At 48.6% G+C, this 143413-nt stretch overlaps 4 protein-coding genes across 4 annotated transcripts; 2 read left to right on the top strand and 2 right to left on the bottom strand.

The window, feature by feature from the left end:
- Positions 1–25164: 25164 nt before the first annotated feature.
- On the bottom strand, positions 25165–27777 carry LOC125427767 (basic proline-rich protein-like; the record flags this gene model as incomplete). The annotated part of the gene is made up of 2 exons (XM_048487324.1): positions 25165–25635; positions 26668–27777. Coding segments are annotated over 2 exons (1581 nt in total), but the record flags the coding sequence as incomplete, so codon positions are not given.
- A 20891-nt stretch (positions 27778–48668) lies between these two features.
- Positions 48669–65233, top strand: PROK2 (prokineticin 2). The gene is made up of 3 exons (XM_048491844.1): positions 48669–48812; positions 59217–59342; positions 64924–65233. The coding sequence occupies exons 1-3, from the start codon at positions 48741–48743 to the stop codon at positions 65047–65049; spliced, it is 324 nt and encodes a 107-aa protein (XP_048347801.1). The 5' UTR covers positions 48669–48740; the 3' UTR covers positions 65050–65233.
- Positions 65234–83435: 18202 nt separating this feature from the next.
- On the bottom strand, positions 83436–85464 carry GPR27 (G protein-coupled receptor 27). Its single transcript, XM_048491739.1, has one exon. It carries the CDS (start codon positions 85462–85464, stop codon positions 84316–84318), a length of 1149 nt encoding a protein of 382 aa, XP_048347696.1. The 3' UTR covers positions 83436–84315.
- A 27047-nt stretch (positions 85465–112511) lies between these two features.
- EIF4E3 (eukaryotic translation initiation factor 4E family member 3) lies at positions 112512–141222 on the top strand. The gene is made up of 5 exons (XM_048487322.1): positions 112512–112806; positions 129926–129998; positions 131308–131402; positions 138039–138099; positions 141118–141222. Exons 1-5 carry the CDS (start codon positions 112628–112630, stop codon positions 141220–141222), a joined length of 513 nt encoding a protein of 170 aa, XP_048343279.1. The 5' UTR covers positions 112512–112627.
- Positions 141223–143413: the final 2191 nt, after the last annotated feature.

The following is a 143413-nucleotide window of genomic DNA, read 5'->3' as shown; positions in this document are numbered from 1 at the left end:
AGGACCATCCTGTTCAGGAATTTAATACATTGTGACTTCAGCCACATAATTCACTGATGCTGGAAATAAGGGCGATGTACTGTCTCTTTGCAGCAAGCACACAGGTACCGTGGGGAGGCAGTAGCGCTAGGAAGAACATGTCAAATCATTCTGACTCCTTTCCTCTTGTCTGTTCTGCTGCTATCCCTTTGTGACCCAGGTTGATACTTTCAGGAACTTCCTTCCTATCAGCTGTTGTTGATGTTCCTCCTCCTCCTATCTCTCTCCCCAGCATCCAAGTGGGTAACAGGTACTCTTTTTCTCTCTTAGAAAGCCTTTCCAACTTTGCCTATCTTGGTATGGAGTCATTATCTGTAAAATAGCCTTTCCTTTCTTATAGCAACAGGCTCATGTGGACTTGATTCTAAGGCAGCCTTCCCTCCCTTCTTTAGCCCCATAGTTGTACCATATTAGTCACTAGGGTGAAGACAGATACAGTGTTTTGGGAGGACTGTGGGTGTATTAAAGGCATCCTCACTGAATTCAGTACAATATTCTGCTGTGTCTATGAACTCTGTAAAACCAGCTTTGCAAATTTCCAGGGAGAGAAATCAACATTGGGTTCAAAATATCACATGGCCAACCAACCTGGCGAACAAGGGTCTCATCATTTGGCGCACCCCACTTTCAGGGAGCACTGAGCTGTCAAAACATCCCCAGAACAAGCTAAGCAAAGTGGCTTATGCAGGGCTTATCAGCACCCCATAGTCCGTTCAGCTCAAATCTGGAGCACAGTGACAAAGTCAGCTAGATTTGAGTCTAGTACAGGGGTCTGCAACCTGCGGCTCCGGAGCCACATGCGGCTCTTTCAGCCTTATACTGCGGCTCCACACGGCCTGAAGGTTGGAGGGTAGCGTGGGCGTGTCCCTCCAGCCCTCCAGAGCAGAGCTGGAAGGAAAGATGAGTCAAGGGGATGAACCAGAGGCAGCTCCATGCGTGAGGGCGCCGCTTTTCATGTCCCCTCCACTCATTTCTCCTTCCAGCGCTGCTCTGGAGGGCTGTAGGGACATGCCCACGCTACCCTCCGACCCCAGGAGGTCAGAGGGTAGCATGGGCATGTCCCTCCAGAGCAGCCGCCATCCCCCCTCTGCTATCCCCGCAGCCGCCATCCCCCCTCTACCCCACAGAGCAGGCGACTGCCTGTTCCATCGGGCCGAGGGAGTTTCCCTGCCTCTCTTTATTTGTCTGCCATTCCAGTCCTTGCAAGGGTCATGCAGTTGCCAACCTGATCATTGCACACTGGGTTCTTCAAAGTATTAAGCTTTGTCACCCACATGAAGATAACTGCCCACTCCATATCACAGCTCATTCCATCAGGGCCTGTGTTTCTGAGCAGCTTACCCTACCTCCCCTGCTGAGTCGTTTGTTAAACTCCCAATGTAGGACTCCACAGAAGACCAAAACAATGTTACGTTTACCAATAACTGTGCATGTAGCCCAGCAGATCCTTGGCTACATAAATCTCTGTTGGGGGGAAATTTAAAATCAATAAAATGACAGAACCCTTGTGGCTTGCTAAACAAATATGAAATTACTTCAATGTGATAATAAAATTCACAGTAACAAACATTTATTATGAATGCAACAACTTTACAACTACAATTAAAACTAAATAATAGTGGCTATGTATATATATAGTGTTTTCAGTGTCCTTCAGGAAAGGCACTCAGAACAATAACAAATATCAACCGTGGCCAGTTATAAAAAAAGGGGGGAAGTCCAAAATATTAATTAGAAGTGCAGGACTGCTTCCCTCCCCCCCCCCCGCCCAATTTCCTCTTCTGTGGCAGCTGCAACAGATGCTGGTATTTCTCCAGCTTGGGCCTGTAAAGAAATGATCAATTCCCTCATTCAAGCTCTGGGCCTTCCTTCTCCTGCTGCAGGCTGTATTGACTGAGGGTGATGGGGCTCATGCAGTTGGTAACATAAGCAAATTTACCAACTGCTCATGTTCAGGGAGCTCCTGTTCCCTAGGCTCTAAAGTTCAAACATTCAAAAAAATAAAATACAAATATTAAAATTGCATGGGTTACATGCAGTGCCCATGCACAGAAGACCAAAGATAAACTGTGTTTATCGCAACTGTTGAACAAAAGATGGAGGGATTGTTCTGCTCAGCTGAAGTGGATGCGGGAAAGTTGGCTGTTTTCCATCACTTCTGTCTTTATAAACTCATCAAGAATACAGTGTCCCGTAAGGTTTTCCAGGGGACAGTTTGTACAGTTTGCCCTAAATAACACAGTGCTTCATTGCTGAAGCTCCTTATCTGGGCTTCAGACTACAAGTTGACGTTTAATGCCATACCACTACCATCCACCATTCCTTCGGCATCACTACCTCTCCGATGTTTCCTTATGCTTTTTTAAATTTAATCCTCTGCACAGTCCTGAGTTTCCCATGTATAATTGGTCATGTGTAACTTCCATTTATGCTGTCTCGTTACTATGTGTAAGATTGCAGCTGCAGCTATTATTATTTTTTAAAATATTCTGTTCCATTTCCATCTCCTTTTTATCCCTTCATTATAAATTTGTAAAACAAACAAGATGGTACTATTCCTCTGGCAATTATGAAACAACCCATTGGGCATGAGAGAGAGCACATTTCTATTTTAGGGCTATTGATGACCTTGAGTATCAAGGCTTGAGGAAGTGAAATAAATTTATGGGGTTACTCTGCAGCTCCTGCCATTAAAATATAGCAGATAAATCAGCCAAATCATTGTAAGGAAATTGAATACTGTGGACAGAGATTAACAGCAGTATGTGGAGTTTAGAGGGTTTCTGCTGGTTGCTTAGAATGATAATGAGAAGATGGGATGTGAAAAGCCCTATAAACTGCCCTTGAAATATAGTTATGGCTAATTTGAAAGAAGGTGTTTTCCTTTTATATCATTAACGTGTACATTTCCTTTTGATATTTTTAAGTTTTTCATAAAACAATACAATAATAAAAGGAAAAGATTTAGAAAAAGAAAGGAAAAAATTACATGGATTTGCAATAATCAACATATATTGAAGAAAAACTTCCACTTAAATAGATTCTTAAATTTTGGCATCCTGATATCAACACATTTGCTTAAATATAACGTATAATATTTCAAATAAGGTCCCTATATGGGAGCCTTACATTTCTATTTCCAGTTAAAAGGGAGAAAGGCCTGGACTAAATATTGATGGTGAGAGACTTGCACAGCACCAAGCTAACTGGGAACACTGGCCAATATTCTGTGAAATCCAATGGATATTTAGTGACATTTTGGCACGGAAAGCCTGTCATGGCCATATTTAATTTAAAAAATAGGAAGCATCCAAATAACGAGGAAGTTGAAGGAAAATTCAACCAGTGACATCTCTTCAGAATGCATGGAATTATTTATTGTGGTGGATCCAACAGCTCTTTCTCTCAGTTCTGACTAACCCCCTCCCTGCTTACCACAGCCCCAGTCCCTCATGATTTTTGTCCATGCAGGATCCATGGGGCCTTTCCCCACTTTTCCCTCTACCACCGTCGCTGCGCGCTACTCACTGCGCGCGTCATTTCTGGCACATGCCCTGGCTTCCCCACGACCCCGCACTCTGCGCGGGGTCGTCAAAAGGCGTCGTTTTCTCCAGCGCCAGGAATGACACGCACTGAGGGGGCGTGACAGCAGCAATGTCGGGGCGGCTGCGTTGTCGCCGCCCCTGTAGTGGGGAGTGCCCCGGGACCCCGCACTACTTGGCCCGCGCAGCAGAAGTGGGGAAAGGCCCATGGTCTCCAGCATGGTTAAAGGTTGTGGCTCAGTGGTAAGGTGTCTACTTTGTGTGCAGATAATCCCGTGCTCTAGTTCTGGCACTTCCAGTTAAAAGGATGAGGTAATGGAAGTGGCCCAGCTTGTCCAATCTCATCAGGTCTTGCAAGCTGAGCAAGGACAGAGACACTATAGAGCACAGCAGGAGGCAGCATAAAAGAGCATAACTCAGTTGGTCAAAGCCACTAAAAACCAGTCAGCCTGTTAATTCAATCCTTTTAAGCAGAAGGACTCTACTCCTACAGGTTTTTATCACCTCATCACATACAGGGCTGTCAATAGAAACATGCTGACTCCAATGTGTTACGGATACAAATTAAATGGTTTACTGCAAATCATTATTGCACAATACGCTACAAAAGCAAATTGTAATTGGAAACTGAATCAGTTGCACAGTACAGGAATACATATGAAAAATCACAGATAAACCGCTAGACATCCTCAATATACATGAAACAAAAGTTGCAAATGCATATTAGCCAATCCAAATCGAAGAGCTAAACTACTAATTGCCACCCTATCAATCTGTGTTCTAGGTTACAGCTCAGTTTCCTAGCAAGCAAGCTCATGAAGTATCATAGCTATCTATCTAAGAATCCACGAATGAGGAAGAGATAGGACTTTCACAGGCTTCTGGGGCTCAATCCTTAAACTCCCAGGAAGTAAGAGGAGGGGAGAGCAGGGCGAGGACAGGCCTTTGGAGGCTTCAAGACCTCAAGAATCCTCAAAGCAAGAGGATAAACATGAATTTTAAACCACTATTTCTGGCCTGAAAAAGAAAAGCTGTTGGATCCAACCCGACCAGAATAGTAAAGAATGTTTAATTAGGCCTTTAATTAGGCTTTCTGTATTATATTGGTCATAACATAAAGTCAAAAGCACTATCAATTAAGCATTTGTACTAACTTTGCAAGCATCTTGCTTGCACTCATTGGCTCAGATTGGGATATCCCATAAACTGAGAGAAAAACACATTTTCACCAAAAAAAAAATATTTTAATTAAATTTATACCCCACCCATTCTCGGCCAAGGCCAAGCTCTGGATGACTAACAGTGAGATTAAACCCACATCTGTGACACAACATAAAAACAGATTTAGCATTTAAAACCTAACATTTAAGATAACAAAGATAGATCCTAGCCTAGAGATATTGTAGTTTGAGAGTCCAGAAGTATTGTCTCTCTCCGCACGAACCTTGACTTAATCCTGTCAGGAAGGGTATGAAAGAAGCATTGTGCAAGCTGATTTGGAGAGAGACAAATTCAAACATAACCCTTTCTCCTTGTGGGTACACTGAGCCAATGCCTAAATAGGCTCCAGTATTTTGGCACTGCACTGCTAGGCACCCCAAGGGTTGGCTGAGATGGGTAGAGATGCCACTGTCTTCCAGGGTCTTTCTGATCCACCATAGGTTGATCTGGCAACAAAAGCAAGGATTGAAAACATTTTCCTATATACTTATAAGTGCATACATTTAAGCATATCTTTTTAATATATACAGATATTGATGATTAATTGAAAATTTAGTGATTACATGATTGCAGATAACATTGGGTAAATTTATATATCAAGATTGTTTTTTTTATTTTAAATTGTATTTTAGGTTCCTTTAGTATAACTCAGTGGTTCTCAATCTTCCTAATGCCGCGACCCTTTAATACAGTTCCTCGTGTTGTGGTGACCCCCAACCCTAACATTTATCCATTTTACAGATGGAGAACACTGATGCAGAGAGTCTTCGACGACCCCTGTGAAAGGGTCGTTCGACCCCCAAAGGGGTCTCGACCCATAGGTTGAGAACCGCTCGTATAACTGATCCACCTACTTATTATCTTTTCTCGTGTAACTTTTTTCTTTTGTTGTATATGTTTTGGGAAAACTTTATAATTTTTATTTTTTTAAAAAAAAAAAGCAAATGTTTTCAAAACATTTTTGGTGATTTGTGCAGAAAGGACCATTATTCAACACAACCTTGGGAATGATATCTGTATTCACCCAATAACTGAGCTTTTGTTACACCTTAGCACATTTATGTTGGCTTTTGTTTACCATGTTCCATGGTAGTTTCAGTGTTTCTTCCCAGGTAGATGATTTGTTAAAACTGAATATTGGCTAGTTGATTAAAATTAAGTGAGGATTTGCCAGAGGAATAGCCTACCCTTAACATAGCAACAGGACAAATGGCAACTATCCCAGAGGAAATGTAATATTAGCGGACAAATATCACCCAGAGCAAAGCACTCTAGGGATTAATTAGAATGTTTTTGAATTATTGAATTTGTGGCAGGCAGCATATGCTTAACTATTCAATCAGGTGTCACCGTAACTATTGTAGATATGACAGCTCTGCGTAATGAAATAATAATCACCTTGTGTATTTGTGATGAAAACAGATTCAAGGCTTTTGAGTCCTTAATTGTGTGCCACACTACATTAGAGCCAGAAGCTTCAACTTTCTTCACATTTCAGGGATATGAAATTCAAAGCAATATGCTCAGCGCTCTAGGAATCAACTGGCTTAATGAACCAGCAAATTAGACCCTTCTATCTCTTTATTTAACATGTTGTCCAATGAATTTATTAGGGTTCATTACAAAGGTGCAAACTATCTAGCAGTGCTGCAGAATTCACTTGCGATTAGAGCTAATGGTTGTGGAAATGGGCTTTTACATGTGAGAAAGATAAAAGTCCACTACTTATTATTAGACTGATGTTACTTTAATGCTAATAAAATATTGTTTTCCTGTCCTTAGTTTCTATTATTGCTTTGTTTTTATTCATACAGCTTTATAAAAGGAAGATACAACTCTTGCCATTATAATGCACCACTCTCAGAATCATGTCATGTGACACCATATCTATCACAAATTCCTTCCAAATCACAGCTTCCCATTATAGTAGTTCTGCAAAGGTTATGTTACGTACCCCTTCCACCCCGCATCTTAAAACACGCATCCAAGTTGGGATATTTATGGACAGAATGTATATGTGAGATATTTCTGAGTTATATTAAGGCTAACAGATATATATGGTGCGGCGCAGGATAAAATAGGCTAACAGCAAGCCTAAGAAATAGCAAACAGTCAGTAGAAAATAAATCTACTCATTTGCTCCTTGATGTTCACACCCAAGCCAGAACTAGAGTTGATAAAGTTGTAAATGTGAACTATCCCTTGAATTGAGATGCTGCAGCCTTCCTTCTCTTCAGTTGTTCCTAAAAGCTCCTAAATGCTCCCATCCCTGATTTAATCTCGCTGCCTCAGCTAAATTACAATAGCCAGAGACTCACTCTGCCAGCCACCTATTCAAGGTGTTTCTAATGTAATCAAGAGAACAATTGGCTACCAATCCCCTGGGTTTAGGACAATAGATGGAGATGCTAATAAGCTCAGCCCCAAAACCCAGCACAGCTGCAAGAAATTAAACCTAATGCAAAGGGTCTCTTTTCCCACCAAACTTGCGATCCACCCTATAAAAGTCCTGCTCACCTAGAGCTCATTGCTCATTTCTAATCTGAACCTCCCTTGGTCAAGTTGGTGTGAGACACAATATCGTCCTTCTATGGGATCTCTGTGCTGGCATAGAGTTTCTGCCTTCTACTTCATCTGCTGCATTGGAACCATTAGGTAACATATCACCCTGCTGCCTTCCCAATGCCCTTTCTATCATCCAAACCTATTTTCTCACCGTTTTATATCTCTAGGAACTTGTGTGTATGTGCCTCCATATCTTACTGTATGCGTGCTTGAAACCAAAATTTATATAAACATTTTAAACTTGATTTGGACTCCTTGTGTTACTCTGCGGAATGCTCCTTTCCATATTTCCCCATATACATAGTCTCAAAGATTCCAACCCAGCCTCCTCTCGCATTGCCAAGCTAAGACGTTTCTTCCCCAAAAAGCTCTGCCAAGCTGAGTCGCTCTCCCCAAAGCTCTGCCAAACTAAGTTGCTCTCCCCATTGCTCTGCCAAGCTAAGCTCTTTCCCCAACGTATTTGCTAAACCGAGCTATTTTTCCCCAGTGCTAACCCCAAAAGAAATCCTTTCCCCTGTTAAGCTAGGTAACAGTTATATCTTTTTTATAATTTTCAATAGAAGTGATAGATTGTTAAAAAAAATATAAAACAGAAGTTAATTTTTGAAAATGAAAAAATGAATGGACCTACCTGCATTGGAAATTAACTCATTTCTGTTGATATGGAGATGATTCACTAATTCTGGCTCAGTGGTTAGACAACCCGGTGGTGGTTACCTGCCCAGTGCTGCTTTAAACCCATTGGCCAGCCACTTCCTCACAATCAGAACAAAATAGTGAGAGGGGAACAACTCAAACCAAATGTTCCCAACATGTTACTCATGGGTTCCTGCCAGCACCTTTCCTGGTATCAACCAAGTGTTTTTAGAAAGTGGGTGGGGCCAAATAGAGTTCCTATCCATCTGGACTTTTAATTGGCCACTGGAGATCTGACTGCCTGCACAAATGGAAATAACTTGGTTTCAGCAACAACTGCCACCACAGTGTTGGTTTTATTCTCGCTCACACTCCTCCTTCCCATTGCTTTACTTCTCATGGTGACTATTTTGTAGTTGCGCCGCACTGCCCTGTGTCAAAATGCCAAAGGTACACAAGGGCTCAAAAAGGCTGAGGACGCTTGTCATACAGACATTACTGTATTTTTATTTATGCTATTTTATTTGACAATATCCTGCCCTTTCCCAGCCTAAAGGCCAGGTTCAGGACAACTAACAATATTCTAAACAACATATACAGTACACATGATGGTAAAATCAACCATAAAACAACATGTACATTTACAAAACACATAGTAATAAAAGTTCAATAATAATCATCTATCATTCCAATAAATTTTTATGGCACCAATATATATTCAGTTAGGTTTTCATTGCCAGATTAAAATGATAATACATTTATATTGCAGTGAGCTCCTTAGAGGAAGAGTCTAACACATTGTAATCATCATGATGGAAAAAAAATGTTGTGTGCAAAGATCCAAAACAGAATGCCTGGCTCCTAACTGGAGGGATAGGAAGAGCTGAAGGGATATTCAGAACCAAACTACAGGAGAAACTGGAGATCTATGATCATATTTTCCCCTCACTTCCAACTTGTATACATTGAAGGGGATGGGTGGTGTTCACTTTTGGCTCAGGACGGAGCAAAACATTGATACAGAAAGAGTTTACCCTTGTTGCCCATACCTTTTTCCCAACATGAATGGAGTTTGGCCTTCAGCATGGAAGGCATTGTACTGCTTTCCCCAGTCATGTGGTTTTGAGACACTTACAAGCTTCTATGACCCTAAGGAAAAATATGAACCTGCTTCCTGGAATAAGAGAACCTCAAAGGCAGTGGTGGGATCCAAAAATTTTAGTAACAGGTTCCCATGGTGGTGGCATTCAAACTGTGACATAGCGACAGTGGGGCTGGGCGGGGCATGATGGGGGCGTGGCCAGGCATTCCAGGGCGGGGCATTCCTGGGCGGGGCTGTGGCAAGGACACAGCCGCTGCGCCGGTCCTTGGGCGGGAAACGAATGCACGCAGGCGCAGGCTGCCACACACGCTGGTGCACCTCCTGCTAGACTGCTTCAAGTTCTGCGCGCTATTGCTGAGAGGAGGGGCGTAACGAAGGCAAAAATCACGTGGCAAAATCACCAATTAGTAACCCACTCTCGGCACACACAAATTATTAGTAACCTACTCTCGGGAACCTGTGAGAACCTGCTGGATCCCACCTCTGCTCGAAGGGCAGTTCATATTTCGTCTTTGCAGCATTGTGGCTTCTTCTCAAAGGCTTCTCAGTATCTGCTATGATCCCAGAATTTATGGACAGAGTCCCTGGCCTGTTTTGTTACTATCCAAATATTGTGATACAAGCAGGAAACTAATTATTAATTAAGAAGGACCAATGACCATTGATTAATTAACCTTAATTACACAGAATATCAGAACAGCATAAGGAGAGATGGTATGGGAATGGAACTTTCCTTCTGCTGAGGTAAACTGTAAAAATAATTATTTCACATGGTTGGGTTGCCAACCTCCAGGTGGTAGCTGGAGATCTGCTCTTACAGTTCATCTCTAGGCCAGAGATCACTTCACCTAGAGAAAATGGCCGTTTTGGAAGCGGACTCTATGCCTCAGGCTATTCTGATTATGTCAAATCTCAGAAGCTAAGCAGGTTCAGCCCTAGTTTGTATTTGGATTGGCACCCTCCAAGCAATACCAGGTTTGATACATGGAGGCAGGCAATGGCAAATCACCTCGGAATGTTTCTTGCCTTAAAACTTTATAAGGTTGCCAGAAGACAGCTATGACCTGATTGCACTCACACACACATACCTCACACACAAATAGAGCTACTACACTACTGTATTTCCTATATGCTTCAGGCTAGGTAATTTCTATGTGTAGTCGACCCACGTGGTCAGCGTAAGAACGAGACGAGACGCGGAGATAACATCTGGTGGAGATCGCCAGCAGCGGGAGCCCGGAGGTCCGTGTTCCTAGCGAGTCTCCCGCGTGCTGGTTCCTGGCACCTTTTATTGTTATTCTATCGGGGGCGTGTAGGAGGGAGGACCGGGGGGAGAGCGGGAGGCGGGAGGTCGGGAGATCATCATGTGATGCATGATCTCACCTGGCTACGTGCGGAGAGGAGCGTAAGCGTCTGAGCCTAATCCTCACCTGGGGGCAAGACCATTGTCCCTGCGCCCGGTGATTGAGCCAGATAGTTCATGACCCGTGACTCATAGGGGGATGAGGAGTGGGGGTGCGGTGCGACCAGAAGGCCGTAGGTCCGTTGGCGTCCCAACGTTCTACCACGGTGCTGCTGGGTCAGCAGTGCATTACTACATCTCCTCCTTTTTTACATTTTAGAAAAAGGGGGACCGAAATGCTAAGGGGCGATTTAGAGGGACGCTTGTCTCCTCCGCCGCCTGGTCAAGCTGACCGAGCTGCTTGTGTAACATTAGAACTTGGTTGCGGGGTAAGGGAAATTCGAGGGGCTTCTTACACACGTTACAGGCAATATTAGACACACATTGAACGAAACAAGATCCGATAACGAGGCACACAATTAAACCAATGCAGAGCTGTACAATAGCACTCAACCATCCTCCCGGCAGCCAGCTCCAGAGGGCTGACCACCAATGGGGCAAAACATCATATTTCAGATTAGATACAACTTCTTGCAGCTCACGTACTTTCATATGAATCAATTGGGAATTATCAGAAAGATTAAAACAACACATATTATGTACATTCTCACAACCTTGGTGATGTAATAACAATAGGTAATCAATAGCGGCACGATTGTCTAGGGTCGCTTGACGAAGTTCCTGCTGCTCGGAGGCCAGAGCATCCAGAGCAATGGAGGTAGAGTTGATGGACTTCGCAAGGGCACAGGCCAGCCGGCCAATAGTCTTAGCATTGTAAGAAGCGAGTCCGGGGACTCCCACTAGGGAAGTTACGAGGGAGGCGAACTCCGCTTGAGGAGAGGGCGACCGCGTCGCTCCGACAGGAGGGGTCGAAGGCAGAGCTGGCGGAAGCGGCGGCGGCGGCGTCCGGGCTCCCGGGGTGGAGCCTGGGGTAGAAACGATGGTGAGGCGACTGAGGCAACAAAGAGTTCCGGCAGGAGTCGGGCGGGAATGTAATTAAACGTTCTCTCCCCGCAGGTCCAGAACCAGCCCCTGAGCAGGATGTTTTCGAACACGGGGAATGTCCTCCGTGTGTGTGCAGTTCCAATTGGCCGAGCCGATGAATGGGCCCGGTCGGTTCCCGTTTGGCTGCGCCCGGTGATGCGGGCGCAGGTGTTAGATTCGTGGTTAGCGACAGTCTTGGTGACAAGGGAGAGAGCGCCAGCCCGGAGGGTTTGGACGACGGGTCCCCAGTCGGCTCATAGAGTACCTGATGGATGAGGCATTCATGAAGGGCTTAGCCCAGACTCCGCTAGGAAGTCTCCGGGCGCTTTGCAGACGGGGAGCAGGCAGGAGCTTAGCAGGCTCCCGACTCCTAGGTACTGGCCCAGGCAGAAAGATGAGACGTTGGCAGCGGCAGCAAACTGCTCCCAGATGTTGGTCTGGTGAAAGCTCGTCAGGGGTGGCCGATCGCCATCGGCAGGAGGCAGCAGAGCAGGCAAAGGATGGTGGCGGCCGAGTTGGCGGTGAGGATCGCAAAGAGAGCGGCACAGCGGGTCTCGGGTGTCTCGGGGTGGTCTTGCTGGCGCAGCAGCTCTAGGGCTTGGCTGGTGGTCGCCTTGGCGTCTCCCCAGGTCATTCGGGTCTTTGGGCGTTGGCGACGGCGTTCCTGTTGAGACCGCTGGGCGGGATCCTTTAGAGAGATGTGTTCCATCTCCGGGATGGGGTTGGTTTCCTCCTGGCGCCATTCCATGGGTTGGCCTGTCATGGCGAATCGGAGTCCACAGGGACCTGTAGGAAGAGGGACTGAAACACACCCCCTTTCCCCAGGTTATGGGGGGGGGCCGGGTCCCGCCAGGCTCAGTTCTAGAGCGGATGGCGGGAGATCGGGATCGGGTTTTTGTTTGAGTTGGGGTTTAGAGTTTAGAGTTTAATATAAGAAGGCTTGTTTTGCAGCCTGTGACAGCCTGTGAAGGTTGCTTTTAATGCAATCCTCCTGGGGGCCGCCTACTCCTCTTTCCTTAATTGTTTGACAGGGAGGGCAGGAGGTAGGCGACCCTGGTGGGAATTGGCTTCAGAGCGTCATCAGGGTGCGTCAAGGCGAGGGTCCGAGCCTCGAGGGGGGAGGGAACAGGCGGGTCCTGGGGGGATTGTGGGTATGCATGCTTAATCAGCAACACAAAAGGGCTTTTGGAAGCGCCTTTTTTTGGGGGGATGGGTGCATCTGGAGAATGATGCAATCAGGCGATTAGAGGCAGATTTCTCGCACACAAACAAAAAGGGGGGGGTTTTCTTTGCAAGGGGTTTGCACTTACCGTGACCTTGGTGGCTAACGCAGGAAGCTGGATGGTGCTAAAATTTTGTGATCGAATTATCTTGGGGAATTGCCGCCTGCCGAGACCGCTCCTTAAGGGGCGGTTTCGGCTAAGCGCCTGGCCTTTAACGTGGTACTGATAAAGTTGCCAGGCGCTGGGCAGCCATAACCCAAACGGGTTTGGGTATTAGGGGCATAATGGTGGCAGCCCCTTTTTAAACTGGGGCCTGTCCTGACAGTGCTGCGGTATCAGGACGGGCCCAGATTTTAATCCAGGGAGGGCCAGTCAGCCAATTGGCCCCTCCCGCCTCTACTGGTCGAAAAACAGAAGGAGAGGAGGAGGAGGGGGAAACAGTTTTCTGTACGGAAATTAGGAAAGTAATTTCTTCGGAGGGCACTGATTGGGATCAATGATCTGTAGTGACGCTTTATCCATCCCCAGACCAAAAGTCGCTTTGGACCCTGGACTCATGAGGTCCCTTCCCCAAGACGATTGACATGGATGTCTAAGACGATGGGGCCGGACCTGTCGAGCTGCCGCTCGAAGTCTCTGGGGCTGCTGGACCCGTGAGCTGGTTACGGATGCTCCGTCCTTCGCTGGGTTTGTCTCCCCACCCCCCCACCCCAGATGTGCGGGCAAGCTCTCGGGTCGGCCCGCACTGGTCGGAGCCACTTTCGTGGCTGCTCTGACTGACGGTAACATCCAGCGCCGGTGTCCACTCAGGCCCTTGAACATGCATCCTTCTATGGCGAAGCTCCAGGTATGGGCGGGAGCTCCCGACAGTAGGCGTCTCCACTGCTGCGACGTGGTGGTGTGTAGGCTGCAAGCCATGTTGGCTGCTGGGGCCTTGTAGCCTTTATTGGGTCGGCAGCCGGGCAAGCGATGTGGGCAAGAAGAATCCAACTGAGCGCCCAGGCTGGCTCCGCAGGCAAACTCCATCCTGTGGGATGTTCATGTCCAGACTTGGAGATGGATGGGTCCTGTGGTGCGCGGAGTCGATCACTCTGGGGACGCATGAACAGTCCCTTGTTCAGCGGCAGAGGCCTTTGGGCAGCACTAGCCCAATAGTCCCGGTAGGGATGGGCCTCGCCATGCACTGGGTTAGGCGACAAAAGCGGACCTCGTGGGGAACTTAAAAGGAGATGGGCACAGGGTGCATGCGAACAGCAGATGCCACGCAGAGGGGGGGGTGGTTTTGGCAGGGGGCCTTGGGTGTTTGGGTCTGTTCTAGTATTCTCCTCTCCCTTGAGGGTCCTGGGCTGGGGAGACGCTCGAGGCGGGAGTTTCCCGACGGGCAGTCGTCTCTCCAGTGGAAGCCTTTCTGGCATCGTTAAGGGCACCGGGTTTTAGGTGGCCTTCTCCTCCTGGGGGAGGACTCCTCCTCCATGTCGGGCTGTTGTAGGCCCCCCCCCACCGGCTGCTCTACACTCCTTCTCGGGAAGATGCGTCCGGGTCTGGCCGCAGTTAAAGCAGTCATCCTGGGTAAGGCTGCTCTCCCGCCGGTGGAGAGTGCAAGCTGCGGCTGGTGAAAAGAGGCTAGCCTTGGTGGGCGGAGGGATCCGGCGTCCTGGCAAGCCTTAAGCATGTCGGACCAGTTCAGGATTTTTGCCCAGGCCGGCGTGATTGTTCCCTGCTGGTGCACTCGCAGGAGGCGTTCTCTCTTTGCAAGGCGCATGAGGAGCCTTCGTTTTGGGCCTCTTCGGGCTATCCTACTCCGCCTCTTTGAGCCGCTTCCTGGAGCCTGGTTCACAAACTCCGCATAGGAGCTCTTGGGGTTTTGCCCGGATGGTGGAGAAACTCTGGAAGTTAGCTGGCCGGCATTGGGGACTTTGATAAATGCCTTTATAGGCGCACTTCAGAGGCGACCGTGAAGGGTGGCCTCATTGTGGTACAGGACAATCTGATCGATTTGGGGTTGGCTTAAAAGCATCGGGAAGAAACCGCATTATTAGTTGAGCTGGCTGTTGTAGGCGCCGCCGGAGGCGGCTCCCCTGCTGATGTGCAATTGCCATGGCGGAACTTCGCTTCCCAGTGATCACAAATTGTGCAGGGACTCCAGGAGCATGCGAAAGGTGGTTTTCCAGTCGTCCGAACCATTAGGTAGGATTCCCTCTAGCGATTGCCAAGTTTCCAGCATGCACTCTCTCACGTAGGGGCTAGTGGATTCCTACGGCCTCGTCATCGCTTATGGAGCTCAGTGAGTGATGTTATAGTTTAAAGGGCGGTACTTTCGACAACCCGCCCGAATGACGCCCACCCTCCCCTCGGTATCTGTAAGAAATGGACGGAGCTGACAATGCAAGAATATCGGCATCGCTCTTCCCGCCAGGGGTTTCTTTCTTCTGGGCAGATCGTATTTTAATACCGCTCATGGCGCAGAGTTTTGAAAACCCGCATGCCTATTACGATGCGGGCGCTGACGGAGGTGCACGATGGCTTCGTGTAGCTAAAAGATTCAATGGTGTTGGATGGGGAAGTAACCTTGAGTGCATTGGGGGGGGGGGTGTGGGGGGGGGGGGGTGGGGGGGGGGGGGGGGGGGGGGGGGGGGGGGTGGGGGGGGGTGGGGGGGTGGTGGGGGGGGTGGGGGGGGGGGGGGGGGGTGGGGGGCCCTTTGGGGTGTTGTTGTGGGGGTGTGGGGTGGGGGGGGGGGTGGTGGGGGGGGGGGGGGGGGGGGGGGGGGTGGGTGGGGGGGCGGGCGGGTGGATGGGGGGGGGGGCGGACGGGGGGGGGTACGGGGGGGGGGGGGGGGGGGGTGGGGGGGGGGGGGGGGGGGGGGGGGCCCCTGGGGGGGGTGGGGGGGGGGGGGGGGTTGGGGGGGGGGGGGGGGGGGGGGGGGGGGGTTTGGGGGAGGGGCGGGTGGGGGGGGGGGGGGGTGGGGGGGGGGGGTGGTGGGGGGGGGTGGGGGTGGGGGGGGGGGGGGGTGGGGGGGGGGGGGGGGGGGGGGGGGGGGGGGTGGGGGGGGGGGGGGGTGGGGGGGGGGGGGGGTGGGGGGGGGGGGGGGTGGGGGGGGGGGGGGGTGGGGGGGGGGGGGGGTGGGGGGGGGGGGGGGTGGGGGGGGGGGGGGGTGGGGGGGGGGGGGGGTGGGGGGGGGGGGGGGTGGGGGGGGGGGGGGGTGGGGGGGGGGGGGGGTGGGGGGGGGGGGGGGTGGGGGGGGGGGGGGGTGGGGGGGGGGGGGGGTGGGGGGGGGGGGGGGTGGGGGGGGGGGGGGGTGGGGGGGGGGGGGGGTGGGGGGGGGGGGGGGTGGGGGGGGGGGGGGGTGGGGGGGGGGGGGGGTGGGGGGGGGGGGGGGTGGGGGGGGGGGGGGGTGGGGGGGGGGGGGGGTGGGGGGGGGGGGGGGTGGGGGGGGGGGGGGGTGGGGGGGGGGGGGGGTGGGGGGGGGGGGGGGTGGGGGGGGGGGGGGGTGGGGGGGGGGGGGGGTGGGGGGGGGGGGGGGTGGGGGGGGGGGGGGGTGGGGGGGGGGGGGGGTGGGGGGGGGGGGGGGTGGGGGGGGGGGGGGGTGGGGGGGGGGGGGGGTGGGGGGGGGGGGGGGTGGGGGGGGGGGGGGGTGGGGGGGGGGGGGGGTGGGGGGGGGGGGGGGTGGGGGGGGGGGGGGGTGGGGGGGGGGGGGGGTGGGGGGGGGGGGGGGTGGGGGGGGGGGGGGGTGGGGGGGGGGGGGGGTGGGGGGGGGGGGGGGTGGGGGGGGGGGGGGGTGGGGGGGGGGGGGGGTGGGGGGGGGGGGGGGTGGGGGGGGGGGGGGGTGGGGGGGGGGGGGGGTGGGGGGGGGGGGGGGTGGGGGGGGGGGGGGGTGGGGGGGGGGGGGGGTGGGGGGGGGGGGGGGTGGGGGGGGGGGGGGGTGGGGGGGGGGGGGGGTGGGGGGGGGGGGGGGTGGGGGGGGGGGGGGGTGGGGGGGGGGGGGGGTGGGGGGGGGGGGGGGTGGGGGGGGGGGGGGGTGGGGGGGGGGGGGGGTGGGGGGGGGGGGGGGTGGGGGGGGGGGGGGGTGGGGGGGGGGGGGGGTGGGGGGGGGGGGGGGTGGGGGGGGGGGGGGGTGGGGGGGGGGGGGGGTGGGGGGGGGGGGGGGTGGGGGGGGGGGGGGGTGGGGGGGGGGGGGGGTGGGGGGGGGGGGGGGTGGGGGGGGGGGGGGGTGGGGGGGGGGGGGGGTGGGGGGGGGGGGGGGTGGGGGGGGGGGGGGGTGGGGGGGGGGGGGGGTGGGGGGGGGGGGGGGTGGGGGGGGGGGGGGGTGGGGGGGGGGGGGGGTGGGGGGGGGGGGGGGTGGGGGGGGGGGGGGGTGGGGGGGGGGGGGGGTGGGGGGGGGGGGGGGTGGGGGGGGGGGGGGGTGGGGGGGGGGGGGGGTGGGGGGGGGGGGGGGTGGGGGGGGGGGGGGGTGGGGGGGGGGGGGGGTGGGGGGGGGGGGGGGTGGGGGGGGGGGGGGGTGGGGGGGGGGGGGGGTGGGGGGGGGGGGGGGTGGGGGGGGGGGGGGGTGGGGGGGGGGGGGGGTGGGGGGGGGGGGGGGTGGGGGGGGGGGGGGGTGGGGGGGGGGGGGGGTGGGGGGGGGGGGGGGTGGGGGGGGGGGGGGGTGGGGGGGGGGGGGGGTGGGGGGGGGGGGGGGTGGGGGGGGGGGGGGGTGGGGGGGGGGGGGGGTGGGGGGGGGGGGGGGTGGGGGGGGGGGGGGGTGGGGGGGGGGGGGGGTGGGGGGGGGGGGGGGTGGGGGGGGGGGGGGGTGGGGGGGGGGGGGGGTGGGGGGGGGGGGGGGTGGGGGGGGGGGGGGGTGGGGGGGGGGGGGGGTGGGGGGGGGGGGGGGTGGGGGGGGGGGGGGGTGGGGGGGGGGGGGGGTGGGGGGGGGGGGGGGTGGGGGGGGGGGGGGGTGGGGGGGGGGGGGGGTGGGGGGGGGGGGGGGTGGGGGGGGGGGGGGGTGGGGGGGGGGGGGGGTGGGGGGGGGGGGGGGTGGGGGGGGGGGGGGGTGGGGGGGGGGGGGGGTGGGGGGGGGGGGGGGTGGGGGGGGGGGGGGGTGGGGGGGGGGGGGGGTGGGGGGGGGGGGGGGTGGGGGGGGGGGGGGGTGGGGGGGGGGGGGGGTGGGGGGGGGGGGGGGTGGGGGGGGGGGGGGGTGGGGGGGGGGGGGGGTGGGGGGGGGGGGGGGTGGGGGGGGGGGGGGGTGGGGGGGGGGGGGGGTGGGGGGGGGGGGGGGTGGGGGGGGGGGGGGGTGGGGGGGGGGGGGGGTGGGGGGGGGGGGGGGTGGGGGGGGGGGGGGGTGGGGGGGGGGGGGGGTGGGGGGGGGGGGGGGTGGGGGGGGGGGGGGGTGGGGGGGGGGGGGGGTGGGGGGGGGGGGGGGTGGGGGGGGGGGGGGGTGGGGGGGGGGGGGGGTGGGGGGGGGGGGGGGTGGGGGGGGGGGGGGGTGGGGGGGGGGGGGGGTGGGGGGGGGGGGGGGTGGGGGGGGGGGGGGGTGGGGGGGGGGGGGGGTGGGGGGGGGGGGGGGTGGGGGGGGGGGGGGGTGGGGGGGGGGGGGGGTGGGGGGGGGGGGGGGTGGGGGGGGGGGGGGGTGGGGGGGGGGGGGGGTGGGGGGGGGGGGGGGTGGGGGGGGGGGGGGGTGGGGGGGGGGGGGGGTGGGGGGGGGGGGGGGTGGGGGGGGGGGGGGGTGGGGGGGGGGGGGGGTGGGGGGGGGGGGGGGTGGGGGGGGGGGGGGGTGGGGGGGGGGGGGGGTGGGGGGGGGGGGGGGTGGGGGGGGGGGGGGGTGGGGGGGGGGGGGGGTGGGGGGGGGGGGGGGTGGGGGGGGGGGGGGGTGGGGGGGGGGGGGGGTGGGGGGGGGGGGGGGTGGGGGGGGGGGGGGGTGGGGGGGGGGGGGGGTGGGGGGGGGGGGGGGTGGGGGGGGGGGGGGGTGGGGGGGGGGGGGGGTGGGGGGGGGGGGGGGTGGGGGGGGGGGGGGGTGGGGGGGGGGGGGGGTGGGGGGGGGGGGGGGTGGGGGGGGGGGGGGGTGGGGGGGGGGGGGGGTGGGGGGGGGGGGGGGTGGGGGGGGGGGGGGGTGGGGGGGGGGGGGGGTGGGGGGGGGGGGGGGTGGGGGGGGGGGGGGGTGGGGGGGGGGGGGGGTGGGGGGGGGGGGGGGTGGGGGGGGGGGGGGGTGGGGGGGGGGGGGGGTGGGGGGGGGGGGGGGTGGGGGGGGGGGGGGGTGGGGGGGGGGGGGGGTGGGGGGGGGGGGGGGTGGGGGGGGGGGGGGGTGGGGGGGGGGGGGGGTGGGGGGGGGGGGGGGTGGGGGGGGGGGGGGGTGGGGGGGGGGGGGGGTGGGGGGGGGGGGGGGTGGGGGGGGGGGGGGGTGGGGGGGGGGGGGGGTGGGGGGGGGGGGGGGTGGGGGGGGGGGGGGGTGGGGGGGGGGGGGGGTGGGGGGGGGGGGGGGTGGGGGGGGGGGGGGGTGGGGGGGGGGGGGGGTGGGGGGGGGGGGGGGTGGGGGGGGGGGGGGGTGGGGGGGGGGGGGGGTGGGGGGGGGGGGGGGTGGGGGGGGGGGGGGGTGGGGGGGGGGGGGGGTGGGGGGGGGGGGGGGTGGGGGGGGGGGGGGGTGGGGGGGGGGGGGGGTGGGGGGGGGGGGGGGTGGGGGGGGGGGGGGGTGGGGGGGGGGGGGGGTGGGGGGGGGGGGGGGTGGGGGGGGGGGGGGGTGGGGGGGGGGGGGGGTGGGGGGGGGGGGGGGTGGGGGGGGGGGGGGGTGGGGGGGGGGGGGGGTGGGGGGGGGGGGGGGTGGGGGGGGGGGGGGGTGGGGGGGGGGGGGGGTGGGGGGGGGGGGGGGTGGGGGGGGGGGGGGGTGGGGGGGGGGGGGGGTGGGGGGGGGGGGGGGTGGGGGGGGGGGGGGGTGGGGGGGGGGGGGGGTGGGGGGGGGGGGGGGTGGGGGGGGGGGGGGGTGGGGGGGGGGGGGGGTGGGGGGGGGGGGGGGTGGGGGGGGGGGGGGGTGGGGGGGGGGGGGGGTGGGGGGGGGGGGGGGTGGGGGGGGGGGGGGGTGGGGGGGGGGGGGGGTGGGGGGGGGGGGGGGTGGGGGGGGGGGGGGGTGGGGGGGGGGGGGGGTGGGGGGGGGGGGGGGTGGGGGGGGGGGGGGGTGGGGGGGGGGGGGGGTGGGGGGGGGGGGGGGTGGGGGGGGGGGGGGGTGGGGGGGGGGGGGGGTGGGGGGGGGGGGGGGTGGGGGGGGGGGGGGGTGGGGGGGGGGGGGGGTGGGGGGGGGGGGGGGTGGGGGGGGGGGGGGGTGGGGGGGGGGGGGGGTGGGGGGGGGGGGGGGTGGGGGGGGGGGGGGGTGGGGGGGGGGGGGGGTGGGGGGGGGGGGGGGTGGGGGGGGGGGGGGGTGGGGGGGGGGGGGGGTGGGGGGGGGGGGGGGTGGGGGGGGGGGGGGGTGGGGGGGGGGGGGGGTGGGGGGGGGGGGGGGTGGGGGGGGGGGGGGGTGGGGGGGGGGGGGGGTGGGGGGGGGGGGGGGTGGGGGGGGGGGGGGGTGGGGGGGGGGGGGGGTGGGGGGGGGGGGGGGTGGGGGGGGGGGGGGGTGGGGGGGGGGGGGGGTGGGGGGGGGGGGGGGTGGGGGGGGGGGGGGGTGGGGGGGGGGGGGGGTGGGGGGGGGGGGGGGTGGGGGGGGGGGGGGGTGGGGGGGGGGGGGGGTGGGGGGGGGGGGGGGTGGGGGGGGGGGGGGGTGGGGGGGGGGGGGGGTGGGGGGGGGGGGGGGTGGGGGGGGGGGGGGGTGGGGGGGGGGGGGGGTGGGGGGGGGGGGGGGTGGGGGGGGGGGGGGGTGGGGGGGGGGGGGGGTGGGGGGGGGGGGGGGTGGGGGGGGGGGGGGGTGGGGGGGGGGGGGGGTGGGGGGGGGGGGGGGTGGGGGGGGGGGGGGGTGGGGGGGGGGGGGGGTGGGGGGGGGGGGGGGTGGGGGGGGGGGGGGGTGGGGGGGGGGGGGGGTGGGGGGGGGGGGGGGTGGGGGGGGGGGGGGGTGGGGGGGGGGGGGGGTGGGGGGGGGGGGGGGTGGGGGGGGGGGGGGGTGGGGGGGGGGGGGGGTGGGGGGGGGGGGGGGTGGGGGGGGGGGGGGGTGGGGGGGGGGGGGGGTGGGGGGGGGGGGGGGTGGGGGGGGGGGGGGGTGGGGGGGGGGGGGGGTGGGGGGGGGGGGGGGTGGGGGGGGGGGGGGGTGGGGGGGGGGGGGGGTGGGGGGGGGGGGGGGTGGGGGGGGGGGGGGGTGGGGGGGGGGGGGGGTGGGGGGGGGGGGGGGTGGGGGGGGGGGGGGGTGGGGGGGGGGGGGGGTGGGGGGGGGGGGGGGTGGGGGGGGGGGGGGGTGGGGGGGGGGGGGGGTGGGGGGGGGGGGGGGTGGGGGGGGGGGGGGGTGGGGGGGGGGGGGGGTGGGGGGGGGGGGGGGTGGGGGGGGGGGGGGGTGGGGGGGGGGGGGGGTGGGGGGGGGGGGGGGTGGGGGGGGGGGGGGGTGGGGGGGGGGGGGGGTGGGGGGGGGGGGGGGTGGGGGGGGGGGGGGGTGGGGGGGGGGGGGGGTGGGGGGGGGGGGGGGTGGGGGGGGGGGGGGGTGGGGGGGGGGGGGGGTGGGGGGGGGGGGGGGTGGGGGGGGGGGGGGGTGGGGGGGGGGGGGGGTGGGGGGGGGGGGGGGTGGGGGGGGGGGGGGGTGGGGGGGGGGGGGGGTGGGGGGGGGGGGGGGTGGGGGGGGGGGGGGGTGGGGGGGGGGGGGGGTGGGGGGGGGGGGGGGTGGGGGGGGGGGGGGGTGGGGGGGGGGGGGGGTGGGGGGGGGGGGGGGTGGGGGGGGGGGGGGGTGGGGGGGGGGGGGGGTGGGGGGGGGGGGGGGTGGGGGGGGGGGGGGGTGGGGGGGGGGGGGGGTGGGGGGGGGGGGGGGTGGGGGGGGGGGGGGGTGGGGGGGGGGGGGGGTGGGGGGGGGGGGGGGTGGGGGGGGGGGGGGGTGGGGGGGGGGGGGGGTGGGGGGGGGGGGGGGTGGGGGGGGGGGGGGGTGGGGGGGGGGGGGGGTGGGGGGGGGGGGGGGTGGGGGGGGGGGGGGGTGGGGGGGGGGGGGGGTGGGGGGGGGGGGGGGTGGGGGGGGGGGGGGGTGGGGGGGGGGGGGGGTGGGGGGGGGGGGGGGTGGGGGGGGGGGGGGGTGGGGGGGGGGGGGGGTGGGGGGGGGGGGGGGTGGGGGGGGGGGGGGGTGGGGGGGGGGGGGGGTGGGGGGGGGGGGGGGTGGGGGGGGGGGGGGGTGGGGGGGGGGGGGGGTGGGGGGGGGGGGGGGTGGGGGGGGGGGGGGGTGGGGGGGGGGGGGGGTGGGGGGGGGGGGGGGTGGGGGGGGGGGGGGGTGGGGGGGGGGGGGGGTGGGGGGGGGGGGGGGTGGGGGGGGGGGGGGGTGGGGGGGGGGGGGGGTGGGGGGGGGGGGGGGTGGGGGGGGGGGGGGGTGGGGGGGGGGGGGGGTGGGGGGGGGGGGGGGTGGGGGGGGGGGGGGGTGGGGGGGGGGGGGGGTGGGGGGGGGGGGGGGTGGGGGGGGGGGGGGGTGGGGGGGGGGGGGGGTGGGGGGGGGGGGGGGTGGGGGGGGGGGGGGGTGGGGGGGGGGGGGGGTGGGGGGGGGGGGGGGTGGGGGGGGGGGGGGGTGGGGGGGGGGGGGGGTGGGGGGGGGGGGGGGTGGGGGGGGGGGGGGGTGGGGGGGGGGGGGGGTGGGGGGGGGGGGGGGTGGGGGGGGGGGGGGGTGGGGGGGGGGGGGGGTGGGGGGGGGGGGGGGTGGGGGGGGGGGGGGGTGGGGGGGGGGGGGGGTGGGGGGGGGGGGGGGTGGGGGGGGGGGGGGGTGGGGGGGGGGGGGGGTGGGGGGGGGGGGGGGTGGGGGGGGGGGGGGGTGGGGGGGGGGGGGGGTGGGGGGGGGGGGGGGTGGGGGGGGGGGGGGGTGGGGGGGGGGGGGGGTGGGGGGGGGGGGGGGTGGGGGGGGGGGGGGGTGGGGGGGGGGGGGGGTGGGGGGGGGGGGGGGTGGGGGGGGGGGGGGGTGGGGGGGGGGGGGGGTGGGGGGGGGGGGGGGTGGGGGGGGGGGGGGGTGGGGGGGGGGGGGGGTGGGGGGGGGGGGGGGTGGGGGGGGGGGGGGGTGGGGGGGGGGGGGGGTGGGGGGGGGGGGGGGTGGGGGGGGGGGGGGGTGGGGGGGGGGGGGGGTGGGGGGGGGGGGGGGTGGGGGGGGGGGGGGGTGGGGGGGGGGGGGGGTGGGGGGGGGGGGGGGTGGGGGGGGGGGGGGGTGGGGGGGGGGGGGGGTGGGGGGGGGGGGGGGTGGGGGGGGGGGGGGGTGGGGGGGGGGGGGGGTGGGGGGGGGGGGGGGTGGGGGGGGGGGGGGGTGGGGGGGGGGGGGGGTGGGGGGGGGGGGGGGTGGGGGGGGGGGGGGGTGGGGGGGGGGGGGGGTGGGGGGGGGGGGGGGTGGGGGGGGGGGGGGGTGGGGGGGGGGGGGGGTGGGGGGGGGGGGGGGTGGGGGGGGGGGGGGGTGGGGGGGGGGGGGGGTGGGGGGGGGGGGGGGTGGGGGGGGGGGGGGGTGGGGGGGGGGGGGGGTGGGGGGGGGGGGGGGTGGGGGGGGGGGGGGGTGGGGGGGGGGGGGGGTGGGGGGGGGGGGGGGTGGGGGGGGGGGGGGGTGGGGGGGGGGGGGGGTGGGGGGGGGGGGGGGTGGGGGGGGGGGGGGGTGGGGGGGGGGGGGGGTGGGGGGGGGGGGGGGTGGGGGGGGGGGGGGGTGGGGGGGGGGGGGGGTGGGGGGGGGGGGGGGTGGGGGGGGGGGGGGGTGGGGGGGGGGGGGGGTGGGGGGGGGGGGGGGTGGGGGGGGGGGGGGGTGGGGGGGGGGGGGGGTGGGGGGGGGGGGGGGTGGGGGGGGGGGGGGGTGGGGGGGGGGGGGGGTGGGGGGGGGGGGGGGTGGGGGGGGGGGGGGGTGGGGGGGGGGGGGGGTGGGGGGGGGGGGGGGTGGGGGGGGGGGGGGGTGGGGGGGGGGGGGGGTGGGGGGGGGGGGGGGTGGGGGGGGGGGGGGGTGGGGGGGGGGGGGGGTGGGGGGGGGGGGGGGTGGGGGGGGGGGGGGGTGGGGGGGGGGGGGGGTGGGGGGGGGGGGGGGTGGGGGGGGGGGGGGGTGGGGGGGGGGGGGGGTGGGGGGGGGGGGGGGTGGGGGGGGGGGGGGGTGGGGGGGGGGGGGGGTGGGGGGGGGGGGGGGTGGGGGGGGGGGGGGGTGGGGGGGGGGGGGGGTGGGGGGGGGGGGGGGTGGGGGGGGGGGGGGGTGGGGGGGGGGGGGGGTGGGGGGGGGGGGGGGTGGGGGGGGGGGGGGGTGGGGGGGGGGGGGGGTGGGGGGGGGGGGGGGTGGGGGGGGGGGGGGGTGGGGGGGGGGGGGGGTGGGGGGGGGGGGGGGTGGGGGGGGGGGGGGGTGGGGGGGGGGGGGGGTGGGGGGGGGGGGGGGTGGGGGGGGGGGGGGGTGGGGGGGGGGGGGGGTGGGGGGGGGGGGGGGTGGGGGGGGGGGGGGGTGGGGGGGGGGGGGGGTGGGGGGGGGGGGGGGTGGGGGGGGGGGGGGGTGGGGGGGGGGGGGGGTGGGGGGGGGGGGGGGTGGGGGGGGGGGGGGGTGGGGGGGGGGGGGGGTGGGGGGGGGGGGGGGTGGGGGGGGGGGGGGGTGGGGGGGGGGGGGGGTGGGGGGGGGGGGGGGTGGGGGGGGGGGGGGGTGGGGGGGGGGGGGGGTGGGGGGGGGGGGGGGTGGGGGGGGGGGGGGGTGGGGGGGGGGGGGGGTGGGGGGGGGGGGGGGTGGGGGGGGGGGGGGGTGGGGGGGGGGGGGGGTGGGGGGGGGGGGGGGTGGGGGGGGGGGGGGGTGGGGGGGGGGGGGGGTGGGGGGGGGGGGGGGTGGGGGGGGGGGGGGGTGGGGGGGGGGGGGGGTGGGGGGGGGGGGGGGTGGGGGGGGGGGGGGGTGGGGGGGGGGGGGGGTGGGGGGGGGGGGGGGTGGGGGGGGGGGGGGGTGGGGGGGGGGGGGGGTGGGGGGGGGGGGGGGTGGGGGGGGGGGGGGGTGGGGGGGGGGGGGGGTGGGGGGGGGGGGGGGTGGGGGGGGGGGGGGGTGGGGGGGGGGGGGGGTGGGGGGGGGGGGGGGTGGGGGGGGGGGGGGGTGGGGGGGGGGGGGGGTGGGGGGGGGGGGGGGTGGGGGGGGGGGGGGGTGGGGGGGGGGGGGGGTGGGGGGGGGGGGGGGTGGGGGGGGGGGGGGGTGGGGGGGGGGGGGGGTGGGGGGGGGGGGGGGTGGGGGGGGGGGGGGGTGGGGGGGGGGGGGGGTGGGGGGGGGGGGGGGTGGGGGGGGGGGGGGGTGGGGGGGGGGGGGGGTGGGGGGGGGGGGGGGTGGGGGGGGGGGGGGGTGGGGGGGGGGGGGGGTGGGGGGGGGGGGGGGTGGGGGGGGGGGGGGGTGGGGGGGGGGGGGGGTGGGGGGGGGGGGGGGTGGGGGGGGGGGGGGGTGGGGGGGGGGGGGGGTGGGGGGGGGGGGGGGTGGGGGGGGGGGGGGGTGGGGGGGGGGGGGGGTGGGGGGGGGGGGGGGTGGGGGGGGGGGGGGGTGGGGGGGGGGGGGGGTGGGGGGGGGGGGGGGTGGGGGGGGGGGGGGGTGGGGGGGGGGGGGGGTGGGGGGGGGGGGGGGTGGGGGGGGGGGGGGGTGGGGGGGGGGGGGGGTGGGGGGGGGGGGGGGTGGGGGGGGGGGGGGGTGGGGGGGGGGGGGGGTGGGGGGGGGGGGGGGTGGGGGGGGGGGGGGGTGGGGGGGGGGGGGGGTGGGGGGGGGGGGGGGTGGGGGGGGGGGGGGGTGGGGGGGGGGGGGGGTGGGGGGGGGGGGGGGTGGGGGGGGGGGGGGGTGGGGGGGGGGGGGGGTGGGGGGGGGGGGGGGTGGGGGGGGGGGGGGGTGGGGGGGGGGGGGGGTGGGGGGGGGGGGGGGTGGGGGGGGGGGGGGGTGGGGGGGGGGGGGGGTGGGGGGGGGGGGGGGTGGGGGGGGGGGGGGGTGGGGGGGGGGGGGGGTGGGGGGGGGGGGGGGTGGGGGGGGGGGGGGGTGGGGGGGGGGGGGGGTGGGGGGGGGGGGGGGTGGGGGGGGGGGGGGGTGGGGGGGGGGGGGGGTGGGGGGGGGGGGGGGTGGGGGGGGGGGGGGGTGGGGGGGGGGGGGGGTGGGGGGGGGGGGGGGTGGGGGGGGGGGGGGGTGGGGGGGGGGGGGGGTGGGGGGGGGGGGGGGTGGGGGGGGGGGGGGGTGGGGGGGGGGGGGGGTGGGGGGGGGGGGGGGTGGGGGGGGGGGGGGGTGGGGGGGGGGGGGGGTGGGGGGGGGGGGGGGTGGGGGGGGGGGGGGGTGGGGGGGGGGGGGGGTGGGGGGGGGGGGGGGTGGGGGGGGGGGGGGGTGGGGGGGGGGGGGGGTGGGGGGGGGGGGGGGTGGGGGGGGGGGGGGGTGGGGGGGGGGGGGGGTGGGGGGGGGGGGGGGTGGGGGGGGGGGGGGGTGGGGGGGGGGGGGGGTGGGGGGGGGGGGGGGTGGGGGGGGGGGGGGGTGGGGGGGGGGGGGGGTGGGGGGGGGGGGGGGTGGGGGGGGGGGGGGGTGGGGGGGGGGGGGGGTGGGGGGGGGGGGGGGTGGGGGGGGGGGGGGGTGGGGGGGGGGGGGGGTGGGGGGGGGGGGGGGTGGGGGGGGGGGGGGGTGGGGGGGGGGGGGGGTGGGGGGGGGGGGGGGTGGGGGGGGGGGGGGGTGGGGGGGGGGGGGGGTGGGGGGGGGGGGGGGTGGGGGGGGGGGGGGGTGGGGGGGGGGGGGGGTGGGGGGGGGGGGGGGTGGGGGGGGGGGGGGGTGGGGGGGGGGGGGGGTGGGGGGGGGGGGGGGTGGGGGGGGGGGGGGGTGGGGGGGGGGGGGGGTGGGGGGGGGGGGGGGTGGGGGGGGGGGGGGGTGGGGGGGGGGGGGGGTGGGGGGGGGGGGGGGTGGGGGGGGGGGGGGGTGGGGGGGGGGGGGGGTGGGGGGGGGGGGGGGTGGGGGGGGGGGGGGGTGGGGGGGGGGGGGGGTGGGGGGGGGGGGGGGTGGGGGGGGGGGGGGGTGGGGGGGGGGGGGGGTGGGGGGGGGGGGGGGTGGGGGGGGGGGGGGGTGGGGGGGGGGGGGGGTGGGGGGGGGGGGGGGTGGGGGGGGGGGGGGGTGGGGGGGGGGGGGGGTGGGGGGGGGGGGGGGTGGGGGGGGGGGGGGGTGGGGGGGGGGGGGGGTGGGGGGGGGGGGGGGTGGGGGGGGGGGGGGGTGGGGGGGGGGGGGGGTGGGGGGGGGGGGGGGTGGGGGGGGGGGGGGGTGGGGGGGGGGGGGGGTGGGGGGGGGGGGGGGTGGGGGGGGGGGGGGGTGGGGGGGGGGGGGGGTGGGGGGGGGGGGGGGTGGGGGGGGGGGGGGGTGGGGGGGGGGGGGGGTGGGGGGGGGGGGGGGTGGGGGGGGGGGGGGGTGGGGGGGGGGGGGGGTGGGGGGGGGGGGGGGTGGGGGGGGGGGGGGGTGGGGGGGGGGGGGGGTGGGGGGGGGGGGGGGTGGGGGGGGGGGGGGGTGGGGGGGGGGGGGGGTGGGGGGGGGGGGGGGTGGGGGGGGGGGGGGGTGGGGGGGGGGGGGGGTGGGGGGGGGGGGGGGTGGGGGGGGGGGGGGGTGGGGGGGGGGGGGGGTGGGGGGGGGGGGGGGTGGGGGGGGGGGGGGGTGGGGGGGGGGGGGGGTGGGGGGGGGGGGGGGTGGGGGGGGGGGGGGGTGGGGGGGGGGGGGGGTGGGGGGGGGGGGGGGTGGGGGGGGGGGGGGGTGGGGGGGGGGGGGGGTGGGGGGGGGGGGGGGTGGGGGGGGGGGGGGGTGGGGGGGGGGGGGGGTGGGGGGGGGGGGGGGTGGGGGGGGGGGGGGGTGGGGGGGGGGGGGGGTGGGGGGGGGGGGGGGTGGGGGGGGGGGGGGGTGGGGGGGGGGGGGGGTGGGGGGGGGGGGGGGTGGGGGGGGGGGGGGGTGGGGGGGGGGGGGGGTGGGGGGGGGGGGGGGTGGGGGGGGGGGGGGGTGGGGGGGGGGGGGGGTGGGGGGGGGGGGGGGTGGGGGGGGGGGGGGGTGGGGGGGGGGGGGGGTGGGGGGGGGGGGGGGTGGGGGGGGGGGGGGGTGGGGGGGGGGGGGGGTGGGGGGGGGGGGGGGTGGGGGGGGGGGGGGGTGGGGGGGGGGGGGGGTGGGGGGGGGGGGGGGTGGGGGGGGGGGGGGGTGGGGGGGGGGGGGGGTGGGGGGGGGGGGGGGTGGGGGGGGGGGGGGGTGGGGGGGGGGGGGGGTGGGGGGGGGGGGGGGTGGGGGGGGGGGGGGGTGGGGGGGGGGGGGGGTGGGGGGGGGGGGGGGTGGGGGGGGGGGGGGGTGGGGGGGGGGGGGGGTGGGGGGGGGGGGGGGTGGGGGGGGGGGGGGGTGGGGGGGGGGGGGGGTGGGGGGGGGGGGGGGTGGGGGGGGGGGGGGGTGGGGGGGGGGGGGGGTGGGGGGGGGGGGGGGTGGGGGGGGGGGGGGGTGGGGGGGGGGGGGGGTGGGGGGGGGGGGGGGTGGGGGGGGGGGGGGGTGGGGGGGGGGGGGGGTGGGGGGGGGGGGGGGTGGGGGGGGGGGGGGGTGGGGGGGGGGGGGGGTGGGGGGGGGGGGGGGTGGGGGGGGGGGGGGGTGGGGGGGGGGGGGGGTGGGGGGGGGGGGGGGTGGGGGGGGGGGGGGGTGGGGGGGGGGGGGGGTGGGGGGGGGGGGGGGTGGGGGGGGGGGGGGGTGGGGGGGGGGGGGGGTGGGGGGGGGGGGGGGTGGGGGGGGGGGGGGGTGGGGGGGGGGGGGGGTGGGGGGGGGGGGGGGTGGGGGGGGGGGGGGGTGGGGGGGGGGGGGGGTGGGGGGGGGGGGGGGTGGGGGGGGGGGGGGGTGGGGGGGGGGGGGGGTGGGGGGGGGGGGGGGTGGGGGGGGGGGGGGGTGGGGGGGGGGGGGGGTGGGGGGGGGGGGGGGTGGGGGGGGGGGGGGGTGGGGGGGGGGGGGGGTGGGGGGGGGGGGGGGTGGGGGGGGGGGGGGGTGGGGGGGGGGGGGGGTGGGGGGGGGGGGGGGTGGGGGGGGGGGGGGGTGGGGGGGGGGGGGGGTGGGGGGGGGGGGGGGTGGGGGGGGGGGGGGGTGGGGGGGGGGGGGGGTGGGGGGGGGGGGGGGTGGGGGGGGGGGGGGGTGGGGGGGGGGGGGGGTGGGGGGGGGGGGGGGTGGGGGGGGGGGGGGGTGGGGGGGGGGGGGGGTGGGGGGGGGGGGGGGTGGGGGGGGGGGGGGGTGGGGGGGGGGGGGGGTGGGGGGGGGGGGGGGTGGGGGGGGGGGGGGGTGGGGGGGGGGGGGGGTGGGGGGGGGGGGGGGTGGGGGGGGGGGGGGGTGGGGGGGGGGGGGGGTGGGGGGGGGGGGGGGTGGGGGGGGGGGGGGGTGGGGGGGGGGGGGGGTGGGGGGGGGGGGGGGTGGGGGGGGGGGGGGGTGGGGGGGGGGGGGGGTGGGGGGGGGGGGGGGTGGGGGGGGGGGGGGGTGGGGGGGGGGGGGGGTGGGGGGGGGGGGGGGTGGGGGGGGGGGGGGGTGGGGGGGGGGGGGGGTGGGGGGGGGGGGGGGTGGGGGGGGGGGGGGGTGGGGGGGGGGGGGGGTGGGGGGGGGGGGGGGTGGGGGGGGGGGGGGGTGGGGGGGGGGGGGGGTGGGGGGGGGGGGGGGTGGGGGGGGGGGGGGGTGGGGGGGGGGGGGGGTGGGGGGGGGGGGGGGTGGGGGGGGGGGGGGGTGGGGGGGGGGGGGGGTGGGGGGGGGGGGGGGTGGGGGGGGGGGGGGGTGGGGGGGGGGGGGGGTGGGGGGGGGGGGGGGTGGGGGGGGGGGGGGGTGGGGGGGGGGGGGGGTGGGGGGGGGGGGGGGTGGGGGGGGGGGGGGGTGGGGGGGGGGGGGGGTGGGGGGGGGGGGGGGTGGGGGGGGGGGGGGGTGGGGGGGGGGGGGGGTGGGGGGGGGGGGGGGTGGGGGGGGGGGGGGGTGGGGGGGGGGGGGGGTGGGGGGGGGGGGGGGTGGGGGGGGGGGGGGGTGGGGGGGGGGGGGGGTGGGGGGGGGGGGGGGTGGGGGGGGGGGGGGGTGGGGGGGGGGGGGGGTGGGGGGGGGGGGGGGTGGGGGGGGGGGGGGGTGGGGGGGGGGGGGGGTGGGGGGGGGGGGGGGTGGGGGGGGGGGGGGGTGGGGGGGGGGGGGGGTGGGGGGGGGGGGGGGTGGGGGGGGGGGGGGGTGGGGGGGGGGGGGGGTGGGGGGGGGGGGGGGTGGGGGGGGGGGGGGGTGGGGGGGGGGGGGGGTGGGGGGGGGGGGGGGTGGGGGGGGGGGGGGGTGGGGGGGGGGGGGGGTGGGGGGGGGGGGGGGTGGGGGGGGGGGGGGGTGGGGGGGGGGGGGGGTGGGGGGGGGGGGGGGTGGGGGGGGGGGGGGGTGGGGGGGGGGGGGGGGGGGGGGGGGGGGGGGTGGGGGGGGGGGGGGGGGGGGGGGGGGGAGGGTGTGGGGGGGGGGGGGGGAGGGAGGGGGGGTGGGGGGGGGGGGAGGGGAGGGGGGGGGGGGGGGGGGGGGGGGGAGGGAGGGGGGGGGGGGGGGGGGGGGGGGGGTGGGGGGGGGGGAACGCAGGCAGGCTTCTTCTCTGGGATGTTCCATTCCTAAAAGTAAGTGGGGGTCACCATGGGGGGGGGCGCCGTGGAAGGGGGGCGGAGGGCACCACAGGGGAGCGCAGGGGGCCGCAGGGGGCAGGGGGATTTTTCCGCCCTTCACATGACCAGAATCGGTGCGCCCGGTGCGTTGCGCACTCCCTGTCCCCTGGTGGCTTCACCACTGGTTTCCGCTGTAGAAAATAGTTCCAAATGACTATGAGCAGAATTCATTTTTAAGCGCAGCCTTTGTCAAAACCATTATTCTGTGCATATTTAAACATGGTATTTTGATATAAAAGCATTCATACGTTCATGTTCTTAAGGAAAAGAAGCAAATTCCTGACTGGACATTCTCATGAGTACACTCACTTACCATCCAGCAGCGGAAACAGGAGCCTGCAGGGGAGACAAAGCCTCAGGTCACCTTGCCGGCAAGGCAGGAAACAGTGGCAGCAGCAAGGCTCGGTGGGTGAGGGGAGCAGGAACCCACTGGGAAGAGGAGTCTTTCAGCTGCTTCATCAATGAGGTGGGAAGCAGCGGCAGAGGCAGCAGCGAGGCTCAGGGTGTGGGGGGAGCAGGAGGATGAGAGAGAGAGTGCACAGGTGGCTGCAGATGGTCAAATCTGCCCACTGCCAGCCCCATGCCGTAGCAGAAAGTGGCAAAAAAAAACCCCACCCCTCACTCAGCCTTTTAAAGGGGAAGGAAGGACAGCAAAAGAGAACAGAGGGAGAAGCCGAACTACGTAGGCACTAGGACCCAAGCAGAGCATTCTTCAACAAAGAAGGTTCAGCAAGTGGCGGATGAATATACACTTCTACTTTAATCTTTCCACAGAAAATAGTGTGGGAGGTTCTTTTAACTCTTCTAGCTGGCTCACTTTAAACACTGTGACCAACTACACATCTTTTGTGAAAAGGACGTTTTGAAAAAAATGTGTATTTTGGGCACAACAGTAATTTCAAAAATTATATTGTTGATAAAAATGCTTTCTGAAAACTGGTAGCCAAGAGGAAGCAGTTGTGTCCAAGCGCTTTCATTAGAAATTGGCACCTACATAGCTTGTTCCAAAACCATCACTTGAATAGAAGTCTGAATACATTCTACATCACTACACTTCAGCTTTTTTTCCTGCACACTAAGTGAAGAGCGAGAACAAAGAGGATAGAATTACATTTGATTGGTACAGCATCTCAGTTACATATTCTCCTAAGGCCATTGTTTTTTGTTAAATAAGCTATCTGGAAAGCTGCCAGAGCATCATTCAAATACTTCAGGGAATGATACAGAGAGATGTTAAGTGATGTACTCAAGGCCAAACCACAGCAAGTCAGCAACAGGATTGGGAGTTCCTTGGAATCGCCTACTCACTCATCAAGAGTCCACCAGCTCTACCACATAGAATTCATTGTATTGTTGAGTATCATAGCTGCTTTGAGAACATTCATTTCAGCTTTAACTTGTTGCTTATGAAATGTCCTGTGGTTGAAATAATTATTTTATTGCTGCCATTCTTATCCTTTGAAAAAGCATATATTTTCCTCAGCTGGCAGCCATTGTCAGCTTTAGTCTCCACAATGAGACTAATAGCAAACAAACATAGTAGTGTCAAAACGGTGTTCTGGTGCAAAAGAGTTTAAAATGGCGTAAAAGGGTTTGTACTGTTTTCACACTGTTTTCACACCGCTGCTTTTGGCCCGTGCGGAATCAGCCTGCTTCTCCATGTGGTGGCTTCTCCTTTTTCAACCCAAAGTCTTTGTAGTGTTGTAGTATTTTGGCTTGAATGGAACAACACTAATATTGTCTTCTTTCTTCCTCCTTTTTGGGGTAGCCAGCATGGGGTAGTTGTTAAGAGCAGTGGGCACTAATCTATAGAACTGGATTTGTTTCCCCACTACTTTCCACTTTGCCCCATGAAGCCTACTGGGTGACCTTGGACCAGTCACAGTTCTCTCAGAATTTTCTCAGCCTGACCTACCTCACAAGGTGTCTGTTGTGGGGACCGGAAGGGATTGTGACTATAAACCTCTTTGAAACTCCTTGAGGTAGAGAAAAGCGGAGTATAAAAACAAACTCTTTTTCTTCTTAGAATGATATTACTCACTTGGTACCAATACATCAGTAGATTACCACATGGTTAGTTTTCCCACTGGTTTCATTGCCCTCTCTCCATGACTTGTGAGGACATCACCATGAATCACAGCAAAATTAAAGCCAGAATGCATTAGCACATTATGTGAAACCATAGCTGAGAATAATTTAGGAATAAACCAAATTCACATCTAGTCTTTATGCGCCTTAACTAACTACGGATGCCAGTCTCTGTGTGGAACCTGCGGATCCATCAGAATTACAGTTCACTCCAGACCATAAATATCAATTGCCCTGAAGACAATGGATGCTTTGGAGGGTGGACTCTGTAGCATTGTACCTCGCTGCGATCTCTGTCCTCCCCAGAATCTATCCTCAAATCTCCAAAATTTCCCCAACCTGGCCTGGATCTGTCAACACTGCCTTCTACCCCCAACACTACCAGTAGCCCGGAGGGACCTGGGAACCCCACAACTAAAGTTAGTTGAGTGGCTTGCATTCAAACGATCACATTAACCTTGACTGGTTTAATGAAACCATGGTTTCTTTAAAGAAACAGTGGCGCAGTGGCGTAGGAGGTTAAGAGCTCCTGTATCTAATCTGGAGGAACCGGGTTTGATTCCCAGCTCTGCCGCCTGAGCTGTGGAGGCTTATCTGGGGAATTCAGATTAACCTGTACACTCCCACACACGCCAGCTGGGTGACCTTGGGCTAGTCACAGCTTCTCGGAGCTCTCTCAGCCCCACCTACCTCACAGGGTGTTTGTTGTGAGGGGGGAAGGGCAAGGAGATTGTAAGCCCCTTGGAGTCTCCTGCAGGAGAGAAAGGGGGGATATAAATCCAAACTCTTCTTCTTCTTATTGCCCTGATCCAAATAGTTAAAATAGCCAAACACATGGAGTAACTAATATATGCACCAGTAAATGTCTGGCACCTCTTTGGTGGGGACATTGTTGCCCATTTGTACCCATCAAGGACAGGAAAGAAGGTCAACTGAATCATTAGCAAAATGCTAGAGCTAGGAAGGACTTCTGCTGCTGAATGCGTTAGGTAAGAGAGGGAATTTCAGTTTCACCTCACAGTAAACATATCATTTTTTCTGACAAGCTGGAGGAGGGTGAGGGAACAGAAATGGATTTGTTTCAGCTTGACCAACTTAATTTTGAAGTTGATGAAGGTTATGAATCTTTCTGCGACATTAACAAACCTTATATAACCTTTCATACACATTTTTCAATCTGATGTTTATTTTTAGTAAGAGCAGACACTTTTATTGGAATAAAAAGAATCTTACCACTGGCTTCACTTCAGCACAAATCCAGTTGAGTTATCACTTCGGAGCATTTGCATTATATAGTCTATGAGCTGACCTGAAGTTGCCTGTTTTTGGTGTGGGTACATGAAGGTCTTTATATTGTATATGTGTTTTGCTCCTGTTGTCTCTGAATCCTTGCTGTTCACCGCCCGGAGCCCTTCGGGGATCGGGCGGTATAAAAGCCGAATTAATAAATAAATAAAATAAAATAAAATAAATAAAATGCAAATGCTTTCATCTCTGTTTGATTGCTGCTATCAACTGAAAGGAAACAACCGAAATTATTTTTCTCCAGACGCACAAATCCCTAAGTCAAGCCACCAATTTTCATACTAAGGAAAGCTACAATAGAAAAAAAAATAAAGGAAAATGTAATAAAAGACTGCAGACACTGTTGCTTATCTAGGTAAAGCTCAAGAGAGCCCAAGATTAAAACTGAGCATGTTAGGTACTGTAGCAAGCTTTTCTTATATGTCTTGCTCAGCAATCCCCCTTCAACTTCACTTATCAGGTTGACATATATAAATACAAGCCAGTTGAAAATTTCTCATTATCTATTAGTGAATTAAGCTGCCGTAAATATTAAAAAGTGACAGGATAGCAAATAAACTGTGAAGGAAGCTGGAAAACAATCTTGTGACATTTTTTTCATTCTAATACAAGCAAAGCATTTCAGCTGAGTGCCCTTATGTTATTGCTGAACAATACCAATTTGCCACATATTTTTTATTTTGTTGGTCTAGATAGACTGGATAGTCCAAAATGGTTCAGGAAAAGTCCAAGCCCATGCAGCAAATTCCTGATCTGGATTGGATTTACATGCCCCTGGGAAACACAGAACTTTGCAACTTTACTTATCACCCAACCCGGGGGCCATCCTTCTTAGAAATGTAACATACAGACAGGACCCAGCTGACTTTAAGAAGAGGTTCTTCTATTTCAGCCAGCTTATGGAGTAAGTTAAAAGTTTCCTGAAGGTATAATTGTGTTTTTGACAACTTCTGCTTTTGTTGCATCTTAATAGATTTTTAATAATAGAGCCAGTAGTGGATCTGGGAGGCAGGCAATCCAGTCCAGAGCCCTGAGGCAGCCTGGGACAGGGCCACAGCAGCACAGTCCTGCTACCCCCAGAAGGTTGTTTGGCAGCATGGAAGGCAAAACAAAACAAAAAAAACCTCCTTGTTCCCAAAAGCCTTCCTTTGGGCCGAATGGGCTTGCATCACCCCAAATGGTGGCATGTCCATGCTATGGGTGCCGCATCCCAGGAGGCAAGGCCGGGGGGAAGCTGACTAATGTCAGCTTCGCCCCAGGCCACGCCCCCAGAATCATCCCACTACACTGACAGAGCGGGTGGGGGTGCAAGGTGTTGACAGGGCATTCTGTGTCACATCGAGGCACCCCGGGAGGCTGTGGCAGCTGCCCACCACTGTATTTGCCCCTCCAGCAAGGTAAGTGCCCAAGGGACAGCAAAGCTGCTAGCATAGGGCCCTGCTGCCTCCACAGCTGGCTTTGCTGCCCCCCCGCCCCCGATTGGACCATTAGGCTGGAATCCCCATGTTACCATGGAAACTTGCAGATTGACCTCAGGCCATTTACTGTCTCTCAGCCTAACCTAAATCATAGAGCTGTTGTGAGGAGAGAATGGAAAATGGAAGAATGATGTTGTAAGCCACTTTGGATCTTGATTGGGAAGGAAAGCATGTATAAATATCAAAATAAATAAATAATGTTGTGATAGTATAATATTTGTATGTTATTATAAGTCATCTTAAAGGCATATGAGTACATAAGGAGTGGTAAAAAAAACCAGTTTAATAAATATACAAACTTGCAAGATTGCCTCTAGACTGTCCTGTTCCCTTAGCCCATATCCTTCTTCAAATAGTATTGGTTTTCCTCTCATGACTCATACTTCCTCTTTGTGGATCTCTTGGCATTCACTTTTTTCTGCAGACCCCTCTCTATCAGCCCCATCCAAGATTTGGAAGTCCAGTCATGGTGCTGCGGCCACACCTGGCTGCCACCCCCGAAGAGGCTTTCCAGAAGTGTGGGTAGGCTCGAAAAGTGAGAAGCCTCCCTGCCACCAAGAAGTCTCTATGGTGCTCAATAGACTTATGCAGCAGTGGTGCTAGGATGCCGGCGCTGCGTGCAACTCTATGTCCCGGCACTGGGAGGGTGCCGCAGGCACATGCCAGCAAAATTGCCCCTCTGCTGGAGTAAGTGCCCAAGGAGGGCAAATCCACCGCCATGGCTGCATGCTGTTTCCACTAGTGGATTTGCGCCCACCCCGCAGATGAGGTTCTTAGTCACCCAAGGCACAGGGTCAATAAATCACACTTTATTCTGCTCTTCATTTAAATTTCTTGCACATAGAAAAAAATCATAGCACATTTTAGGTACATTATAAATTATTTATAGTATGACACAAGAGTTCTAAAAAGATGGGATTTTTTTTCAAGTGAAGACTGAATATGGTGTTATAGTTTCTACACAGATGATCAATTCAGTAGGTATTCCCATAGTCAAATATCTGTGGACATGTATTTCATAGCCACCCATAATGCTCATTTAAATATGTTATTCAAAATTATCAGTTTACTTGCCCCTTGAGACTCACTTTTCTATGTAAGTGATTCCTACATATTAATAAACTGAACATTTGATGTAATCCCTTTGCAATCTGCTGATATTGTCAAACTTAAAACACTTATCTAGCATCTAAATCACAATTCAGATTCATTTATAAGTACTAGTTGCCAATGAATAACCTATCTGTCAATACAAAATTACAAAATTAAAATAGAAACTATTATTTTGCAGATATAGATAATTACATGTTGGTCTGATATATATCATTCTGACCCTTAACCAGCAAAAAAAAAAGAATAAAGGAGCAACTCCAGCTAATCACATCAATTCATGTCTGTAAAATGCTTGGAGAAAGACAACCAAGACAGCGAGCTTCATCCCTATATCCACATCTGGGTAATTATCTTAATTATATAGACAAGCTCTATGTCAGAATGCTGATTAGATGGACAAGTTAAGCATTATTGGCTAACAGAGGAAACAGTCGTTTGACATTAGTTTAGCAAAATGCCAAACACATTGTTTAACATTGCCAGTCAGTAGATTAAATTTAAAATGACAGGAATTTTACTAGTACTGTTAAGCATTGGAGGAGCATTTTATGCTAAACTAATGTTTACTGAACATAAGCTGAATCTAAGCAGAAAAGATCTGGTCAATATATTTAAGAGTTCTGCTCAACCGGAATGATGACTTGTCACTCAACCTCCATCCATTTCAGCGAAGCATATCTTAAATAGAGACTGAACATCAATAGTACCTGTTGAAGTACAACCATTTTTTAAAATATTATGTTCCTAACAGAAGACGAAAATTTCACTTCTCTTTATTGTACAATTTAAGGATTTCTGAACACCACATAGAGATACAGTCTGATAGATTTCATCAGGAAGATTTTCATCAGAAATCATTTATCACCACTAATGGGTCAAATGAAACATATGTACAGATTAGAAAAGGAACAAACTTGTTTGTATTTTTCTATTCCTAGTCCTATTGTAGTGTTCAACCATATTGCTTATTGTGTATGTTAAACTCTGTGATCACATTGTTGCTCACTTTGTTCAGTTTTGGACTCCTAGTTCTATTGCGTGTTCCAATACTATATAATTACCTCTCTCTTTTTCTCTCTCTCTCTCTGTAATCTGCTTTGAGTCTCAGTGAGAAAGGCAGGCTATAAATAAGCTAAATAATAATGATGATGATAAATAGGAATTGTACCTCATTCAGGAACAAAAGGGGACAATCTTTGGCAAACCATGTATAGGATTAGATGCATCAATATTTTTCACTCAGTTCTTCTTAATTCCTCTCCTTACCACGGCCCCCATATCACATGACTTGTCTGCGAGGGTCCCGCGATCCCCAGCATAGCATTTTTTGTTGGGCAAAGAGGATTTCTCATTCCTTTTTCATCAGCTAAAAAGCCAGCTGATCTGACCTACTAATTTGTGAAATGGCAAGCCAAGCAATGGCTGAAGAACAGTTGCAAAAGGCATTGTATTTAGTAAAAGATATCTGTGCGGATTATTCTGGAGTAGAATGTGGGGTACTGGAAGAAACAGAAAGGCAGAAAGGGTTTAACTTGTTTAACCTAATTCAATCCTATAGAATGTATATGAACCAAATGCCAGGCTTAGCTGAAAATAATTAATTATTTCTGATACTACAATTTGCCACACAAGTGGGAAAGCTAGGCCCACCACCAGTCCGTAGTCAAAAATAATATGTGTGATTACACATTTACATGAATATATCAGAAAATGATACAGGAAACTTCATGTCTTTTGAATTTCACACAGAAAAAAATCTAGAACGCTTTCTAGTATAAAACATGCAAACGCAATAAGTTAAATTCAAAATATGAATTGTATCCATCAGTGTAAAAAATGTAAACTTTTGTCTCCCATCTCTTTTATGGAAAATTAAATGCATTATTTCAGACATAAATGTCCTTCAGAGGGACTCAAGCACAATACTATACAGAATAACAAAGAGGAAAGAAAGCACACTGTGAGCAGATGTAAATATTCTTCCTTACACAATATGTGGTAGAATAGCATATTGTCTCTCAATTTAACCTTACATATTCTTTCTATTACTTTCTTTCTACTATACTAGTGGTAGGCCGGGCTTTTCCAGCTGTGTTAAATTGTAGGGTCAAAATAGGGATCACTTTCAACTGAGCATCTCCTCACATAACATTTGAGTCATGTGCATTTGAATGCTTCTTTTTCCTTCTCTAGCCTTGATCAATTGAAACACACTTTATAAAAAGTTTTCAGGGGAAGGGGGAAATGTCAGTATGTGGGGCCTTGATTTTTAAAACAGCTATACATTGTTGCAAGAAGTTCATGGTGTTAAGTCTTGAACTTTAAAGCAAAAAAACAGACGGTATTGGTTGTGGTGGGTTTTCTGGGCTGTGTGGCCGTGGTCTGGTAGATCTTGTTCCTAACGTTTCGCCTGCATCAGTGGCTGGCATCTTCAGAGGTGTATGTGTGTAACAGACTTCCCTCTGCGGTACACCTCTGAAGATGCCAACCACAGAGGCAGGCGAAACGTTAGGAACAAGATCCACCAGACCATGACCACACAGCCTGGAAAACCCACCACAACCAGTTGTTCCCTGCCCACCCCCTGCTCTGGTGTGAAAAGTTGCGCCAGAAGTGCTCTCATTTTCCCCGTGGAAAGCAAGAAGCACATGATTTGTGGAGTGGTGCCGCAAGGGGCGATCCTCTCTCTGATGCTTTTTAACATGCACCCCCTAGCTGGATTGGTCCAGAGTTTTGGGCTGAGGTATTACCAATATGCAGATGACACCCAGCTCATGTTCACAATGGCAGGCCGCCCGACCCCTGCCCCAGGGGCTCTCCAGCGTTGCTTAGAGGCTATGGCTGGCTGGTTGAGAGCGAGCTAACTGAAGCTGAATCCAGTGAAGATGGAGGTTCTGTGGGTGGGTCGGGGGGAGAGGCTGGTTGACTTTTGCCTGCCTGCGCTTGACAGCGAGGTCTTGAAGTTGGCCTCATCTGTCAGGAGCCTGGGGATGACCTTGGACTCAGCTTTGTTGCTTGAGGCCCAGGTTGCCAAGACCACCCAGGTAGCTGTCTACCACCTGCGACAGGCACGGCAACTGGCTCCATATGTCTCCCGTTCCGACCTGGCCACAGTAATCCATGCAACGGTCACCTCCAGAGTGGATTACTGTAATTCGCTATACTCTGGCCTTCCTTTGTCTGTGACACAGAAACTAAAACGTGTTCAACATGTGGCAACCAGGCTTCTTTCTGGAACACTGAGCAGAGACTGGATTACTCCAGTCTTATACCAGCTTCACTGGCTGCCAATCGAGTACCAGATCATATTCAAAGTGTGGATGATAACCTTTAAGGTTGTGAGCGGTCTTGTATTTGCATACCTAAGAGACCGCCTTTCCCCATATTGCCCCACTAGATCCCTCCACTCATCGGAGGAAATTTTACTGGAGATCCCTGGCCCAAAGTCTGGCTTCCACAAGGGCCAGGGACTTTTCAGCGCGGGTCCCCACCTGGTGGAATAGACTCCCTAGTGAGATCAAGGTCTGCAGGACTTGAATGTTCTCTATCACTTGTATCACTTTCTCTTGCTGTCCCACGAAGACCTCTGCCACCAGTCTCCGTTGCCTGCAATTGTTCTGTACAGATCTTCCCTGCACCTCGGAGCCTCCAGATGTTATCTGCTGCTGCATGGAGGCCCCTGCCACTGGCCTCCGGCTCTCAATCAAACACAGTCTTTCGTTGGCAGTCTCAGCCTCAGTCTTGGCCACTGCCATTGCTGCTGCTGCCGTTCCTGTAGCTACTCGTGGTGCACCATCTCCCACTTGCCATTCCGTGAGGGTCCCTGCCACTGACCCTCATTGGTCGATACAGCACGGGTCACCTCGTCATGGTCTACAGGACATAGGGGGCCAGTCCTCCTGTAGACCACCCCTTATGATGCTAATTTTGGGGGAATTTAAGGATAGAAAGTGGCTAAGTGAGAGGTGGGCAATTGCGGCATTCTCCACCAGAGTCTACCAGAATCCTTCATGGGAAATTAGACCCAGAAATAATGACAACTTTGACTAAAGAAAGAAGAGTTTTATTAAAAGAGAAAAAAACATTCCACACACAAAAAAACATTGTTAGTATACAGACAGTGGTGGGATTCAACTAATTTCACAACCGGTTCCAGTGGTGGGATTCAAATAATTTAACAACTGGTTGTTTACAAGCGCCATTTTAACAACCAGTTCTGCCAAAGTGGTACGAACCTGTTGAATCCCACTGTATACAGAACCTGAGAAAGTACAGAGTGGAGCAGGGGTGCACAAAAGAAATTGGTTTGGGTGATTTTGTCACTTGTCACCCCAAAATCACCACCACATCACAGCTCAACCCATTTGCCACATGTCTGAACACAGCAATTGCTCCTCCTAAGCTCCGTGGCACTGCAGTGGCCCCCAAACCTGCTTGAAAAACATGGATCCTCATGGATCCGCCTGTTTTTTCACTTGGTCACCCCAAAACCACCACCACACCACACCTCAACCCCTTTGTCACGTGTCTGAATAGAGCAATCGCTCCTCCCACTCTCCGTGGCATCGCAGTGGCCCAAATACCTGCTTGAAAAACACGGAATTTATTTATGTATTTATTTATTTATTTATTCTATTTATAAACCACCCCATCGATATATACACAATTAAATAGAGGTTCACAATAGTGACCACACAACAATCAATATAATAACTAAAATCCATTAAAATCTATTAAAACAGCGGTTAACATAACAATGACAGGCGTCCTATAACCCAGTTCATTAAAATCTCCCCAAAAAGAAGGAGAGGCCAGACTCCTCTCTAGGAGGGTAACATACATGGAACCAGAATTAAGATGGTAAATAAGTGCATAAAGCATGGGGGGGGGGGGGCGCCACTCAGCGACTGGACACTCCAAAGGCCTGGCGGATCCTCATGTATCTGCCTGGTTTCTCTCTTGGTCACCCCAAAACCACAACCACATCACAGATGCCCTTTGACGTGTCTGAACAGGACAATCACGCCTCCCATGCTCCATGGTGCCCCAGTGGCCCAAAAACCTGCTTGTAAAACATGGATCCTCATGGATTTGCCTGGTATTTTCACTTAATCACCCCAGATGATGTGATGACCAAGTGCAAAAACCAGTCAGATCCATGAGGATCCATATATTTCAAACAGGTTTTGGGCCACTGCGGCGCCATGGAGCATGGGAGGAAGGATTGTCCTGTTCAGGCACGTATGAAAGGGCTTGATCTGTCATGTGGTTGTGGTTTTGGGGTGACCAAGGGAAAGAACCAGCCAGATCCATAAAGATCCATTAGAGCTCTCCTTGTACAGTCGCATCCTGACACCCCCAACTTCTCAAAAGGAATCTCAGGACCTAAACAGTAATAAACTGCTGCTTAGAAGGCTTCACACATTATCTTTAATAACTTGCCATTTTCTTTATGCTGGTCATTTATGTATGCGCTACTTAACCTGTGGGTTTTTCCTGTGATTTTTTTGTTTGCACAGGAATTTTCCTGCCTCAGAGTGTCCCTAACTGATCTGATATGCCACTTTGTCTGCTCCCTCACTTCCTTGTTGTTTCCTAGGCAACCTCCATTTGGGGAGGTTGCCTGCTGTCCCCCCCCCCCCCCCCAGTCTTTGGACTAGTATTAGTTTGCTAGACCATGTCAATTTTTTGTCAATTTTCAGAGTGATTTTTTTAAAAAAGAAAGCGCTTCTGATCCTTCTAAAATGGTGGCCTGAAGAGTGGGAGGAACTGCGGTGGTGTGGCCAGGGGAAGGAGGAGAGGAGCGCGAAAATCTGAAGAAAGCTAAATGCATGCTGATCTCCTTTGCATTCCCTGTGAAGAGAGATGAAAAGTCACACTTTGAGAGCTCTTGGAAACCACAGAGTTCCTGAAGGTGGGGGGAATGTGTGCATAACTCAAAGGGAATGTATACTCAGTGCAAAAGAGACCACAAGTGCATAAATGGCCATTGTTCTTCCATTCTGTTGAAATTTCGTTCACCAGTGGTAGTGGGTGAAATCAGTGGTTTCAGCTACACATTCCCAGAATGTTCTGTTAACCATAGAACTTTGATAAATGAGCATTTATGTTACCTCAGATGGCTATCAGCAAGGGTTGCCTTTTTCTACAGTTCCGTAACAGTGCAGAGAATAATGGTTTTGACAAAGGCGGTGCTTAAATAAGATTCTTAAATGCTAAAAGAGAATCTGGACTTTTTAAAAATGCAGGAACATGCTGCTTTAATTTCTGCTGAAGAATGCACGACCGCACTTGGTTCTTTTAGTGGAAACAAGAATATCTATCAATGTTCCTCCTTTTTAGGGATTCTTTACTGTCATCTTCATTGACATCAAATTCATTGCTTATGAGAACAGCTGTGCTCTCATGTTTGTCTTTGTTATGGCATGATGAAGATCACTCTTTGCTGTATTCACTATGTGCCGCCTAATCGTAAGTGTCTGCACATTTTTTCTAAGAATCAATTGCACTAGTGCAATCCCAAGCACTGTGGTTTGTGAGTACAGTGAAGCACAGCACTTACATATACTTTCTCACTGAAATCAGTGGAACCTAAGAATGCTTAACTTGGACAAGGTTGTGTCTTGTATGAATGAATGGAGTTTATTTGCATATGGCAATGTAAAGTGTCTAGTATATTTTAAACAATTATTCATTTCTCAAGATTTAAAACAGAACATTTGAAGGCAAGACTTAGTTTTTTGTGATTTTTGTGATTGTGTTTTTAACAATTCAATATAAATAAAAGTATTCAAAGAATAACAACAAAGAATTGGTCCTACATAATGCTAATTACGACAACTATAGTTCGAGTTTGAAACATAAATTGTTCCAGGTTGCCTCAGCTAAATACAGAATGTTATCTAAAGAAACAAGTGCAGAATGGGCATAGAAGCATTTCTTCACTTCTCTGCAAGCTGAGAGCTAAAAATTGTAGGCTAGTTTATGTTAATCCAGTATTTGGCCTTCAAGCAAAAAAAATGGCTGTATGTGGTAACTGTGCTGTCTTTGAAATGAGGACATATGTCCCTAGGGAACACTGGAACAAAATGAAATTCATGTGATGAAGTCAAATTTTCTCAGCATTCAGTATCTACCAGGTTATGATAGATTTGAACTGGTGTAATGGGGCTCAGTTACCCATAGCAAATACCCTATAACAAAACTTGTTCAAGTGGCCACATTTAAAAAAAATTATTTGGAAAATATTGGGGGGGGGGGAAATAAGAAAGGTTAACTATATTTGGGTTCTTGAAAACACTGTACAGCTTGAAAATAAAATTATTTTAAATGTCCCTGCTTTTAATGTGGCATGTGGCTGTTCCTTTCCCTTCTTTACAGCAGAGTGGGCTTAGTCTTGTGCTCTTCAGTCTGCACCTGCCTATACTGGGCACAGATGGAGAATGTTGACTCCTTCTTCAGAACTGAAGAATAAGTGGAGAAAGGCTTAGGAAATGTAATTATATCTGGATTTTTAAAAAGGCCATAAAGGGGTGGCACAACCTGTTGAGATGTTGAAGTAGGCTTCCTTTCCTGAATGGATAGCTGTCAGCTCTTACTTCTAGCCTATACTTCCATCCATTATAAATTTTGAGCTCTTCTAGTCATTGAACTCAGACAACTGCATAATCTGTTCTTGATGAACAGGGATATAATTGATGTATCACAGCTTCTTAACAGGAAAGAGACTTCCTCTGTCATGCCCCCAGAGAAGCACTTATTATTTTCTTATTAAGTCACAGTTGACCCTATAGCTAGTGTGGGTTTAGTTCCTTGTATAGTGTTCTAGGGGTGGGTGGGATTTTAGTTTAGACCCTGTCTAGACCCTTTAAGAAATCTTCCTAGAGGCAGCCTTCCTTTCATTACCCAGTAATCCCCCTGTTTAGCTCGGTCAGTCTAAGGTGCCAAGGGAGTTGGAAGGCTGCAATATCTGTTACGTCTATGGTGTATAGTCTAGAGAGGATAAAGTTAAGGTGTTAACAGAAAGTGGAATCTTGATAAAGGACACTGAAGGAACCAAGAGGAAACACAAAGTGGACTTTCTTGGAAGAAGTCAAGAAAGAATAAAAGTTTCAAGCTTCAAGTTGTTCCAGTCAAGCAAGTACATTAACTTAGTCAGACCCTGGGAAGAATTAGGGTCTCAATTCTTCTAAGCAATAAATCTTTTTTTAAAAAAAAACTGTTACACCTTGCTTGTGAGTCTCCCACTCTGTTCTGGCCAAGTACAGGGCACCAAAGATAGTTTTACTTGGGGAACAGAACACCCTCAGAATTAGGGATGCCAGCCTCCAGTTGGATCCTGGAGAATCTCCTGGAATTAGACAGAAATCAGTTCCCCTGGAAAAAAATGAAGGCTTTGGAGGGTGGACTTTGTGGTATTGTACCCCACTGAGGTCCCTGTCCTCCCCAGGAGCCACCTACAGTTTCCCACCATGGATCTTGCAACCCTACCCTCCCATTCCCTACCATTAGCTGGGAGGAATCTGGCATTCCTACTCAGAATTGAAAAGAAGGATTTTTTTAAAAAAATAAATCTATATATATAAAAATCTATCAATGTGTTTTTCTGCTGACAGGTAATCTCCCAAACTACTGGACCGATTGCTTTGAAATTTTCACACAATGTCGCATTTGCGTGCGGCCAGGTTTCCATACTGTTTCCACACCTTCTGTTGTGTACATGTCACCACTATGCCAGTTATTGTGTACATGCCACACCTGTGACAGTTGGAACCACAGTTCTGTTCTGCAACAGCGCCCTCTGCTGGCCGTCAAAGCAACACCCTCTGATATAAGGGAACCAACCATGCCTTCCTTGAAAACCACTGCCTTATGGAGTGAAAGGGATGGGGCGGGCCATCTTCACATGGCCCACCCACCCTAGCGGAGGAAGGGGAAGGTGAGGGAGGGTCCAGGGGTTTGCTGGACCAAATGCTCTGAAATTTGAACACAACATAGCTCATGCCTCCCAGCATGTTTTACGCTAGATAATTTGCCTGCAAGGGAAGGGAGTGAAAGGGACAGGACCAAAGCCACTCCGTACATGGTCTTAACTCCACCCTACCAGAGGGAAAGGGAACGTTAGGGAGGGACCAGCCAGGTTGCCATGCAAGGGAACGGGAGAGAGGGAGGGGAGCGAGGGGCCCCTTGTCCCTCCCCTCCCTTGCAATCATTGTGCAATGACACATGTTCGAACCGTTCGCTTCCCCTTTCCTTTCTTTTCCACTTCACCAGACTCAGCCACAGCAGCGTGTGGCCAGGCCCAATAGTTAAATCTTAAATGAGGATAGCTCTGTATCTCAGAACTGAATGTAATTATGAGTAGGGTTGCCAGCTCCCTTGTGGGGGCAAGGAGTCCTCTTTCTCAAACCTTTCCCCATCACAGCTCTGAGCAGCAGTGGGAGAAAAAAATTAACAAAAGGCTGTTGTGCCAATAATATGATGTCATTTCCAGGGAAAACCCAGAAGTGATGTCATGCCTCTCTAGGAATCTCTAGAAACTTTATGTCAGTTTCTAGAAAGGCATGATGTCACTTCTGTGTTTCTATTGCCAACAGCTGCCTCCATGTCCCCCCACCCCACCCCAAGTCACCTGATGGTTGCCAGGCAGGGCCAGGCCTGGCTTACCAACCCATTGCATGTACCAGTTTTTGACTTGAGAAGAAAATGTCCCTCATGTTAAACTACCCTAAATTTTTAATTGGTGTTAGCAATTTGGTTCAGGGTGTTGTGCAGTCAAGAATATATTGGTTCAGATCTGGCTTCATAAAATCCCCAACCCACAGAAAAAGAAATATCTAAGAATTCATTTTAGAAAGGTCTACAAAAATACGAACAAAATATTTTAGGATTCCTTCTTTCATATTATTACAGTGATACCTCAGTTATCGTTGACTTCGGTTTTCGTCGACTTTTTCTGGGCAAAATTTGTCTCGGTTTTCATCGATTGCCTCGGTTTTCGTCCTCAAACCCAGAAAAAATTTGCCCAGATAAAGTCCACAAAAACCGAAACCTATGAAAAGTCCACGAAAACCGAAACTGGCTGGGGTTTGAGGAAGCCCAGCTGGGAGGCAGAGGGAGCTCCTTATTTGGGCAGTGACACCCCCAACCAGCAGAGAGGTAGAGGGAGCTCCTTATTTGGGCAGTGACATCAGGGGGAGTCACTGCCCAAATAAGGAGCTCCCTCTGCCTCCCAGCTGGGGTTTCAGGAAGCCAAATAATCCCTTCCCGGCACTTTTTGGAGTGCCTCCAACAAATTAATTGAATTTACATTGATTCCTATGGGAAATGGTGCCTCGGTTTTCGTTGATTTTGGTTTTCGTTGATTCCTTTCGGATGAATTAACCACGAAAACCGAGGTACCACTGTATATATCTAGTGATTAATTTAAAAGGTTCAGGGTCTGATATCAAATAATCGAAGCAGTCAAAGGATTCTTCAGAAAAAAAGGGGTTCACTGAGTATCTATGGGCCAGATGGACTCTTTTAAAGAGCACTGTGTAGGCAGGTTTTACATCCTCCAGTAGTATCAATCTCCAGTGGGCTGGACTTTTGGATGGAATTCCAGGGCCCCAATTTATAGGTTTAGCAGCAAGATGTAGTTAGAAGTCCCTACTGAGCAAACGTGGACTTACTTCAGTGTAAATATGCACGGAGACAATAGAATGAGGCAAGCTTGTTTGATATTTGAGGTAGACATGACCTAAATGGTCCTCTGTTAATTCCAGAGTCTATAATTTTGTGTAGCTGCACCACTGACATTCTCTTTGTGTACCTGCAAGAACAGAACGTCTATGAAATTCACAAGGGAGTCATTTCATAGCCTTAGAGAAATAGGTTCTCCTCGCCTCTACGGTTGCTCACCCTGGCAGACACTCCAATAGAGTAACTTGGAGAGTCAGGGACAAGCTATTCAGCTTCATGCTGATGTGTGACATCACTTGTGCAAAGCAGAAGCAGATTCACCCAGAACTGTATGATGATTAAACCCTGGTGTTTGAAGTGTAACCATGTCACTTTCACTTTTCTACTGGAAGTGATGTTGCTCTTTGGCACAACGCCAGGTCAACCTATTAGTGGTCAGACCAGTCCTAGGATCCTAAGGAGCAGTTATGAGAATGCTAACACCCCTTCATGTTATATGTACAGTGTGCAGAGTGTGAATTTCTGGTTCAACATGGCTCCAGAAGGAACAAAATGTAACCCAGGGTTGATTCAATACTAACCAGGTTATCCCTCTCTACACCCTTAATGGAGTGCAAGTTGTAGATCAGGTGCTACCAATCTCATCTGGACTGATGTCATCATTCCCCTCTAAAAGTATCTTGAATAGAACTGTAATTAACTTATATCGCTAGCATTTATCCCTCAATAGAGAAGATCATCAGGGTTTTCATCCCAACTTGAAATAATTTCCTCGGAGATTGGATTTACACCCAGCTGCTTGATGTGTCTTTTTGTCCACTCGGGAGACTTCCATTTAGAAGTTTCTGGGAACATGCATCACTCCCAGGATAATTACATCAGTACATTGTTCTCATGAGGCACCCTCATTACTGCTGCTTTGGATACATTTCCCCTAAAAATTAGACAGTAGATAGCCTCCTCATGTGATGGTTCTTGCTAGACACCCACGCAGATTGTGCCTTGCTCTCTGCCTTCTTAGACACCTGGACAATTTCAAGCATGTTTTTGTGCCACGGCAGTGTCACGGAGCATGGGATGTGTGATTGTTTTGGTGCTGCCTGTAGACTAAGACATGCTCTATAGTTTCATGGTGGCTTCATTTCATTCCAATGGAAAAATCGTATGAATTCATGAGGAGCTGTCTGGATCTGACTTATACCTTTTTCCCTCCTCCAGGAAGTACTCCTGTTCTGTACCACTTTTGTACACTTTTCAGAGTAAAAATATATATCTCTCTCATTGCACTGAATGGCTGAGAGATGCAGACTTGCCCAAGACCCCTTGGTGACTCTCTTGGCTAAGTGCGATTTGAATCTCTTATTGGAACCCCAAATCCCGTGCACCCACACTCCTCCACCGTGGTGCGAATTTCGCCTATATACACCATGGTTTGCCATTCGTGTGTCTCCGCGTGTGAATTTTGCGCGACTGTGTGCCTCGCTCCCCGGCAGCAGCGTTGCAGGGGTAGGTGGGTGGGTGAGTCATCTTCCCTTTGCATGGCAGCCCCGGGCTTTATAACGGCGGGAGCGGCCCGAGCGCCAGCTCAGCTTCTCCTCACAGTTGCAACTGCCCTGGAGCTGGGAAGCCCCGGACCGAGACTTCAGGCGCCGAAAGCCGCAGCCCGAAAGCGAGCGAGAGCCATGAGGAGATCGCCCTGGGCGCTTCTCCTCTTTCTGCTGCTCACCGCAGGGGACTCTGCGGTCATCACTGGGGTGAGAGGGGCAGGGAACCCGCCTGAGTGCCACCCATTGGGCTTTGCACGAGCCGGCATGCAAGAGCTCTCCGCGGATTGCGCGCGGAGCGCGCGTGCCGGTGTAGCACCGTGCCCTGCAAGCTTTTTTGGCGGGAACTTTGGGACCGGGCGAAAAGCGCAGGGGCCAGCCCAGGCTCATCCAGGAAGAAGGGGCTGCGGTGTTTTGCTTACGAGGGGGATGCGTGTCAGTAAAAGAGAGGGCTGTGTTGGATTTGGTGATACTTCGCAGGTGGGGAGGGGGCGACGGGCTCTGGGCTGTTCCTGCGCCCCTTTTCTCTCTTGGATGCGATTCTGTGGCTTGGTTCTGGGGGAGAAGGGGATTGCTCATATAGCACGCATGTGAATGGTTGGGGTTGGGAGAGGTCGAGCTTTGCCCTTGCTTGTGGTGGGAGGAGAATGACAATGGCTTGGATGTGGTATCATTTTGAAAGGGCAGGACGATTAATTTGCCAGGACGGTTTCTTCTCTTTAGGAGATTTTATGTGCCTTGAGGCATCTTTGGGGCTTTGGAATACAAAGTGTCCCATGAATAGGGTTGTTCAGTCGCCAGGTGGAGGCTGGAGATGCCATGATATTACTTGGAGGAAACAGCCACAACAGAATTCTATGGAATTATATCCCATACAAGCCTAACCCTAACCCTCCTCCGGATCCACCTCCCCAAATCTCCAACTTGGACGTGGAGAACCTATCCGTGAGTGGACATGCAGGGATGCTGAAGTTTGGGAGGTGAGAGAGATGCTTGATCCGAAGGAATCCAGAATCATCTCAGACAAACAAGGTTTTCCGGGTATGAGCTTTTAAGAGTCAAAAGCCCCTTCATCAGATATGGGGACTTTGATGTGCAAATCTGATACCCCAAACATCCTGTAGGTCTCTAAGGTGGTATTGGATTCAACTCTAGGTGTTCTACTGCCCTCTGAAACTTGATCCTAATGCTGTCTTTTTTTGTGTGCATTCTTGGCCCAATATTGTTGGGAGGGTGGGGGAGTTTTAGGACTAATTCCAAACCTGAGGCTTCTGGGGAAAGTTGGTTACCAGGGCAGTTGTATTTTGAGAGGTCTGATAGCACTAGAGGAAGTGTGGGAGGGTGAGGAGTTGAGTCTCTGCAGATTTGTTTACTGGTTTGACTGTGGAGCGGTCCACACTTAAAACTATCAGTAGCAGGGTCCTTGGCTAGTCAAATTCCTTTTTTGAGGAGGGGGTGCCTGCACTGCCCTAATCTGTTGCTGAAGTCTCTCCATGCCTCCGCCCCCAGTAGTGCCTGATCAAGAAGTTTTGAGAATAGATGAAAGAATCATGTTTGAAGATGGGCCGTACAATCCACAGAGCAGCGTGGTGGGGGACCGAGCAGCCATATTGCTTCCAAAGAGGATTGTGGTGCCACGGCCAGGGAGCGAAATGTGAAGGTCCCCCAACTTTGATGAAAGCTCCATACATAGCTCAATGGGCTGCATTGAACATTTTGCTGGCATAAGTCTATACTGGCAAAAAAAAAAGGTGTTCCCAGGCTGGAAGGGCTCAGGAAGCTGACGAAAGCCAGCACAATCCCCCAGGAACATCGCCAGAACATCGCCAGCAGCATTGGTGGCTGGACATCACACTACTGCCCAACTCCTCAGCACCAGTATAAGGGGCATGTACACCCATGCTGGGGTCATGCCGCATCCAAAGCCCTTCCCCCACCCCTTTCTGGATTGCACAGTTAATGTCACCACCTTCCTTTATTTTTTAGGACATTGCTTTCTCTGGTGAAATCTCATGGAATTGATCTTTATTTCTCCGGTCCATAAGTCTGCCTTTCTGTTACAATGAAATATTTGTTGAGGTCTATGAGATTCTATTGTAGGAGATAATTGTCCCTTCAAAAGAGACTTGCACACATTTTCTTGTTGCTTTTGCAATAAATTTTTAACATAATTATATATAAACCCAGGGAAAGAAAACAAGAGACTCAGCTTCACAATAGAAGGTTAATTTTTCTTTTAAAAGCTCCCACCAGGTATTTATCAGTTTCCACGGAGACTGTAAATCAAACTGAGATTTTTTTTTCTACTGGACATATACATTTCTTTGTTCCTTAAAAAGAAAAACCAGGCTACCGCTGTCTGGTTCTTGCTCCTTCTTTTGGTAAAAGACTCTGTTCCTTCCTTAGGATTATGATGATGAGTCTCCAGAGGCATTACAAATCTTTTCTGTTCAACATAGTTACTTACTCTTGAGCCTTTTTACAATTTTTACATTTTTTTCTGCAATTTGCTTCTACTGTTTAATTTAGCTTTTCATTTTTAGGCTAAAGGTAGCAAAATCCCAGAGCAAAAAATAAGTCAGTAAGTTGGAAGACGGGTAGTCCTGTCAGTACCTCATGATGATGTAAGCCACTATCATAATTGGCAAGGTTGTTGAGGGAATCTGTCCAAAGGTGCGTATTAAGGTGCGTATTGTCCTCCTTCTCTGTTGTTTGATTATTACTAGTAGTTGTGGCTGGGCCCACTTGAAGGCTGCAATGATAATTTCATATCTCGTTCTTCCAGCCGATGCTCCATACCGTTATTGTACTGTTGCCATGGTCTATTTTCTGACATTACTGATGGATGTTTAATCACAGGGACACATGTAAATAGGGAGGGGAACCAATAGGAAGGGAGATTCACTCAGTAGGACAAATCTTTGCACATATGAGAAGGAGCAATGTGTACAAGAGAGAAGAATTTGATGGGGAACCAGTTTATGCCCTAAGGATTCCCATTCATGAAAAAACAGGAGAAATAATTGCAGTTTTACAGCGCACCTTTAAACATGAGTCCATTCTGCACAGCACAAATAAGACGTCCTGAGGATGGGGGGAAATGCATCTGGGGAACGAACTCTGCACAACTTTTGCCCCAAGACATTCTCAGGACGCCTTATTTCAGCTTGAGCCGTCCTATTTTGAGGTTGCAAAATTACCAACCTTTCTTCCCCAAGTTGTCTACAAGTCGTGTCCTCCTGCTGTGTGGAGCTCAGGAGCTGAGGAGACATCTTATTTTTCCCGCCTGACCTTTAAAGCCCTCTTGTCAGTTTCTTCTGTCTCTCGCACCTGACATTTTATAGTGTTGTAGGGATTCTCCATGCCCACAGCTGTTTGCTGAAGGTTTCCCCGGGATTCTTGCTCTGCAGGCTTTGCTGCTGGGTACCGAAAAGTGCATAGTTGCACTCAGTTCGTCCTGCCAATTCCATCAATGTATAGTTGGATGCCATTGGAGCATGACACATAATAGAGTGACATAATAGAGACATGTAATAGAGAATAATGGGCACTCATAACTTTCTTTTCCCCCATGCAAATTGAAATATGCCTCCACAATTGCTGTTTATTGTTTCTTTTAAACAAATCTTAATGCTCTCAGACCAACCTGTAGCCTAAAACAGCAAAAAATTAGAAATATGAGGGGGGTTTCAATGCATCATACAAAAGATAAGTACCAATTTTAGGTTCAAAGGTGTGTATGGAAGGTAATGAAATTCTTGCTTGAAATCCATCTTATTTCAAAACTTACATTTTAGTCAGATGAAAGTCTTTGAGAATACAGATGATCTGATCAGGTTGTCCTGAGAGGAGCTGTTTAGGTATTGGCCCACTGAAAACATCCTGGGAAGATTTTCAAGATCCCTGATTTATGACTCTGAGAAAACGTTCTCCTCAGAGAAGCTGATATGGAGCAACTGAAGCATCCTATGAAGAAAGGAGTCATCTGGAGGAATTGGGAAGGGGAAGAGAAAGGAAGTAATGAAGAAAGGGAAGGGGACAGTTCTGACTTCATTTCATGTCCTACTTGTAGAGGACCCAAAGCATCTGGCAGAAGTTAAATGGCCATTGTGTATAGTACAATACACTGACTACAGTATAATCCAAAATGAAGCAATTCTTGTACTTATTTCCTGCTCTGTCCTCATTTGATTTCTCTGCATTCAAAACTACATGGCAATGATTCATAGATGCACACAAGCAGTGCAAAGAAGAAGAAGAAATAACAAACAACAACCTCTGCCTTTTATGGTCACATAAAAACAGGTTCCCCAGAGTGAACAAAACAATACCTCTTGAGCAGTAGTCAAGGGGTTCTCTGCTGAGCTATTTCCTAAGGGGTTCTCTACTGAGAATTAATTCATATACCATGTATCCTTTGAAGAATATTTATTTGCTGGATTTGTAACCCATTCTTAAACCAGATCCTCAAAACAACTTGTAATCTTTGTAAAATGTAACATACTATTTAAAAAAAACACCTTTCAATTTAAAGATTAAAACCATAAAGCAGGCAGGCCTGCGAGTGAAGATGTGAGTGGGCTGAGTAGAGAACAAACTGAAAAACAGAATTTTGAAATGCTGAACTCAAACACATATACATACAAACACATTTAAAAAACAAACATAATATAAATTTTTTAAAAGCCTCTCAGAAATAGAGAACATAGATAAGGGGAGATGAGGAGAAAATTCTGAGCTGAACCAGGAACAGCCATGTGAAGATGTCTTTTGCTGCCTGCCTCTGTCATTTCATGTAATTTCACACGTTACAGAGTATACAAGTTTGGTCTGAGGTCTCCACTCTGTATAACTGTGAGAAATGAGTTCTGAGTCTTTTTTAGTTCCCCAAAGGAAAAAATAATCTGTCTGGCTCCAGTGTGGTTAAAAACGCTATTTTTAATGAAAATAACTAAAACATTCACATAACAGACCCACAACTCTTAATCAACAACAAAGTATACATATTATAGATAACAACAACAAAGCAATGAATAATACGAATACAGGGGATCCCAAAGACAATAAGATATCAACTCTCTGCAATAAAGGTATAACTTTCAAAGAGATCCACTAATGGTATAGATACAAAGGATACTAAGTGCTTGATGCCAGTTAGTTCTCCCCAGATCATGTCCAGTTTAAACTGGGACTTTGGCTCATTCCTCACATGCAGAATAATGCACTTTCAAACTGCTTTCAGTGCTCTCTGAAGCTGTGCAGAATAGCAAAATCCACTTGCAAACAGTTGTGAAAGTGGTTTGAAAATGCGTTATTTTGCGTGTGCGGAAGGGGCCTTTAATGTGCAGAGAGAATGGACTTTGTCCTCCCACTTCTCATCCTGCATTGTTTTTCCAACATGAAATCCCTCTAGGGCAGCGGTTCTCAACCTGTGGGTCGTGACCCCTTTGGGGTTTGAATGACCCTTTCATAGGGTCGTTTCTAAGACCACTGTCACTGTAGGAAAACGGCTCTCTTTGCTATATTCTATATATACTCAATTTTTTATGGGTTGTGGTCACCTACAACATAGAGGGAACTGTAGGCTAAAGGGTCGCTGCATTATTTGTGGGGAAGGCTGGGAGTAAACCACTACTCTAGGGTGATATTTGCCTGATTGGGAAAACCCACAACCTTTCCAGAAAACATGTACCAGTAGTTTTCTCCAATAAGCAAAATAGTATCTCTTGGACTATTTTGTATCATGAAAGCAGTAAGAAGGGGAAACCACTTCACACATGTCAACTCCTGATCGAAATCAGGTACTTCACACACTGCATACAAACAAGAACCCACAACTCACATCTGACTACAGAGTGACCAGCCTGTGTACAACATATGAATAATTCCAAAATAAGCCAATAGGCAGATTGCTGGTCTCTAATACAATATTCTTACACAATCTTACACCATCATAGTCATTTTCACATAGGTTATCTGCTCTGAGTTCTGTGCTGTTGGGAAATATTCTTTCCTTGCTTCTGGACAGAGTTGTGATATGTTTGTGCACTTCCTGGAGGTTTCCTGGCTTTCCCCTGATCTTTCTCAAATCTAGTTTCTCTGACGATTGGGGAAAGATTACAGTTAACCCTGGGTGGCAGCTGCATGGGAAGGAAAGTTCAGGTTTTCTCACTGATATGGCAGCCATTTCTCCTGATACTTTCCCCACAGTGGCTATTCCTGCCTCCCTCACACACAGAGAAGCTTATTTTTTTTAAAAAAAATCAGCAATTAAATATCATTAACACAAGGCGAGCACTGCTGAATCAGACCATTGGTCCATCTAGTCCAGCATCCTGTTAGACAGTGGCAAACCAATTTCTCTGGAGGGCCAACAATGGGGCACAGAGGACAAGATTTCCCCCTGTTGTTACCTCCTGGCACTGGTATTCAGAGGTTGACTGCCTCTGAACATGGAGTTTCCCCTTAGTCCCCATGGCCAGCAATCACTGATAGACCTATCCTTCATGAGTCTGTCTAATCCCCTTTTAAAGATGTCTAAGCCTGTAGCCATCACTACATCCTCTGGCAGAGAATTTCTCATCTTAATTACTCACTAAATCTACTATCCATCAGCTTCGTTGGATGTCCCTGGATTATAATATTTTTGGAGAGGGAGAAAAATTTCTTACTGAACAAGGTGTCTGCTGCACAATGGGGGGGGGGGGGGCAAATGTCAGTTGTGGCAAAATTTCTTGTGTGGAGTTGTTTCCTTGAGCCCTGCTTTCACTTTCCATCCTCTGCGGCAAACAAGACTGCTGCTAGCACAGTTTTAATTTCCTTCTCCACCAGAGCAGGACATATTTGCCAGTAAGCACAACTTCGCCCCAGACATCTCTCCACCCATGGCCAGCCTTCCCACTCCCTCACACTGCCATTCACACCTCCCCCCTTGCCCCCCCATGTTGCCAGCTCCTTCGAGTCCAGGAAAAGTAAAGCCTCATCCAAGTGGAGTTTAGGCCAAACACACACCAATTCTCTGCATTTTCTATATATTGATATAATCAAAATGGATCAAGTTAGGTGAATAATAATAACAGAGAGTGCTTGGAAATAACAAGCCTCTCTGTCCTCCAGGGGCAGCAGCAGCAGGATGGGTGTGTGGGGGTGTGTGTAGGAGGGGAGAGGAGGGGGAGAGAATTCAGCCATAGCACATGGTCGGCCTCTTTAGCAGCGTGTGGTTCAGGGAATTGTTTTGCCTCTTTCATTGGGGAGGGGATTATTTTTGGAACCATAGTATCAATAGAAGTGCAGCTTACAGTAGTAAGCCAGCAATCTTGACTACCAGGTGTAATGAGACCTGTGCCTTTAAGAATTAGTTGATGGGTTAAGTTGATTAGTTAAGGGAACCAGGCCTGGGAGAGTTCTCTGCAGAAAAGCTCTGTGGCTACAAGTGAGTGCTTTCTCACGTGTAAACAGCGAAACCTCACTACAAGCCCACTGTGCAGAGAAGAGCCCTGAGATAAGTAGTCCATATATAATGAGCCTTTGTCAACTCTCTCCATCCTATGGATAATTTTATAACCCTCTGTATGTCCCCTGAGACCTCTTTGCTGAAAAGTTCCAGACTCTTTAGCCTTTATCATAGGAAAGATGTGCAACCCCCTAATCACCCGGTTGCCCTCCTGTGTACTTCTCTTTTCTTTTTCCCAGCTATGATATGTGCTTTTTGAGACTTGGTGACTGGAACTGTTCACAGTATTCCAAATGATGCCTAACCAGTGATCTCTAGAGGGGCATTACAATGTCAGTTGCTTTATTTTCAATCCCTTTCCAACATAGAGTTTGCCTTTTTCAGCACTGCACCACATTGGGTTGACTCTTCCATTGAGCTGTTTATGACCCCAAAGATCTTTTCCCCTCTCAATCATAGCAAGTTCAGACCCCCTTATCCTATACTTGAAGTTGAGATTTTGTGTTCCAACTTGCATCAGCTCACAGTTACTGACATTGAACTTAATCTGCTACATTGCTGCCCACTCACTCAATTTGTGGAGATCCTCCTTGAGGTCTTCATGGTTATCCTTGTTTTTCACTATTCTGAATATTTTTATTTGTATTTATTTTATTAAATTTAATACCCTGCCCTTTCCCAGCTAAGGTCGAGCTCAGGGTGGGTCACACAAATAACTTAAAAACATCAATTCATAAAAATCAGATTGCAATAACCCCAACATTTAAACATTAAAACTTTAAAATACAATTCATTAATATCCTTGATGGTAGCAACTCATGGTATCTATAAATCACCCCTATACAACCTAAAAATTTATCATCAATCTCCTTCCCATCATGGATCCTATCAATTTCTAATTATGAGGACAGGGGAATACGGGGGACAAAATCTGGAGGCTAGCAAGATGGAACCGACCTACGGCTGTCTCAACCAAAGACCTGGTGGAACATCTCCATCTTGCAGGCCCAGTGGAACTGATTAAGATCCTGCAGGGCCCTGACACCAGATGGTAGGGAGTTCCACCAGGCTGGGTCCGGGTTGAGGCTACCCAAATGTCTTTTGGGCCAGGGACCACCTGAAGGTAAATACTGGAAGAGCAAACTGAATAATTTTTTATCACTTGCAAAACTAACCTCTACACTGTTCACTCCTAATTACAGATCATTTATGTACAATATGTATAACAGGTACTCTAAATTCCTAGCTTTCATTTAAAAAGAAATAGAAGAAAAACATATCCCCACAATGAAAGGTGCTAGGGAGTTTGTTTATTTTTAATAAACCAAAAATTGCCTCAATTACTTGGGGGGGATCAACAGGAGGCTGTTGTTGGGGGACTGAGGCAGGGAACTTCAGTGAAGGCTTCAACCTGGAAAAACATCCTTCACTTACTCCATCACTTCACCTGATTTGAAGTCAAAAGAATGCAGGAAAAACTGCTTTATTACAAAAATTTCTGTCAGTTTTAGGAGAGAGTCCGAGATGGCCTGTTCTGTTCCTCTGCAACTATTCATGTTATTTTAGTCCTTCAGTCTGACAAATTATTACATACAGCAGCTACCTCTACCAAAAAAAACCTGTCTGAAAATCTCTGCATACTCAGCAGACAGCTAGTATTAGAAAATGACCTATAATGTTATAGAGAATCCAATATCAGTAACCCAGTATCTCAGGAGCAATAATTTACTTCTCACCTACTGTGTTGGTGTTAATTTGCATATAGAGCATTAAACCTTCCCCAGGCAAATCTAAATTCAGCCAAGGTTGAATTACGGTTTGCCATTTGAAGCACTTTTTAGACCTTCTGCTGCAGATGTGCCTGTGCAAAACCCCCCCCCAAAAAGTAGCCCTAACTATATTTTTGCTGGTTTCTTGAATCAATGGAGGCCCATGCAGGAAGGCCCAGTCAAAAGTGCTTGATATTCTTATGACTGAGGGAACTGGTCCTAGCAGTTGCCCACCCTTTCTGGCCAACATGAAAACCGGTTCTTGGGACTGTGTGGAATTCCAGATATTCCTTGGTCTGGACCACAGAGGTGGGGTACAGTCGCAGGAGACAGGAAAGAGACATCTGGAATGGGCTCTCAATCTGGGGGGGGAGGCATTTAGGTGTAGGTTAGCTGACTGCAAGCAATTGAAGACTGCACCCATAAAGAAACTGAGGAACCAGGAAGGGAAGATAGAGAAGAAAAGAATGTGGGGAAAAGTGATGAGTTAGCAGAATGAGAAGACTAAGCCAAGAAGGGGGACAGTTGGGAGGGGGAAGAGAGAGTTGGGTGGGAAAGGATATTGTGAGAGAGAAGACCCAGGCAGGCTGAGAAAGTCCAAAGAGGGAAGACAGGTAGAGAAGCTGGAGGAAGGGGAATATTTGATTCCTCAGCAAATTGGCCTGGACCACAGGTTGCCTGAGAAAAGAGCAAATCAGCAAGTCAGATTGAGGTAGTATTAATTGTAAATAAATCACATATTAATCTGAATCATATTTAGCAGCAATAAAAAGCACTGTGGCCCAGCTCCAAACAAATGTAGTCACAAGCCTCATTGATTTCTGCAGGACCAAACTAACTGCAGCTGAATTTATGCCACAATCTGCTATAGTTAGCTTTATTTGAATTAAATAAAGAATTTAAGCATTGACAGTATATGATATTTTATATTTATTTCCCAGTTAAAAGAAAGATAAAAAGGTAAAAGACTGCCTAACAAGTTTGCTGGCCTTTAGGCAGAGCATGGAGATCTGGAATTACAACTGATCTCCAGACTAATCAGTTCCCTTGGAGAAAATGGTTGCTTGAGAGGGCACACTCAATGGCATTATACCCTGCTAGGCCCCTCCTCTCCTCCAAGCCTTTGACTCCACCTCCAAGCCTTTGACTCCACCTCCAAGCCCTTGACTCCACCTCCAAATTTCCAGAAATTTTCCAACCCAGAGTCTGATCATGTAAATATCCAAAGTTCATTTAAGATAGCTGATTGTTATTCATGTTTCTTTTTACAACCCTGCAATCTTATGTAAGCAGAGCCCCTTAAAATACATAAGAAGGTAATGGAATGATATAGAGTATTTTTAGCATGGTGTTGTTTATCTAATACTGTGTTATCTCTGTGTTATACTTAAGGCTTGTGACAGAGATCTGCAGTGTGGTGGAGGCATGTGCTGTGCTGTTAGTCTCTGGATTCGAAGTCTTCGAATGTGTACACCAATGGGCAACTTGGGAGAAGATTGTCATCCTTTGAGTCATAAAGTTAGTATTTTATTCTAGCGCCTCGTGTGATACTGTAACTGACAGGGTAGAAGGGAGTACGAATATATTTGGGTGTAAGTCAAACTACATAAAATTTTATCCATTCAGAAGTGCAGGAATGTTTATATTTTACCCAGGAAGTTGCCTCCTTATGGAAACAGCATTATAAGAACTTACGCAAATAAATATATTACTGTCAGTACTATTCTGCAGAAGTTCTTAAGGTAAAACAGACTGTTTTTCTTGTATTATAAAATATAATCAGTATCTTACAGTGAAAACTATGTTTACTCTTGTCCCTTTAGATACTCTGTAATAATTCAAGATTTCTACAGCTACTATTCTTTTGAATAAGCAAACTGTTCATATAATCCAAAGCTCCTCTTTGCTTCTCCTAGATAAAGACAGAATACTTTTCTGCACTTAACTTCTCTCTGTATGAAATGAAATTTGAAACACTAGATACTGCTCAGATACTAGAAGTTGATGACCTTCATATTCACTGTGCTCCCTTCTAATCTGTGCTTTCAATCAATCACTACTGAAAATATAAAATATTAACCAAAGGGAATTTACTGAGGTCTGAGATTGCAGTAGCTCCCGTTGTGTTCCTTTTTAAAAAACATTTTTAAAAATTTCATGAATTCCCTAACCAATCTGTTATTTTAGCCTTTAGAAGATACATTCTTTAAATTATGTGCATATTTATTACCCACTGGAATGAGAAAGTAACTCTCCAGTATCCTATATCTTGTTGGTGATGCTAGTAAAAATAATTCCTTGCAGATGATATTGGTCTCACAGTCTCAGCAATCCTCTTCTTTTAATCACTATGGCCATGCCTTTGCTAGAAATAGATGTGAAGTAATATATAATTGAGAGAATTGCCTTAATAATTGTAATTAAGCATACTCCTGAGTGTTTCTTTTACCACTGGGCAAGGGGTCCTCTTGAGCCCAGTGTTATTCAATATTTTTATCAGTGGTTTGGATGATGGAATAGAGCAGCGGTAGCGAACCTATGGCACAGGTGCCAGAGGTGGCACTCAGAGCCCTTTCTGTGGGCACACATGCACAGAGTTCATCATGTGGGGGGGGAATCACCCCCCCCCCACACACACACACACACACACACAAACTCACATCTAGGCTAGCCTGGGCATGATCCTTTACCTGGGAGGAAGCTTAGTTGCTGGCAATGGGGCTTGCTTCTGAGTAAATCCTCCTAGGGTCGCGATTCACCCATTTGAAGTGTGGCATGGTTGCTTCACCAAGCTTACTCCCGAGTAACGCATGCCTCGGAGCCAACCATTTTTTCTAAACTAAAACCTCAGTATTCAGGTTAAATTGCCATGTTGGAACTTTGCGATAAATAAGTGGGTTTTGGGTTGCAATTTGGGCACTCAGTCTCGAAAAGGTTCGCCATCACTGGAATAGAGGGTATGCTAATCAGATTTGCAGATGATATCAAATTAGGAGGGGTAGCTAATACCCAGAGGACAGGGTCAGAATTCAAAATTACCTCAATAGATTGGAGAGCTGGACCAAAACTAACAAAATGAATTTCAACAGAGATAAATGCAAGATACTATACTTAGGCATAAAAAAGAAAATGAACGGATAGAGGATGGGTGACATGTATTGGCTTGAAAAGGATCTGGGAGTCTTAGTAGACCACAAATTGAACATGAGTTAGCAGTGTGATGCAGCAGCCAAGAAAGCCAATGAAATTCTGGACTGCATCAATATGAATATAATGTCTAAATGGAGGGACATAATAGTACCTCTCTAATCTGTGGTCTCTTCCAACTCTATGATTCTAATCCTGGAAATAGTCCCCAATCCCACTCTGGCCCCACCCTCCAAAGGAGGGAAGGAGAATTAGCTTGTCCAGTCCTTTGTTGCACCAAGAGCAAAACTGGATGGGGCAGGGCTGTCCCCTTGCCACGCCATGCATGTGCGTGAAGCTTGAACTGTCCCTTGCTACACCATGTGTAAAAGTGTATAAATATAAATAAATAAATAAATAAATGAGTCCAAGCCAAACTTTCCCCATTGCATGCATGAGAACAAGAGTAAGCCAAACTGGTAGATCACTGATCATGCAAATGAGGCTGGGCCTATCCCTCATGGTATGAGTGAGATTAAACCATGTGCCTCTTTACCGATGCCTTGTGGGGCAGGGGCCACAGGCTTGCAGCAGATTTGACCAGTGCAGGGGGAGGCACCCCCAGTGCCATTAGCCTTCCAAGACATTCCCTAATTACTTTAACGACAATGCACCCCTGTCTGCAGACAACACAGGCCTGGATCCGTCCAAAATTATAAAAACACTCCCAAATGTGCCCTTTGTTCTTAATTATTTAACACTTATAGATTATGGTGCTACTCTAAACAAATTCTAGACTTTATGCTAGTTTCCAGTTTTTCAGCTTACTTCTACAACAGCAGTGGGTGAATTTATTAACTATATTGACTCCCAAACCCCCCCCCCCCCCCAGGGTTAAACTAGCAGTAGAATCTTCTTCAACTTTTTTGAAGTGTTCTTAACAGTGGTGACCTCACCATCTCTAATATGAAGTATGGCAACAGCAAGACTAAAATGATAATCGTTCAAAACACTTTTTGTACATAGTACACTAGTTATTCCTAAAGACTACTCCTGCCCCTTAGCTACTTTATGTGAGAACAATTAATTCTTCTTCATGGTCTCATGTGTCTTGTGCACAGAGAAGAATTAACTTTCTGTATGCTTATAAATTTATGAAGGCCCTGTGCTTCCCTCTAATCACTTTTGCATCCGTTCTATGAGATGAAGAGTGAGGCCAATAATTTCCTGCTCCATCCCTAGTTATACAAGCAGCAGAAGGAAGGAGATTCACATAACATTTTCATAAGCTCTTCGAACTGATTAAAATGCCAAGCATTTACTGTTCTCCCGAACAATTCTTTGCAATTAAATGGTCTTAAAGCAAAAATGGCTGTTGCATTCAGGTTTTCATTTTCCCTGTAAATATGATCCATAGAAGGTTAAAACACTATGCATAGTAGCAAGCATTTAAGTTTAAGCATTTGTTTGCAGGTCAGGTGCAAAGCAGACATCTTCAATTTTTATTTTCCCACACTCCCATGCCACTGAATTTAAACTTAATCTACAAGGACAAACTTAAATTGAAAGGCAATTTTGTCTTTATACTAGATTAGCCTGGGCCCCATTTGTTAAATCACACATGGCAAGCTTGTAAAGTGGACCACCAGCTGATGTAAGCTGATCGGAGATCACTAAAAGCATATTGCTGAAATCAGGACACAGTTTAAATTTTAGCCTCTTAGATAAGACTGCGAGTTGTTATTCATTTAGACTTGCTACCACCTCTAGAGATACTTTTTTTTCTTTCTAGTGAAATGAATAAAATATTATTTGTTCTCTTTCTGTAAAGAAAAAGATTCACAACTTGACTTTGCAGCAGCCCTACAAGAAAGAAATACATTGATCTTTCATAACAAAATCAGACACAAATAAAGTTGCTATTGTCCACATTGTAGATTGAGTTTCTGTAATTGGTCAGTGTTAGATACATGATTATGAATGACCAACTCTCTGAAATCTGACTTGTGTAAGGACATTGTGGGACACCATTATGCACAGCTCTCTTTTTTGTAGAGGATGTGTTTGCATTGGATGTCTAATTTGGGGTTCTACAATAAGGTGACCAGATGGTCACCTTTCTGAACCGGGACGGGGTGGCAGGAAACAGACGCGCAGCCGCAGGGAGCGCAATTTTGCTTGGCTTGTCGCCTTCTGTGACAGGGCAGGGAAACGGCAAGTCTCCCAGTGAAGGTCGTGTTTCCATGCGGCCGCGACGCGCGATCGGGAAGCGGCTGCCACATACACTGCCTCATGCTCCAGAAGGCAGTGCGGCAGCCTCCCAAAAATCGGGACAATTTCAATAACCCGCGGGACGCGGGACAAATTGTTTGAAGGCGGGACTGTCCTGCCAAAAACGGGACGTCTGGTCAGCCTGGTCTACAATAACCCCTGAAAACATATTTCTTAATACAAAGTATATAAACCATAAATGAGGAAACTGTAGCAAATGTGGCATATAAGTGGAGGCCTGCCAGTGTGGTGCAGTGATTAAGAGCAGTGGACTCTAATCTAATTAAGAGCAGTGGACTCCTGCTCATGGAACCTCCTGGGTCACCTTGGGCTATTCAACAGTTCTATGAGAACTGTCTCAGTCCCACCTACCTCACAAGGTGTCAGTTGTAGGGAGAGGAAGAGAAGGAGTTTGTAAGCTGTTTTGAAACTCCTTACGGTTGGGAAAAGTAAAGTATAAATTCAAAGTCTTCTTTTTCTTCATCTCCTTTTTCTTTAAAGCATTTGGGGTCCAGGCACAGTGGAGGAAAATGGAAAATTCTGGTATAGGGCAGTACAATATCTTTTTGGCAATGCTTTGAACTGAGCAGCAGGCAAATCCGCAGTAGGAGGTCTGGATTTAGCTGTGGGACTCAAACCTGCAGTGCTGTTTCTTCTCTCCCTATGTACAATCTCTTGCCACCCATCCTCAGAATTTGGAGACAAAGCATAATCGTACCAAAGCACAGGGAAGAGACCTACTGCGGTATTCTCTATAGTGGCACTGAACTTATACCTTGGATTTGAATTGTAATGGTTTCCATGGAGTTTGGCCATCACTGACAAGACTGATGAAGACCAGTAACTGTCCTTCCCATCCCTCATGATGGTCCCAATTATGAATTGTGATGCAAGAAATAAACAAAAGTTCAATCAAATGTCCATCTGTGTTTACAAAGATCACAGCATAACAAAAGCGGATTCTGACTACAGTTAACTGAAAAGTATAGTATAATGCTGTATATAATATATTCCTTAACTTTTAGTTTGAGTACCATAAGCTTTCTTCTCTTTTATGGGGCCACAGTATTCCAAACACAAATAAAGATTTACACATTTAGAATCTAATTTACTGAAGGACTTGACAAAGTATGTAGTGTCTGTCACCTTTGTTAAAAGTATTATGTCTGTGCAGCTGTTCAGGTTAAACTATAGATAAGATTATTTCTAGCACTTTGAATAATGAAGAACTGTGTGTGGCTCAAAGTTCTCAGCTTATCCTATTAAACTTTTTCATTATTATAGGACTGCAATGAAAAGAATTACTTTCCTTTATGATATGATTCAGGAGTTATGTCACTGGATGATATTACCGGAAGGCCATATATGAAACAAAGAGGCATTCATTAAAAAGAACCTACTAACTCCAAAAACCTTTGGATTAGGCCCCTACTAAAGTGATACATTGATAATGGCCTATGTGGCAAACATTATATTTTTTTGTAATTATGGTTAATTGCTCAGACAAAATCATGTAGTTAACGAAGAATCAGTACAGGAAAAAAAAAGTAATATACCAGTATTATGAAGGCAAAATACTCCATCAGGTGTCCCTATGAGACATTTTTATATATCAGGATGATGTAACTGTGAGCAGTGATGCTACCTAATATTTAGCTTCCTTCCAGTTTTCATTTTTTTAACTCTGGATGTTTACTTGCAGGTTCCATTTTTGGGAAAGAGAATGTATCACACCTGCCCATGTTTACCTGACCTGACCTGTGTCTGGATTTCCCCGAGCAAATACAAATGTTTACCAGATTTCAAAAATGAAGATGTCTTTTTTTAGCAAAAACATTGTGGATGATTCTGTGCTATTTTATGTATTAAGATCCTTAATTGCTACCGTGATTAATTTCTTTTCCGGACAACATTTTTAATATATTTTCTCAACCAATAGACTTTAACATTATTGAGATATTGGCCTGAATCCAACCACATTAAGAAAACTTGTGAGTACTTAAGTTTTTTAAGAGGGGCAGACATTTTTCACTGATTCTTTCCCCCTCTGTATACCTCCCACTATACTGTTCTTGAGGGTCTACAGATCTCTATGAAAAAAATCTAGGGGCCGGGCTGGAATGGAAAATTAGCAAAAATCATTCCCCCCTTACGAAAACTTAAGTGCCATTAACTGCATGTTTGGATTCAGGCCACCATGCTAAATAACAGCTAAATATTTTGTTCTCTTTTTTGCTGTTTAATTTTTTTAGGAAACAAAGAAACAAACAACAACTAAAAGTATACACACACCAAAAAGTATCCTATACTATAAAGAAAAAAAAGGGGAGGGGGGCTCTCAGTCTCTTCTGCCCAAATATAAAAACATTTTTAAAATTAGCACTTGTCCCCTAGTTACAATTAAGAAATTATAATTCAATTAATTCTTACTTATTATTTGCTATTGTGAGTTTTCTGGACTTTATGGTCATGGTCTTGTAGCTTTTGCGTCTAATATTTTGCCCGCATCTCTGGCAGGCATCGTCAGAGGCATGCCATGGTAAACACATCTTACTGTAATATGCCTCTGATGATGCCAGTCACAGGTTGTATAAAATGTTAGGAGCAAAAGCTACCAGACTATGGTCATCCAGCCTGAAAAATCTACAACAGCCAGTTGATACTAGCCATAAAAGCCTTCAACTGACTTATTATTACAAATTAAGTATTGATTCTTCTCTGAATTATATCCATTTTGATATTCTCCTTATCCTCAAATCCACAAGTCACCAATTCCTTTGGTAAAAGCTTCTGAAGAGTGTCCAGTTTTGTTAGGGTTTCCAACAGCAGTCGCTTTGTTGAACTCCTTTGAATTTGCATTTCTCTTGTCAGGTGTAGCATGGGTGTCCTCAATGAGTCTGTGGATAGTAGTATTCCTAAAGAGACGCATAATTTTAATATCATACCTTCTGGAAAAAAAGTGGCGATGTTTCAACAATAGTGAAGGCATTTTAGATGTGCTAAAAGTTAGGGCAATTCTTTTATAGTAATCCACAGGGGGCAAGTATTCATATGAAGTCAACTGAATCTTGTATGGAGCACACTCTAACAACTGGCTCAAAGAGAACCTAATTGCACTATAATTTGACCACCTATTTTGGTTTAGCTTGGAATGTCCAATATACAACACCACTCGCTCTTTTTGCAAAATTAACGAATTCATATTAACTAGCTTTAGCTGCCGGGTGGGTGTAGGCCTTGAAGGCCAATGGGCAGTGTCTGAATAAAAGGGAGCTACCACGTCAGATCCATTTCCTGAAGCTTGTGTCTTTAAAATTTGATGGGAGATCAAGTCTAACTTAGCCCCCAACAAGTCACCAATTGATTTTTTCTGTTTTTAAGCAAAAAAAAAAAGTCTATTGGGATTCCAATTATCATTATGTTATTTTCTCTAATCAAAAAAGTAAGCTTAACTATCACAGTCAATTGCAAAGTTTTTTCCATTTTTGCACATGTAATACTCTGTTTCCCCGAAAATAAGCCCTACCCCAAAAATAAGCCCTACCATGATTTTTCGGGATTTTTGGAGGATGCTTGAAATATAAGTCCTACTCCAAAAATAAGCCCTAGTTACAGCTTCCCCAGCGCAGCTGATCTGGCCACGTGGGGGGGCGCAAAATATAAGACATCCCTTGAAAATAAGCCCTAACGCATCTTCTGGAGCAAAAATTAATATAAGACCCTGTCTTATTTTCAGGGAAACACGGTATTCTTGCTGCTGATGTCATATATGAAAACAAAATTCCATATCTTTTTTCAAACTGTCCAACAGAACCAAAAGGAAGTCCTCTGGTTTCATTTGTATGCTAATATTCAAAATCTTCTGGATTATTGGATGTATTTGAATGCAAAATTCTTCAGTTTTTTTTACAAGTCCACCATAAATATAAAACAACCCTTCATGATCTGGTGGAACTTCCACCTTCAGTGATAAAAAGGTGGAGACCCAAGTCAAGGCCTTTTCACATGTGGCCCCAAAACTGGAACGATCTCCCCCCTGAGGTGCAAAAAGCATCTTTATATGCATTTACAAAACTAGTGAAGACGTATCTATTTTCCCTGGTCTTTGGCTGAAGAGATGGTTTCCCCCTTCTGGTAATAGGAATTTTTAAATAGGTTTTATGAAGTTTAATGTTTTATAAATTTTAACAGGTTTTATGAATTTCAAATAAGTGTCATTGGTATATTATTATGTATTGCATTAGTTTTTAAGTTTTTGGTATTTTATAATTTGTATTTTCTGTTGTAACCTGCCCTGAGACCTTCGGGTATAGGGCTGGTTTAAAATACATCTAAAGAAATAAAATAAATGACGTTCACATTTCCAACACATATTCTTAACATTTTTATACATTTTTGCCCGTTTCCCTGGTGACAAATACTAATGATACATCGTATAGAATTTCTCTTTGAGACTGGACTTTATGTAAATTTACAGTCCAATCCAGAGGGCTTCCAGGCGGTGTTGGGAGGAAGCAAAGAGGAGGAACCACTCCGCCCTGCACCTCAGATTGGGCTGTTAACCATATATTCTCCCACTGATTAATTTGTATATTATACCCAAATTTACTGGCCCATTTTATCAAACAATCAATAACAGCCTAGATATCTGACATGACTGGTTATTGGATAGCTCTTTATATTTTTAAGAGCATAAGATGAAATGTATTAAAGTAGACTTGCATAATTAATTTCATTCTTTTAAAGGTTAAGATCTCTCCTTTCAGTCTAATCAGGGCCACTGAGGCAGCTAATGTGACTTGTCAATCCAAACACAGTCTAACTAGAGGCCCAGTTCATCTCTTGTTCTGGATGCCTGCCTATGAGTACAAGAGCACAACATCAAGTAACTGGCAGCCCACCCATCCCCCACCCCAATATATGACTAGTGGGGTGCATTTGTTTTATTGGATCACAAGTTATACTGGCCTTACGATTAGCTAACCTGTTAAAAGCTGGTGGATTTAAAGATGCTCAGGTTGATCACCCATAATTACACTTTTCATAAATATAACCAAGACTTTTGTTGTTTAAGGACACAGTGTGTAACAGACTTCCCTCTGTGATACACCTCTGAAGATGCCAGCCACAGATGCAGGAGAAACGTTAGGAACAAGATCCACCAGACCACAGCCGCACAGCCCGGAAAACCCACCAGAACCAGTGTCTTTACATTTTTAAAAACAGAAGCAAGTTAGCTGTAAGGGAGGCAAAAAAGGATTATGAGGAATGCATGGCTGCGAACATCAAGACCAGGAACAAACAGTTCTTCAAGTACATCAAAAGCAGGAAGCCAGCAAGAGAAGCAGTAGGCCCGTTAGATGACAAAGGAACAAAGGGTGTGCTAAAAGATGGCAAGGAGATTGCAGAGAAGCTGAATGAATTCTTTGCATCTGTCTTCACCCAAGTGGAGGTGAGGAACATTCCTGCACCTGAACCAAGCTTCTTAGGAGGCGAATCCGAGGAACTAGCGAAGATAGTGGTACACAAGGAAGAAGTTCTGGCAGCCATTGATAAACTAAATGTTACCAAATCCCCTGGCCCAGATTGCATTCACCCAAGAGTTCTTAAAGAGCTCAAGCATGAAATTGCTGATCTTCTCACTTTAATATGCAACTTATCCCTGGAATCAGGCTCCATCCCTGAAGACTGGAAGATGGCCAATGTCACACCAATCTTTAAGAAAGGATCTAGGGGGGACCCGGGAAATTACAGGCCAGTCAGTTTGACATCTGTTCCTGGTAAATTAGTAGAATCTATCCTTAAAGATAAAATTATTAAACATGTAGAAAAGCAAGACCTGCTGAGAAAGAGTCAGCATGGCTTTTGCAGAGGCAAATCCTGTCTTACAAACTTACTAGAGTTCTTTGAGGGTGTAAACCGGCATGTGGACAGGGGTGAACCGTGGACATTGTCTACTTGGATTTCCAAAAGGCTTTTAACAAAGTTCCTCACCAGAGACTGTTGAGAAAACTCCGCAAATGAAGGAATAAGAGGGGAAGTCCTCCCCATGGATTAAAAAACTGGTTGAGAAACAGGAAACAAAGAGGGTATCGAACATAAGAACATAAGAACAAAGTTGCTGATCGAGATCAAAACCATCTAGTCTAGCTCTCTGGTTGTTTTCGCAAGGGTTTCCGATCAGGTGTTTTTTCATTATTGATGTGAACGTTAATGAAGTTTCAAGGGTTACTGGACAATTGAAATTGTTATAAGACGGTAACCTCAGATCAAAGAGGATCAAGATTGTAGGCCATAATCGACTTCTCCATAAGCCCAGTTCAGTTTCTTTGTTGGCGTCTGGTTATGGTTATCATCATTCTTCTGTGGCAGAGTTATTCTTAAACACAATCACACGCAGCAGTTTTTATTAGTCCCAATTTTCCCCAGCATTTTCAATGAATGCCCCTGGTTCTAGTATTGAAAGAGAGAAAACAGTCTCTCTGTCAACATTTTCACCCCATGCATAATTCTTTGTAGACTTCAATCAGTATCCCCTCAGCCAGCCTCCTCTCCAAACTAAAGAGTCCCAAACGCCAGCCTCTCCCATAGGGAAGGGTGCTCCAGTCCCTCAATCATCCTTGTTACGTCTCTCTTGCACTTCTTTTCTATCTCCTCAATATCCTTTGAGATGGGCACTAGAACTGAACACAAGTACTCCAAGCGTAAGGTCGCACTCCACTGCTTTATATAAGGGCATGACAATCTTTGCAGTTTTATTATCAATTCCTTTTCTAATGATCCCCAGCATAGAGTTTGCCTTTTTCACAGCTGCCATGCATTGAGTTGACATTCCCATGGAACTATCAACTAAGACGCCCAAATCCCTTTCCTGGTCTGTGACTGATAGCATTGACCCCTGTAGCATGTATGTGAAGTTTGGATTTTTTGCCCCTATGTGCATCACTTTACATTTTGCTACATTGAACTGCATTTGCCATTTCTCACAATGGAGAGATGTCGGGAGTGGTGTCCCCCAAGGATCCGTTTTGGGACCAGTGCTCTTTAACCTATTCATAAATGACCTGGAAGTAGGAGTGGGTAGCGTGGTGGCCAAGTTTGCAGATGATACCAAATTATGTAGGGTGGTGAGAACCACAAAGTTGATCATGGAGATTCCAAGCCGGACCTTGATAAATTAGATGAGTGGGCTCAGAAATGGCAAATGCAGTTCAATGTAGCAAAATGTAAAGTGATGCACATAGGGGCAAAAAATCCAAACTTCACATACTATCGCTTACAGGGGTCAGTGCTATCAGTCACAGACCAGGAAAGGGATTTAGGCGTCTTAGTTGATAGTTCCATGGGAATGTCAACTCAATGCATGGCAGCTGTAAAAAAGGCAAACTCTATGCTGGGGATCATTAGGAAAGGAATTGAGAATAAAACTGCAAAGATTGTCATGCCCTTATATAAAGCAGTGGTGCGACCGCACTTGGAGTACTGTGTCCAGTTCTGGTCGCCGTGATCTCCAAAAAAAAAGGATACTGAGGGAGATAGGAAAAAGTGCAGAGAAGGGCAACAAGGATGCTTGAGGGACTGGAGCACCTTCCCTATGAGGAGAGGCTGCAGCGTTTGGGACTCTTTAGTTTGGAGAGGAGGCAGCTGAGGGGGGATATGATTGAAGTCTACAAAATTATGCATGGGGTAGAAAATGCTGACAGAGAGACATTTTTTCTCTTCTTTCCTTCACAATACTAGGAACCAGGGGCATCTATTGAAAATGTGCTGGGGAAGAATTAGACTAATAAAAGGAAACACTTCTTCACGCAACGGTGATTGGTGTTTGAATATGCTGCCACAGGAGGGTGGTGGATGGCCACTAACCTGGATGAGGCTTCTTTAAAAGGGGCTTTGGACAGATTTATGGAGGGAGAAGTCGATTTATGGCTACCAATCTTGATCCTCCTTGATCTGAGATTGCAAATGCCTTAACAGACTAGGGTGATCGGGAGCAACAGCCAGTAGAAGGCCATTAAGTGCTCACATCCTACATGTGAGCTCCCAAAGGCACCTGGTGGGCCACTGTGAGTAGCAGAGAGCTGGACTAGATGGACTTTGGTCTGATCCAGCTGGCTTGTTCTTATGTTCTTATGACCATTTGCATCACAGCACTTAAAGAGATAATTTAGTGAATAGAATAATTATTCTAGGGGATGAGAAGAAAAAGACTTGTTTGTGTTTTAACTGGCATAAAGTAATAGTTCATTCTGAATTATATGCTCAAAGTTTACTTTACATTTTTTAAAACAACACAAATCTATTGAACTTGAAAGCCTACTGAAGTACCTAACTTCTTAATATGTAAATAGATTGATATTGCCATGTAAGAATTCTGTATCAGAACAGCAGCATTGTGGCGTTTTATTTATTTTAATATTATGTCATTATTTTTGCACCATGGTCTTTGATTTTATTTCATGAATTGTTACATTTCAGCACTAAACTGAGAAGTATCACTTTCCATGCAAAAAAAAAATGTACCCTATTAAATATTTTACAGGAATTGTAACAGCAAATCTGATGCAGAGTTCAAAAGATGTGATGCTTTACAAAGGAAGAAATGAAGGCATTTCCATATGTCTCGGAGAGTCAAAACCTTGTTCCTCATACCAATAATTTACTTTTCATACAGTTCAATCCTAAACAGAATTACACTCCTCTAAACCCATTGACTTCATCCCGTCCCCTAGGAGCTGCTTAGGGGCATGAAGGCTTCAAGTGAGCCAAGGGTGAGGCCAAGCTGGGTGGTGGAAGTTGCCTGTTTTTCTACCTCACTCCCCGAGCGAGGTTTACGGAAAACGGCGGCTTCGAGCCGCTGCTGTGCGAACGGTCGACCTACTTGCTCTGCGGCCCTCCGGCATGTCGCCGAGGCCTGGGGACACGCCCCCTCTGCCCTGCGACGCCGGAGCAGTCGCGCAGGGCAGGGGGCGTGTCCCCTGGCCTCGGCGACGTGCCGGAGGGCCGCAGAGCAGGTAGGTCGACCGGACGACGGCACCACGTGGCGCCGTTGTCCCGGCAGGTTCTGGGACCGTTCATGTGAATGGTCCAAGAGGGGTTGGGTCGGCGTCATGTACGCTGACCCAACCCCTACCGCGGCTGTGCGGAAACGGCCTCTGTATTGTAACCACATAGTCTAAGCAGCTGAACAAAATTTCTTCTGTGCTATTGAAAACAGAATTTTACCTTCCTGATTCATGTGAAACCCAAGACCAAGGAATTATGGGTAGTCTAGAGAATAAAATACAAATTTTCTAGATAGCAGTTTCATATGGAGAAAAAAAGTTACACAATCATATGCGATGGTCACAAATGGATCAGTTTACCTGCTAGAGAGCTAGGTATAATGGCTTGCTTCCAACCAGAATTTCAGCTGCGAAAAAAAGAAACGAGGGGTCCTTTTTGACCACCAAAAATTACTATGCTGGAGGTGACCTGCATGGCCAAAAGTCATGTGAGATGGGGTTTGTAATAAGGAGGAGCAGGCCTGAATGAAATAGTTGGCTGACTCCAACCTAGGCAATCTTAATATGTTCATTTTCGTTTAGGACATGGGAAGTCCCAGTTTGTACAGTCTGTAGAATCATCTGGGAAATGTGGAAAGAGCATGTTTGAATTTTCTTCCCATGATAGAACAACATATCAGGAGAAGTTTAGTGTGAATTGTTCACCCTGACACGCTCAAGGTTTTCCATGGTTGAGATTGTATTTTGCATTGGGGGCAGGTGTTCCAGAAAAAGCTTCACTGCTTCATCCTGCTGATTTTATTTTTATTTCTGTACCACTCCTCTCCTTCCAGGCTTTGGGTGGTTTCCACCCGAATAAGAGAACAATATACCATTCCATATACAATAAAACTGTATGCTAAATTCAGCTAAAAAAATCAAGTTAAAACCATGCAATACAGATGCCTGATAGTGGTAAAAATCCAGTTCATCAAGGACTAATGTTCTACACTAACTAAGATTAATGGAAAAGACATTCATAACTTGCCTTCATCATATCAACATACTTAAAAGGAAGCAATGGATGGAACATCCTCCCATATATTTCTACCCATTATTATTTCACTCTTGAGGAATTATGTGTTCGAAATAACTGGTTTAAATCAATTTGAGACCACGTAATAGTAGGAAAACTAAAGCGTGGTGGCAAAAAAATATTGTAATACTAGACGGTGACTTTAAATGTTCTTGTATTTCTTTTAGCTCTAGAAATGAATTAGTCTCAAAATAATTTTAAAATAGCAAAATACTATCTTCCCTTGGATGGTCTATATTACTACGACTTGGATTTGAAAAATTGTGTCCTTCAGGTAAAAAAGTTTAGTGAATCTTTACTTGGTAGTCTTAGATTAACTGAATCTCTCCTCTACCACTCTTTCTGTAAATGTCTGGATATATGAAATAATGTTAGCATACTCCAATGAGATCATTCCTCAGATTCTAAGATGTATGTTATTTTCCATATTATGTGAGAAGAACCAGAACTACCAGCCTCCAATAAACCTTATAGTGGAACAGCCATAAATTTGTTTTGAATTCATGGAACTATGAAAGAGTTTAGCCATGTGCATTATTTCACATAGATCATACTTGTCAGGGCTAAAACTACCTTTCTTTCATTAACTGGTGAATCATTTTTCACACAGCCATTCACTGTTGACTGCTGATTCTTCACTGACCCATAGAACTCATCAGCCCAAGGTGTCTGAGGAGAATGTTCTTCCCTCTCTGCAAGAAGTCAAGGCAATGTAGATAACATTGTGTAGAAATAACAGTTCACAAAATTAGGGCTACTACATGAATGGGAAAACATATGTTTCTGAAACTGTACATTTTCCAAGCACAATTCGAGTTGCCAGTTCTTAAGACTCTAACAGCCCAATCCGAGCGGGCAGGGGAGTAAAGCAGCAATTGGGGACAGCACTGTGGCACCACTCCCGAAGGGGGAATCAGTAGCATAGGCACTAACAGAGAGAAAAAGCACTCACCTCTGTCAAGGGGGGGGGTGCTATCTATGTCAGGGAAACGCTATCTAGTTGATTGAGGTGCATTCCCGGAACTATGTAACTGCTGAAAATAATGAATTGCTGCTGCTATTAAGATATATGTAACCAGCCTACTATATGTATCCCCTGCCATCTGAGCATTCTTTCCTTGATCTTTGCTTTACGGCTTCACAAGCTTGCATACAACTAGGCTTCCCTTGGCCCTCTCGTCCCATAGGAACAATGTTGCCTTCGTTATCTCGTGGGGCTTTCTTTTGCTATCTGCTGGCAACCTTCACAAATTCTCTTGCTATCTGCTGGCAACCCTCATACATTCTTGGGAAAATGGGAAGGGGGCTCGTGCGGGGGTTAAAGGACTGTGAATGCCAGCCTCAGCAAAACTGGCTTTACCAGTGTGGTGTTTCGATGCCCATTCAATAAACACTACTGATCAATAGTTCAGAGCCTGTTTATTGGCTTATTGGCACACTGCAGGAGAGGCCGGGCTCAAGAACCCATGCCTGGTAGCTCCCTCCGTGCTGCAGCATGCCTGGTCTTTCCTGCAGCACAGTGCCTGGCAGGCCTGAAGCCTGCGAGCGTGGCCCTGGCAAGGAGGGAGCTGCCGGGCAGCGTGCCACAGGAGCGACTGGGTACAAGGAAGTAGGGACACGATTTGGTGGGAAGGAGCAAATTTGGGGGGGATTCAGGGTGCGCCATTTTATTTAGGAACGCCACTGTCTTTGAACCCCAGTTGGTTAACAATTGTTCCAGTGGGTGTTGTAAGATTCTCAAGAAAAATGAAGTACATTTCCCTTCAACATAAGCCGTATAGTACTTTTTTCCCCCTTAGTTTAGTTTCAAAATAGTAAATATGTAAGCTTGGATCCTAGGAATCCTTTTCCTTGCATGATGGACCAGGAGTTGAAATTCTTGGAGAACATCGGACTGAACAATGGATTCAGAGGTCAAAAAGTGTACTTCCACTAATAGAATCGTAATCAAGTTGCCATTTGCAATGTAAATAATAGAATCATAGAGTTGGAAGAGACCATAAGGGCCATCCAGTTCAACCCCCTGCCATGCCGGAAATCACAATCAAAGCACTCCCAACAGATGACCATCCAGCCTCTGTTTAAAAACCTCCAAATGTGCAAAATTACACAAATGTTATTTTTTGCCAGACAGTTCAATCCAGATGGGGGAGGGGCCTATGCAATATAGGGAGCAGCAGAGGACCACGCCAATGCTTTTGCCCCCTCTGCCAGTGCAGGGGGCACCCCTGCTGGTGAAGGGGGCAAAGGCTCCGGCAGCCAGCTGCCCCTCAGCTCCACAGTGGCAAAACCCTGAAGTCAGAACTGCCGCGAAGCAGCGCTGACAGGGGGTGGGACGTGCCCAGTGGTGGAGCCGACATTAGTTGGCATCCAGCAGCATTCCAGCCTGGGAACACAAGCCCCCAGATCAGCAAACTTATGCTGCACAAACATGCAGTATAAGCCTGTGTTGCCCTATGGGAAAATTCAGGCAGCTGGTTGGGTTGTGTCTCCCCCTACACTGCCTAAAGCCTCTATGGAGGCCATGCGGCACTTCCTTCACCAAACTGCCACTGGCCGCCGCCCACTCACCATCACCACCCTCCATTCAAACTGAATTGCACTGTAATTGTGTTTAAATCATCATTGTTTTTGAAATGTTTTAATTTATATGACATAGCACAGGCCACAACTGTAAGCCTAATTACACTAATAAAATGGTTCAGCAGACTGGGATATTCTGATTCGGGCAGCAAGTCAATTTCTTCAGAAAGGGCACAATGATCATTCTACACTCTTACGTTGGCATCTATCTGGCTTTTACTGTTTTTTTAAAAAGCTTTGGAGAGAGAAGCAGAAGGAGGAGGAGGAACGAGTGCTTAACTTTTCCCTGCTGTTCATTTTCCTGCCGTAATTCACACACGCCTCACTAGTTTTCCTCCCCGTCAGCTTTGCAACCACAAACATGTATTTTAAATCCCACTCCCAAAAAATGTTTGAAGCATGATCTGTAGCAGAAAAACAATGGAGGGGGAACCCAAATGGCTAAGCACCTATCTTGAAAAATCTCCACTGTCTGTTTGTCTCAGTGTTTGAAGCCAGGGTATTGAAGCCAGTATTTGAAACCAAAGTATTGAAGCCAGTGAGCAGCAGTGGTGTGGTGGTTAAGAACAGGTGCACTCTAATCTGGAGAACTGGGTTTGATTCCCTGCTCTGCCACTTGAGCTGTGGAGGCTTATCTGGGGAATTCAGATTAGCCTGTACACTCCCACACATGCCAGCTGGGTGACCTTGGGCTTTTCAGAGCTCTCTCAGCCTTTCCTACCTCACAGGGTGTTTGTTGCGAAGTGGGAAGGGAAAGGAGTTTGTAAGCCCCTTTGAGTCTCCTTACAGGAGAGAAAGGGGGGATATAAATCCAACTCTTCTATTTGAAGGACTAACTCCCCCTGTACTGTCCTTATAAAATTCAGTATAGTACCATTTATCCTAATGATGGTGTATAAATATAGCAACAGCAATAAATACAAGAGAAAGTAGGAGAGACAAGGATAGAATGGAAGCCTATACTTCAGTCTGATTTGAGGTTCTGGTTTAAAATACCATCTTGCTATTTTTCACAACTTTATCTAGATTGAAGTGCACATTTACCTTATTTGCATATATTACCTCGCATATGGGGTGCTTCAAAAAGGTGAAAATAAGCTGCCCCACTAATTCCTTTTGATCTTATGCTTAGTGACACTTACCAAGTGACATAGCTTTTTAACTTAGCAATGCTAGTATTTGAGCATGGCTTCACTGAACCCAACAGGTGTACATTGGATCACCTGAGCTTGGCTAGAATTTGTAGTTCTTCATTACAGAATATTTCTAGCGTGCTTCGTAAAGGGATTCCTGACTAGTAAGCCTTATCAGCATAATGAGACACGATGATAGCATACAGTTCCAATGCCTCCCGCTTGTACCCTCATTCTTCCAAAATGTGTGTCCGTTGCACAGATGGACCTTCAGAAGAAACAGAAGATGCTAAGATTCCTTTCATTTAAATAAGAATCTAATTTACATAATAATAATAAGAGTTTGGATTTATATCCTGTAAGGAGACTCAAAGAGTCTCACAATCTCCTTTCTCTTCCCCCCTCAAAACAAACACCGTGTGAGGTGGGTGGGGCTGAGAGAGCTCCGAAGAACTGTGACTAGCCCAAGGTCACCCAGCTGGCATGTTTTGGAGTGCACAGGCTAATCTGGTTCACCAGATCAGCCTTCACAGTTCAAGTAGCAGGGTGGGGAATCAAACCCCTGTTCTCCAGATTAGAGTGCACCTGCTCTTAACCACTACACCACGCTGGCTGGCAAGATGTTGACAATATCGAATCTGCTTTCCAGCAGATTTCTGTAACACAAAAATGGAAAGTTATGGAAAAGAAACAAGATTTTATGTTTCTATGAATAACAAATAAGTTTGTTGAGTTGGTGGTATCTGTCTTCTGGAAACATTTGTACTTGTACATTTACAAAAGGTGAAAACATTTTTTTCCTACATGATCATATTTATCTAATACATATTTATTCCTAGCAGCCCCGTAATACAGAGTGGTAAACTGCAGTAATGTAGTCAAAACTCTGCTCACAACGTGTGTTCAACCCCAACTAAAGTTGGTCTCAGGTAGCTGGCTCAATGTTGATTCAGCCTTCCATCTTTCCAAGGTTGGTAAAATGAATATCCTGCTTGCTGGTGATAAAGTGTAGATGACTCGGGAAGGCATTGGCAAACCACCTCGTAAACATAATCAACCTAGTAAATGTCATGATGCAATATCACCCCATGGGTCAGTAATGACCCTGTGCTTGCACAGGGGACTATCTTTACCTTTACATTTTTATTCGGTTGTTTGTCCTAGGACCCAGAGTTGTATTTTCCTCCACTGTGAGGTGACCCAGCAAACTTTGTGACAGAGTGAAGAACTGAGCCAAGATCTCGTAGATTCTAGTCTGTTATTCTAACTACTACATCCCAACTTTATTTATTTTTTTATTATTGATTTGATTTAATATTCTGCATTCCCTGGGTCAGGGTCAGGACTTCTGACACACGTATTAAAAACAATAAGAATATTACAAATTAATCAATTAATAGAATCCTCCAGCACGCCATAAATACAAAGATGGCAATTTAACCGAACCATATTCACATCAGTCCCACTCGCACCATAAGTAGTGAAAGTTTGTAAATGCATATGGTGGTCCAAAGCTTTTTGTCGTTGATGTAGAGTCTAGGTGACAGATGGGAAGAGACTTTGATGGAGTGAAGTAATATTCTACTAAATCACTCCACTCTCTCTAGCTGTCACAAATCACCATGACTTCCAGTTCAGATCTTTTTCAGCAGGCGAGCTTTTTTGATTTTTGTAAATGACAACCTGCTTAAATGCCAGTTTTTGTTAAAGACTGAGAGAAACGAGAGACAAATATTTATCCTGTACGATCCATAAACTGCCTTAAAGCAAACACACACACACACACACACACACACACACACACACACACACACACAAACACAGAGGCTGTTAATGAAAAAAGAATACATGATTCACTGATAAGTAACAAAAACAATCTGTAGGTGTAATGCTACATATTGGAAAATATGTTTCATTTCTTCCATCTCCGCTTTTCTTTATTTCATCTTCTTGCAATGACCAGCCAACTGTACATTATGTGCAAATATAGTGAGAATAACCCAAGGGAAAGATGAATTCAAACCATGTGCCAAAACTGGGTTAACTGAAAGATTGTGGGTATAAGATTTTGTTCTACTCTTAGAGCTTTGAAAGGATTCTATACATGAAAAGGACATTTTAATCATTGTTAGGTATTTTTTTTTCCTGATGATTTGATGATGGTGATTTACTGGTGATAATGATTTGTGTGGTTTTGATGTTTTAATATTATGTATGCTTGTCTACATGTCCTAGTTAACACACACAGCCTGAGCAAAGGTGGCTATTGACTATTTCTAAATGAATAAATTGAATCAAAGAGAACACTTCCCTCAGATTTTTCCAAGTCTGATTTTTCACTGAACCGTTTTCTGACTGTGGGCAGATTTCCACTTTCATTGCTCTTCCCTACTTTGGGCCCATCAAGGGGCAAACATCATAATTAATATGCCAATTCTAGGGGTTTTTTTTAAAGAAAAAGAATCTACATGGAAGAGTCCCAGCACAATGTTCTCCACATGAATGTCTCCATGAAATGATTCCTAAGAGTTCTTGCGAAGTTAAATGTTATGTCAGAACTGACACAAGGAAATGATAGTACAGCTGTGACTGCCATTTCCTGTATTTGACATACTATGCTGCTGCTGGGATTAAATTCTTTAATCACATCAGGACCCAGATTTTCAGACCAGCTACTTTTACTATATTAAGATTAATCTTTCTCTTTCCTCTTTCCTCCAGTCATCAGATCGACACCAGTTCAGGCCACACAGTAGATACACTGATTTGGTTTACTATTGCCATTTTAGACATAACCAAAAATGTGCAATTTAGGAGGCACTCAAGAAATTTCTCTACCCATTTTCTTAAACAGACTGCAGAAAGTATGAAGGAGCATCAGAGATATGCAAGATGAAGACTGAAGTATGTTGGTCAAATTCCAGAAAGATATATAATATAATCCTACTAACAATGATGGGGAGCTGCTACCCTAGGAAAAGTCCAGTCAATTCCCCTATTCCTACATATTAAAAGTTCAGAATTAGAATAATTTTACTCAGTCCTGCTAAGTGGAGTAATAGCTGTGGTTTCCCAGAGCAATACCACATGTGAGTTAAGTCTACTGTTCATGTAATTTTTTCTGTCACCTCCTAAAACACAATATTTTTCTCACAATGAAATAGATAAGAGATTCGACAACAGGCAGGTCTTTCAGACTTTTGGACTGCAACAGAATTGTATTTTCATTATATATTCAGTGGTGTTAAAATGAGGTCACCGATGGCCGTATAATCAATCCCACTCGTGCTCTAAAGTAGAAAGCTTGAGATAGTATAGGGAAATTCTGATGGGCAAGCACAATATTATTTGCAGCAATAATACTACAACAAAGTAACACCGGCAGGCGCTCAGAGTCCCCAATGACTGTGTCACCACCTAACAATCACAAAGCTGCTTTCAAACAATGCTCCTTTAACCATGCAGGGAAAGTACCAACTAGCGTGTGGCAATGGCACTTCATCGAGGAATGTAAGAGTTACAGTGTGGAATCAAACTGTTGATCCAGCTGGTACTGCATTCAGTTTCACAAAGTGGTCAACCAGTTGCCCTCAAAGATCAACCAACTGGGCAGAGGCCAAGGCCTTCCCTTGATGTAGTCTCCTCGCACCTGCTATCCCAGGTTTCATGCCTCTGAATATGGAGATTTCCTCAACGTATTAAATCTCAGATACCTAGTGCACTTTCACGTATATGCCACTCTGCAGCAGACTTTCAGCTTGTCACTGCAGCAGGCCTTGCTGGTGGCATGTTATGGTGTACCAATGTGCGGGAAAGTTGTTGTAGAAAGAAACAAGGGCTACTAAGACTGTCAAGACATTAACAGTTCAATTCAGTGCAATTCAGAACAGAGTTACTCCAGTCTACACTCACTGAAGTCAATGGGCTTAGATTGGAGCAACTTTGTTCTGGACTGTAAAAACCATAAAATCACATCATACTTCAGTGTTGTTGTACCAACATGTGTAGTAAGGGAGCTTTTCGCAAGCAGGCATCCAGATTTCAAGAGGAGAGGGCACTCTGCCTTGTAGTGAGGGAAATGGGGCTTGGAAGTCCCACTTGGAGTTATAAGCTTGCCCTCCATGGGTTACCTGTTGGGAGGGCCCTGTCAATGGTGGGATTCAACAGGTTGGCACCATTTTGGCAGAACCGGTTGTTAAAATGGCGCTTGTATACAACCAGTTGTTAAATTATTTGAATCCCACCACCGGAACCGGTTGTTAAATTATTTGAATCCCACCACTGGGCCCTGTTCTTTACAGCTGTACTCACAACAGTGGAGTTGGGTGTCTTAGTTGCATCTGGAATTGAGGCAGATTGTGTGTAAGTCTTCTGTGAAGAAATTATAGCACTATGCTCCACACACTTTGGGGGGAATTTTGGCTGGTCAGCTTTGTATAGTGGTTCAGAGCACTAATCAAGACCCTAATCTGATGAACCAGATTTGATTCTCCTCTCCTCCACATGAGTGGCAGACTCTAATCTGGTGAACCAGGTTTGTTTCCCCATTCCTCCACATGAAGCCTGCTAAATAACCTTGGGCTAGTCACAGTTTTCTTAAAACTCTCTCAGCCCTTGTGAGGTAATCTGTTGTGGGGAGGGGAAGGGGTTTGTAAGCCACTTTGAGATTCCTTACAGTTGAGAAAAGTGAGGTATAAAACCAAACTTCTTATGCAGTGTTCTCTTTTCACTATTCCACCTGTCTTAAGGTTCCATGCATTCTTTAAGTTGCACAGACATGGAAATGGAGTAAATGTAGATCCATGCTGCTGTAGAAGAAATAGTTTTATACCCCACTTTTCTCTACTGAAAGAAGTCTCAGTGGCCTACAATCATCTTCCCTTCCCCTCAACAGACACCTTGTGAGGCAGGTGGGGCTGAGAGAGTTCTGAGAGAACTGTGACTAGCCCAAGGTCACCCAGCAGGCTTCATGTGTAGGAACAGGGAGATAAATCCAGTTCACTAGATAAGAGGCCTTGACTCATACGGAGGAGAGGGGGATCAAACTCGGTTCTCCAGATTAGAGTTCGCCGTTCTTAACCACTGAAACACACTTGCTCTACATTAATGTTAATGCCTGCATAGTGTTCCAAACCTATATAAACAAACAATTTCCTTTGGTTGACTATCATGTTGATAGTCAGGGAGCACAGAGGAGGGACATTATTTTAAACTATTTTCCCAAGTCACAAAACTAAGATTTATTTAATGCCATAACTTTTTCAGCCCATGGAAGCCAGCTCTGTTTAGGATGTTACCTAGCCTGCTGGTGCTATTTAACACTTGGCATATTTAGAATTATTGTTTTCAACAAAACAAAACTTTAAATTCCATAAACAGAAAAAAAATCAGGTGCTAAATTACACAAAATATATTTCACGTTCCTCAAATAGTGAAGATTACATAAAAGTAAATATTTTAAAAACTTCCATTCTGCCCTTTTCAGTTTCTCCAACAATAAACAAAACACTGGGTAAGAGAGACAGATTTTATCTCCCATAGCTTCAAAAGCTGCAAAAAAAATTTACATCTTTGCACTGGAATAAAAATATACCATGGCATGAACTGCTGTGAAAGAAAGTTAAACAGTCACTTTGACATTAACCCTATTGGTGGTTTTTTTTTTAAATCAAATGGGAGATATATCCTATCTGTGTTTTATGGTAAACATAGCAAAAAGAAAGTAACTGTTAGTGCAGTTATATATATAGACACTTTTTACTGCATCATCTGTCATTTTTACAATCCCAGGACATTAATAATTTAAAAATAATCTCTCACATAACAGTGCAAGGCAGATAAACTGCTAAGCAATTACATACAGGAACCACTTTGTCCGCTAAAATTAGCGATCCACAATTATCCAGGGACTCTGCTGCCATTAAACAGATGAACAGTTTTGTTTTTGTTTTTAAATGGAAATTGGTTTTAGCAGCTGGGGGTGGGGTTGTCAGTCTATTTAGGCGCATTTTATTAGCATGAATTTCAACTTTCTGTAAAATTTATGCTCCCTTTTCTGATTAGCAAACCATCGAAGCATGTTTTCTCATATGCAAGTTCTAAACATTTAAGGAAATGTGGCAGGCGACCCCACTCTGTGCGCATTTGCTTGGAAGTTGGGATGGAAGTTGGGAATCTCATTGATTCACTAAGACTTAGTCCGAGCACAGAAGCCTTACAATGGCACTGAAATGTGATTAACAGTACAATCCTAAACAGAATTACAGCATTCTAAACCCATTGAAACCAGAAATAGATCAAACTAGGACTACACTGTGAGTGTTTTGGATTGCCAGACTCTTAAGAACCAGCAAAACTTTAGATGGTCTACCACAAACTATAAGCAGCAGTCAGGAAACCAGAATCTAGCCATTCCATGTACAAAAATTTGACAGTGTTTTATTAAAACAATCAAAATGTACAAGTACTATCCAGTTTGCAGATAAGATCTTATTAAGTCAGCAAAATATGAAATTCAGTGTAATTTAGAAACCCGATACTGACATTTGTAAAGGTGATATTAAGTAGTTGTTTTGCTTTTAAAATTGACAGTTTTGTACTCCAAACAGTTCAGAGATTATCAAAGAAACAGTGCAACAAGAAAATGCAAAATTACATCTCCAGCAGAGCAAGTAATCCTAACCCCTTTTCGGTCAACAGGAAATAACCTAATACCTTGAGTACAATTAGGGTGTGGGTTAGGTGGATTGCATTTCATGTTTCCATGTCAGGCAAAGTTAGAAAGTCACTGCTTAAAATACTGAAATCAATTTAATCCAAATGCTTTCCCCCCCATCATGAACAGACTTAACACAGTATTGTTTTTCCTTCTTGGTTTCCTTTTAAAAACTAACACTGTAATACAATATTGAGGTCATCAAAAATAATACTTTAGTATAAAACTGTATTTTGGCCTTTATCAAATCTTGCATGAATAAAATTGTTAAGCCTTTATCAAAACCAGTAGGGTTAAAAAAAAACAACCAAAAAACTCCCACAAAATTATGGCCTTTTAATCCTTATCAGAATAACTTTCTGCAAGTGTTAGAAACAGCCAAGAAATCTGGAGTCCTGTGTTATAAACCCCTACCCCGCTCCCCAAATCCACATGTACATAAAATAAATATCCTGTTAAAACCCAGCAATGTGGATACCATACAACAGTCAAAGTGTCTCTTTAGTTAGCGACCTTTCAAGTGCATATACCAAAAGAGAAACACAGAAATTTATCTTTTCCTTAAAAAAAAAAATGAATAAAACTACATCCCAAAATTCTTCAGATCACACAGAATGGTGCCTTGGGTGTTTTGTATGCTTTGGCAGCAAAAAAAATGAGCTCTGAAACAGACTCTGAGCTCTTTGTTGAAAATGAAGCACAGGATGGGGTTGACTCCTGCTTGAGCAAAGGTCATCCAGACGGAGGTGGTCAGATAGACTTGGGGGATGGTGCTCGCCTTGATGAAGACTCGTAGATAACATGCCACAATGTAAGGGGACCAGAGCAGCAGAAACAGAAGAGTGATCATGTAGAACATCTTACAGATCCTCTTCTCTGTTTTGAATTCTTCTAGGACCAGCAGCCTCTTGATCTGGCTATGGGTGGTGTTCTGTCTGATGCCCACCAAGGTAGGAGGGGTAGGGCCCCGGCCAAAGCCAGCCGTCCAGTTTGCAGCTGCTTGACCAGTAGCCCCAGGCCCATGGAAAGTCCAGTTCTGGCTGATGGCTGGCACCAACTGAGCAGGTTTCATCTTGCGGTGGCTATGGATGAAAAACAGGAGCTTGACATAGACCAGGTGGGTGGCAGCAATTACAGTGGCAAGCATGAGCATGAAACCCAGGGTGTCGTTGGCCTTGACATAGCGGTGCTCGAAGATGCATTGCTCCTCCTCCCGGATGAACTTGTAGGTGCCCACATCAAAGACCGGAGGGAAGGCCATGGCCATGGCCAGAGTCCACACCATGCACACCACAGCCAGGCAGGTCCAGCCTGTCATGCGCTTGGCATAGAAGCGGTGGTGCGCGATGGCCATGTAGCGGGTCACGCCCACACAGAAGAGCAGGAAGGCGGCATGGAAGCAGAAGAGCACGGCCAGGAAGGCCAGCACCTTGCAGCCGAGCGGCCCGTGAGGCCAGGAGCTCGCCCCGCTGTGCACCGAGAGCATGACGAAAGGGAAGCAAGCCAGGGAGCGCAGCCCGTCCGCCAGGCAGAGGTCCAGCAGCAGGTAGTAGGGGGCGCGGTGCAGGTGCCGATCCTTCAGGATGAGCCAAGCGAACAACACGTTGCCAGCCAGGCTGACACAAAGGATCAAGCCCAAGGTGGCCAGCTTGAGGCCGGAGCTGCTGAGGAGGCCTCCCGGGCTGGGCAGGTGGGGGCTGCTGCTGCTTCCCAGCTCGCTGGCGTTCGCCATTTAGCGAGCCTGGCGACGGTCCGCTTCCTCCCCGACGCACATACACACAGGGAAGAGGGGCGGCAGCGAGGCGATCCGGCTGCTCCTTCAGCACTCACCGCCTCCGCCTCCTCCTGCGCTCCTCCACATGCTGCCCTCGCCCAGGAAACAGGCTGGCGGCGCCGCCACCGTCGCGCGCTTCGCCTCCCCGGGCGCATCCAGCCGAGCCCGACCGCATCGCCCCCCTGCCTCTCTCTTTCTCCCCCTCGCCTTCGAGCCCGACGCCGAGAAGCCGGAGGGGCGGCTGCCCCCCTCCCCGCCAAGGCTCAGGCGCGGGCGGCGTGTCTGGCAGCAGGCGCCCCCATGCCGGCATGCTGCGCCCAGCTGAGCCGAGCCACCTCCTCCTCCTCCTCCACACGGATGCGGCTCACCGGGCTCCTGCTTCGGCCATGCAACTTCACAAGGCTGCCCACCGCTTTGCAGGAGACAGGCGCGGGGAGAGGCGTCCCGGCTGCCCCCTGCCCCGCTCGGGGACCCGCGGCTCCCGCGGCTGGTCCAGCATCGCGCCTTTTCTGGTTGCCCGCCGCCGCCTCCCTCCTTCCTTGCTTGCTTGCTTCCTATTGTCTGCTGCCTTCTGCTCGCTCTCTCCAGCACGATTTGCGCAGGGAATGCCGGGCTTCCCTCCTCCTCCTCCCCCCCCCCCCTCAACGTCGCCGCCACCACCACCGCCTCCTCCTCCTCGGCATGGCCCCAACCCAAAGCGAGGCTGAGCGCGCCCCCATGGCTAGCACGGGCAAGACGCCAAGCGTACGCCTCTTTCTTGAATGACTGGCTCGCCCCTGCACTTCCGGTGGGGGGTGCTTCTCCGGGGAGAAGTTTCGAGGGGGGGGCGGCTGAGCCTGCGCAAAGGGAGGGCGCGGAGGGTAAGCATCTGCTAATGCTCTCTAAGGGCGAATAACCTCAGTCCGATAGGCGCTGGAGCTTGACCAGTGGCATATAAGCATGCATCTATGCTGCGGCTAATGACATATCCAGGTCTCTGGCAATATCTTCCTCTATCCAGGCTGCAGAAACCACCGAGACGGAAGGGAACAAAAGCTCATTCATCAATTGGGTCCGGCCCTTCCTCCCCTTTGGGTCCTGAGGCGTGGAGCGCGCCCCGTCAGGTGCACCGCATTCAACGTGCACCATGCAGGCCTCATTCAGCGCGGGCGCTCCGCGGTGACAGGAGTACTAAGCACGTTGCTGCAGGGGACAAGCCAGGCAAGGGGAATTTAATTCCATGGATCTCTAGCCTGTTAACAGCAGGAGCGGGACTCAGTCCTGGAGCACGTGAAGGACTGCATTTCCGAATAGCTCCTTATTCCCCAGGACACTGCTAGTGTGCTAGCTAGGGTTGGCAACGCCCAGGGCCACCTTAACAGCATTATAGGCTGTGTATGACTGTGGCCACTAACCTGGATAGCTTTAAAAGGGGCTTGGACAGATTTATGGAGGAGAAGTCGATTTATGGCTACCAATCTTGATCCTCTTTGATCTGAGATTGCAAATGCCTTAACAGTCCAGGTGCTCGGGAGCAACAGCCGCAGAAGGCCATTGCTTTCACATCCTGCATGTGAGCTCCCAATGGCACCTGGTGGGCCACTGCGAGTAGCAGAGAGCTGGACTAGATGGACTCTGGTCTGATCCAGCTGGCTTGTTCTTATGTTCTCATGATACTAGATCAGAGGTGAATGGCAATGCCCACTTGTTATCATAAAAATTAACAATTGTGTTCATTGGCTTTAGTGAAACACATGCCAAATATGCATTTTCCAATAAATATTTATAATTCAGTTTAGTATAATATTTAAGTGGCAGAAAGTCACAGTATACATAGATTAGCATGGACCACCCTCACCCCCCATGCTCATGGGGCCCCTGGGCAACTGCCCAGCAAGCCTGTACATTACAAGCCTTTGAAAGATCCTGGAGATTTGAGGGCAGTGCCTGGGGAAAGGTGGAGTTTGGGGAGGGAGCTCAGCATGGATTAGTCTGGAGATCAGTTATAATTCCGGGAGAACTCTGGGCCCTCACTTGGAGGTTGACATCCCTACTGTGCCCATGTGTGTGTACACATGTAACCTCAGCTTGTGGGTTCTGTGGGGCAGAACTTGGAATGAGTTTGCAACAACAAATTTTTAAAAACAAAATGGTTTACTTTCTTAACATATAACATCAACATTTAACATTTCAAGGTCCTGTTCAGGTTGCATTTTCAAGTCCTTATATTTACAGTCTACCGATACTGCCAAGTCCAATTCTTCTTTGCAAGTGGGTTGGCTCCTGAAGACTCCAAGGGCTTAATGAACAGGATTCAACATGATGAAGGTTTCCAGGAGAACTCTCACCCATTACAACCACAAAAAGAAACCCCGAAACAATAAACTCCAACATTACAACATAGCAAAAATAAACTACCACCTTCCCAGTAGTTCCCAACAACATTGCACTTACCTTAACAAGGTGTTAAGGGCTTATACAAACCAAGGTCCGAGTCTGGTAGCCTTGTCTCCTTCAAACTACATGAGATCTGCAGCCTCTTGCTGCTTTGAGTCTCCACCCCTTACTGGGTCAACCCATTCTGAGCATGGGGGTTACACACACAAGCAGCAGCATCTTTTCAGCAGAGGTGTGTTTTTAGACACTGTTGGGCATGATGCGGCTGGTCTGAATTGCTCCCCATTGCTTGCTGCGACTCTGTAGCAGGTACAGGCCCATAATGAATCCCAATAAGAAAGTTGCCACGGTGGTCCCCACCCATCTTCAGCTTTGAGCCACCCAAGGGAGACAAGTACTGTTAAGAAATGTAAGTTATTGTCACCCCTAGTGCTAAATGCAATAGGGATTGAACAGGCAAGTTACTATATTGGGGCATGTTATCATTCAAAGGCAGATCACATAGAATGAAAAGTGTTTGAAGGGGTCGTACAGGCCATCTAGTCCAACCCCCCCTCCCCCCCGCTCAATGCAGGATCAGCCTAAAACATCCCTGACAAGTGTTCATCCAGCTGCTGTTGAAGACTGGCAGTGAGGGGAAGCTCACTGCCTCCCCAATCAGCCAATTTCAGTGCTGACCTACACTTACAGTTTTCTCATATATGATCCCAGCTTCAGTCCCCCACCTCTCTAGTTAAAGGATCTCAGGTAGCAAGGGCTGAGAAGGATATTTTTCTGTTAGATTAGATAATACTGAACTAGATAACCATCTCCATAAGGTTTCCTTAAAAGGGCAATTACAGGGCAATTACTATTCTAGTAGCCGATCACAACGTGGATTGAGAGAAGTGTAACAAGTTCAAGGTCATCCAGCAGGCTTCATGTGAAGGAGTGCAGAATTGAATCTGGTTCTCCAGATTGGGATCTGCCACTGTTAACCACTATACCAGGCTGACTCTCAGACAGAGCTGTAGTGAGGAGGAACTGTGCCCAGACCACGTGTGCGCCCTGCACCCCTGCCACGCCATGCCTGCCCCCGCTACGCTCCCAGAACACCCCTGCACCAGCATGCGCCCTGTGCCCATGCCATGCCATGCCTGCCCCCCATGCCCCGGAATGCCCCCACACCAGCACGTGCCCTGTACATCACCCCCTTCCCCTTGGCACTATGCCACTGCTCTCAGAAGAACAGTGGAAGATGGGAATGACATCACATAACATCACTTGATACATCATTATCCAATAGAAAATTATCTATTATCATAGAGTTTCTAGAGCGTGTGCTGATGTCTTGGCATCACATCCAGGTTTTTTACTGTTCTTTTGCCTAGACATCCTACTGTTCTTCTGCTATCCCAGATGGAAGGACAGGTGGGAGGTCCTATCCGGTGGGAGAATGCCCAGCAGAAGCAGGCAAATGGCATGCCTGGCATCAGTAAACAGTTTCAAACTACAGCAGTTCTTATGTGTGCTAGGCGCTAGTTATATCAATTTTGGCTATGATACGGGGATAACTCTAGCCAGATTCTTCACTCAGTCCTGCCTGATTTTTCTCCTTTTCACAGTCTCCATCCCATATGACTCTTGTCCATACAGGCCCATGATCCCCAGTGTAACATTTTTTGGTGGGCAAAGAGGTCCCACATTCCTTTTTCACCAGCTGAAAAACTGTCTGAAAAACTGTCATGAATCCAACCCAATATTTTTAATTTGTGCCCTCCCCCAGTCGCTTTGAATCCCACCAGTAGAGAAATAAGAGACCAACAAGTAGAAAATTTCATATTGAGCCTATCCATTTAAGCAACCAGGCATTTTGACTTGGGGAAATATTACAATGGCAGAAAGCTAACCCTCCCTCCCTTTCCCCTGTGCCATTGTCTTGATACATATTTGGCCCTACGTTGTACATTGGTTGAATGAGCCATGGATTCCCAGTATAGTGTTCTGAGTGTAAACTATTTTACCACATTATGTTCTTAAATGAGATTTTGGAGAAAAAATGTCTTAAATCCTCAGTGAACCATTAGTTCATCTTTACTTGGCCAGAAGAGAGGATAAAACAATGTAAACAGATTCAAATAATTCCGATTATCCTATGAAAATAATAAAGGCGTTAGAGATGCACACAATCGCCTTCAAGACCTCATTCCTAGAGTTACAACACTGAATTCCCAAGCCAATAGTATCATCCATTTACTCCACTACAAAATATGATACAACTCTGTTAAATATGAAACCATTACATTTTGCATAGCTGACTCAGATTCCTGCTGAAGATTCATCCAGGGCAATTTAGACTAATTTGTCATTTATCCTAAATAGATTTCACTGACCTGTGGCTTTCTTCCATTTGCAGCTTTAGACATTGTTAGCATGGCTAAGAAACTAGGGAAACCCTAGTAGCAAAATAAGAGATAATTGAATTTGCTTTCCCCACCCTACTCCACACAGTTAATAGTAGCACATCCAAGCTGGTTTTTCTTGTTAGGTTTCTCATCTGCTCACTTTGACAGAACATTGCCTGCAGGGTCAGCGAGTGCTGGTGTGGCTTTTGAAAATTTTCACACATTTTATACAGTCATCTCTTTAGGCTAAACAAATTCTTCACCCAGAGGCTCCCAATTTCACAGCAATGCATGTTAGAAAAACTGTTGGTGTAAAAATATAAAATAGCAGAGTAAATAATCACAGACACTGCTAGTTAACAAACTTTTCTAAGAAAAAAGGAAAGGAAAGGTAACATGGTAGAAAACAATTGAGCAGTCCTCTAATCCAGTGATGGGATCCAAAAATTTTAGTAACAGGTTCCCATAGTGGTGGGATGCAAACAGTGGCGTAGCGCCAATGGGGCTGGGCGGGGCACGACAGGGCGTGACCGGTCATTCCGGGGGCAGGGCACTGCTGGGCAGGGCTGTGGCAAGGACGCAGCTGCTGCACCGGTCTTTGGGCAGGAAACAAATGCACGCAGGCGCAGGCTGCCACGCACGCTGGTGCACCTCCTGCTAGACTGCTTCAAGTTCTGCGCGCTACTGCTGAGGAGCTGAGGAGGGGTGCAACTAAGGCAAAAATCACGTGGCAAAATCACCAATTAGTAACCCCCTCTCGGCACACACAAATAATTAGTAACCTACTCTCGGGAACCTGTGAGAACCTGCTGGATCCCACCTCTGCTCTAATCTGAGCTCCATACTGCTTTTCTACATGGTGAGAAGGTGTTGCTCCAAATGACTTAGAACAAAGTTTACATGTTCCTCACAAGTGCATCGATACTTGCAAGCACATCTTCTATGGCAATATATTGATAAGCCGATGATAATCAATGGATCACATCCTTAATGCAGGTAACTAGTCACTTGATGTCCCATTGGCTATGCTAGTCTAGCTAATGTTTACTAACAAACAGCATCATTAACTTTTTCATGATTGGAGATCTGACACTTGCATATACCAATACCCCTTCTCAAGTAACAGCCACTGAAGTCATGAAGGTTCTCAAACTTTCCTCTAGTCATGAGCTTGGTGATTATGTCAGCAACCATGTCTTCTGAAGGACAGTACTTGATATCAGTGATTCCTTCCTGCTACATCTTTCTCACAGAAGATTACTTGACACAATATGTTTGCTTTTTGATTGGATGCTTTTATTCTTTGATAAAGTGATGCATGACTGGTTGTCTTCAAACAATGTTATTGGCTTAGGTTAACCTATGCCAGAATCCATTGGTAGTTATACAATCCACTTAAGCTTGCTACATGCATTTGCAGCAGAGATGTATTCAGCCTCAGTTGCTGATAGGGCAACTTGTGATTGCTTTTTACTAGTCCAGCTGATCAGGCTGTCTCTATAGAAGAACAGGTATCCGCTTATTGACTTGTAATCAGTTTTGTCTTCACCCCAATCAGAGTCCATGTAGCTAATCAGTTGTGGGTTGTCGTAAGATGTGATCTTTACATTCAAATGAGCTGTTCGCTTGAGGAATCTAGCTACCGTGTTTACAGTTTTCCAATCGTGGTGACTGGATGAATACACTTTTCGGCTTAAGATTCCAACATCTGCAGAAATGTGAAGTCTTGTCACTGTACTCAGGCACAGAAATCTGTCAATTGCCTCTTTGTATTGTTTATTGTTCTCAAGCAATGTTCCATTCTCTAGTTTCAGGTAGGCTGGTTCAAGTGGAGTGTTTATACCTTTGGCATCCTTCAGACCCATAAACTCAAACAGTCCATAATTGAATTTTTCTGGTTCAAGAGAACACTTCCATCTTTAGATCTTTCCGTTTGTATTCTAAGATAATTGTTCTTGCCTCCCAATTGTTTGACTTCCACTGTTTGGTTCAAGCCTTGAGAAATTTCTTTTGTATATTCTTTGCTTTGACAGCACAACAATACATCATCCTCAGAAAATAGCACATACTGGTATTGGTCATTTTTCTTTCTTGTAAATAGGCAGGGCTCTGCCTTTCCTTGTTTAAAAGCATAGCTAACTTTTTACTCCATGTTCTGGCTGCATGTTTAGGCTCATCATTGAGGAATCCTGTTCTGATATCCACACATCCAACATACATTCCCCTCAATGCTGCAACACTCAGAAGAACTCTTGGCTACAGGTACAAAGTTTTCAGAAAGTCCAAAGTTTTTAGAAAAATCAGTATAGTTTTGTCTCTTATTATCTGCAGGCAGTTCAGTTGTCTACTCCCTACTTGAGGGCTCATGTTCTTGTTGTATATTTGCATAAAAGGAAAATCTCTGTGGTCGTTTTCCTTTGTTCCATCTCTGATTGCCTTACAGTACTATCTGCTTTCTATGGCCCAGCCTGTCCTGCCTCCCCTTCTGATTGAGGGGTCTTTTGTTGAACAACAGTCCTGGCAGATAGCCATCCGACCATGCCAACAAAAGAGAGTTCTTCAGCTTCATGGCTGGTATGTACTGTGGACTCAACGTGCATGTCAGCTTGGAGCATATTGCTTTCATCAATGTGCACCACATTGCATATTTTGACCAAAAATGTCTTAGGGTCCATAATTCTGTAACCTTTCCCATTTAGAAAATAGCCAGCAAGAACTCCCTCCTGAACTCTGGGGTCCAGCTTCTCCTTTCTCTCCTTGAGAATGTGGCATAGGCTTTAGAACCAAATGCCTTCAAACCAGTGGTGGGATCCAAAAATTTTAGTAACAGGTTCCCATGGTGGTGGGATTCAAACTGTGGTGTAACGCCAATGGGGCTGGGCGGGGCACGACGGGGGCGTGGCCGGGCATTCCGGGGCAGGGCTGTGGCAAGGACACAGCCGCTGCGCCGGTCCTTGGGCGGGAAACAAATGCACGCAGGCGCAGGCTGCCACACACGCCGGTGCACCTCCTGCTAGACTGCTTCAAGTTCTGCGCACTACTGCTGAGAGGAAGGGTGTAACGAAGGCAAAAATCACGTGGCAAAACCACCAATTAGTAACCCCCTCTTGGCACACTATTAGTAACCTACTCTCGGGAACCTGTGAGAACCCTTCTGGATCCCACCTCTGCTTCAAACGTTTTAGGCCTGGCTTCAGATGGTGTTTTCCCTGTGGCCTTGCAGAGACTCCTATTATAAAGATAAACAGCTGTTTTACAGCCTTTATCCAGCAAGGGTCAGGCAAACTAGCTTGAAAGAGCAGGCAGTGTGCCATTTTTGGATGGTTCTGTTGAGGTGCTCAAAAGCACTATTTTGCTGAGGCGAGTATGCTGCACTCTTACAATGATCTATTCCCTCTTGTTCAAGGAAAAATAGTAAAATGCACCAATTCTATTTCCAAGAAGCTCAGCACATGACTCAAAATGAAACTTGCTGCAAACATTTTCTTTTCAAAAGAATTGAGTTCCACTGTCTACAATTTTTCTCATAGATAATAGGTTCTCATTGGCTTGGGGTGTATACATGCATTCCTTTAGGTGGAACTCAACCAGTCCCCCTTCGGCATTGAGCACATGGAGCTTTACCAATTACTTCCACAGACAAAGGAGCACCATCAGCCTGAAGTAAGCTCTCTCTTTTACTTCATTCAGTAGCTGAAACTGAGAATGGCAAAGTGGTCAGGCTACCAAACCCAACTGAGAGACGGATCATGGGGCCGGGTGGAACTTCCATGCATAAGAGCAGCTGAGGGGAGATTGCTGGCACTGAGGAGGCTCCAGTGAACATTTCCGCTCCCATTTTCATAACATCTCAGCAACGAGAGCTTTGACTTGTTGCCATTACTACTACTTGTTACCACTGCCCAGAACTTGCAATTGGCTCATCTAACCTGAAGGAGGCAGACTTTCATGAACATTAGTCAATACTTGGCAGCTCCTGCAAGGACTTGAACTTGCTTATCTTTTTCTCTTAGGCCGTTTCCGCACGGGCGGAAAATGACGGCCTGGAGACGGTAAAAACGCCGTCTCCAGGGTGCCATTCGCACGGGCGGCGCAGCTGCAGCGCAGCCGCGCCGCCCCCGCGCCGCCCGGCTGGCCCTCAGCCGGCGTATTCCGAGAACGCTAAGAAGCGTTCTTTTCGGAATACGCCGCCGTGAAGCCGCTGCCAAGCGAACGGCAGCGGCTTCACGGCGCCTCCCCGTCCCGGCACTCACCTTGTCCCTGGGCCTCCGGCACGTCGCTGAGGCCTGGGGACACGCCCCCCTGCCCTGCGCCGCTCGAGCAGGCGTGCAGGGCCGGGGGGGGTGTCCCCAGGCCTCGGCGACACGCCGGAGGCCCAGGGACAAGCCGGGTCGTGCGGGCGCCGGCGCTCCGCGGCGCCGGCTGCCCGCCTCTTCCCGGGACCGTCCGTGCGGACGGTCCCAGTGTCTTCGCGTTGGCGCGAGAAGCGCCGACCCAGCTGTTTCCACTGCCATGCGGAAACGGCCTTAGAAAGAAAGAACTTGGTCACTGCATGCATATTAGAACCGGCTATTGACAGGCAAAGCCGCTTGTCTCAAATGGTTGCCTGAGGATACCTGAGGCTTCTGAATTGACTCTGACTGGTTGTCACTGATGCACTTTATAAGATTCCTGGCTGGAATAGGGAAGGATATGATTGGGTCCACTAGGTAGTGTAGTTTACTGAGTCATTGATTTTTAGTTAGTTTGTCTATTTGTGGTACCCTACTGGAGGATCTGTGTTTGACTGACAGGTTGTTGGCAGAATTTCAGAGATGCAGCACAGGGTTAAGAGGATTGTTATTGGCTATATTGTTAGTTTAGATAGTGGACTGAGGGATTTGGGATAGTCTAGTCAGGTTTGTCTTTTTGTGTTTTCCAGCTAGTAAATTGTAGGCCTTTATTAAGAGGGAATTTCCTCCCTAGATTCTAGGATGTGTTTATGGGCAATATGGATTTATTGCTATCTGAAGGAAGTATCTATTTAATGTTTTAATACTGCTTTGTAACTCATATAACTTTTTGTGATTTAATATGTATGTTAGCCGCCCTGAGCCTAGCTTTGGCTGGGGAGGGCGGGATATCAAGTCAAATACACATCAACTAAACCAGAAAGGCAAAATTCTGAGCTGATCTCCCTTCTTGCTTTCCCCCAGAGAATCTGCCTGTAGAAGCTGCACTGCAGTTTGATTCACATGTGCACACATTCTTCTGCTTCTGTCTGCTGGAGTCCTTTTTAAATCGACAACATTTTGCAAAATGCCCCTTTTTATGCCAGTTGTAACACACAGTGCCTTCACTTCCAAGCTGTAATTTCAACACAGACATTCCAACAGAAATTTAATTAGCTTGTCTCTTTTCAAACTCATCTTTTAAGAAGGTTAGCATGTATTCAACATCCACCTAGTCTCTTGTTTCTAAAACAGCGATTTGATTGGCATTTGAGCTTGGCAGACTGTTTAAAATTGTGGCATTAATTTCCTCATTTGTGATCAAAATCCCTGCTGCCTTAAGTAGATTCACATGTTCCATTATTTTGTCAAGATGTGCACACAAGTCTCCAGTTTCAAGCAATCTACAGCTATACAGTTTTCTCCTCAAAAGCCACATTTGTTTAGAAGACTTCACACAGTATTTCTTTTCCCATTTTTGCCACAAGTCCTTTGCAGTTTTGCATTCATTTACTAGAGAGCATTCAGCATTAATTAATCGAGCAGCTTTCATAAGGGCAGAGCCCTTAGGGGATGGGGCGGTCTACAAATATAATAATAAATAAATAAAATAAAAATAAATAAATGCACCTTTCTCTGGGTCTGACTGGGGCACGTCTTCTGCAACAATGTTCAAAACCTCTTGCAGACACAGAACTCTGTTTTGCCGCATTAAATCAACTGAATACAGAGTCTTGTTACTGAATGATCCAGGGTACAACAGAACTGCTGCTTACTCCCTGGAGCTTCAGAAAAAAACAGTTTCCTTACATGTTGGAAGAATTTTTTAAAAATCTTGATTTTTTCTCCTAACCTCTTGTTTTATAATAATGGGACAGGATTAATCATTGTATTATTCTGAAAACTATAATGTGAAAAAATTTGGAGATAACGCATCTGTGAATCTGGACATGAACCTTGATTGTAAAATTAGTCACAAGTAATCAGGCATTTACGTAAGGAGTTGTGTTCATGTCTTAAGTGGCAGGAAGCTTCTGCTGTGGTAGATAATATTGGTTGCCTTCTTCTCAAACTGTAAGTCTGCCAGGACTCACCAGGAACACTCAAGACTTTTAATGTACATGCACATTGCCTTTGTGAACAGCAGCCATTTGAGAGCCAGCATGGTGCAGTGGTTAAGAGCAGGTGCACTCTAATCTGGAGAAGCAGATTCGATTCCCTGCTCTGCCACTTGAGCTGTGAAGGCTTATCTGGTGAACTAGATTAGCTTGTGTACTCCAACACATGCCAGTTGAGTGACCTTGGGCTAGTCACAGTTCTTTGGAGCACTCTCAGCTCCACCTACCTCACAGGGTGTTTGTTGTGAGGGGGATATTATAAGCCCCTTTGAGACTCCTTACAGGAGAGAAAGGGGGAATATAAATTTAACTCTTCTTCTTCTTCTTAATAAGTGAAATTAAAAAATGAGGTAGCATTGCTACTACTGGACCCAGTACAATTCTCCTCAGTCAGCCCACTGGTTCCTGCTGGCATGAACTGGGTGTAAATATTTGCAAGTCAGACCTGGGTCAATGCTTGAGTAGCAACAGGAGATCAGGGGTTTGCTCTGTGTTTCCTGGATCTGCTGCTTCAACTCTTCCTATCCTTGAAACCTGTTGCTTTCTACCTCACTGCAGCCTTTAGTTTTTGCTCTTAATGCCCCTTGTGCTGCTTTTCTTAATTCTTTATGCAAGCTCACAATTACTTTGTGTCCTCTTGTCAGTCTGCCCTGATGTTCCACTTGGCTGCACTATTCCTGTCCTGCCATGGCTTCCATGTGCTGGCCTGCTTATATGTCTGCATCAGAGCCCAGCACTGATACAATCTGCTGTGTCTTTCCTTTAGAAGGTCTTAAATTTGGCCTTGGAGAATGACCAATGTGTTTCATTTGTGAGTACCTTCTTAGGTGGAAAAAGAAATTCTCATTTCACTCTACTTCCAAACCATCTGCACAGCAAGAAAACACGGCTTTTCTTTTCTGCATCTGATTGTGAGTCAGGGTTGGCTTTCTCCATTTTTCTCCATAATTGAGTGGGAGATTATTTTGACTGGAAGCAAGCAGATGAAGCCACCATGTGTTCTGCTCACTGAAAGTTGTTACATTCCTGAGAATCACCCAAAAAAGGGACTCCTAAAAAGCTTGTTCAATAGAGCGACAGAAGAAAAAGAAGATTGAAGGGAAAATAAGCTCGCATTCAGTTTCATCTTTTGTTCAGCTGGCTGTGTCTCCTACAGGCAACATGCTGCTCTTTGGAAACTTGTCTTTTGTGGAACACCTCCCCTGCGACAACGGGACACAGCAGAAATAGTGGTGAGGTGGGATGTATCATCCAGCAAGTGTTGCATTATTCAGTGTGAGCCTCTGACTTCTGCTCCGGAGACTGTCTGGCCAAGGTAAAAGCGGGAAGTTTTTCCTTTCCATGCATTTCTTGGAAGCCTTTGGACTAGTACAGCTTCCTAAGCTGCTGTAAAACAACAAATAATTATGTGTGGCATCCATTGAACATTGCAGAAGTAGTATGACTTTAGTCTGACAAATGGACATTTCTTTCCGCCAAAAGTCCACTGACATTGAAATGACCATTGTGAGCATCACTGTGGCTTCCTAGCTAGTATGAGAGTTGCCCCTGAAGCACTTGTGTCAAGTTGAAATCCTTATGGCTCCCCTGTAGAGGCAGCTTAGGATGGCAGTTAAGCTGTTGTGCTCATGTGTCTTGGAAATGTGCTGGTGTAATACCAACACCTGCTCAATGACAATAGCACAGGAACCAAAGCTGGGCCAAGGTCTCATGAAGGGAGAAACTATGCTTAGTCAGCAACCAAAACACTTTCAGGCTCGGATCCTCTTTCTGGTCCAAGTGTAAAGGTATGTCCAGTGTTACATATGTCAGTGCTGTCCAGTCATAACCAACCCACTTTCAAGGCAAGTGGAAAGCAGAGGTGGTTTGCCGTTGCCTTTATCTGCAGAGTCTTCCTTGGTGATCTATGCACAATATTAGAGGAAGTATAACTTAATAATCCCACTGAATTCAATGGGAGCAAAACATAACCCCCCCCCCCCCCCCCACCATTCTCCTGTTCCATGTGTATGGTCCTGTTTTGGTATCTGTGAATGTGTACCCTGATTGATCAAGGTTTTGGATCATATGCCTTAAAGCAGGAACATATGCCCATTGCCCTAGTTATACAAAACTACTTGCATAGAGAGGACTGTACAATCATGTGATCTTCCCTAACACACACCTCAACAACATAAATTGTAATGACTGAAAAGAGCATTAGTGTACTACCAAAATATTAAGGTACCTCCAAACCACTTACATAGCTGATATTTGTCACTCTCCTAACCCTATACTCTCACACTCCTAACCCTATACTCTGATTTTACACATACCTGATAGGGGGCTATTTGCACCCAACAGTGAAAATCTGAGATATTAAGTTTGCCTCATAATAGATGGTTGTATTCCAACTCTCAGCAGGCCAAGTAACCCTGAATGGCAGGCGTGACAAGTTTCCTTTTTTTGTTCAGGTTTGAATTTGGATTTAACAGCATGATTTACAGTGTAAACCTAAACAGTTAAATCATTCTAAGTCCGTTGAAGTAAACGGGCTTTGAAGGAAGTAACTTTCTTTGTGCACTGTTAATCAACCAGTCACACATTATTTAGCCATTTACTTCTATTGAATGGTAACGATAACCCATGTGTGACACAATTCTAATTTTGTTCCATTCAAGACTGTTAAGTTCTTAAAACACACTAATGACACAGTAAACTAAAAGCCAATCCAAAGGAAGAGGCTGTAGGAGTCAGAGACAATGATGCAGCCCTGTCTTTAAGAAGCAGCTGGTGGTGTGGGCACCAAGGGAGAAGAAAAAACTCTTTTCTCTCCTGGGAAAGTCAGTTGAAGGATATAACTTACGCCAGTATTTTTGGTGGCATAAATCTGCCCCACAGAAAGGGAGGCATGTTCTAGTCTGAAAATCCTTTGGGAGTTGACTCCTTTGGGGGCCTCCTGTGCCACAGAAGCAATGGCATGTGGGGGGGGGGGACTTATGGGTTACAGTGCCATGGTGCCCTACCACTGAGGTAAGTTCCTCTGCGCCAGTGTCAGTGCCACTTTGCGCAGCGCTGATAGCCCCAGTGCCGCTACAACCCTTCCACCCCTTCCAATGTGTGTTCAGCACATATATACACACATACCCTTTAGAATGCACAGGAAGTTAGCTCTTGCAGTTTGGAGTCACGAGTTACTTGCATATTATGGTTTCTGCCAAATTGTCAAACCCTAGTCCTGTTAGGGAAACTACTGTTGAAAAATTTGCCTAGCATAAATAAAAATCACATTTGCTACTATTGTCACTGCTCCACATACAAGCCGCTTGTGTATCCATGTATTTTGGCCTTTCAGTACCTATTATGTACAAATTACATATTATTTGAACCATAATCTTCCTTGAATATGTTCTGACAAAAATTGGCTTTTCAGCTTCAGTTTGGATTTCTCCCTGTCTACCACTGTTCTTAGAGCTTCATGATGATTAACCAGTGTTCTCTGGAATGTCATTTTTCCCCACTAGTGCTTAATTATTTTAACCCTGCACTGATTTCTTTAAAAAGCACCAAGAAGCTGTGGGGATGATTCCACACGACAGACTTACTGCACTGCTGAAGGATCAATTTTCCATGTTCTACTGCTAGCAGGGTTGAAATGGTGTTTCCACATCCCATTGAAAATTAAGCCCTACAAACAAAGTCCTAGAATATGTCTACTCAGGCCAGTTTTCCACAGTAAAAATGCCCCATTGTTAGCATGGAAAATAGTCTGGTGCAGTTGGGAGTTCTCTACAGCTCCTGGTGCTGCAGCGTGTCTGCCACGTTGTTGCCCTGGTGCCGCTCTGCAGAATTGGCTTTGTGGATTTCCAGAACTTCCAAATTTGAGGTTCTTTTGAGATGCCCCTTTGTTGTTCCGGTGCCTTCTGCTGCTGTGGAAAACTCCACAAAGCAGAACTGGGGCCATTTTTCCTGCCTTGCCGCTCTGGCCCGCCCCACCAATCAACTAGCACAGAGAATCAACGCCCTCCCCCCACCCTTTGCCATGGGAAAAAAACACGGAGGGAGAAACCTTGGTTTTTAGGCAGAAAAGCGGCGTGTGCAGGGGCAGTAGACGGGAGGGTGGCAATTCTCTCGCATACGCAAGGATTTTAGATTTAGATTTTAGATGCGGGAGGATGGAGGACAGTGATTCTCTCTCACACACAGATATTTTAAAGGGGGTGAGGGCGCTGATTCTCAGTGCCTGCTTTGTGTTCAGAGTCATGTAAAACTAAAATAGTAAAAGTGAGATTCAGCCAATCAGAACACAAGAAACAGAGGATGTCCGTGCATGCGTGGAAGACATTGCGGAAGAGCTTGCAGTGCAAAAGAAGAAGCACTGGGCTCGCGAAGAAACAACTGGGGCATAATGCTCCAGCCCTGCCTCAAATCCAAGGAAGAACAGGGAGCAGTGGAGAATCAAAAGCAGGGCAAAAAGCACTACGGCAGGTACGCTCCCGGTACCACAGGGCATTTGGACCATGGAAAATTGGCCTCAGAAGGAAAATCACTTCAGAAAAGATCCTGTTGCTACTTGCAAATTTGTTTTCAGCCTGATTGTTTCCCCAGATGTATTATTCTCTGGCAGCCACATTTTTCTCAGGAGAGTCATGGTTACTTATTGGTTCCTGTTTCCTTGGGATGATGATGAATAGGCTCATGTGCTGCTTTTTACTTTGGAACCGGTCAGAGTCTCTGCTCATTGTGTTATTTTATGGTTTGTTATAATCGCATGACTACAAAGCAATAATCAAAATCTGTAAAACCAAGCAGTTGAGTAAAAAGTGTCAAACAATATCTCATTGTGCACATGGAGCAGGAGCTTACAAATGATTTATGAATCACCCCAGAGAACCTGCAGACCAACAGTAAGTAATTAATGGAAGGAAGCAAGGAAGCAAGGAAGGAAGGAAGGAAGGAAGGAAGGAAGGAAGGAAGGAAGGAAGGAAGGAAGGAAGGAAGGAAGGAAGGAAGGAAGGAAGGAAGGAAGGAAGGAAGGAAGGAAGGAAGGAAGGAAGGAAGGAAGGAAGGAAGGACAATTTTAAAGGGACAATAGACTTCAAAGTCACCACAAATCAATTTTGGAAAAGAATATAGAAAGCTCTTGCATGTAACAGATTGATTTCAACATAAGTGAACAAATCATGATAATTCCATACTAAACAGCTAGTGTGGAACCATCCAGCTTTGCTTCAAACACAGTCATATAGCATGTGTATCTAACACCTACGGACAATTATGGGCAGCAGCTAATGAGCTTGTGGTGATACAAAGACTCAGTAACCTTCTTAGTCTAGTTATAAGCAGCTTGTACTTAGAAGCTCTACCACTACTTTTTGTAATGCTGAAAAATCCTTTCTCTTAAGAGGTGAGCGCTATGTCTTGCAGTTAACAAAGTATACCATTGGTTATTCACGCCTAGCATACTCAGAGCTGGAAAGATATCTTGGATGTATGTGGGAACAGATCTTAATAAATTGTTTCTAACACAGGGCAAAGAATTTTCAATCACAAATTAAAACGATAGAGAGCACTGGACATACATTTGCAAATAGTTAAATAATATGCTACAATCCAGCAGAGGTTCTCGGGCCCTGTTTTCAGCTTTAATTTTTGATAACTCTGAATTTACTGAATGACATCGGCATAACCTTTGAGGCTTCCTCAGCACTTCAGTAGGGACATCAAATCTATGGCATGGTTCATTTGGAACAAGGGCCAGTCAGAGGCAGCCTGTTGATTTAGCAGCATAACATGGACAATGGCTACTTATCAGCAAGTGATAGGAGTTTCACTTATGCAGATAGGTATGAGAGGAGGGAGGAGATTGATGCAAGTTGATGCTAATGTCACCAAGGTCCTGAAGCCTGGATGTACAGATATTTCTCACAGGAGCATCACCACAGCAAGGCCTAACTCAGGTTTCCTTTCAACCCCGAAAACTCACAACATCTTAATTTCCTTTCAGCTTCCCAACCTGGCCAAATGGAGCAGTTAAAGACAAGGACATTGTACATTCTACGTATTGTATAGCTTAACTGACATATCTCACACAGAGGAACCGTAGAATTCACTGAAAGAACACATGCAGATCGGTGTTTTGTTTTGCTATCAAGTCACAGTTGGTTTATGGTGGCACCTTAGGGTTTTCAAAGCAAAAGACTTTCAGAGGTAGCTTGCCATTGTCTTGCTCCATGTCACTGATATTCCTTGGAGGTCTTCCATCCAAATACTAGCCAGGGTCAGGGCTGAGAGTGTGAGACTAGCTCAAGGTCATCCACCAAGAATGTGAGTGTGGATTCAAACCTGGGATCCCAGGCCCTGGTCTGACACTTTAGCCACTACACCTTGCTGACTCTCACGCAAAGGAACTGTAGAATTCATTGAAGTAATAAATATAAGCCACACTATACAGTAATAAACTATTGTCACTAGACTGCTAGTTTATTGTGGCCTGAGCATTCCCAAGATAAATGTCAGAATTTGATCTGTGCACAAATGTACCACAAAACTGTTGTTTCAGTAGCTTAAAAAGTATGGATGGAAACCATGAAAGGTGAGGAAACTCTATTTTGTTTCCATTCATAAAATTACAGAGGCTCCCTCTAATGGCCAGTTTATATCATAGTTTATATAGTCTATTGAATTAGCTTTGCCTAGTGTATACAGAGAGTTGTTTACACTTTGCCGTGCTCAAAAATGATAACAGTGTAGGCCAGCCACAATGTACCAGGGCAGTTCATAAAGGAGAGTCTCCAGTGATTTGGAGTAGTCCAAAATTTAATTTGTGCAGTGTTTTTCAAATCTCAGCTGCTTAGTCAGGTTGCAAAGAACTTGAGAACAGTCTTGTCCCTCAACGGCCCAGTGATTCTCAACCTTCCTAATGCCACAACCCTTTAACAGTTCCTCATGTTGTGGTGACCCCCCAACCCTAACATTTATCCATTTTACAGATGGAGAACACTGATGCAGAGAGTCTTAGGTGACCCCTGTGAAAGGGTCATTTGACCCCCAAAGGGGTCCTGACCCACAGGTTGAGAACCACTGGGCTAGACCAAAGAGCAGCTACTCCCAATTTGTGAGCAACTAACCTGTAAGTAACATCAGTACACTTTTTAAGCCTGTGCACATTCATACATTTAGCAGAAATTATTATTTGGGGAGGGGTTGTGGCTCCGTGGTACAGCATCTGCTCAGCCTATAGAAGATATCAGGGTAAATTCCAGGCCTCACCCATTAAAAGGATCAGGTATTGATATAGAAAAATATCTACCTGAGACCCTGGACAAGGTCAGAGCAGACAGTGCTGAACTTGATAAACCAGTGAGATTTGAATCCAGTAACAGGCAAACCTAACTGCAAATGAACATGGCTACCTTCTGAAACTATTGTGGTAGACCAAGGGTCTGACTCAGTAAACAGGAACTTTTTGTGTTCGTCGCCTGATTCCAGAAACTGGTTGCTTCCTAATCTCATCTTCACCATTCCACAATCACTCCTTGTTCTTTAGTGTACTGCAACAAATTTGTTTGGGTGCATACAAGTGAATATGTTTATGCACATTCAACGCTACTGAGAAAAAAAATTAAATGAGGTTTGCCAAGCTCCAGGTGGGACCTGAAGATCTTTTGAAATTATTACTGGTTTCCACACTTTAGAGGTCAGGTCCTTTGGATGAAATGGCAGCTTTGGAGGGTAGACTAGATGCCATTATATCCTATAGAAATTCCTCCCTCCCTCAAATCCTACCCTCCCATATCTCCAAGGATCTTCTAACCCAGAGTGGGTCACCCTACCAGAAACAGTTGAAAGTTCCAGCACAATTAGACAGGACAAAATGCTAAAATTATTATTAAGGTCACAAAGGACAAACTGAAATGTGGTGAAATATAACAAAGGTGCTGAAGGTTGAAGAGCCTTAAAGCTATTTTATGTGATCATGGCAATGTGGAGACACAAGAAATACAAAACACAATATAATCACTGCTAATTGAAACAAATAAGACTCTTGTCCTTAGATTCAATGGTCCTCCTCCATTTCATGTACATTTAATTTTCAAACATACCAGACCTTTTTGGGATGTCTTACCTAGGTGTTAAAACTGAGCCACATGTACAAATTTTAAACTAGTATAAATGTGGAGCCATGACAACTAAAATAATACAGGAAGAAGCCCCGGGCTATATGCTTAATAGGCCAAATTCAACTGGCAAGTTATATCTTGCCATTATTTTCACTAATACTGGGAATTCCTTGACTGGGTCTAGCTCGCGTATGTGTTTCGACCAGGACCATGGCACACTGGCAGAGGGAGCTTAAGACTTCTCCTCATGCCATTTTCCACACATGAAATGGACTCAGAGATTTGGTATTTATCCCACTGGAAAAACTTAAATGCAGTACATTTGCTGCTGCTTCAGTACATACTAATTTTCCTCAACAGGGCAAACAGCAGCTCCTCAGGGCCATTTCAGGTCAGGAAAACAGTAAGGAAGGCTTACACTGCAATCCACAGGGGTGGGCAGTTGCATGGTGGCCAGGGTGCTGCTGCTGTGACAAAGTCACATCACCTCCAAAGGGGTTTCAGTCAGCACAGGAGGCAAGAGAAACAGTAGAAATCCCAGGCCGCCTTGCAAACCTCCTGTGCAGGCCATTGGGATATGCCGCACTTTTTGTTTATGTAAGTTTACACTGGCCAAAGAGGGCATTCCCAGGCAAAAAGACCACAGGAAGCCAAATAAAGTTACCTCCACCTCAGGGAACACCTCCACCTTTGATGGCACAAGCACAATGGGGAAGAAGGGGCTCCTGCCCCCCCTGCCCCTTTCAAGATCACACACACACACACCTTTGAGCCCTTGAAAACAGTGAATGAATGGAGGAAAGAAATATTCCCCCATAGTCCCAATCAGGATTAGGCCTCTGTGGCATTTGTAATCAGAGGGAATGTTATCCCTAAAATGGCAGAGGCATCCATATGGTGGACTCAGGGGCACCTTCATGTCTGCATTGGCTCTGAGTTGAGATCTGAACACCAGTTTCTATAGTCCTAGTTCAGCATCTTAACTACAGCAGCACCCCGCCTCTACTATGTGTCCCTTTGGTTGGGGTCAATGAGATGTTGGAAATTCCCCAGAAATCTGAAGTGACACTTCAATTGTTCAGTATACAACTCTGCTGTGTTGTTATCAGAACTAGCCAGTACTTCATTTTTTTTTATTTTAATTTTGGGGGGTCACTCTTGAAACTCAGTTTGATACATTCAATACTTGTAGAACTCAGTTCACCTCTTACGATAAGTGGGAATCTATTAAACAAGTGCTGAAGTTATGTAAGAGATTAGTATTCATACACTCCCACAATTAGAATGCACAAATAACCTATTAGGCACTGCATACAGCATCGCATGTGTGCCCATTATCAGTGGAACTAATTCAGTTTCCATGACAACCTGTACTGAACAGTTCAGATGATATGAGAGCCTTCCTCAATGGGAAAACCTTTGCCAAAACTAAAATTCTGGAATGCAGCAACAGTATCCTAATTCTGAAGATTGTTTTGTGTTAAAGTCTAGACTTTCATCAGGATCACAACAACATTGGTTAAGATGGACCTCTTGTTCTCATTCCTCCATGCGTTTTGACTTTGCTTTTGACTACTACAAATATATGTCAGTTTTGCACTGATGACTTCCAACTAACCATGCTTGCGCAGTCAATGAGTCATGAACGCATGGTTAGTTCTCATCAATAATTACCTTCAAAGACTGTATCCCCATCCCCCTTCAATGAGTCACTTGCAAAATCACCTGCTAGGCTATTCAACAATTATCCACAACAACCTCAGAATCTGGGAACAGTTCAGACTGAAATCAGTGGTAAAATCTGCTGCTGTAAATCTTTGCTCTGACCTACGGTAAGGTCCACCATCCTTACAGAACAATCCTAGTCAATGCCAAACATTAAAGCGTTGATTAGAAACAGGCCTACGTGCCATTGGTACTGGCACAACACAGAGCTGCTGTGCAGTATGGATGCCGCTTTGCGTAAAAGACCTAAGGCTGTGTAGCTGCACATTCAGCAGCTGTACAACTGAGCTGTGCAAGCTATTTTGCAGTTTGGAAGTACAAAGAAGACTGATTCCATGTCATTGTAACTCTCACTAGTCGTAGTTGCTATGGGAATGGTCGCGGTATAATGTCAGGGTTGGTGGTAGAATTACACAATTGCGATAATTCTTTTTTGAAGTTCTTTTTTCTGTTGCTATTACTCTGTTTTGGCTTATTACCAATAATAATACTTAGCATTATACTGTAATTATTAGATAATGTATTATTATATAATGCATTAGCATAAAGGATATCACATATACAATCTTATTGTAATTTTTACAGTAGCTTCGTTATTATACTTATATTGTCAATGCAAATCTGAACGTGGAGACTGGCTTGCCGGAGGCTGCTTAAGGAATTTACAAGATGAAATTTGCAGCAGAGACTTCCATTATTTGGGTACTTTTAACCTTCTTTTCTCGGCTCATAGAGATTCCAGATGTCAAAAACAACAGAAACTGCTGAGAACCCAGGGTTTAAAAAAAAATTAAGAACTTTATTCTGTATCATTTGCTCTTTTCCCTTGGTAGCGGGGTCTTCATGATCTAATTTTAAGCATAAAGAAAATGAACCTCTGACCTCTGATCGTCATATGTACCCAAATGCTAACCAGGAGCTGACAGTCACTTCTAACACAATGGACTAGCCATTTACAGCAATCCTATTCCCACCTTCCCCAGAGGCGTAGCTAGGGAAAATAGAGCCTGGGGCAAAATCTGAGTTTCCACGCACCCCCCCTCCCCCACCTTGTATGGGCAGCTGCCCTCTCCCACCATGTGACTAAAGGCTGCCCTCCTGCACCACGACCAAAGAACGATTTTTTTGCACCAGGTAATCTCAAAGTCACCATCACATTATTGAACATGCCCCAACTCACAAATCTGAACACAGCAATGGTCCAATCAGCAGAAACTCACTTGGCAGGCTAACATTCCTCCAGATAGCTTCAGAGACAGACTCAGGGGTCATGTGGTTTCTTTACAACACAGTTGTAAAAATTCAGGGCGGATTTACATTCAGTGCTATTAGCAATAACAAATACTGACTTTTCTTATACATTTTTTCTAAACATAAATTCTTATTCTAAACAGCAGATTCCAAACCTTACTGTAGTTTTACATTCCTATACCATCAAAAGCACAATGATGCCTTATTGTGGTTTTTGGAGCCTATAGATCTCCTTTCTTTAAAATTCTGAGGAAACTGCAGCTTTCAATTGCTAAATTTCCTTGTTTGCTGGAGTGTAACTTTTAACCAGCTGGCTCTCAGATTCTACATATCTGGATTTCCAGTCTTCTTCTATATTAGTACCATGCCTTTCAACCTTTTCTGTATTTTTTTTTCAATCGGCTCCAGATTTTTATTTAAAGGTCTTCCCTTTCCATTCATCTCTTGCTTCAGTTTCCATTCTGATTTATTCAACATTTCTTTCTCCAACATTTCCTCATTGCATGAAGGAAATCAACGGTGTAAACTACTTTCTGGTCCTCTGTGCCTCTTATTCTTAGACCTGTTAACAATCCTTCATACCAGTATCTCCTAAAGACCTGCTCCTGCACATAAGCTTAAATTCTTCATCTATAATTCTTCCATAGCCAGAGCATGCAAATGATTAAGATTTGCTGATGGGGGTTCATTAATGCACTGATAGGTCCCATAAAACTTAACTTTCATTTCAGAAACTGAAGCAATACTGCCATATGCAATTTCTAAAGCAGCAAATCATTCTTTTGCAGAAGGTTTTTTCCCTTCTCCCAAAGCTACAGACAATGAAGGCAGCGCACACTCTATAATTTTTCTTAATATTTTCAGGAAGTGTCATCTTCTGCTAATTCTCTTGCATGCACTGTCCAAACAGAAGGTACTCTATTTCCCCTGCTGGTTTAAATGTGATACCTCAAAATATCTTTCATTGCACCATTAGAGCTGCTGCTGAAATCTTGGTTGCACTCCCAGTTTGCAACAATCTTTCCAATTACAATTCGGGAGAAGAGTGCAACAGGAGTAGAGGTTACAACTGCAATCCTTTCATTCAATTGCCACCTCTGGCATCCTTTTTTTCTTCCTGTGCTTCCAGCCAGGCAGCCTGGCTTCCCTTTTCTGCTTTTCACCATTCTGTTGGAGAGCTTCCAACCCTTCCAGGCTGACTCCATTCTTATCTTGGGGTTTCCCTGGCCTTTTTGCTCTTCAGCCTTCCCTTTTTGCTCTTCAGCCTTCCCTGGTCAGTGGGGCCTCCCATCTTCCTCGGAGGCCCAGGAGGAACTGGGCCTACCCCTTCCATCCAATTTCACCTCAGGCTAAGAAAGGGCTTGGGAAATGGTGGCCTGTGCTGCTTCTTCAGGACTGGCTCTTCGAAGTGGAGGTGGTGGTCATTTTCGTACCCAGTTTCAACTGAAGTATGGCATATGTATTGCCTTTATGGTCCAGTTTGTCTCTGGTGGGCACTACATTCCTATTGATGCAGCCCAGAATCGCATAGGCTTTTTTGGCTACTGCATCACACTGCTGACTCATGTTCAGTTTGTGGTCTACTAAGATTCCCAGATCCTTTTCACATGTACTGTTGTCAAGCCAGGTGTCACTCATTCTTTCCGCCTATCCTATATTTATTTCTGTTGAAATTCATTTTGTTAGTCTTGGCCCAGCTCTCCAATCTGTCCAGGTTATTTTGAATTCTGACCCTGTTCTCTGGGGTATTAGTTACCCCTCCTAATTTGATTAGCATGCCCTCTATTCCATCATCCAAGTAATTGATAAAAATATTGAATAGCACTGGGCCCAAGACAGAACCGTGTTGCACCGCCACTAGTTATTTCTCTCCAGGGTGAAGCTGAGCCATTGGTGGGAACTTTGGGTTTGGTCAGTCAACCAATTACAAATCCATCGAACAGTAGCATTGTCTAGCCCACATTTTACTAGCTTGCTTGCAGGAATGTCATCGGGGACCATGTCAAAAGCCTTACTGAAATCAAGGTATGCTACATCAAAAGCGTTCTCTTTGTCTACAAAGTGTATTACTCTATTAAAAAAGAGAAGTGATTAGTCTGGCATGACTTGTTTGGCTCCAGGCAAAAATAAACCTTGCATGCAGAAAACTAGCTCAGCAGGGAGAAGAGTTCTAATCTATCCAGTTCCCTGGCACAAAGGTCCTCAACAGAATCTCCATGGGTGCAACCTTTTCTGGCACTTCCAAGTGCTTTGAGAAATTGAACAAGGCCAGATATGCTTTTACCAAGCAATATGTCTAACTGGCTGTGGAGAGGTTTAAAAGCATCGCTTTGGCAGCAGCTGCCATCAAAAGACACGGATCTTCACTGTTTGACTAAAGGCAAGCAATGGCAGCCATTTTGTTTTTGGCTCTGCCTCCAGCCATTTTGTAGCTGTACCTACCATGTTGTGTCAGAATTCCAAGATGCCAACCCTAACATTATTTTGTATGGAGAACCAGCTGAAATAATCTGATTCCCCACTTTCTGCCTGAAGAGACAACTCCCAGAAAGGAGGTTGTCTCCTCAGCAAAAAGAAATGAGCCTAATTAGTCAAAAACTCATTCCCGAACCACCATCCAATAAATAAAGGTGACTTCTGTTCTCCAGCTGCATAAACTATCTCATCACACACAATGCATGTGTATTTCTGCATATTTTATTCTGTTCCCTAGCCAATGAAGAACCAGGAGCCACAGAAAACAGAAGTCATTTCCCTTGACAACTCCCCATGAGTTTCTAAGACTCTATACTTGTTCAAGCTTATCTCCATTAGGACTAGAAACTGGAGCTGTAGTTCCCCCAGGACAGTGGAAGGTAAATGACAGGTAGGATTTTCAGGATGTGGAATGTAGTGCTGCATCTTGACCTCTGGGTATCTGTGATGACCAATGTCCCACATACTTTTGTGGAAAAGAAGAATCAGCTAGGTTGCTGGCACAGCTATCTATGCAACTTTTGAATGAGAACTGGCAGAGGGTGTTACCAGGTTATAGCCAGGCACTGTGATTGTCAGCCCAGGACATGGTGGAGCTCCAGGAGCCCAAGAATTGTACCCAAGATGTACCAGGGCCAGTCACTTGGATCGCACTGGAAGAGGACTCTAAAAACATGCCCCCTCAGTTCTCCACTCAAGAACAACCCACAGTGATGAGAGAGAAGCCCCCCCTCCCAACAGACACTGCTGCCTTCTTCTGCAAGGGCTTTTCTCAGATGGCCTAGCCTATGATAAGAATGCTCATGATGAACACCATGGGGAAAACACCCACATGAAGAAGCGGTCCATCATCTTGGTCACCTTCTTCCCCTCCCCTTCTGGTCCCGGAAGCAGTTGGCAATGTATTCCACTTTCCTGAAGATGCTGATATGGTGGCACAGACACCAGCTGACACACTTGGGCAGCTCCTGCCACTTCCTGCCACCCAGCTCCAGGTTCACGTACTTGCCGGCATCTTGCCTGTCTGGCTGTTGCCCCGACTCTTCTTCCAGATGAGACTCTTGCCAATGCAGCCCTTGGCTGGGCCTTTGGATTGTCCCTGCAAGGTCCTGCTGTTGCCCAATCAGGCCGGGGAGGGGGTGTCTCTTGTTCTGGCCAGGGGGTCTGGCAGCTCTCTCCGACCTCTAAGATAATGCAAGATAACTGCCCTATTCCTGCTTTTTTATCAGTCCCTATCTCTATGTACCTAGTAAAATACTATCGATGTCTGAGTTCTTTTCCTTCCCTTGGAGACACAGAAGTAATTTCCTGGGTGTTTTTTCCTGTTGCTTCCCAAATCTAAGGCCATGACAGATTTAACTCTCCCCTTCCCAGGGATTCCACTGCTTCTCATTGGCTGATACCTGTTACCCTGTCTCCTGGGATGCCAGGAGGGCAGAACTACAGGCAGTCACCACACAGGCATGTTATCACAGTAATCAGAATGGGGGTTTCCTCTCCACCTGTGAGGTGTTTTCCTGTGAGGTGTTTTCCTCTCCACCATAACTGCTGCCCTGAGCCCTTCAGGGGTGGGCAGGGTAGAAATTCAAAAAATAAATAACATGCCATCATTGTGCAACAGCAATGTTTTGTGGCTGAATGTCTTCCCCACTTAAAAAAATTATGGGTTGAATCCAGCAGCCCTGGCTCAAGATCACTAAATGATCTCCATGCTGAATGGAGATTTGAAAATGGATCTTCCCAGGCCTAGTCCAAAACCTCCTAAGCATGGCACTAAACTATTTGTTTAGTACATTTCTTCTTCCCAGGAGTTCAGGGCTGCTAGGTGCTCCCTAGTCATGGGTGGAGAATAGGGCAGGGGGCCCAATAGGGTTGCCAGCTCCAGGATGGAAAACTCCTGTAGATTTAAGGATGGTGCCTGGGGAGGACAGGGATCTCAGTGGACTACAACACCACCAAGTCCACCCTTCCAAAGCATCCCTTTTCCTTAGGGATGACCTCTAATCTGGAGATGGGTTGTCATTCCAGAGGACCCCCAGGTCTCATTTGGAGATCCCCCTCCCCCCCTTCTATTAGGGCAGCCTTCATTATTTCCCCCTCCACCAATTATCTTCAATATCAGCTCCAGGAGGTAGGCTAGGTTGAGAGAATCATTGCTGCCAAGTCAGTGAGCTTACATGGCACAGGGTGGATTTGAACTTGACCCCTTAAATCCTAGCCAGGCACTCTAGCCACTCGGCAGCGCTGCAAAGTATTGAGACTAAACCCTCTCCAAATGGGATGCCAGCCCCATGCCCGACGGTGCCTGGCGCCTCCCCGTTGCGAGCCCGCCTCAAGCGGCTCCCTGCGCTAGGGTCGCGGCGGCCGGGCAGGGCCCCCTGCTGCCCACCGGCGGTGCATGCAGCTCCGGGAGAAAGCGGGCGGGCTTTCGTGCAGCGAGGCGGCGCCGACTCAGCCCGGGCCGGAGGAAGCGCAGGGCAATGGCGCTGAGCCCCCCCGAGAGGCCCGAGCCCCCGCACCCGCCGCCTCCCCACCCGCCTCAGCAGCAACAGGAGGACGACGACGACCAGGCCGAGCTCGACCCGCAGCGGCTGAGCGGCCTGGAGCCCGAGGCGGGCGGGATCCCCCTGCACTCGCCCTGGACCTTCTGGCTCGACAAGTGAGTGCGGGGAGACCGGATGGGGAACAGAGCGCGGGCGGCACCGGTGGGGTTTGCAGCCGGCCTGGGGGGGCAGGAGCTGGAAGCAGCCCCTTGCACAGGCCAGCCTGGCTGGGGGGAGGAAAGCGGGACTGGCCTTTCTTTGTGCGGCTCCTCAGCCCTTCCCCCACCCGGCCAATTCCCGGGTCTGTCAATCAGGGAACCAGCTGAGCCCCGCCGGGCTCAGCTGATTCTCTGATTGACAGACCCGGGAAGGTTCCCCAGCCTCGTCTCCCACTAGCCGCCCTCCTTGCCTAATTATACTCTCCCAGCCTGACCTTTTCTTGTGTGTTCCGTTTCCTGCGCCGCCGCCCCTTTCAGTTTCTTTCTCCATGGGGCCACCTCCTTTCTATTCACAACCATTTGAGAAGAAGGTTCAACCTCTTCGCCTGTTTTCAGTGATGGGGCTCATCCTTAGGAGGATGCCTGTTCCCAATGGTGGCTCTCTCACCATGTCCATTAGCTGTGCCTCTGAACATGTGCTGAGTCTCACCCCATCCCCAGACGTGATTTTGGGCTTTGCAGGCAGGAATTCAACCAGTCTAGCTTTTCCTCCCAGCAGGAAGCTGGATGGGGTGGGTGGGAGGGCTGTTGGGACCAAGAAAATGTTTGTCTCCACTGGGAAAGGAAGAATTGTTATGGGATACCCCTTAAAACTTACCATCACTGACTGACTGAGCTGATGTTCGCTGTACCGTAAAGAGGATGATTTATTTAGCTAACTGAGCCCTGTGGGGAAAGGGTTGGATACAAATCTCATGAAATAAATAAACTTTTTCTGGAGATACTTGGCTGCTCTTCCGAAACTTTATGTTTAAGATAGTATCCCCTTGGCTGAGAAAATGGGGTATTTTCACACACACTCTTTTGGGCCGGAAAGCAAATCAAGGATGTGTATTTGATCTGCACTGTGACCTAAAATTATCTTCCTGGTACCGTCCTGAACAGAGTTACGCTGTTCTCAGTTTATTGAAGTTAACAGGTTTAGAAGGTATGGTTCAGTTTTGGCTTATTGTTAGACATCATCTTTCAACGTATGGTTCTACATCACATGGGGATTCCAGCATTCCTTACAGAAGAACTGTGTGGTAGTTATTCTGGATTAAAGCAAGAAATTATTCATTTTACCTATTTATAAGAAATTTCCACCCAACCTTTCCATGCAGGCCTCCCAGGGTGGCTTTCAAAATGTAGCAATGATGTGGTGTGGGTCTAAATCCTGTTCATGAATACAAAAAATATTTTGTTATAAAAATGGGACACATCTCTAAAATTTTACTTGCTGTTTATTTTCCAGCACTTTTAAAAGCCATATGGTCTTCTTCCCAATATCTGTCACATTCCTAGTCCCACTCTTTTCAAAGTCAAACTGACAGTCTGCCTTCTTGTTCTATTTCTAACTGTTGATTTCTTTATCCTCACTTTTTATAACTCCGTGATCTTCTACCCTGTCTACTCCAAGCTCATATTAGGTGCCTGGCCTGTTCGTTTTCTTTCTTACATATCTGGCTTTGTAATCTGAGAAACAAATGTGTCCTTGAGGCATAAACATCTTCTGCTGATCAGTTAGCTGGGGCCTGATGTGTTGTTAAAGCTAGTTGCATTTTACTGCTATGTTTCCTCCCAAAGGATTTAGCAAAATGAAATGCTAAGAGCCTAACCAGATTTGGGACAGCTTGGTGAACACTTACCTTATCTCCCCTCTCACTCACTCACCTAACTGAAGAAACTTCTAGTGTTGGAGCCTGATTAAAGAAAATGTTGCTTGGGAGGAAAACTGTGCTCAGGGGAAGCATTCTGTCCTCTCACCTGGGCCCAGACCATCATTTTATGTTTAAATGTCTGGAACTGGCACTGTCCTTTCTCACTGCAAACAAAGATAATCTCAGCGACATCTGAACTGTAGCCATCTTGTGCCAGGTGTTTGAGACATGCTTGACAGCTTGTTGTGGAATAAAGAATGACACCAGCATGTTATAATACTGAAAAGTAGGATGGTTTAGGTCAGTATCTGCACCTAATGTGAAGCAGAATACTTCATGCATCAACCCATCTACATTTGAATCTCAAGCAGATAACAGAAAAAAGAAAGATGTCCCACCATTAGACATCTGCATGGTCCCCCCCCCCAAAAAAAAAATCCAGAAGGCTTCCAGAAGCTTCACAACTTGCAAAGAAATGCACAACATCTCTTGGGTCACTGTTAGGCAATGAACTTGTCCTTCCAATATCATGGTTATGACTTTAGCATGAAATAAATTTCATTTGTGCACATATCTGTAGAGATATTGGCTTTCTCATAGCTTCTGATTTCCATGTACTGTGTTAAGTATATGGAATTCTCAACTCTGTAACCGGAAAACCTGTACTGTACTATATAATAGGAGCAAATGATAAAAAGTGGAGAAACCTGCATAAGCAAATTCAATTTGTATACATTATTTTGGTTTTTCAATTTGCTGGAGCTATCTTGTATTTTATTTACGTTATTTAGAATTAACCTTTCTCATAGGGAATGAAGGGTGGATTGAACATTGTGTGCCAGTGCAATCACAAAAGAATGGGACATTCAATAACTAATGCATCAGGATTTTTGAAGTCTGGAACTATCAAAAAGAACTGAAGCAGAGTATAAGTATTCACAAGACACATTAAGCTGTACAAAAATTACATAAATAGGATCCTATTTACTGTAAGCTAAATGTGGCGGTGTAGACCACAGTCCTTAACGATTTTATCTAAGCAAAGTGTACTGTTTTGGAATAGTGAAATGGGAAAGAAACTCTAAAACCTTTGCTCTCTTCACATCTAAGCAGTTGGCAAAAACTGTTTTAAAATCCCTATAATAAAAGAGCTAGAAACTTGGTCCTTTTTTTTAACAAGCAAGAGCACATGTTCTTTGATTTTCATAGCTGCTAACAAATTCTATGTTAGAGCTCCTATTTCATGCTACATTGCGTGATTATAGCCATGGAGCTGTCTTGATTCTCTGTTTCAGTGGCACAGGTTTCACTACATTTGGCCTTCACAAACTGGAGTGTGGGGAGCTCCTGCCAATGACAGACGTATGTTTCAGCTGTCAGAATTAAGTGCGAGAAGTGGGGAGTCCTCATAACTTGTGCCTAGTTTGAGTAAGACTGCACTGGAACAGTCTGCTATGAGCCCACTATCCTTTCCTTCCACAAGTCTCAAGTTTAAAGAAAAAAAAATTATGAGGAAAGTTCTTTTCCTTCAGAATCCCTACCTTATTACGCACATTGTTCTGAGGACTACTTGGGGCGGCCTAGCTCTCCTTGAGTAATTTATTTTATTTATTTATTATTAGTTTTATATACCACCCTCCCCCTGAGGGCTCAGGGCAGTTCACAACAGGTTAAAACATACATTAAAACATAATTTAAATACCAATTACATAAAAACAGAATCCATCAAAAATGTGGATGGCGTCTGGCTACCCCCTCCCCCCCCTTTGAATTTGAATTGTTTTAATTGGAAGTGTGAATCAGTAGCAGGGTAAAAATCATGAGCCAGTATCCCTCTCCTAGAATTTGAATCCAATCCAAAAGTCAGATAATTTCCAGGATGGAATAGGGTTTCTGAAAAATGTCTCAATAGGTAGACAAAGAAATCATGGCCCTTCCAGCAGCCCACGTTAAGGAATGTGCAAACATAACAAGATCAGAGTAGCATTTGACTTTGAACACTGCTCTCCTCTACCTTTGAGAGCTCCCTCAGTGTCAAATTGATGGAAAAGATTGCCATCTCATTATACTTGTAACGGTTGTCTCAGATGACGCTCAAGAAACTTAGCTGCAGTGGCATAAGGTACTTGGAACCATGGAGTTGAATCCAGTGTGGCATGGTGGTTAAGAGCAGCAAACTCTAATATGGAGAACTGGGTTTGATACTCCACTCCTCCACATGAGCACTGGACTCTATCTGAACCAGCGTTGTTTCTCCACTCTTCCACATGAAGCTTGCTGGAAAACCTTGGGCTACTCACAGCTCTCTCAGAATTTTCTCAGTCTCACCTACATCACAAGGTGTGGGGAGAGGAAGGGAAGGTGATTTTAAGCCACTTTGAGACTCCTTAAAGATAGAGAAAAGCAGGGTATGAAAAACCAACTATTTTTCTTCCCACTAATGAAGCAGTGGAAGAGGGTCTTCTGTTGAAGGAAGGTTTCTTGTACCAGAGAGAAGCTTTTCTCATTACTGGTACACAGCAGTCAGACCCAATCTTGTGAGTTTGAAAGAGGTTAATGGATCTTCTGGTTCAAACCATGATCATTTCTACTGCTTAAAAATAACCACGATCATTGAGAAACGATCCTTGCCTCAAGTAGACAATTGTTGTGAAATAGACTGAACTATAACCATCTATGCCTGTGTTTTGTTAGAGGAAAAATTTGTACCCAAAAGCTAATGTGGTAGAACATGATCTAGATAGAAAATCAGAAATTCAGAGAAGCACAAATGCTTTTCTTCATGTATACAGGGCACAAGAAGTATAGATAATAAACTGAAACAGTCGGGACTCAGGAGCCTAATGATAATGAGATTCAGATAATGTTGTTTCTTACAGTGAACATGTAAATGACCATGTGTGTCATCCTGTGCACATCTTAAGCGTCTGACAAAGGGATTTTTTCTCGAAAGCTCATACCCCCCAAAATCTTGTTGGTCTGAACCGTGGGACTAAACTGGAATCTAGCTGTTCTGCTGCAGGCCAACACAGCTACTCTCTGAAACCCTCTAAACTCTGTCTCAGGTAATGCACAGCGGTTGAGAAAACTGTATGCTTCCACATTAGAATGTAGTCCCAAATGAATATGAGAATTATCATTCATTTTTACTTTGTCAAAACCATTATTTTGTGCATTACTGAACATGGTTCTTTGATATAGGAGCATTTATAGTTCACTGAATGACTATCATCAGACTTTCAAACGGATGGAAGGAGCAGTGCTAGGTATGCGCTAGGACCCAGGCAGAGCATTCCACAACAAAGAAGGTCCGGTATGTTGAGTTCTGAGAAATATACAATCTATGAACAGCTTTTTATGAGACAGAGTATACCCTCTTAAACACAGTTACACCATTCTAAGCCCGTTGATTGCAATGGACTTGGTAGGGTGTAAGTCTGCTTAGGATGGCACTACAAATAACAGACTCCAGAACGGTTTGCCTCTGTGTCATGGAATATCTGGTCACAAGAGAGTGGAGTCTTTTGAAGGGAATGAACGCACATTGGTCTACACTGTGTGGTAAAATGATGTCATGATACAAGGTGGATAGCGCTGTAAAGGTCAGACGAAGCAATATGGTTTGGAAATCACAATTGAGTTGCCCTGTTATTTTTCTAACACCATAGTTGTCATATTTTTTAAAAATCATTTAATTTTCTCTTTACCATACATTTACCAAAAATGAAATGCAGCATTTCAGGCTTGCCGTAGAGTAGGTGTTGCTGCCCTTTGAGCTGATACAAGTTATTACATCATTGCTGGTGCAGAACAATACAGAAACCATGGAAGCTATCACCATCTTTGAGGTGTTACTACTACTTCTACACCATCTTTGAGGTGTTACTATCATTCTGGTATTAACTTAGCAGTAACCGACATGGAGTGTGCTAAATTAGCCTTTCAGTGCCCTCTTGCTCTGTTTCTAAAGTCCAACTAGTCTTTGGAAAATTTTCAGAGTTAATGTCCAACGTATCTAACCCATCCATTTGAGAGTAACTTTGCTGCATATAATGGTTGCCATGTCCAGACATTATAGAAGGAAGGACTGCAGCACTGCGGGCCCACTTTTGCTCCAAGATTTATAAACTACACAATCCACATAGCAGTTGATAACTGTGTGGTTTTAAGGGTGGGGAGGTAGTGTGGGACTTCAGTTTGCAATCTTTGGAATCCTTTCAAATTAGCTCATAAAGGTTACTAGCCCAAAGCAATGTTTATTAGCCCATTCATGACTATTTATGGCGTATTGACAGCCAGGGTGGGGGTGGGAGCTGATACACAGATTTTTAAAAGATTTCCTACCTGATTGCCCAGAGGCACAAATGAGTGGCTCTCAAAATACCTTGTCTGAGCGTTTGTAGCCCTGCACTCAGGGTGAAACGGGAATGATCTCTCCTTGATGTGAAATCTTAATTATGTAAGCAAATACAACAATTAATTTCAAGTGCTATCAGCCTCGAGATCTAATGTGGATTTACCATTGTTTGTAGAATATGTGCATTTCTTGGACTAGGTTTTCTTTTTCATTAAAAAGATTTGACCAGTAGAGTTCCTTAGGGAAAACCGTGAGACTTTTAAAAATCAGTTGTAAATCTTACTGCAAACTGGATATCCCACATATTCTATAAACTTTCCTGAGCATAGTAAAGAAACTACAGAGTCGTGTGTATATATAACTGTGGGCAAATAGCTATCTTCCCAAAGGTCCCAGTGGTAGTAGAGGATAGTACTAGCCATCATAACTACAACATTTTTCTATTTTCATACTAAACGGCGCGCGCGTGCGTGTGAAGTGCTGTGAATTCACTTCCAACCCAATGAATCAGTGTTCTCCAGATCCTCTTATCGTTAGCAGCCTTGATCAAACTGAGGGCCATGGCTTCCTTTATGGAGTCAATCCATCTCACATTAGGTCTTCCTCTGTTCCTGCAGCCTTCAACTTTTTGCTTGGCTATAAATGCAAGCGTTTCTCCTCCTTTATACACAAGGACAGATGTTAGCGGGGGGACATGTTTCACATGTAGAAGGCAACATGAATTATCTTTTCAAAAGATATAAATGGTGTATTTGTTGAAAGGATATCTCTTCCTGAAAAATTTGCATTCACTTGATCATACATTCTTTCACCTTTTCCAATTCAGTATCACACTTAGGTAATATCTTATATATTCTTCCCAACGTATTTTTGTTGTTGTATTATTTCTATTTCAAATTATGTCATTTCTCTTAGTGCTGTTGTTTTCAGTTCTCTTCTGCATCTTGATGCTATCTGGAAATATATTTGCATTTCCCATTGTATTTTCTTTTTTTAATCTTTTATTTCTTGCCACGTTTAATTTTTCCATGATCATTAATAATTTCTTTATATATTATATTATCATTAATCCTTTGCGTATTTCTATCATATTGAGCTTCAACTGGAGATTTCAGTCAGTGATGTTAAAGGACTTAACCTTTCGTGTATTTTTACCCAAATCTCAAAAAGTTCCTTTCTTAACATGTGGGGTATCTTTTTGACCAGTTCTTTTCTTCTTCTCTAGTGTTTCTTTTCATAAATAACTACATATTTGTGCATTCAGATCTGCTGTCTCCATCTTTATAGTCCTTTGTTCAAAGGTTTTAATCCAATCAGAAATCCATACCTGTGCTGCTGCTTGATAGTATAATTTAATGTTGGGTACCACTCTTTTCTTTTTCATCTTGCAATACTTTAAATCTGATTCTTACAAAAAGAAACAATAGTGAGGATAGAGGACAGTTTCGGTTTCCCAAAGTTGGCTCCCATCAGAACAATAGGTTGAAGTGATATGACAGGAAAATGTGAAAATTAAGGTACATTCACCTCTCACATACCTACTTCAGGGCAATGAAAAGGGTGATTTAGATTATTTATTACCTTTTATTTAGATTTTTGACCCACATGCTTTTTGAAGAACAGAGCCTGTAACAGTCTAACACTGTGATGGCGAACCTATGGCACAGGTGCCAGAGGTGGCACTCGGAGCCCTCTCTGTGGGCATGCGCACACAGAGTTCGTCATGGGGCGGAAAATCGCACCCCCCCCCCCCACAAACACACACACATCTAGGCTGGCCTGGGCCACTGAGCCCAACATGTGCGCACCACTGTGAGCAGGGAGGACTCGGCTGGCGGGCCTGGTGCCTGTGCTCTGGGTGGCTGCTGCCCGCGGGGGGGGGGGCGCTGGGCCCTGCTCGAGCGGCTGGGTTGGAGGAAGAGGGAGCCAACCGGTTTTTTCTAAACTAAAACCTCAGCATTCAGGTTAAATTGCCGGGTTGGCACTTTGCGATAAATAAGTGGGGTTTGGGTTGCAATTTGGGCACTCGGTCTCAAAAAGGTTCACCATCACTGGTCTAACATTTAACTTATTCTCAAAGCCATCCCTTGAACTGAGAAAAGGTTGACAAGGCACAGTGTGAAATTCACTTGCCCAGTGAACTTCACCAACAGTTCCAAGTTTAAATGAGCCAGAGTTTATCCCAGGATGTTTCAGCTCTGCCACAGAACTTGCAAATTTACAACAACTAAAAACAAAACAACCCCTCTAAAAACCCTGTGGGGATATTCAAAGAACATTATTCTCACCATCCGTTACTACAACCAGCCCCCAGGGGTACGAAATTGCAGTTGGCAACCATGTAATTAAGTCTGGCTTCTAGAGGAGAGAGAAAAACATGATGTTTACCCTCTTTTACTTCCATTTTTTAAAAATAGAACTACTATAAATGTCTGAGCTGCAAATCACCTGTGCCTGTGGCAATGTGTGCATGCAGGGCTTCTCCGAGTTGGTTTAATTGTTCAGAAGGGTAGAGCAATTTGCTGCACAGTGCATCTTAACTCTCTTATGACCCAATCTTATGGGGATTGGCAAACAGCATCATGGAGGCAGCATGGGACTGCATCGATGTATTTGTCCCCTCTGCCAGCACAAGGGGACCCCCCCCCAGTGGAGGGGGCAAAGGCACTGGTGGCCAACCACCACAGCTCTGTGGTGGCGAAACTTGGAAGTCTAAGCTGGCACGAAGCTGAGCTGGCATCTGATTGGACATCAGCACTGGAGAGGGCAGGCTGGAGCATTCCCGGGGATGGAGGCAACATTGTCAGCTTCTACCCCAGGTTTGCGGGCAGAAGTGCTGCAGCCCAGGGCTTGGACTTACACAACCCGAAAGGACGTTCATAGAGGACTTTCTAGTGGCTGCAGGGAAGGCGGGGACTATTCCTGCCCGCGCCGCCATAAAACCCTCTGGAGCATCACCCAACAGATTGGTAGCTCTTTATCTTTTAATCATTTCATTTTCCTTCCCCTTATGTTTATTTTCTATGGTTTCCTTACACCCGGGACTGACGTAAGATTGGATCTGTCTTCTAAATGCAGGTTGTAAAGTTTAGACATGTCCTAGGTTAGGCATAACCTTAAACTAATCCAATATTGTCTTCTGGCTCATCTGTGTATAAAGAATTTTAGACAATGGGTTATGAGATTTTGTTTTCAGATCCCAGGAGCCTTTGAAGTTCCTACAAGATCGCATTTTCATCTGGCTGCCCGGATAACTTAGTGGTTTAATGTGTGTTTTTGTGAAACTGACACAGCATGGTGGTGGGGATAGTTATTCATCACAAGTTGTGCTTTTTTAAAGTTACGATTTAAGTTGCACTTTGCCATTCTAGCTGATGTATATAGAGCTGCAAGATTTATGAATATATCACATTAGAGAATTCATCTGTTTTGTTCCTGTATGATTTTCTTGAAACTGTGATATAGCATACAGCTACATGCTGCAAACAGTGTAAAGTTTTCCGTCTTGACAATTTTTCATGCATGCAATTTTTCCCGCCGCCGGGAAGGGGTGATCCCAAACCAAAAGTTCATTGGGAGCTAACTGAAGTTGGCTCTGTCCTCAAGAACACCCCTGGAATGCCAATGCAAGCATTAGCGGTCGCAGTGAGCCGCTGCAGGACCCAGCTTCCAGGTTTGGGTGCTGTGGTGGCTGGCTACCAGGGTAAGTCCCTCAGTGCCAGCATCTGTTCCACTCTATGTGACACTGGTGTCATGGACACTTGTACAACCCTTCTGCCGCTTCCAATACTACTTCAGCCCTTCACCCTCCCTCCCTCCCCTCCCTTGCATGCCACCCCCTCACTTCCCTCCCCCTTCCTCTGCTAGGGTGGGTGGGCCATGTCCAGATGCTGGCCCCCTCTCCCTCCCCTCCCTTGCATGCCATCCCTCCCATCCCTCCCCTTCCCTTGCATGCCACCCCCTCCCTCCCCTTCCACCTTCCTCCACTAGGGTGGGTGGGCCATGTCCAGATGCCGACCCCCTCTCCCTCCCCTCCCTTGCATGCCATCCCTCCCCTCCCTCCCCTTCCCTTGCATGTCACCCGCTCCCTCCCCTTCCCCCTTCCTCCGCTAGGGTGGGTGAGCCATGTCCAGATGCCGGGGCCCCTTCCTTTCCCTCCCCTCCCCATCCCACATTGCACAGTAAATGTATTTGCTTCACCTTACAGGACCACTTGATCCCTTAAATTTCTTGGCATACCAATAACATGCAAGACTATAATCCTGTGGTAAAATTGTGTTTCATCATTCTTATTGTGTTTCATCATTCTTATTTTATCTTATTTTATTCATATTTCTAAAATTGCTGATACCTGTTTAGGCAGCTACCAAAAGCACAAGAATATTTACCTAGTGGGCCACTGCGAGTAGCAGAGTGCTGGACTAGATGGACTCTGGTCTGATCCAGCAGGCTAGTTCTTATGTTCTTATGTTCTTTGTAGTCTGACATTTGTCTGGTTTTTATTTTCAAAACAGTGACAGCAATCTGGACAGTACAAAAAAACATGATTACTTGGCAGCCGACTTGATGGGAATTCATGCAGCATAACTGCATTAGCTACTTCTAAGAGAGAAGATGAATAGGAACTGCACGATAAAACTTGACCCAAACATACTCTCTGCTATTAGTATTTCTGGACACTGAACCTGCAATTAAAGGTCATATTTGAATAGTGAAGTTGTGGTGAAATAACTTAATACTATTTGAAGATTTCAACACAACTTTTTACTGTGAGATGCTTAGAATAGAATCAGTTTTGCTGGTATCATTACTGTTCCTCTAATAGCTGAAGCACAGCAGAATATTTACGAAGTGTCTTCTGCTGACATAAGTCTTTGCCTGCTTTCTTTCACCTTCTGGTTCTCAATAAGCAATTTTGAAAGAGTAATATTTCAGTTTGTGAGATAGGCTGGTTAAATATTCAGGTAGGAGCGCTTGTCTATGTCCAGTGGCGGCCTTTATTCCAGTCCTCTAAAGTTAATGATAAATCTCTGGTTGATATATCCAGATGTAGAAAATGATAGTCCCCTGAAACACAGTAAGCCATCAGATAATACGTTATTCATGTCTCCTGAAAAATGTTGAGGCATCATAAAGAGTGGGGGAAAAGGAACAGAAGAGGGCAACCGTGATGATTAAGGGTTAGAGCACTTTTCTTATAAGGAAAGACTGGAGAATCTGGGACTTTTCACTCAATGGAGAAAAAGACAGCTGGGGTGCATGGTGGAGGCTTATAAAATAATGCATGGGAGAAGAGTAGAGGTACCTCTCCTGTAATCCTAGATCTCAGAAGCGCCAGTTAATTTGTTTGGGAAATAGGTACGCGACAAACAAAAGGAAATACTATTTGTCTCAACAAATAATTAACCTGTGGAGTCCACCATAGAAGTAATGATAGCCACAAGCATAGATGGTTTTAGAAGGGGGGTGGACAGAATCATGCCCTGACCTGGACAGCCCAAGTTAGCCTGGTCTGTTCAGATCTCAGAAGCTAAGTAGGATTGACCATGGCATGTATTTGGATGGGTGACCTCCAAAGAATACCAAGGTCATGATGTGGAGGCAGGCAATGGCAGACCAGCTCTGTCTCTTGCCTTGTAAACTCCACTAGGGGTGCGATGTGACTTGACGACAACAACAGCAACAATAAAAGATTCATGGAAGAAAAGTCCACCAGTCACTACCAGCTTTGGTCACTGAAGGGAGCTTCCAACTGCAGAAGCAGCAGATTGACTACCAGTGCTGGGCTGTACTTATGGGTTCTTGTGCAGCAAGAAAACTCCATTTTCTCTACTGTGAACAGAATGAAGCTCATGCATTAATAATTTTGTATTTAGGGCCACCATCCCAACAAGAGATGGGGAGAAAGTGCATCCACTGTGTAGTGCATCCATTGTGCGTTCCATCACAACATTTGAAGGAGATACAGGGTTAGATCCAGTAGCTTTGTTCTGCTTCTTCCATTATACACGGAAGGTCTTTTCAGAGGAAAATGGAATTAAAAATAAATTAATAAGACATTGGATCCAAGCCATTGTCAGTAGGCTTAGAACAACGTAACTGTTTAGAATTGCAGTGTTAAATCCTTATCTCTTGCTTTTCTTTCCTTCTTTTTTTTTGGGGGGGGGGGGGGGGGGCTAACTGATCTACAAGAATAAAAAGAATTTAACAGCCCAATCCACAGTCCTGGGGCAGCCAGGGATGGGGCCACTGCAGCAGCACCCTGCTGCCTCCAGAGGGCTTTTCTGCAGCACGAGGAGGCGAAAAATAGAAAGCCCCACCCTGCCACTGAAAAGCCCTCCATTGGGTTCAATGGGCTTTCGCCACCCGAAAGAGTGGCATAAGCCCATGCCCCAGCCACCCTGGGAGGCGATGCCAGGGTAGAAACTGACTAAGAGGCTATGGCAGCTGCCTGCTGGCAGATTTGTCCCTCCGCTAGGGGGGGACAACATAGCGGCCAACATAGGGTTCTGCCACCTCCACAAGTGCCTTTGCCCCTCCACCCCACCCCCAGCTCTGGATTGGGTTGAAAATCAAGCAGATAAAAGAAAATAATCATGTTATAATCAGTAAAGGCCTGGAAGAGCACAAAAAATACCTAGTAAACCAAATTTAGATGTCATCAGATGCTACTATAAAAGAATATTCTAGGCCAGGTGTCTAGAGATCAAAGGGATCTGTGGTGGATACTAGCATCTATTTCAAGTCATAGAACAAAGGTGAAAGTTGTTAAATGAGGGAATTTATGCATTTAGATATGGGGAAACTCAGATGTTTGGTTTTTTAAAAAAATATTTGCTGAAAATCAGTAGGATTAAATTGAAAACTTTTGCTGTGAAGCATGCTTAAAGTGCAGTCTTTTTGGGTTTGGCTACTGATGGCTGGATAGACCATTGAACTGACCCAATAACACTATTCTTAACTGTGTTTCTGTGCCATTTGAATCCAGTTCTGTCATGGCAGTATGTCATTCTTATGAAACAGTTCCCGTATGCTCTATCTGGGCCACAGAACGACACAGTCATCTCTACTGTCCCCCGATTTTCAATACCTTTATTAGGTAGATACCTTTTCCAGCCCTATTAAATATAATTGGAAGCTTCTGCCTGCCTAGTCCCCCGAAAGGGAAGGGGTGGCATATTAAATCTAATAAAAAAACAAATAAAAATGTATATCCTGCCATACTGCCAAGAAGCTAAGGCTGAGTTACTGAACGAGAGTCACTCGCTAAAGTTTGTAACATAGTAGAAAGCTGAATACGAATCTTTCAGGCTTTTGTCCCACATTCTGAGCAGTACACAAGACTTGCTTTTCTTCTGTGATCCGTTCCATAAACCTTAATTCTTCTCTCTTTTTTGTCCTTACTGGCCCAGATAGTGCAGAGCTGATAGTGTGGCATTTAGATGATAGTGTGGCATTTCCAGCTATAGCCTTTAATTTTAATGAACCTAACAATATTTTTTTTAATTGACAAAAGCAGATGAAATGGTCTGCGAGTTCCATCTTCTCTGATAACTGCTCCGAGTAGCGATTTTTAGATCATTAGGTATTAAAAACACATTGTCTTTTATTATGCACATGTTCCTGCTCTCTTACTTGGGAGGGATGCTGGATCATCAGGTTTAGATTCTCATAAGATGATTCAGCAGTACTCTGTTCCCTGCGCAACAGAGGACATATATTGTGTGAGATAAACTGCAAAACAAGCCTTCCGCTCTCACTTTGAAAACAGTTTGATAGTTAAGAGTTTTGTGCCATCTGCAAAAACACTGGATGTTTTACCACTATGTAGATAAAGAACTAATCCAGTCCTGTGAACTATGCACACAGCAGTGGGTTGTGAATGCCCAGCCATGTTGACATGACCTATCACCTGTATGGAAGGGGAAACCTAAATCCAGGTCTCCTCTCCCCATCTACTCTTAGGCTCCTTCCGCACACGCAAAATAATGCATTTTGAAACCACTTTCACAACTGTTTGCAAGTGGATTTTGCTATTCCGCACAGCTTCAAAGAGCACTGAAAGCAGTTTGAAAGTGCATTATTCTGCATGTGCAGAATGAGCCTTACAAATATGTTGTTTTATAGCAGTGTAACATTTTAACTCATACAAATATTTCAAAAAGGGCATATGCAGAATCTTTGCAGGGACTGAATAAAGGCATTAGTATGGAAATGATGAAATTAGTGTTAGTAGCAATAAATAGCTCAAATCTATATTGGCTATTTTGGTTTTTTTAAAAAAAGAGAGAAGATAATAGAAGTCTTTTCTACGTGCCAAGCTTACCTCCAATTTTCCCGGTGATCAAACCTTACATCTTGAAAATGTTTTCGGTAAAATCAGCCTCCATTTCTACCATTGAGAACTACCCACACGAAATGGAAGCCAAAAAAAGCTACTGGAGCAGGCACCATTTCCTGAAGGAACAAGTAGCCCACTTTCCCAAATCAGAACCGCAGTAATGCACAATTGTTACTCTGGCAGTCTCTTGTCAATTTCACTCACTCCTAATTGTGGACACAGTGTATCTTTGGTTTAAGGTTACATTTCTAGTTCGATATGAAATTAACAAAGCGGATCCAGCGTCCCAGCTTTTTTGTATCTGTGCCTGAATGTTAACATCACAAGTTCTATGTGAAATTGACAAAGCTGATCTATTCGCCCCTGCTTCTTATCTTTGCTTCAACATTACATCACTAGTTCGACAAGATTTTTAAAAAATTCCTTTTGAAAATGGAGGATGAAGGGGAGGAAAAAATGGCTGAAGGGGCAGTTGGGTGACTACACAGGGGTATAGCTAAGGGCAAGGTGTGTGGTTGGGTGGAGAAATAAAGACTGTTTCGACATGATCACATGCTCAAAGGAAGCTGGCTTGGAAATAGATAGAAAAAAACATTGTAGTAAAAGTGCTTGGGAAAACAACGTAAGAAAAATGAAGGAAAAATGTTTCCAGAACCAAATGGGGAGGGGGTGGAATTCAAAGAAAAACATATGTAGCATTTGGTAACAAGATGCTTGTGAACAACTCACTCGGAAAAGCCATAGTCTGTGGAGCCTAAGGATATGATTCTTTTTAAAGACACAAAGGCCCTTTCCGCACGGGCCAATAACAGCGCCCTAGGGACGGGAAAAACACCGTCCCTAAGGAGCTAAGTATTCATCATGGAGGGTGCAGACAGCTGGGTATGCAGCAGGCCGCCAGCTTCCCTTCGCCGCCTCCCCTCAGCGGTAGCTTGAAGCCAGCCATTTTCCCACCTCACTCCTGGCTTTATGCCGGTTTTTGGAAAACAGCAGTTTTCCAGCCGCTGCCGTGGTGGAACGGCAGCAGCTACAGGAAGGCACCATCCCCCTCTTCCCCAAAAGTCGACTCCTACTGCTTCCCGGCGACTCTTCCGGGCGGTCAGCCTGCAGGCCTGGGGATATCTCCCCTGCCCTGCGACTCCAGAGCTGTTGTGCAGGGCAGGGGGGCATGTCCCCTGGCCTGGGCGACATGCCGGAAGGTCGCAGGGAAGGTACATCGTTAGGGCAATGGCGCAGCGCTACGCCGTCTTCCCTGCCTTTACCGGTGTCGGCGTTGTATATGCCGCTGCACCCCCCAGCATGGCCGTGCGGAAACGGCCAAAGAGATTGGCTTATACCAGCATTATTGACAGCTGTAGAACATTTGTGATGTCTTTAGCATTTCTGTCTTCTTCATTCTTACAGCAACAGGGTTTTCATTTTAAAGATTGGGGTATGGCACCTGAGCGGTAAAAAAGCATCCTGATTGACATCCATAATTCAGTATCTGAAGAAGAGCTGAATCCAAATCCAACACTGTATCCCTCCTGCTGATCATAGTGTCACATTCTTGCTCAGGAAGTCCTTCTTGAAGTGTTGCCTGCCAGTTGTAATCTCTGTGAGGATTAATGTTGCATCTCAGCACTTAACATATGCACCAGAGTCAGTGGCTTTCTGTTGTCCACAATGCTTGTAGGGAGCTCTGCAAATGAATCATCCATATAGGTGTGGAATGGTTTGTCCATGCTTAACTTTTACCACGGGCCTCGTCTTAGAAAAAAGAATTTGGATCATATGCGTGGCTGAAATTCTGAACGTGATTGTACAGAAAAAAACATTCATATTGTTTGAGGCTTTCCATATGTTGCAGCATTTGTATAAATGAATGAAAGCAAATATTTTCTTTTGAAATAGAAAATATCACGGCTATTGATTAAACTAGGCTCGCTTAATCACTGGACATTTCTTGTTTAAGTCATTATGTGAGGTCATGCTACATTTGTAGTATGTTGCCATCTAGTGGTGTATGTGTGAAATGATTAGAAAAATTATTTAAAACGTTTGCATGACAAAAAGCCTTTGGTAATCCTTGAACTGAAAAAACCAGATATGTTTTTAGATAAAATATTAATGAAGCCAAATCATCTTTTAAGATTGCCAATTAATTTGCAAAAAAGAGTTGCTGTGGACAAAGTCAGCTTGAAGATACATCGTGTTTCTCATGTGCAATCGCATCTCACAAATCAGATTTAAGAAGACTGTGTGTGAAATTGGAGCTTTTATAGCCAAAACCTTTACAAACCAAAACAAATAAAAATATTTGAATTATATTATTCATCGCCAGCCATACTCTAAGAATGTATCAGTCTTAAATAATAGCCTTAAATAAAAAGAATATTCATCAAATTTGTGACATCCTTTCACCCCAAGGAAAGATGATCATATACATATGTAGTAAAATGTTTCCTTTGCTACTTTAACATGTTTTAATCAATTTGCATAACGTGAATTATACCGTAGCAACCCTCTTTTAAATTTTAATATGTAGAGCAATTTTAAATACATAGAAATGATTTTCTAGTTTTTGTATGGTTTGTGTCTTTATATAATATATGTACACATTTATATTTGCAGTTTAAAATATTTGATAAGCATGTTTATTGTACTTTATATTTAATATTTTTCCCCCTATCTTTTAAGGTCACTTCCTGGTACCACAGCTGCTGAATGTGCATCAAATTTAAAGAAGATCTATACAGTACAAACTGTACAGGTAAAAATTAAGATGTTGCAGATTAGAATGACTCATTTCAAGTTAAAGTCACAGTGATCCCAGATCTTATCTAAAGTTAAACATTAAACAGATTGTTTCTTTCACAGAATTGATAGTCTTACTTTCTGCTTAGCTGAACACTGTCACCAAACAAACAGTTATTTGCACACAATAAGTCTAGCAGTCATAGACTGTATAACTTGTGAGCTGATTAAGTCTACAATATATACATTTGTGGAGCTGTATCTCAGTGCCCCAATGCACCTTCTAGTATTTCTCTCATGCAGTAATACATACATTCATATGTACTAGTCACGCTTCTACAATTGCTTCCCTAATCTCCACAGAGATAGTTATTAACTTAATATTGAAAACCCAACATGAGCAGCCAGCTTCTGGATGTGCTCGGGCTTCAATAAGTCTTTGGAGGCTCACGAGAGTGTGGTGTTTTCAGTGTTGGTTAATAAGCCACATATAAGATTGTTCCTACAAAAGTCAAGTCGGACTTCAACAAGAGAAAGCTCTGAAAGCTAGCTGAGTTATATGCTGAAAGCCAGGCTTCACTGCAGTTTTTTAAACTGAGACACACCCAGGATAATCTGTAGAGGCGGAATTCCTTCTTAATGCAGAACACATCACCTGCATTTAGGGCAATTACCGTGCAAACTGGGGGGGGGGGGGAACTGTGCTGCAGACGGCTCAGCAATGGCTTGCTACACCATGGCCCGCAACCTGACAGGGACATTCCCCCAATCGCCATAGAACCACTATATGCAGTTCTGTGGGCAGTGCCTACATTTTCACGCCAGCCATTGTGGGTGTTCCTGTGCAAAAGAGCTCAGTGAACTGACTAATTCTCCAGCTATGCCCCCTTTGGTGCCGGCACAAGCTTGGGGGCTGGACATACTTTCTGGTGCTGACACAAATGGCATTTACGCAGGCAGCGGGATCACACTACCTCCTCAGCATTTTTGCCCCCCCCCCCCCCCCCGCATTTCTTAGTTTATCTTTCAAAAGGGCGTAAAGGAGTGGTTTTGTTAAAACTCACAAGCATAGCTCACTTCAGAGGATACTGAAAGTGTTACATTAAAGGAGGTTTGTTACAGGCTAATTACCCCCATTCTTACCTTTTCAGAACTTTAAGAATGGACGCTCTCCAAGGCATAATTCTAATTCCTTGTGCCTGTGTCATTCACTTTCAAGGTGCTTCTGCAAATAAAATTTCCAGTGTCAGGTCCCGAGCAAAGAAAAAGAAATGTTCCATTCCCTATCATGTGTCGATTAATAAAACAATTATCATTCTGTTTAGATTTTCTGGAGCGTTTATAATAATATCCCTCCTGTGACAAATCTGCCTCTCAGATGTAGTTATCATTTAATGCGTGGAGAAAGACGACCGTTGTGGTATGTATAATCTCACCCTTATTGTAACCTGCTTTGAACACCGAGTGTCATTTTTGAAATAAAAGGAGGAAGCCCAGCTTTCATTTTTCTACGATGTTCAGTAAATACTAGAATACGTACAATGACCTGCATTTTAACATTCCAAGTAGCCCCATTTACTCAGAAGTTTGTGTTATGAAATAAGATCTTGTCCATTGCATATGTCTGAATGAAAGCAAGCTTTGCAGAATTGGATCAATCTGCGTAAAACCTCTTTGATGATCAAATTTTATTGTTGGGTATTGTACCGGTCGCAAGGCCAGTTTTAAGTGAACTGTTTAACTGCTTCTTGTCAGTCAGCTGGAGGTTTTAGATATACAGTCCTGGAGTAACTAGAGTCCTCATGATGCAACTCACTTTTGAAAAGTAGCTTGTGATAAGACTTTTGGATTCTGGTGTGCAGAATATTAAATCATATGGGGAACTCACAATATCTGGGATGTACCTAAAGTAATTCTTTAGATATTGGCAGGTGTATTTACAAGAATGATACAATAGAATAAAAACAGTGACAGCAAGTGAAACATTCTCATTTGGATTGATCTTTTATTTACATTGAAACAGGATGGTGACAACCTGAATTATAATGGTTTATAATACTAAAAAAACTTTTTGTTTGAATCAATTGCTTATGTCATTAAATAAGTACAGTCTGGACCTTTCAACAAGTGTAAAAATTAGCAAAAAATTAGCAAAACCATCTGTTTTATCAGTCAAAATCCCCAAATGAGTTTTGCCAAGCCTAACTGTAACTGTGTTTGGTTCTATAATAAATAGACTCTGAGTAAATCCAGGAATTAAAAAAAAGGCACAACAACAAACATTTAGACTGGGTTAATAACAAAGGTGTTTTTTTTCTTGTCTCTCCACAAAAAAATGTACAGTATTACTTGCCATTGGTGAGGCAGCTCCAAGTTCTTTTACATCAGTATTCAGCATGTGATCAAAGTATGCTGTTTGAACACTGAAATCCTTAGAGCCCTATCCAAAGCGGGGGTGGGGGTGGGGCAAAAGGGCCTGTGGAAGTGGTGTGCCCTCATGTCGGCGCTTTTGCTCTCCCCAGGGCACTTACCCCAGCAGCAAGGTGAAATCGCTAGTGTGCTGCCTCCCCTGGTGATGGGATGCGGTGCAGGACGCTGTACAAACATCCCAGCGCCCCTACCACTGCCGGCAGTGCAGCGGGGGAGGTCCAGGGGTGTGGCTGGGAAGGAGGATTAGCTGACTTCCTCATAGCCATTCACCAGGTTACATCAGTGGTGGGAAATTCAGACTTATACGACCTTTTTGGGTCATGTAAGTCTATTCAGTACCATAGGGGCTTTTATTCAGCCCTATAGAGACTTCTTGGGGGCAGAAAGGCTGTTTAGCCTAATATTTTGCCATGTTTGCCTAATATTTCACAGCATTTACTGGTTTCTCTTATATACAATCAAACAATCTTATGAGAAGTGTTATAATGCCAGTGCAATAAACAAGACAATTTTTTTATGAATTGTGTTGTGCATTACATGTTCTGAGTGTGTATAAAGTATTGTCAAGATGCAACTGACTTACAGTGACCCTAGCAAGGGGCTTTCATGGCAAGTGAGAAGCAGAGGTGGTTTGCCATTGCCTTCCACTGCTGAGTCTTCCTTGGTGGTCTCCCTTCCAAGGACTGACCCTGCTTAGCTTCCAAGATCAGACTATATACTATGCCACCTTCCCTTCATTTGCCATATATATATGAATAACAGACTATTAATAGTAAATAAATGTTCTACATAAATGACAAATTAATAATATTCTTATATTTACTGTTCATGAAAGGGGGAAGAGCACTTGCTTATGAGAATTCCTCCGCCCCCAAAGGTCATAACATATGGGGGGAAATGATCATATACGTCAAGGCTTGGGAAGTTCTTTACCAGAGAGCTGTACTAGAATTCTCTGGTAAATGTGTTAAGCCTGATCTCACCATGGAAGTGAACATCTCTAGAGTCAGAGGAGACCTCAGAAGCCATCTATTCCAACCCCCTGCTCAGTGATGGAAATCCAAAGATGGATCATGCCCAACAAAGAATGGCCTGATTTTATTTGAAGACCTTCACATCCATAGTAGATGGTTTGCATAACCTCATCTACTATTTGTGTCAGACACCACCTGTGCTTATGTGGTGGGATGATATCCCATCATGGCATAGGTAAGTCTTGATGCTAAAGGCAGGCAGACCTAGGATCAAGTTGAGCTTTCCAGCCTGCATCCACACTTTATTTGTGGAAAGGAAAGAGGTTGAACAAGTGCCCATGGCTCGTGCCACTTCCGAATTCTTGGAATAGTTTTCAGGGGTTGATTCCTTCTCCTTTCTGCATTTGTTCACCATGAGCTGATTTCTGTAACAAGCAGATAAGGTCTTTCAGGATGTCAGATGGAAAAGAGATTGTATTTGACAATTGCATTTCAAAGAAACCAAGTTTTGTAGTCTGTTCCTCAAAATGATGCGTGTTACTTTTGAAGACTCTTAAAACAAAGGTGCTCCACGCTTGCCTTTTGATGCAGGAAATGGATAGTTTAGATGTCATAGCTTTGTAGTAATTATTTTAATAGTAGCCACAGTCCCTCATACAAGTACTCCTTCCTTTATCCTACTCATCCAGTGTGGCTAATATTCATATTATAGTTTGATATTTGCAGTTGAGGAATTCACAAATTGCGCTCTTATGAAACTGAATTTATGGCTCAGATCCAGAGTACTGGAGCCAGAACCCCATGCCCTCTCAAAAGCCACCCCATAAGTCTGGGTCATTAGAATGAAATGCTTTAGAATGAAATATGGAGGCTGCAGTTGGAATGAGAAATTGAACTCTCAATCCCGTTCCACAGAGTTTTCAATGTGTAAAATAAATTCTTGCTTTTGTTGCCATTAAAGAGTAAGCATTATTGAAAACACCCAGTCCTTTAAGAGACAGTCTGTTTGGAAACTATCAGCAATCTGTTCTGGTTCAGATTTATAGCTCAAAGTGCTGGAGAATTAGGAAGGGGAAGAAACTACTTCTAAACTTTTGTTTCTGTATGTGTTAAAGCAAAAGTTTCTGGGAGTCCTTTTGCTAAGTTAGTTGTGGCAGTAGAATTTATATCGCTATAAAATAATTATTACATTCTGATGTGGGGTTATGTAAATCATTGTATTGATTTTTGTAGAAATATAATTAATTCCCCCAGCTGGGGAACATAATTGAAAAAGTGTACTGTGCTCACATTGGAGATCCAGTGATTCAAATGTCTAGAGAAAAGAAATTTTCAGAATAAAGTAAAAAATTTCATACAAGAACTATGTATGATTACACATTAGTGTGCAGCTGAATGTCTATGCCACATATTATATTAGGCATGATTATATTTTTTTCTTAAGAAAATACCATTTTCTGAGACTGATAAAAATATTTACGTTCTGACCATGTTATATCTAGAGAGTGGGTCAGGAAATCTATTTTAATTTTCCCTCCCCTGCTTTGGGAATAAATTCTACAATTAATGTATCTGAATACCTTTATTACATTTGCACGTTCTATTCAATGTAGGTCCATTTGCTTCTTTTGAACTTTCAATTCTGTAATTCAGTTCTGTTAATTTTAGGTCAGGGGTTAAGAAGAAAGGTGGTAGTTAAGGAGAATAGATTTGCCAGGGCATGAAACCAGAAGAGTAAAGATCTGCAGATAGTATTCAGCACTTCAGTAGCACTTCTAAGGCCAGACACCCCCCCTTCCCCCCACAAACAAATAGTAAACCCACTCAGATCTTCCCTGTTTCCTAAGCTTTTAGCAGAAATGGTACCTTCAGCTTTGTTCCAAAAAGCATAGGGCCTTTACATTTGTTTCTTTGTATCTTTATCTGAATAAAAGAGGATTTTACTTCAGGTGCTAAATTACATACTAAAAAGGTAAAGGCAGTCCCCTGTCAAGCATCAGATCATTACTGATCCTTGGGGTGACATCACATCAAGACGTTTACTAGGCAGAGTGTATTTACAGGGTGGTTTGGCCTTGCCTTCTCCAGTCATCTACACTTTAGCCCCAGCAAGCTGTGTACTTATTTTACTGACCTTGAAAGGATGGAAGGCTGAGTCTACCTTGAGCCGCTACCTGAAACCAATTTCCTCAGGATCAAACTCAGGTAGTGAGCTGAGCTTTTGAGCGCTGTACTGCAGCTTACCACTCTGTGCTGCTACATATCACATGTTAGAAGCCATAATATTTAATTCAGGGCCCTCAATTATAGTCATACAGATTTATAGCACTCCTGCATGAGTGTTTGTTTGTGTACTTTCCCTCATTTCTTTTATTTTCTGTACAGGGAAAAAGTTCCAAGCTATAAAAATATATGGAAATATTTTGGAAGGGATAACAATGAATGTGGGAAATTTCTTTACGCAGAAGTCTGAAGTGTGGGGCTAACGTTGTGACATTTTGTTTAGTCTTCTGTAGCCTGTCGCAGCGGTTGGCAGCTACCGCAGTAATACGATCTGTTCACCAAGGGGGGAAAGGGAGGCAGCTCCTGACTCATGCCATTTCTGAAGTCTGAAAAGAAAAGGCTTTCTCTCTGGCCCTGGCTGGATGTTTATTTCTGAACCTGCTCCACAGAAGAGTGCGGAGTTTTATAGTGATGTGGGAGAAACAGGAAGCAAGTCATAGGCCTGCCCTTTGCCCTCCTCCTAGGCTTACCAGATTTGCAGTAGTTTTAAAAAAACAAAAAGAAGAACAGCTCTTCTGAACCCCAGCACCATCCTTTTACTGGGAATTAGACTCAACCTGGTTTCTCCCCCTCTCCTCTTCCCAACTGATAGGTTTGCCTTTCCATCATGCTAAGAATATTAATTATTCTTTATATAGTACCATCAGAGTGCATTTTTACAGGGAACTGACACACCCAACTGTGTGTCACACCCATCAAAGGTCTGAGTCTCTCAGACCTCGCATAATGTAATGAACAAGCAAAGTCCAGGCCAAAGTAACTGTTCTCAGTTCTTTATTGTGCTGGCAATCTTAGTCGGATACAAGCAATGCGAGGTCTGAGAGCAGCAGTGGCGTAGGAGGTTAAGAGCTCGTGTATCTAATCTGGAGGAACCGGGTTTGATTCCCTGCTCTGCTGCCTGAGCTGTGGAGGCTTATCTGGGGAATTCAGATTAGCTTGTACACTCCTACACATGTCAGCTGGGTGACCTTGGGATAGTCACAGCTTCTTGGAGCTCTCTCAGCCCCACCCACCTCACAGGGTGTTTGTTGTGAGGGAGGAAGGGCAAGGAGATTGTAAGCCCCTTTGAGTCTCCTGCAGGAGAGAAAGGGGGGATATAAATCCAAACTCTTCTTCTTCTTCTCAGACCTTTGATTTTAGATTTTACACAGTGGCACATCACATTCCCGCCAAACCAGAATAAACAAAGCCAATACTCAAAGCAATACAGAATAAACAAAGCATAGTTTCACACAGATAACCTACAAGCAAAAATCCCCATCCCAGGCAGAAAGCCAGAAGCAGTCGGCAGCCACCTCTCAAGGACAGAACACACACTCGCCACATCCTGACATAACCTAATCAGTCTGCTGCTGGCTTCTTACGCTGGCTTAGGCCTTCAGGTGGCTAGCAGACCTTCAGGTGGATAGTCAGTCGATAGCAGAAGAGCAAAATTTAAGTATAGTAGCACCTGAAAGACCAATAGTTCAAACTTTCAAGAATTAAAGTTCCTGACAAGGGTACCTTTAACTCTTTCACGCTTATACCCTGGAAATTTTGTTGGTCTCTTAAGTTGTTTCTGGACTCAAAATTTGCTCACTAGGCCTTGGTACCCACTTCTGAGCCTCTCTTTGGAGCCACGAGGGTTAAAAAATAGATTTAATTTTTTTTTCCCAGTTGAACACAGAGGTTGGCATCCTATGGCGTAATGTTCTTCAAATTTTTGTTCAGTGTAGTGCTGTCTTCCTCTGGCGCTATCTATCTATCTATCTATCTATCTATCTATCTATCTATCTATCTATCTATCTATCTATCTATCTATCTATCTATCTATCTATCTATCTATCTATCTATCTATCTATCTATCATCTATCTATCTATCATCTATCTATTTATTTATTTATACCCCACCTTCCTCCCCAATGGGGGCCTAAAGTGGCTTCCATTTTCTTCTCTCCTCAGTTTTGTCCTCATAACAACCTCGTGAGGTAGGTTAGGCTGAGGGTGACTGGCCTAAGGTCACCCAGCAACCTTCCATGATCCTAGACCTAGACTGACCCTCTAACCAGCACAGAATACTGGCTGCCTGACTAGCACTTCTGTGGGCAGAAAGCTCCTTGAAAAGTATTGATCTTGTGCATGTGGAAGTCACAGCAGCAGCATAAGTAAAGTGCTGCAGTGGAGGAAATCTTTTGCAGCAGCCAAAGAAAACGCTAGGGGAATGATTCCATAGGATCCAAGCTTAAAGTTTTAGGATGCAGAATTCTGTTCAGAGAACCAGTTTCTCCACTTGCACAAAATTATTGAAAACCTGCAGCCTTACAGAGTTATTTATATTATTAATATGAACACTTGAGTAATGATGGTTTCTTTTCCTCTGTACAAATCAGGGAAGAGGAAAGCAATGCCAAAGGAGGCGTGTGGAAAATGAAGGTCCCCAAAGACAGTACGGTATGGTGTACTTCACATTGTCTGGTCATTCTTAATCAGATTCTGTTGTGTGGAGGGGTGTGTGTTGATTTTTTTAACTTGCACTCACACTTTTAGCCATGTTACCTTGTATACTGGCTGTTGTGGGTTTTCTGAGCTGTGTAGCCGTGGTCTGGTTGTTTTTGCTGCTAACGTTTCACCCACATCTACAACTGGCATCTTCAAAGGCATGTCACAGTTAGATGTGTTTCTCTCTGTGGCACAGCGTGAAGTGCCTCTGAAGATGCTAGCCATAGATGCTGGGAAAATGTTAGGAGCAAAAATGACCAGACCACATCCACAACAGCAAGTTGATTCTGGCCATGAACGCCCTTGACCTTATATATAGTTGTCTACATACTCCTTCAGAAGTATGGTTGGATCCAAAGTAGTTCTTGTGTAAGCAAAAGGCGCTTCCGCAGCAGTAATACGCTACCTGATCCTATCCCATTTCCAAAAGTCCTCTGACCCTCAGGAATTACTTTGGGGGTGGGGGGAGTTGCAGAATCAGAAATAGGTCATGGGGGAAGAGCCATTCTGCTTGTGCTTCTTTGAATCCCAAAAACTTTATTTGACAAAGCAAGAAAATGTGTTTTGCCACAGGTGGCACAGAACATTCTGATCTTTGCCTTGAATGGCCTTCAACAGCGTGCTGTTTTTAAATGACATCACTTTCCATCCATCTTGTCATTTCATGCTTAACAGCCCCTAATTTTTCAAAATAAACAATTGCTGCTTTGGAGTTTGTTTGGGACACGCAGGGGCAGGGGGTATGCTGCTTTTGTCAACTTTGCTGGGTTTTACAGTCACTACAGAAGAGAATTGGCACAACCACCGCTACTTTGAGGTCCTGACTTGTGTCATTGACTTGAGTTCTAATCTGCCCTGACTTGTGTCATTGACTTGAGTTCAAATCAGGGCTTGCACAGGGAAACATTAATTCAAGTCCAAATTATCTGTGATCATCTCCTCATCTTAATCCTAATTTGTTTGCTTTGATTTTAAAAAAAATTATTACGGCTTTTTAGAACACACATAAAGCCACATCTAAAATGTCCTAAGGCCTCAATACAAACAACAAAAAAGGACTTCCAGATTCTTCTGAGCCGAATTTAGTTATCCTTAAAGTTTACCACTTGCTGTTCAGTTACAGTCAAATAAAACATTACATCTTAAATGCTGTCCGTCAAAAGATTCACACCTTTATCTATCTACATCCCCTAATCGGCTGTTCTCAAAATCACAAATTGTTGATTTGGGTTTTTTCTGCCTTGCATAAAGAGTCCATCAAAGGTTTCCACTTATCAGTGAATTTAGATAGATTCTTTTCCATAATCAACAGAGTAAATGTTGCTATTTCTGTCAGTTAATTCCTGGTGAATCTTTAGGGAAAGGAAGCCATAGAGCTGGAGGGTAATCCTCAAAATAGCCCTCTGCATGGCACTGCAGTACAGACTTGGGGCATAACTGTAAACAGGATGCTGCTGTTCTTCTTTGTGGTCATACTAGATAGTAATTACATATGTATGATGGGCCAAAAACATTTTGATAATCACTAGCATGTTGTGTTGAGTCTGGGAAGTTACAGGGAAGCTATATAGGATGTTTAAGCAGACAGGGGGTCACTGATGATATTCATTACACAAGAAGAGCCCCATTGGATCACACCATTGGCCCATCTAATCCTAATGTGCTGTTTCCCACAGTGGCTGACCAGAGGTCCCAAAAGGCCCATAAGCAGGGGCACAGAGATCAAAGCCTTGTCCCTTTATTGTTGTCCTCCATAATCTGACATTAAGAGGTATGCTACCTCTGAATATGGAATTTACATGTAGCTGTCAAGGGTTTTGATTTACCCATTCTTTACCAATTTTTCTTTACCAATTTAACCCATTTTTTACCAATTTAACCCATTTTTTAAACCAAATTTTACTAATTTAACCCTTCTCAAGCCCACTATGGTAGCAACAGTGAGTTCTATAAATCAGTATGCCTTGTGCACCATGATTCAGAGAAGATGACAAAGGAATAAAGGGAACACAGTCCCCACCCCCAATGTTGGGTGGATCATGTCATGAATGGAACTCTGAGGCAAAACCGGGCAGGAAGTTTTACTGAAATGGGTTGAAAATGCTTCATGACCTCACCATCCCTGTGCCTCCACAGCTTACTTTTCAGAGGCAGCCCTGATAGGACATCTGAGACAATTTCTCCAACTGCACTGCGTACGGGGAGGATGTTGGGAAAGAGTACGATACTAAGGCAGGAACCCCCATCATAGTACTCACCAACACCTTTTCTTGTTCTCACCAACTGTTTTTAGAAGCAGGTGGGGCCAAATTGGGCTTTTCGCCAAGTAAGGCTTCTGATTGAGATTTGATTGGGTATACAGATTTTTTAAAAATATTGTTTTGATAGGACCTGCACTGTGTTACGGAAGTTGAGCTGTGGCCATCATTTTGTGGCTGGCTCCACCTCTTGCGGCAGACATTTTGCTGCTGCGCCCAGCATGCTGTGTCAGAATTCCAAATGTGCCTGCAGGATCAAAAAGGTTGGGGACCTCCTCCTTGTCTGAGGCTGCCTAATTCTGTGCCTGTACTGGGACTTACATCAGTGCAGCACTGATGTATCTTCACAGTAGGTATTAGTTTCCTGAACAAGTCAAAGCCAGGGTTTAGCATTGTTCCCTAAATCCATTTTTGTTCTCATTACAGTGAGCTTACTCTTTTCTGAATTTGACTCAAAATTGTTATCTACAGAAACAAAACAGGAAGGAGTTCAGTAGATAATTGAGGAGGAAAAAGTTGACAAATGCAGAAAAGATTGCCTTTTGCCATTTTCTAATAGCATGTTTGTAACAAATGTTGGACATGTTCATATTCCAAATGTTGATGTTCTTATTGCAATTAATGTGAAGTTTATAATAGCGCAGTGTTCATTATGCTGGCTACATGCCCAATCTCGAATTTAACAAAATCTAAATATGTTTTGTTTTGTTAGTCTGCAGTCTGGAAAGAGTTATTGTTAGCAACGATTGGGGAACAGTTTGCAGACCGCTGTGCAGGAGGTAAGAAATTGCTTTTCCCCTGCTTGCTTTTATTTTGAATGCTTCTTGCACAATACAACATTAAGACAGAAAAGTTTTGACAAACACCATCATCAAATGCAAATCAAAATACTCAAAATATGTCCAAGTGAAATGTCTCTTCAGCTTTAGCCCATTCTTTCAGATTTTGTCCAAAGAACTTCTATGACTCAAGGAACACAGATTGCTTTCACATGTGTTGGGTAATGCACTTTCAATGCATTTCAATGCACTTTAATGATTGTAATCAGCTTGCAGACTGTGAGTAAAGTGCACTGAAAGTGCATTATCCAATGCATGTGAAAGCTGTTGTAATTCACTGATCTTTGCCAAAGAAGGGTTTAAATGCTTTAGCTAGCCAGACTCTTATCAGATCTAGCCATAGTTTGTTTTGTACTGTTTCATATATTCAGGAGCAGATGATGTTTTGGATCTTAAAAGCTATTTTCATTCAAAATATTTTCTTTCAAAATAGACTCATAGAGGCGGGGGTGGGGGGAGGGAGAAAAATGAATGGGCTACGCTTTTCATGGCTAGGCTGCAGTGGACTGCACACTTTGCCTGGGTCTAAGCTTGGTGAATTCAGCAACACTTGCTACTAGATAAGCATACCTACGGCCAGGCTGCATATCTACAGTACAATCACTGCCATATCAAATGCTGAGCTAAGACCCAGAAGCAGGTTTTCTCTGCCTTCCTCTGTACTCCTTGTTCCTCCCTCCCAATCCTCACTTAACCCTCCTATGCCTTAGGGTACTGGGGGGGGGGGGGGGGCTGCAGAAGGAAGAGGAATTGCCCCCTCATTCCTGTGCAAGAAGAGCAGGCTTGGTTTGGAGGCCCCATTGTGTGTACTGAAGGCTTTAGGATTGCCAACCTCCAGGTGGTGGCTGGTGACCCACTATTACAATTAATCTCCAAGCAACAGAGATCAGTCATCTGGGGAAAATGGGGGGCTAAGAAGATGGATGCTATGCTTGTGCTCATTGCATTCTGTCAACTTGACCTACCTTGCAGGATTCTGGTGAAGATGGAATTGGAAAGTTTAAAATGTTATAAACCACTTTGAGTCCCTATTGAGTAAGATGTGGGACAGATAAAGTCCATGCCTGACTTTTTAACAGGCATCCTATGCTTCTACTCAAAACTGGGACAAAATTTTTGACATGCAAACTCTAGCTGATGCTACAGCTTCTTCTACAGTCCTTTAGCAAATATATTCTTGATTCCACTGGTCATCTCTCTTGCTGTTAATAGCCTGCAGGTTAATAGCACTTCATCTCTAATTCAGCCACTGTGGAGTATGAGTGCTGTAAACTGTTAGCTCAGGTAGAAGGTGGAAGATATCTGCCACACTTTCCCTTCAAGTTGTGAATCAACATGTCAGTATGGCCCTTTTACTATCCCCTTTGAAGGGAGCATGACATGTGTCTCACAGCCTGTGCTGGTGGCATACAGGATGAATCTGTTCCTTTAATCGGAGTCAGTCTTTTTAAACTGCCTTAGTCCATGTTAAGAATTAGTGTTGGAAAGAGAAAGGAAAAGAAAAGGACTGATTGTCACAGCAGCTCCAAAGTGAGGCTATGAATTTTTCTTTCCAGTTGGACAACACTGTACAGTAAGTTATAGGTTTGCTGCGAGAGCCTTATGAGTCACATTTTCTTGCCCTCCTTCAAATAATGAGGTGTCTCAGGACCCTCGCACCATTTTTCCCCATATGCAAGATGCCAGGTTCCATCCTTGGCAGCTCCTACTGAAAAAGTGTCTGGTAATTGGATTTGTCAAAATCCCTTCAGTCTATTCATCTAGAGTGATTTACTGTGCAAGAGAAAGTAAAAATTCTGTAGCCTGATATCTTGACCACCATTCACAAGTTTCCTACATTTATTTTTACACTTTCGTCACTTTGTGCCTTAAACCCAAGATCTTTCACATCACTCCTCTGAGGAGAGGTCACCTGTCTTCCCATTCATTTGATTATGCAATTCAGTAAGGCTGACCCCTGGAGTACTGTTTTGACTGATTAGTCTGTCTTGAGGAGGCCTGGAAAGGCCTATATTCAGGTCCAGGTAAAAGAGTACTGTTTTGACTGATTAGTATGTCTTGAGGAGGCCTGGAAAGGCCTATATTCACAAAAGAGTACTGTTTTGACTGATTAGTATGTCTTGAGGAGGCCTGGAAAGGCCTATATTCAGGTCCAGGTAATCTCATTAT

Source organism: Sphaerodactylus townsendi, linkage group LG03 (assembly GCF_021028975.2).
Source record: "Sphaerodactylus townsendi isolate TG3544 linkage group LG03, MPM_Stown_v2.3, whole genome shotgun sequence".
NCBI lineage: Eukaryota > Metazoa > Chordata > Lepidosauria > Squamata > Sphaerodactylidae > Sphaerodactylus > Sphaerodactylus townsendi.
The sequence above is the reverse complement of the archived record's forward strand: the minus strand, read 5'-3'. Positions and strand labels throughout refer to the sequence as shown.

Bases quoted from the DNA above. Each gene is read 5' to 3' on its own strand.
- PROK2 (XM_048491844.1), top strand. From the start codon at position 48,741: ATGAGGAGATCGCCCTGGGCGCTTCTCCTCTTTCTGCTGCTCACCGCA. The intron at 48,813-59,216 runs GTGAGAGGGGCA...GTTATACTTAAG, and splicing joins ACTCTGCGGTCATCACTGGG to GCTTGTGACAGAGATCTGCA. The intron at 59,343-64,923 runs GTTAGTATTTTA...GTTTACTTGCAG, and splicing joins GTCATCCTTTGAGTCATAAA to GTTCCATTTTTGGGAAAGAG.
- GPR27 (XM_048491739.1), bottom strand. From the start codon at position 85,464: ATGGCGAACGCCAGCGAGCTGGGAAGCAGCAGCAGCCCCCACCTGCCC.
- EIF4E3 (XM_048487322.1), top strand. From the start codon at position 112,628: ATGGCGCTGAGCCCCCCCGAGAGGCCCGAGCCCCCGCACCCGCCGCCT. The intron at 112,807-129,925 runs GTGAGTGCGGGG...CTATCTTTTAAG, and splicing joins TGGACCTTCTGGCTCGACAA to GTCACTTCCTGGTACCACAG. The intron at 131,403-138,038 runs GTATGTATAATC...TGTACAAATCAG, and splicing joins GGAGAAAGACGACCGTTGTG to GGAAGAGGAAAGCAATGCCA.